Source organism: Micrasema longulum, unplaced genomic scaffold (assembly GCF_059751315.1).
Source record: "Micrasema longulum isolate JH-2025_06_02 unplaced genomic scaffold, ASM5975131v1 h1tg002219l, whole genome shotgun sequence".
Lineage (NCBI taxonomy): Eukaryota > Metazoa > Arthropoda > Insecta > Trichoptera > Brachycentridae > Micrasema > Micrasema longulum.
The window spans coordinates 3,783-147,961 of record NW_028279381.1 but is presented as its reverse complement, the minus strand read 5'-3'; the positions used below and the strand labels follow the sequence as shown (position 1 = coordinate 147,961).

The window sequence follows — 144,179 nt, the reverse complement described above, 5'->3', positions numbered from 1 at the left end:
ATACTATTTGATTCTTTTTATGGCTGAACACGGGCATAGCCTGAAAACCGTAATAAGTTAGTGAATGTGCATACAAATGTGTTTTAAATGAACAAATAAATATTAAAACAAAGTCAAAGAATATTGAAAAAAGAATAATATGGCACCATAGATTTAAGAATAATCCAGAAGAAGCGTAGAATCATATTTAAGTACATCGGATCCTTTTCAAAAATTCCCCCAATATGCCCCACCTTTGCCGCGCGCATTCGTGATGTCGCCGCGTAATGTTGCACGATGGGAAAAAATATAATCATAACACAAATGTAAGGTAAAAAAAAAAGCAATCTGTTAATTGCTCTAAAATTTTATTGTGCACTTGGAAATATTGATTGACACAACAGAGTAGATAAGTAAAGGGCATTCAACGAGAGTAATTGAATTAATGAACTTTGAACTTAAAATATAAAACAAATTTTATTTAACATAAAACGGATATTTTTATATCATGTCAAATAATATTTGATGTTTTAAAGATAATGTCGGTCATATATTTACCACAAAGATGTTAAATCCGATGTTCGATTTTCATTAGTTCTCTCATTAGATGAGCAAAGTAGAGTAAAAAAAAATACTACCCTAGCAACACTAACGAAATGTTAATTTTGATTTCTTAGACAATCTGACAGATGAAAAAATAATTCAATTTTGAAGTAATGAATTTGCTACTTACACATTCATTTGCTAATTACACATGAAATGTGATCTCGTTCTGTTTCTTAAAGATCCTAACAGTATTTCTACACTTTAAAAGGACACAACACGGCATAGTTGAATTCAAATCAGGAGTTGCGTACTGAGCGCCGTCTACAAAGAAACTAATGGGTCAAAACGTAAAACTACTCATTTATGAGTAGTTTAGTCGCCTTCTGTTTGATGCTCGTATGCGGTTTCTGGACTATTCTTAATTCTATGTATGGCACAATGTTGAATGTTACACAGCGTGCAAAGTGATCACTTAAACCAGCCAACAAAAGGTTTTAAACCCTATAAAATGCTTAGATATTCATTTCCCCGATTTGAAGATGTTATCCGTCTCTATTGAAATACCAACTGACTGAGTTCAAACAACTTACATTATGTATTTCAGTCGGCGAAGGAAAGCGGAAATGAAGATTCTTCCGCTTCGTGGTCTAATTGGTGACGTTTTTCTAACATAAATAAGGTCTTGGGTTTGATTCTCGGGATAAAATATTGATTTAATCAGGCGTTTTTACTACCTATTTTTATGGAGTATTTTATATTAATTGAAGGTTTACGAGTATATAAAAAAATACTGTTTATTAGATAAGTACCTACGTATTTATTTGTTATTTAATGAAACAGTTTAATTTTGTACCTGTCATGTAAAAGCAGTCTATCGTATATAATAAATAAATAAATATACATATTTTGATTATGAAATAGGGACTTAAAAATAATTTAATTTGCTTACATAATTTTCCTCCCATTTTTCTGAGCAAATATACAAAAAATGTAGATAGGAAATAAAAATAATAAATAAAAACTTGACCATTTTCGTGAATATAAACGAGATAACTGAAACGTTTTGCTAAATTGTTTTCAATTATGTTAGCAATTTCGTGATGGTAAAATAATGTTCGCGCTTATAATAATGCTTGATGATTGTATCCATTGGAAACGTATTTTTATTGTAAAATTAGAGTTAAATGCAAATAAATGAGTTTTTGATTACGGTTTTACTGAATTCGCTATTATGTGGATAGGTATCATCTATTTACCTTTTTTTGATATGGGGGAAATCCATTATGGACACTCAGATAGCCTAGGTAGTGCCGGACTCACACCGGCTAAAACCCCCCCTTTTCTTCTCTGCTGACCGGTTCCCGCCTCGCGGCCTTACCTCTGCCTGCAGTTTGTCTATACTTATGCTTGTGGCATCTCATCTTTATCTTTTATCTCCATTATATTTTCCATAAAAAGTTTTATACGAGCCCTATTTTGCGCCTTTTTAATCATTGTTTCTACAAGATTATCTGGAGTCAGTCTTTTGGGTATGTTCAGGTCCGTTATAAGTTTTTCTCTTTTTTTTCTTGCATTTTTTGCAATCAAACACCGTGTGTTCTGCATCGTCTTGTGGTTCATTGCAGTACATGCATCCTTCTGATTTGGCCTTTTTGATTTTTTCAAATATTTATAGAATATTCCATGACTTGTAAGGCACTGGGTCATTCGGAAAGATGTTTCACTGTGGGGTCTCTCTACCCATATTCTTATATCTTTTATAATACGGTGCGTCCATCTTCCTTTATTTGAGTTGTCCCAATTTTTCTGCCATTTATATATGGTCAAGGTTCTTTCTCATTTTTTTTATATCTTCTGTGATGACACCTTTTTGTGCTTGTACAGGTTTTCTCTTTCTGCTGCCAGGAGATCGATAGGGACCAGTCCGGCTATCACTAAGGCAGCTTCTGTGGACATGGTTTTATATGCACCGCATACTTTTTGCCATTGGCCTTTGTGTTTTTAGGACGGCGTCTCTATTTTTTCCCGTTTTCGCAGCGTTTACCCATATTGGTGCCGCATACATAAGAATAGATTATGTAGGCAGTGCTAACATTTTTCTTTTTGCCGGGTCAACTCCTCTGGTATTTGGCAAGAGTATGCTGAGTGCTCTGGATGTTTTTTGTGCTTTTTTACATACATACCTATATGGCTTCCCATGGTCAAACCGCTATCTAGCACAACCCCTAGGTATGTCACCTTTTTTGTGGGTTTTATATATTTACCTGCTATGCGCTAGATCAGGCATGCCCAAACCGTGGCCACGTAGGGCCCAATCAAAGATTTTGTGTGGCCCTTCTGAGGTTTCAACTTTCTATACATTTTGCCAAAAATATATGCCTAAAAAACCAAGCTTCATAATTAAAAAGCAATATTTACCGATACGCAATATTCCTAGCATATCAGTAATATTATAAAAACTTGAGGTTCAAAATTTCCTGTCCAAGTTTCACATTTTTTGACACTCACAATATGATTGCTATTTTTTATACGGTTACACCAGTGTGTTACGGATTTGTGGTGGGCTAGGATTTGTGTAACATTTATTTTCACATAAATTATTCGCAGCTCCTTACACGCCGATGGATTTAGGGAGAATTATGGGGGTGGCTGATATTTTATAAAATACCGCGCGAAATGTTTAACAAGCTCGAAAAACGTGATAGATTAGATAGAAAGTGTGTGAGATTTTAGATCACGACGGCGTTTATAACGACCAAGATCACGAAAATTACTATTTATTTTAGACCAAAATGTATTGGAATTGAAATAACGAACTTGATTATAAAAATGATTGTTTTCTTCCTTTCGGTAGAAAATATACGCGAGAGCAACGAGAACGCCTTAGGACGGCCTCCATGGTGTAGTGGTCAAGACGCTTGACTCACGCACGGAAGGTTCCGGGTTCGATTCCCGGTGAGAACACAAAAATTAAAATGTGATTTTTCTCAAGCCTGGGTGCTCTGATGTAATTCACCACTGTAATTAGGCCCCCTGGCCTGTTGTGGTGCAAAAAAAAAAATGTAAAAAGTAAATCGCTATTGTCACAAAGCCCTGTCCGTGCGTGTTTACACGTGGACAATGCGGCCGCGCGCGGTGGTGGGGGTAGTCATTGTTCCGTGGAGATAGCCTGCTTGTCTATCTCGGTGGTGATGTCTCGGGTCAATTTTTCATCCAACAAATTTCTGCTAACGCGTGGAAAATGGTATAAATCGATATTGTATTGCGTACGTACAAACGGCCTTTAAGACTGACCTTAGCTTCAATGCAGTGCCCTTTCTACAAATGGGTACATACGGATCTGAAAATGATGATTTTATCTCACTTTCCGTATTTTGCCGCCTTCCTAGCGAAATAAATAATGCTAATCATCATACTTTGTATTCTCATAGTATTGTAAGATCTACAAGAAAGTGTAAAAATAAAAACAAATGTCTTTATTTTTATAACTTTTTTACGACTTGAGTTTGATGGTGCTGTTTACTCTGTGAAAAATACAAGAATACTTCTCGTAGACAACTCTAATAACTTAAGTCTAGGACCAACGTTTTTCTGTCATAACCAAGTTTTCCAATTAAACTAAACTACGCATAATTAATATAATTATTTGTACGCCAACTACATCATAGAATTTTATTTTTGCGTTGTTATTTGAATTTTGCATACATAAATGGCACAAGTTTGCCATTTTTACCAAGATAAGCCATTTTCATTATTAATTATAATTATTAACTTGAAGTACGCCCAAGGTACGTTCATTAAAAAAATCATTTGATTAATATTTCTTTAAGATTAATCATTTAGGTGCCGCAAGCGAGATATCTCGTGCACGGTATCATGGTATAATGTAACGTGAATATTTATTATACTCTTGGTAACTAAGAAATGCCTGTAACATTATTGAATATCCTTAGTAACCGAACTTGCCTTCGTTTTTTAATTATTCCCTTTCTTTCCAGGATCCCCTTCCTTACTTCTTTTGAACTCATTATCTGACCCCCATCATAAAATTTGCATAACAAAAGTATTTTTTATTCATATGTTTACATGGAATATAATAAAAATCGGGAGAGAGTATTATTTGCAGATGATACATCGATTATAATCAATGTAAAACGAGACAATTCGGCTTTTGATATAAAAAATGCTCTCTCAATAGTGTTGAACTGGTTTTAATTCAACAATTTATTATTAAACTAAATAAAAAGACTGTTTAAGATTTGTGACACGTAATATCAAACAAACTATGTTTAATGTCAAACTTAAAGACATGGAACTGTGTCCAATTTAATGGGGTCCACGTTCGCATAGCTGGTTCATCGAACAGACTTAATTCTGCAGTCTACGCTGAAAAAAATTCGACATCTTACTGATGTAGAAACAGCTGGGTTGGTCTATTTCAGTTGTTTTTACAGCGTTTTGTCTTACGGTATACTGCTGTGGGGAAATGCTGCAGATATTGATTCTGTTTTTGTGCTGCAGAAGAGAGCTGTTCGAGCAATTTTCAATATGAATCCCGAATTCAGAGATAAGTTAAAGAAATAATTATATTGACAGTCACATGTCAATATATTTGTGAAAACTTGATCTATGAATGTACACAAAAATATTGATGATTTTAAGAGGAACAGAGCCATATTATGTTAAACACGAGAAATAAAGATAAGCTGGTTGTGCCCACTATTAGACTTAAAAAAATAATCATTATTTTGCCTCAATACACCTCTTAAAATTTAGGCTTTACCAGCATTTTTTAAATGATTTTGTCAAGCATAGGCTGTTTGGAAAGAGCTACTGTAGAGTCGTAGAATATTTGCAGAATGAGACAGCTTGGCATTAGATTCGTGTTTATTGATTTAAGTTTGTTGATTTTAATTGTGTTGTTCATTTGAATTTATTCATTTGTTGAGCTTAATTTATTAATTGTGAAATTGTATTATATACTTCTAATTAAGTATAAATTAATAAATAAAGAATGCATCAAATTAAACTTAACTAAACTAGGGGCAAGCTCTATCTGCCCAATAGTATATATACTGTATATACTGTAGTTATTTGTTTGGTCAGTCTGCTTTTTGGTTGGCTGGATGATATTGCTTCTAGAAATAAGCCTGCCAAAGCGCATGTGTTTTTGTACTTAAAGTTTATTAAATAAATATTTGGATGTAAATAACATCCATCAAAATTTCACACTACCTGAAATTATTCTAAGAGAGGCCATTTCATTTTTGATTCAGTATGAAATTCTCCAGCAAAACTTATCTCTCTTGACAGTATATTTCTTTCCCAGAAACAATCAAAATTGGTTGAATTGGTTTGGTATTTAAACGGCTAAGAAAACTAACGATTTTTTTATTTTAAAGATAGAGTTTGTAAATGTTATTCAAAAACGTATTGAATGTTATGAAATAGTCTATTCAAGCATTTTGGGCAAGAAATCTGGGGTGAAGTGACGTGTTATAGCAATTTTTCAATAAGTATTTTAAAATGTGTGCACGAAAATAGAATATAAGATAAGAATAGTCCTTTCGGACATTTGTTTTCAGAAAATGTACGACTGTGCACGTACACAAATTTCCATTCGTGTTGATTATGTTTTTATCAAAAAATTTAAAAAAATACCATTCTGTTCGCATGTTTTGTGAATTTTGAAATCGTCCCGTATCGTGGGCTCACCCCTCGCTCACCCTGTACACCTACCTCTTTAGCAACTTAAAATTCACACAGAGGTACGCTGCTCCAATACTACATCAAGAAGGATAAAATAGGATGCATTTCCATGAAATGAATATCGAAAGAAAAATATATTTGAACTGAGTAACGAAACCTCGTATAGGCTATATTTGATTAAAGAGAATTTATTTTCCAAAGCTTTTCTTATGTTAAATATTACCATATTATTTACTTTTTTGCCTTTATTATTCGCATATGTATAATACGATGTTCTATTGTAATGGTCCCCTATACTTCCGTCATAAAAAAGAAAGACGTTTCTTTATAAAACAAAAAAACTGAAAAAAATATATTTTGTAACTCGAAGATTGAAAAATTCACTGTGTGAAAAATACTACAACGATTAAGTATATTGTTATGCGACAGTATGAATTATGGTTTGCCCTAACGGAATATATATTTTAATTTTAATAAATTTTACGATGTATATTTAAAAATTAATATTTTCATCTACTTTTTAGAAAAAAAAAATACAAGAAAATAGGTTATACTTCAATGAAAAGACGTTTTTAGCTAGAAACGCCCTTTTTGTTTAGTTATTAAATAAATGTCTTTCTTTTTTAGTATTAATATGCCAATTGATTCTACCCAACTAAATAAAATAGATTTTACTGGCCATTTATTGTTTTTCAAACTAGTAACGCCGATCTGAAAATCAATTAACTTCGAAATTACCAGCAGATCTTAAATTTAATTGAAAACAAGTAGGTACATTCATTTCAGATGTTTTCAAAAACGGAATAGAAAAAAAAAGTATTCTAATCAGTATTTAATAATTATATAAGTCAGAACAGCCTTTTATATTGAGTAATCTTCAAGACTTTGCAGTTTAGCCTTTTTTTTTAGTGAAAATAACAGGGTTGTGGTTATTTTAGGAAGATATGTGTATTTTTAGTAGATGCGTATTTTTTTCCTGATTCCGAATATGTATTTAACTCATTTTTGAAAAAAAATGTTAGATGCGTCCTTCTTTCTAATGACGGCATTATACCTAGTAAATTAATACTTCTGCTTTTCTCCCCTCCCCATTTTTTCAACTATTGCTCCCCATATATATAGATACTAATTTTTATATAAGCTAACTAAATAAATAAAATTAAAATTTAAAAAACTTAAGACTTAAAAAAATAATTGTAACCAGTGAACGTTGGTGTAAGCTTTTAAATAACATGGGTCCTATCAGCACATTGCTTTATGTGTCCTGGTGAAACCGGTAGACATTAAAAACTTGACAAGTGGTTATATACTAGTATATATAAATATTCACTACTTTTGATTACGATATTTACGCCTCCTGTATGCCGATTAAAAGAAATCACAAGTGATTTTTATATTCCGGAGACATTAATTCGTTATTTGTAATTTCTTTAGTTACCTTTGTTTCACTAAGTATCAGCATAATATATAGTTTTTACTTATTCAACAATACTTCCGGTTTTTCGTAATGAGCTAAAACACTGTAAAATATTTTCGAAAACTTATTTTATCCTAAAAATTCTGTTTCTCCTTTCTCTGATTCGATTCACTTTTTATAAACAGCTCATTCCTTACTTCATACAGAATGGCTAATATTAAATTGTAATTTCAGTCATTCATTTGTGATCTTACAGTTTATACACTGCAACTTGTCCGTTTCTTCATTGTATTTTTGATATCATGAGCCTCAGCACATATATGACATGAAATAATATTTTTACAATTATGAAATTTGTGGTTGAAACCATTATATTTGAAGCATAGCAGTTTAGAAAATATGTATGTACAGGGGACCTATCTCAAACTATATTTTATTTTGCTCAATCGTATTTCAGGTATTTCCGTCAACTTCCATAATTACCATGATATTGATTTGGTCCTTTGTTTTTAAAAATTCTTTAACGTACTTGACTGTTATTTTAAAACCGTCTGTTATATCACAATTTTGAATTTCTATTTTATCTTTTTATTTCTTCTGGGGTATTTTTTTCCGCTTGACCGAATTTTTTTTAAACTGGTCTTTTTATAACTGAAACATCTACATCATATTTATCTACGAAATTTCTTTTTCCATACTTTTATTTTTATTTTATTAACATTAACGGCAAATCTGCCTTTTACAAAAAATTATAATACTAACATATTTGGCTTAATATTTTTTTTATTAAAAAAAAAAAAACATAAATTTCCTTATACCCAAGATTTATAAAAAAAAAATAATCCTAAAAATTATACAAGATTTATATTTAAAAAAATAACCTGAAATTCAAGAATAAATGTAAAAAACAAAATTAAATAATAAAACATTCTACAGCAATACAACAAGAAAATCATAAGTACTGTTTCATACAGCTGGGCAAAGTGAACAAAAAACTGTATATGTATATTATGAAATGCATGAATAAATAAATATAATTACCATTCACCATCTTTGAAAAAGTTCAAAAGGTTTGTTCTATAGGAACAATACCCTACACTAAATATATCGGATACGTGGGAATAACTATTGCCGAGTTCATGAAGTATGTTTAATACGGCATTACAAGTATACACTGTCCGTGAATTGTTGCTACAAAACGGTGGCACCTGTCTAGTCATGCACCCTGAAGTTGATGAGAAATAATAGTTCAGAGCAATCCCATATTGAATTTTCAATTTTGAATAAATTTAAAAGGTCTATAATTTTTCTTCAATCGTTAAGTTTTAAAAAATTTAATTTTTTTAGTAAAAAATCATAATTTAAAAATTCATGACTGATTCTAAGTTTAAAATTTATATACAGTAAGATTTTTTTTTGGACTCTTTCAAGAGAATTTTGGTGACAGTTGTAGTAAGGAGTCCACATTGTAGAGTTATCTGACTCTAACTGGCTTCTCACTAATGAAGTATACATCAACTTCCAAGTGCCCATGTTTTTGAATTCCTTAGTCACACGTAATATGAAGCCTAACATTTTTAGAGATTTACTAGTAATATTATTTATGTGCCTATTAAAGGATAATTTTTGATCAAAAACGATACCCAGGTCACGCACCATTCTTGAAAAGTTACATTTTTTTGGGTTCTTTGCGTGAAAAAAAATATAGCTTTTTTGAATTTATAATCCTTGAAACTCCGATCTCAAATGGATTATCCTTGTAAATTGTTCTTTATTTTTTGGTTTAATAATTAGCATCGTTCTATTTTTTTACTTCATTTAAGTAAGAACATATTTTTGATCCTGGTTTGACGTTAAAATCCTTAAAAGTTTATTTTATTTCGGAAATGTTTTTAGTTATCTGGACTGCAAAATATCTTACAATTTTAAATTCTTCTTTCATTTCTACGTTTTCCGATACAATCTGCGCAACCATGTAATACAGATTATAAGTTTCAGAATGAATCCTTTTCCTCTGTAGGAAAAATACTTTCTTTTTATAAATGAAACACAAAATCATTTGTACTTTCTTCATCACGTGGCTTTTGCTCCCCGTGCTCACCGTGTACTTTGCTCGGTCTGATGCACCTACAGAGGGAGATTTTAATGTCACGAAACTTTCATGGTTTTGTTCTGGGGATCTCAATGTGATTTTAAACTTATCAAATTGATTACTAGTTAAAGGGTAACCCTGCATTTTATTTTTTTGAAAATTTATACTTCTAACAAAATAATCATTTATTTAAACTAAACTAACGATTTTGCCTATTTTTGTACACTTCTGATAATTGAGGGCATTGGAAGCAAAGATAGCAACCTCCAAAATAATGTTTTTTTTTTTATGATGTCATTCTGTAGTTTATCAACTTTATTTTTATAAAAATCATAAGTTGAGTTGCAAATGTAGTTTAAAATCATACTTCTGATAGTTTGAAAATAGTGTTAAGCAAAAATAGCAATATCCATCAGCCATTTTATTGAACCAATGACAGGCTTGAGATTTAAATTTTCAAAACGGCCATGCCATACAAATATTAAGTAAGTTTTTTAAATTCGGGTTTCTATTAAAGCTAATTTATTAGTTTTTTGAAGTTTAAGTTCAGTGAAAGTAACATTTCTAACATAAAGACTCTCTTTGGCATTAGTGTGGCAGTTTTTGTTATTTTTCTCGAAAACATCAAAACGGGAGTTTGTAATTTTGCTTTTAATGCTCTCAATTGTAGATTAACTCACTTAAAAATATACTGCAGATCGGTAACAATAATAACCAGGCACGCTTGTGCTGGACATTTATCCACAAATGTTAAATTGTTGTCACTTTTCTAACTTAAAAACAATACATTTATTGACAAATAATGGGAAAAGTTCTTCAGTTCACTTAATATGTCCCAATTTCTTTTTTCCTTTTTTTTTTCACTAAAATGTTTTCAATTACGTAAATATCAAAAAGGCAACTGTTACTGTATTCTCTGCTTCATTTTCGCTCTACAGAATCACAACGTTGATAGTCCAAACCGCACATCACACGGTTACTTTCGCTGAATGTAGGGGTCACGGCTCATGATAACTAACTTTCTGCTCCACAGAACTACAATGTTGGAAGTCATTTTTTCTCCTGAACAAGTTCAATAAAATGGAATAATCAAAACCAACAAAATGTGTCTCTCTATCTTACAAATTATAGAAAAGAATTGCGAGATCTCAGGTGACAAAAATACAGCCAAACTGCGAAGATTGCTTCAACAAGCTTTTTTCATTTCAGGAAAGGAGATTCGAAAGAAGAAGTGATTATACATCATCTTAATTGAAAACCTATTACATGAAATACATAAACCCAGTGTCCCACAAATAAGGTCATTCTTTTTCTTTTTGCTCTCTTGCGAAATTCGTAATTTGTTATTGAGTCCGTTCTTGCCCTGAATTCTTCAAATAGTCCCATACCATAGGCTCATTCCGGGTTTTATTCATTTCACTCCGGGTTGTAGATGCAAACAACTCCATTTCGTTTTTCAAAAGACGATGACTGAAGCCTTTTTACGCTTCGATTCTCATGCCAACCGACGATATCTCCTTCATAATATATGGTATATATACGTATTCAGGGGGATTATACTATGCGAGCGAAGCTGATCGTTTTTTCATCTAACTCTAATATTCTGTCAATCTTGCCAAATCAAGCTGTCTTCTTTTCTTTCTTATAATATAAAGCAAAGAGATTCCGTTTCCGACATGAAAAGAAAAAAAAATATATAGTTAATTTACATTTTGCATTTGCGTATAATGTATTTTTTAAAAGATTTTTTTTTACTATTTGAACTTATTTTAACGTACACACATATTGTTTTTCTTTTTATTTCGCATTTTTTTCCCTCTGTAGGTATATTCGAAATTATATAAGTTCATTTATTATATAAATAAAAGACTAGTGATACATTAATTCACAAATTTGGAATATCCAGTGACCGGTTTCATCGCTTTCACGACATCTTCCAGACTGGTATCTTTATTAAGGAGATCAATGTATTTATACAAAACAGAGGTAAGGATAAATAATTCAAAATTATATAAAGTTATTTTTATCTTAAGGATCATAATAAAAAAAAAATTTGGGTCAAATCAGTTCATATAATGCTATTTTAATGAGTTTAAGTATTTTATTTTTAGTTCTCCATCCTTCGTGAGTGCGATTTTTTCAATTATGATTTTTGAAACGCAAAGGGTAAAAAGTCATTAGTAAAAATATATTACAATGGGTAAAGTAATAGAGAATGCACGTATGTTATCTGTTCATTCGTAATTCTACGTCGGGTTTATTTTTTCATTTATTAATTTCGAGAATTTCTAGTTTGTCAAGTTTATGGTCTTTAGGTGCAATATAAATTATTTTTACATTAGTTTTTAAATCAAAGGAATGTTTATTTTCTATTAAATGATTGGCACGATATAAATTCAAAATTTGTATCACTCGTTTTTTATTTATATAATAAATTAAAAACAATGAACTTCCATCAAGAATTTTCACTTACAAACTTAAATGTTTTTATATAAGTTCAAATTACTAGATAACTATAACAGTGTAAGTCACTCTCCAAGCGCAAGAGTAAGTCTCTTTTTTAGAAAGTTACAGTTATAACATCAACTAAATACATAAAAGTAGATTGTAACAGAAAAAAAAACATGTTTCATTTATGTAACTATATTTATTAATAAATTAAATTAAAAATTAAAAATCAAATAAAAAAAACTAACGTTTTATTTAAAAAGTATAGTACCGTTCGGTAACGTTCATGTTAAAATTGAGGGCATTGGAAGCAAAAATAGCAAACTCCCGTTTTGGCGTTTTCGAGAAAAATAACAAAAACTGCTACACTAATGCCAAAGAGAGTCTTTGTGTTAGAAATGTTATTTTCACTGAACTTAAAGTTTAATACACTAATAAATTAGCTTTGATAGAAACACGAATTCAAAAAACAACTAAAACAGTGTAAGTCATTCTCCAAGCACAGGAGTTATTCTCTTTTTCTGGAGAGTTACAGTGATAACATTTACTAGATGTTTAAAAGTAGATATGTTTAGAATTTTACAGAAACACGTATTTTTTATAAAATTTATTAATAAAAAATAAAAAAAACCTTTCTTAATATTTGCATGGCACGGCCATTATGAAATTTTCAATCTCAAGCTTGTCATTGGTCCAATAAAATGGCTGATGGATATTGCTATGTTTGCTTAACACTATTTTCAAACCATCAGAAGTATGATTTTAAACTACATTTGGAACTCAACTCATGATTTTTATAAAAATAAAGTTGATAAACTACAGAATGACATCATAACAAAAAAATCATCATTTTGGAGGTTGCTATCTTGGCTTCCAATGCCCTCAAATGTCTGTCTTCGTGAAAACACATTGTATTGAATTGAATCGATATTAATATTTTTTGCCATGGAATAATACATTTTATACAGTCACTCACTAAAATAAAGGTTTCACTTGTCGCAATGAAAAGCATGCTACGAATGAATTTTCGTTTGTGAAAATCGAACATTTGATCAAATATTTCATGATAGTAATGACATATTTTTTGGAAATAAGTAAATGAAAGATAAGCAACAATGTTTGATTATGTCCAAATGCTTGCAGACTGGCTGGATTTCCTCCCTAGGGAGTTGTTCATATTTAAATTTATTTCAACAGAGAAATAAATTTAAACCAAATCACTCACTAGGCAACGCCTGAAAACAATTTTCCAATTTTTATACTTCTTCTTTTACCAGGTAGTAATTCAACAATGTTTGATTATGTCCAAATGCTTGCAGACTGGCTGGATTTCCTCCCTAGGGAGTTGTTCATATTTAAATTTATTTCTCTGTTGAAATAAATTTAAATAGAAACATAAGCAATTTATTAAGGAAAAATGCCTCTGAAAAGGCGAAAAAAATATTGATACTGTAAGCAAACGAAACCGGATGCCATATAAATTAATGCGAAGGTAAATAAAATGGTTACAAAAATCGTATTGCAGGGCTGTTTCGAATCCGAAAACCTTAAGGAAGTTTGGCAACATCTAATTTCCGGTTCTCAATTTATGCTGTAAAGTTTATTAAGAAGAGTATCTTTTTCCGAAATCCTGTTTCTATCTACATTGGAGCAGTTTATTCCCGTGTTAAATTTTGATAAATACAAGTGATATGTTTTTAATTGAAATATTATTCAACAAGATTTAGAAATATGACTTTACTTTAGCAGTAACGATAAGAATATAAAATGTTCTCTGTTATAAATATGTCGTAAATAAATCACAATATAAAATAATAATAAATCCGATCTTGCTAGTTAAACTTTAACAACCTGTAGTTTATTCGTATTATTTCCGCCCAGATTTAAATGCTGAATATTTATTTATTTATATATACGCCCCGTGTACATGTTTACGGAAGATCATCATCATCATTCCCTTACCGCACCTAATGGTGTATAGGAGACTGCATAGGCACACCGATTGCAGCGTGTCTTGTTCATTATAGTTACACGAAGGTAAGATGATCAGTCTTACACTTTAGGTGCCAATTCAGGGACTATGAAATATTCTGGTGTATAACACCCTTTTGAATAAGAATTTCGTATCAACCATGTCGGGAATCGAACCGAGACACATTACTGAGACTGATTACATCACGAGGCCGACCAAGGAAGATAATCATATAATACATTATACAAATGATAGAAAAAAGTAGAGACATGAGACATAATAGCGTACATAGTAAAATTTTAAAACTATAAGATTACAAAATTACTGAAGAGAGGGAACTAAATTGGACCAAGTGGGAATGAAAAGGGGAAAGAGAAGATCAAAGTTTAATTTAATTCAGCGATCGTATGAAGGAAAACAACTTCTTATCAAACAAATCTGGGCCTTGATTTTAATGGGAAGATTAAGACGTCATACCTTCACCTTGACAGTATAGCTGAAGATGAATTCTCTCTAGCGATTACGAAGATACACTACTGACCCCCTTAAAGTTTTAGGTAGGTACATCGATATGAACCAAGGGGAAGCGTACGTCACGGTATACGAGTACATATCTACGCACTAAAATAACATAGCTTCAGTATGACGTCGTAGTTGAAGATAAAATTCTCCCGACCGATGATGTAAGTACATCGGTTTGCACCGACGGGTCTAGAACCCTTCGATACGTTTATATACTATATTTTATTGAGATTTGTTTAAATCTCGAATTTAGTCACAAAATCACTTGACAAAGGTGCTCGGGTAGACTGCTTGTACAACGACTTCTCAAAAGCGTTTGATAAAGTAGACCACCCGCTTTTGCTTCTGAAACTTCATAAGATTGGCTTCAGCGATATTCTTGTGAGATTTTTTCAAGTGATTTTATAGATCGAAAGCAGTATGTGTCATATGGACTCAGGAGTGATCCAAGGGTCTAATTTAGGACCAATGTTGTTCACAATATTTATAAATAACATTAGCAATAAAATAAAATTTTCTTAATTTTTATTATTTGCTGACGACTTGAAAATTTTCCGTGAAATACAAATCTTTCGCACTGTTTGAAACATCAGTACGACAGTAAAAATATTTTACAATGGAGTAAACGAAACAAACTGTGCTTCAATGTCTCTAAATGTTTTGTCGTGTCGTACACAAGAGCGTCTAAAACAATTTGTTTTCGTTATATCATGGATGGAGTAAAGCTTGAACAAGCGTCGACGTCCAGGGATCTCGGGGTGCTGTTTGACGCTAAGTTATCATTTAATCTGCATATAATATCATTATGTAGTAACTCCCTTAAAATGCTTGGATTTGTTCTTAGAAATACCAAGATTGTTTCTAATATTCAGGTTCTTAAAAAACATTGTATAATTCCTTGGTCGCTTGGAATTTAGTTCCATCATTTGGTCGCCGATTAAAACCACATAATTTTTAACGATAGAGAGGGTGCAGAAAAAAATTCTGCCTAATCTGTATCTCAGGAAGTATGGACATTACCCGTGGCTTTTCCCGACTGATTTCTTACTTGAAATGCTGGGCATAACAATTATTGTTGGGGAGAAGGGATATTCATTTGGGTATTTACTTTTTTCTACTCATTGGTGGTCGCATACATAATTCCGATATTCTGAATTAATTCGGTCTATTTGTCCATGATAATTCTGCTGTCATAAGAAAGAAGGACGTTTCAACATAAAACAAAAAACGGAGAAAATAAATATTTTGAACTAGGAGATTACGAAATTTGCTGTGTGAAAAATACTATAAAAATTAAGTATATTTTTATTTATTTATTTATTTTATTTTATTTGGGATTTTTACAGCTATTACATAAACAATATAAGTAGAAAAATATTAACAATGCCAAAGCCAATTAAAAAAATCCACTGTAAATATAATGACACATAATATATAAGAAAAGAAGTTTCGTAATTGTATTTGTGTGACGTTTGTATTCATGTGTATGTGAATGTGTGTATGCGTGAATGAATGAGGGAGAGGATACATGTGCGTGTGGGAATGAATGAGGGAGGTGTGTGTGTGTGGGTGCGTATGTATAAAAAAATAATTGTTTAAAACTTGTAATTGTATTAAAAATGGTACAATAAATAGCTTAGTAAAAAGTTAGAAACCTTTATGCGACAGTATGTAATATGGTTTGTCCTAACGGAATATATATATAAATTTTACGTTATACATTTAAAAATGAACATTTTTATCTTTTTTTAAGTAAAACAAATACAAGAAAATATGTTATACTTCAATGAAAAGACGTTTCTAGCTAGAAACGTCCCTTTTATTAAGTAATTAATTAAAAGTTATTCTTTTTTAGTGTTAATATGTCAATTGATTCTACTCAACTAAATAAAATAGATGTTACTGGCTATTTACTGTTTCCCAAACTAGTAACGCCGATCTAATAATCAATTAACTTCAAAATTACCAGCAGATCTTAAATTTAATTGAAAACGAGTAGGTACATCCATTTAAGATGTTTTCAAAAACGGAATAGAAGAAAAAAAAAGTATTATAATCAGTATTTAATAATTATATAAGTCAGAACAGCCTTTTATATTGAGTAATCTTCAAGACTTTTTACAGTTTAGTCTCATTTATTAGTGAAAATAATAGGGTTGTGGTTATTTTAGGAAGATATATGTATTTTTAGTGATTTCTCCTGATTCCGAAAATGTATTTAACTCATTTTCGAAAAAAATGTTAGATGCGTCCTTCTTTCTTATGACGGCAGAATTATTTTCGATAGAAGCAACACAGGTTGTTCTACCTGAGTTTTGATGCAGAACTAACCTGCCGGTAGCCAGCAATCGTGTTATTCAATCGTATCGCCTCGGATGTCGATATATTTCATGACAGTGGGATTTCTCTTAGGAAGGCAATTTCCAAATTGTAATATGTATGTCTATTTTACATGACCTTTTTCTCACTTTTTTATTTAATAAATCTGATCTGTATATTTTGTAATGTATTGAGAATGAACTAGATACTCTGTAATGTTCTCAATGTAAGTAAACAATAAATAAATAAATAAATGAAATCCCCCCCAAAGTCTACACCACTCCCGTTTGCGCTTCTCCGCCATGCCATTCAAACGTGTCTCCGACCACGTTTTTTTTTCACAATTTGGTTAGAGCTAGAAGAAAAATTTGAATGGAAAAAAAATCAACATATTACACCAGAGACGGAGAACATTTTAGAGAAGGTAATCTAGAAGTCTAGGCATCTACATGTCTTATGATCTGTCATTGGCTTGTTTTTAGTGGCCACCATACACACTGTGTAACATTCACCATTCTGCCCATATTAAAGTGTAAAGTGGCCGCTTAAACCAGCCAAATGACAGGTCATAAGCCCTGTAGATGCCTAGACTTCTATATTTCCTTCTCTTCAATGTTCTTCATCTCTATTGTAGTATGTTAATGTTAAAAGCTCCCAGGGAGTTGAATCCAGTCCTTATCTACAAAAATATGGACAAACTCAAAATATTGTTGAAAAAATATCGTCATAAAAGAACACTTATTTTATTTTGATAGAAAGTATTTTAGGTTCTGTCCAAATTTTTCGCTTTTTTATATTATCAGATAAATGTCCTTTGTACTTAATTTATGCGGATACGACTGACCGAAGCTGTGATAAAATGACCAGCAAACGTATTAATTTTGATTCATATACCTACATATAAAACAAGACCATAATCTTTGTCGTGAGATTATATCTCGATTAACTGCCTGCCTTATATGACATCATTAGGCATGTTAGGTACGTTGAGTATGTCCAAATGTTTGTAGACAAGAAATGGGGTTATCATTAGGTGGTTGAAGTTGTTTTATGTTTTTATTTCTTTTATATGGTAGAATTTGCTTTTCACTATTTAGCCCTTTTACTGGAATAAAATGTATTATTATTATAAGGGCCGGATATCAGATAAGCGGACTGTAGGCTAAAGGTATTTTATAAACCGTAAAACTCCGACTATCCGAAAATTAGGACCCCATTTGGATAGCGAAACATTCGGATACTTGTGATTTTTTCAAAAAGCGTATATTTTAATTAATTACTGAATGTATGTTGAGAATGAAAACGAAAAATGAGCTTTTAATTAATTAAATGAAAAGGTAACCCTTTAACATGTTAAGCGTAGTTACAAGTGCTGTACATTAGTACAGTATGTACGTACCGTACTGTAGATGAAAGTCATTGCTCGCTGAACATCTCGGTCAAAGTAAGCTGTTTGACTATCATACGTTTTCGGGCAGCCAAGTCGTTATTTTACGAATCGCTGTACGTTTCTGTCTTAAGTTTTTTTTTCTGAAATTCCAAAAGCGATTCGGATAATCAGCGATTCATATAGTCGAAGTTCGGATAATTGGACGACTGTACTAACAACTCACACGGGGTCGGCCGGGAAGCATAAAAGTGTATGGTATGGGGAAATATGGGCTAAACTTTGATTCAACCGCTTTATGTCCATATGATTTATAGGAGGCAAAAAGGTAAATATTTTTCACATAAATATAAAAATTAGTATAAAATAACAAACAAACATTTCAAATTGATTTAAATTAAAAAAAAACTGAAATTAAAAAAAAATGCGACAAAGTTATAAAATATGAATACATAAATACTTTTATTCAAGGTTATATAACGTTTTTTTTTGTCATATTAGACAGATACTCGAAAATTATTGTTTTAAAGAGTCAACAAAAAACAGAAATTTTTGACAGTCAACTAACCTAAATATAATATTTTATGATGATAAATGATGACATTGAAAATTTTCTTCGGACTCAAACAGTTTTTATGAAAAATAGTAAAAACCGACTTCAAAAATAATGTATAAAAAAATAACGAAACACTTTGTATTAAGATTGTGCTTTTTTAATGTATTTATTTTAGCGAAGAGCACTTTGATATCATTATCTACTGTTGACTAACAACGTTTTCCTGATGGAAATACATTATTTGAGGCAGTAGTGAACACCTGCTACTGATAATGGTAATCGGAATGTCAACTCCCTCTGCAGAAGCGGGATATTGTGACTAAGATACCGATAATCGATTCTAATATATTAGTATTTAAAAAAAAGTAATAGTACGGCAAGAAAAAATGTTTTTAAATAAGATTAAACATTCAAAGATTTAAAAAAAATAGCAATCACTAAACATTGAAAGAGTTGATAGCTTTAAATACTTGAGAATTTACATAACTGAGGACGGTGGAAAAAGAGTTCGCAACCTGCCCTGGGCCTCGATTATGATGGGAAGATATAGACGTCATACCTTCACTTTGACGGTATAGTTGAAGATAAATTGTCTCAAGCGATTACGAAGATACACTAGCGATCCTCCACCTTCAAGTTTTGGGTAGGTACATCGATATGAACCAAGGGGAAGCGTACGTCACGGTATACGAGTACATATCTACGCACTAAAATGACAAAGCTCCAGTATGACGTCGTAGTTTAAGATAAAATTCTCCCGACCGATTACAGATACCCCCACCATCAAGTTTTGATGTAAGTACATCATTTTATACCGACGGGTCTAGAAGTTCTCGATACGTTTATCTACGCTTAAAAAGTGTCAAACATTTAGTTCCACCATGCAATTTTTCCTTTGATTATTTATTTATTTTGTTTGGGAAATCAGCAGTTCTACATACATACTTATAGTAAACAAACAGATATAGTGTGTAAACTCAGAACTAATAACAGATTTCCACAAAGTAAACAAAGTTAGTAAAGAAAATATATTACATATCAAATAAATAAATATAAGTTTTTACATATAAAAATGTTATTTTCATTACTCGTAAATAGGACAATTTTTTCCCGAAGAAAAGTAGTTTGTGACACTTACCAGCTCTATGTTTATCACTATTTAAAAAATCACGTCAATCGGTCTCTCCTTTGCAAAGAGGATTTTTAAAAAAAATATATAAAGAATTTTCCCGTGAAAGCTATGCTTTTTTTTCGGGATGAAAAGTAACCTATAGCACTCTTAGTTCCCCGGCTATTTTTATGCAAAAAATCAAATTGGTTTCTCCGTTGGGACGTGAAGAAAACACAAACATACTTTCGCATTCATAATATTAGTATGGAAGTATGGAAAGACCTAAAAAAGTGTAGCTTCGAAGAGCGGAAGCAACTTGAAAGTGAGTTTAGACATTGAAGTCGGAAGTCAAGAAATTAAATTCAAATCACGAACTTCATTTCAAACTTTAGCTTGAAGTTATATAATATACGTTTATGTAGTACGCCTTTAATGCATTGAATTAATTTTGTGCAAACGAATTAATCAGCCCATTTATGAGATTTTATCCATTGTGGGTTTTTTTTTGTGATTGTGTAAAAAAAAGGTATTTGTAACTTATGTATACCTATTGTAAGATGCGAAAAATATATAATAAATAAAAATAACATATCACAAAATGAGGAAAATGGTTAGTTCATTAAAATTGGCAATATATGTGTACATACTGTTTGTTTACCTAATAAAATAAATAAATAAAATGGAAAGCAAAACGAAAAAATCCAAGAAAATAATACACAATTATTAATATGAATACAATTTGTGCCGATCTTATTACGTTGAGCAGACGTGGCTTATGGTACGCGTTTTTAGACGTTCTATAACCGCCAGCCGGTTTTGACGTGAGCTTGACATTCAATTCGAAACCAAAATACCCGATTGTATCTGAAAAGCGTTTTAAAACCATTCGGATAAACGTAAAAAATATAAGATGTAAATATTCATTTGTAAGAAGGTACCTAGGTACTGGTTTATGATTTAATTCCATAACTTAAAATTTAGAGCTATTTTTGTAAATGTCAAACTCTGCTCGTTTTGCCAACAGGGGTGCACTTAATGTAGGGATGCGATTTTCAAAAATGTATAAAGTGACAGTTAATATTATTTTAGTATTACTAATAATCCAGTAAAAATAAATAGATTGGTAGAAATTATACGGTTTTAACGGGAATAATCTGATTGGGATCCACAAAAGACGAATGTTGTTTGTAAACATTCAAATACAAACTTTTTTGTAAACAAAAAATAACATATTTTTTTAATACATACATTCTCGCCGAATGTAGCTCTGCAGGCTGACGAATAAAACATTTACGCTCCTAACTTTTTTTTAAGGATCGAATTACAGATTTTAAGAACTAAAAATTCCCTTCGCAAATCTCAAAATTTAAAAAAAAAACCGCACGTAAATTATTCCAGTAGTTATTTAATCTATCGAGGACACAAATACAAATATTGCCTTTTATAAACAAATATAGATATACAAATTTGGACTACATTCACTACTCAAATCATTCTGGGCTAACAAATTTACCGCAAACTCTTTTTACACGGTTTCGAAATAAAACGGCACACAAAAAAAATAAATTCATTTAACAAATTTGTTGCAGATAAATTTTTAGAAAACGTTGAGAGTAAAATATTGAACACTTAAAATGTTTTAATTAAAAATGTCTTCTTATGGAGACGGTAAGACGGCAAGACTGGAACACTACGTCAATCAACTTCGTTTTTTTAATTTTATAAATACTTTTAATGACAAAGTTAGTTATCTTAGAGGTCATTAAATTATTTTTTTCTAGATTGTAAAATGGAGTATATCTTCAATTTCTCGGACTAGCATCCCTTAAGTAAACTCCTACCCCTCCCCGACAAAAAAAATTGCGATAAAAACGTATTTGACCAACGAAGCGATACGCATCAGACGCGGACAAGGGAAGCGGCTGGGTAAGAGAGGGGTAGGGGTTTGTGGAGAGACTGCTTGTCCGAGAAATGAAGGATTTACTACATTTAAACTGTTACAAAAAAATATTAGGATTTGAGCTTATCAGGAGGAATTTTCCTCTAAGTTTCGCGGTCTGGCCCTGAAAAACCGTGTATAGAGGTCAGTTCAAACAAAACGACTATCTTATACAGAGTTTTTCCCGCTCTCTTTTGCTCGGTAAAATGACGGGACACTAAGCAAGCTCTTTTTCAAATAGGTTTTCTTCATGTCCAGGTCTTTTATATCCAGGTTCGACTGTACTTATTTTAATCGTTTTTTAAATTCCTTGCATCGCTCCTTTACTAACTAGGCGTAAAAAATGATAGTGATCCTTGTTACGATTTTTAAAAAATATTTATATTTTTTTATACAATTAAGGTACAATAAATAGTTAACAGTTTACTTTTTTGAAATCCCGAATCGATTTTTACACAATGAAATCTATCCACTGTTGTTGTTTTTTTTTTTAGAATACCTTTTTACACGGTACTGCGAGGAACGTATTAAAAGAGGTCCCGGTGTACAAATTACAAAACACAACATGAAGGCAAAGAAACAAATTAATCGTAACAAATAATTATTAAAGTTATTACATTAGCAATAATTGTGCGAAAGTATTAGCAATTATATATTAAAGTAGACATGCAGCTGGAATTACTAAGCAGAGGTCAAATTCAACCGGTTGGGTGCCATAACTGATACCCTCTTCCTTTACAAAATAAACAATTTAAGTTACCGTCAATTCCTTGAGAAAATTCAAATTCGTATTCCTCAACGTGCAATTCGGCTTGTTTCATGTTGATACATAAAGCACAAAGCATATTTTCCGAGAATCCTATTTTATTTTTCTAAAATCGATGCATATTTTCTCACTCTGTACAACTATAAAGAAAATGATAGAGCCTTAATTTCAAATAATATTTTTAATTTAATCTAACTGTATTTAATAAACATAAAATATTTTCTTTTATATTGTTTATTTTCTCTTGTTTTAAAAGGAAAAAAAGGCTTCTTAATACTGAGTTATCAACAAAAAAAATATTTTCACATTTATGTGTTTTTTCATTACAACCGATCTTTTTTCTCATTTAAATGGAGGTAACAATACAAATGGACAGCCATAGAAAAAATAGCATGTAAAGACGGGTGAATTTTCGTGCGCTTTACGCATCAAGGTCAAGTATTCCGAACTCTTTTAAATTTTGTACACTCGAAGACATCTATTATAATTTTGATGTAATACTAGGGCACGAGGATTTATTAAAGAAGATTTAAAAACTATTGACACGACAGCGATTCAAATGAAAGCTATGTTTAACGTTTGATGCACGTCAATAATGCAGGGTTGACACTTAATTTTGAGAGTTTCTTTTAGTATGAAGTATTATTTTTTGTCAAATTTAGTTTATTGTAATATCTGATGTTTTGATCTTATTATTTTGCGATGGGAGGTTCTATTGTTTATTTATTGTCTTTGTATGGTAAAACTTGTTTTATTTATGGACAGAAGAAAGCGGGTTTTATGTTATTTTTCAATTTACAAGCACATTGATTTAGATTTTTATAGTGAAATGCGCGAGTCTTCATTTGTTTTATTTTTTTTACTATTGGTACGTAAATACAATGTGTCCATTTCTTATTGAAAATGATAGTTTCTATGGCTTAATATTACTTAAATGTTTTCTTTTACTGAAACAAAATGAAAGGAGAGCATGTTTGTATGATGTAAACAATGTATGAAGATATAATATATGAAATATATAATGCTGTAGGCATAGAATAAAAAAAAGTCCAAAAACCGCATACGCACATCAAACAGAAGGCGACTAAACTACTCATAAATGAGTAATTAGACCTTGGATTTAACAACGCCGTGGGGGACATTTCAATGACATTATCTTTAAAACATCAAATACTATTAAACATGATATAAAAATATCCGTTTTTATGTCAAATAAAATTTATTTTATATTTTAAGTTCAAAGTTCATTAATTCATTTACTCTTATTAAATGACCCTTTACTTATCTACTCTGTTGTGTCAATCAATGTTTCCGCGTGCACAATAACATTTTTGAGAAATTAACAGATTGCTTTTTTTTACCTTTTCTTTTACATTTGTGTAATGATTATTTTTTTTCCCATCAAACAACATTACCCGGCGACTTCACGAATGCGCGCGGCGAAAGTGAGGCATAGTGGGGGAATTATTGGACACAGTACGATGTATTCAAATATGATTCTAGGCTCCTTCTGGACTATTCTTAATTCTATGGATGTAGGATATAAATGTATGTAGCAAGTGACAACCCTGGCATTTTGTAAAAAAAAGTATTTTTCTGAAGCAATGGTGTCTTAAATGACCCATCTCGCATTAACTTTTTAAGTTTTTATGTTTCTCTTTTAACATGTGTGTTTTTACATTTTTTTTTTAGGTTTTATATTTTCTAAAATTGACAATAATTTCGCGGCCTTCTGGGAACTGCCATGGCAATACCTAGCGGCACACTAAAGGTTAATCGGTTTGTTTCAATACCGTCCACAGCGCACAGCCAGACAAGAGAAGCCACATAATCTTAGAGTAATAACCACCGTACCGCGGCACAGCGCCGCGCCGCGCCGCACAGTGTTTCGTTTCATACAAGCTAGAAACTAAAAATTCTGAATGTACTTTTAACTCACGTATGCGATTCATTTAATCCTAAAAAGAGGTTTTTTTATTAAATATGTAATAATAATTCGTTTTATAAAAAAATATGTCATATTTTGTTATTTAATAAACGAAATAAATTTTCTGGAAATTGATATCTGCATCCAATAATGTATTTAAGGATCATAAATAATTGAAATTATTACTTTAATTCTATTGACTGATAAATCGGTCAACCTATAAAATAAATCATTGAAAATTATATTAGATACTTAGGCATAAAATAAAGATTTCACCCGAGAGAACTAATCTGCCTTCACTTGTTTTGTCAGAATAACCATTTTACAGCTGATTTTATTATGTTAAACATGACAACTGAAAGGGTTTAAATAAACTTAAAAGTTTGGCATTGTAAGGAACACAGCAGTGAGGCAACGGACACAGCAACCCTTGGTATCTACTGTCATCCAAGGCGTTTTGGCTGGCAAGGCCATGTACTACGTATGCCTTCCGAGAGTCTTAACCATGCTTGCCTATGTTACAAGGCATCAGGTTCTTGGCGTCCTGGTCGTCCGCTGTTGACAATTTGTGGGCAGTTTGCGTCAGAGTTGCGGTACGTGGACTTAACTTGGGAGGATGTACGGGAGGTCGATCGCTTGGCCGGAGGCAGATTATGGAATCCATATGCTCCACATAGGGAGCGGATATGGTATGATGATGATAAAACTTAAAGGTTTTTAAATAAAATATTGGTTACAAGTGATTTTCAAATAGATGTATTTTGAGAAATATAAAAAGAGCATGTAATGTAGATAAACCAAAGGAATAAAATTATTGTCGAGAAACTCTATTAATACTAATAGAGTTCATTTCACTGGGTTTGGCGCCACAAATATAATAGGACATGGTTGACTTATTTTCAGCCAAAACGTTGCAAATTTTACCATCTACCATTGTTAAAAGCATTTTAAATTTTATGGACAATACTACACCTCCAATATTAACGTTAAAATTTTCAAGTTTTTCAATTGCATCTTGAAGTTTTTCGATTTCAGACTTAGTAAGAATATCAGTTTCTTTGGCGAAAATAAATTTAATAGGATGACAATAAGAGGTTGAGGAAGGGCTTAAATTTTGCCAAATTACTATATTAGGGTCATCATTAAGCCTTAGTTGTATTGGAACGAATGACATAATAAATAAAAATTCATCTATTGCATGCTCTGTGTGAAATTTCTGTTTATAATTACTATGTCTCGAGCTTCCATCTCCACCCCACTTGCATATAAGAGTCAGTACAGAACCTGAAGGAACTCTTTCTTTTAAGACTTCTGATTCTACATTTAGCAATCGTTGCACCGTATGATTTAAAATCGCTTGTAGCTGGATTTCTGCACTAGTTTCCGTTATTTTGACAAATTCCTCGCTCAGGCAACATGCTTTTTTTGCTTTTCTTAAACTATAAAATGCCGGATATATGTTGTGGCCGGTTTTTATTGCATTTTTACGCATAACTTTGTAGGAATGCGAAGATAATTTACAGTCAACGTATAAACTTAGCGCTTCCTCAATTGTCAATGCCCGCTGTTTGTTTACTTGTTGACGTTCCCTACGTATTTTTTCTACTTCATTGGGAGTAGCTTTCAAAATTTTCTTAAGGAGATCGGCAACTGTGCGTTTTCCTGATGCTCGAATAGATACATGCGTGTCAAACGAAAGTTCTTCAGAAGTCTTCGTACTCACTAAATCACGCACTTTTGTCCTTTTGCACTGATCACTGCATGCCCCAAAATCCTTTGCGGGCCTTCCAGTAGACGTAGATGGTTCATTCATGTCTACTGAAGGACTTTGTCGAAAGTTTTCACACATCAAAATATTTTCACTACCGTCGAGCCACTCAAATTTTTTTTTAACAAATCTATCTAGTTTACAGCCAGATTCGGTCCATTTTCTGCTTATATTTAATCAAATAAGCTTAATTTGATTTTTCAACAGTTTTTCACCACTTGCACCGAGTTTACCGACTTCAAATTTACTAACAATATTATTTAACACTCCTTTGAAGCCTTTCTTTCGTCGTCAAACTCTTCCACATCACGTACAATTCTTGCCTGGAAATCTCGTATCTGGTACCTGTAAAATAACAAAATAAGATAGATGCAACTTCGTGCGGTAAAATATTGAAACTGTAATGAATTGACAATAAATTGGTCTATTGAAAAATAAAAATAATATTTTGCTACTTTGATATACTCTCCGAGATAAATTCTCGAGAAGTTAGAAATTGATATTTTTTTAACTACCGAAAAATACATAAGTTAAATTATTGTTTTTTTAAATACTTAAATAAAATACATTAAAATATTAGAAAAAAAACTATACAACATACCTTCCAAAATAGCTTCCATTTTTTTTTTAATCGAAATTAAAAACTTTAAACTTGATAAACAACCTTTACACGTCGGACGCCAAAATGCAAATAAATGTAATTAGGCTTTCAAAAACCAATTATCCGACTTTCATATTCTGGTATGAATCAACCTAAGCATTAATCACCCCAATTAGGCTTACAATCGTCACACTAACTATCTGGTAATGCCCCCATGACGTCATCGTTTAAGAATTCAAAAGTGACTTTTTATCTTGTAGCTTGTATGGGTCAAAACACTGTGCGCCGTGGCGATGTGTCCAGACCTTAAGACTTAGCATTGAATATGTTGGAAAATAAATAAATGATTTTAAAGCTTAAGGATTGTGGATCGAGTTTTTCTACTGACATTTCTTGGTGGAACTGCATTTTAATCATAGTAATAAAATGCGTACATAGTTTTATTTACAGTTTTATTTTTACAAATTTATCAAGTCTCCCACCAGTCTCCCACCAGTCTGACGATGTAGGTCACGACAAAACCCGGTCACTGGTAAAAAATATAAATGAGAAATAAAACAATATACGTATTTTTATGTTTACAATTAAGGATTGTTTAAATTTATTTCAACAGAGAGGGAAAACATTTTTGAGAAGGGAATATGGAAGTCTAGGCATTTAGGTCATTGCCGGTTTAAGTGGCCACTTTACACACTGTATAACATTCACCATTCTACCCTTGTTTGAACATCCACATTTCCTCAACTCTTCCATCTGTTTTACTTTTGTGAAGTAAAAGAGCTGAAACCACGTGGGTGAGATTCATCCGGCTGAACCTAATCACCTACTAGGTAGCGCCTGAAAACAATTTCCCAATTTTTATAGTTTTTCTTTTACCAGGTAGTTAATTCAATAATGTTTGAGTATTTTCAAATGCTTGCAGACTGGCTGGATTTCCATAAACATCATATTTTGTATATGTTTTCCCTCTCTGTTGAAATAAATTTGAATATGAATAACTCCCTAGGGTGGAAATCCAGCCAGTCTGCAAGCATTTGGACATACTCAAACATTGTTGAATTTAGGATTGCGCTTTAATGTACTTCTTGTCCGATCCTGCTAGTTGTTTTTGTTCGTGTTCTACAAGCATGTGCGCATTGCTTTTCAGCCTACCCTCGTGGATATAATATACATATTTATATTAACGTTTACCATTACGTAAAAGAACAAACAATTATTCTTGTGTACATAAAGGAGAGTGACGTCTTACGATAATGAGTTTTTTTTCAGTAAGTAAATATTTTTAATATAAAATACAAATTTCAAGAAAACGTGCAACGTTTTCAGCGAGTGCCACATACAAAATTATTATAAATATTTTATTCTCAATATGTTGGATTCTTGACTGCACTTTTATATACTATGTTCATTTCATCAAAGAAATATATTCCTCTGTAAGTATTATTGTTGTATTAAAATTAAAGAGGCTAAGCGAAGTTCAACCTTTTTGTTAAACGGTGCTTTCAATATTTTAGCTTAGCATTCGTTAGCCATTCAATTGAATGCTGGCATTTGATGAACATGCTAGCAGTCCGCTTGAGTGGCTGATCGAACTATTTGGCGGTGAAATTGTAACGACTATATTTCATCCTGCCCCATTTAAGCAGCGCGTAATTAAGCACGGGTCCAAGTGATATTTTTGCTACGATGGAATTCAAGCATGGCAATACCGCGTCAGATTGTGCATTTAAAAAAAGCAAAAGACTGCCCGTGACAAGCAAAATAAACGTGTAACGTAACAAAATCTAAGATGTAGTTCTTTTATATGGAGGAAGCACCGCCTTACGGTATGTAAGTACTATGTAATTGATTTGTAATTGTATTGTCATTTCAATTTGCCAGATCACGGAATCTAATGAGGTATTTTTGTCCATAATTATAGACTTCCTAAATACTTGATTTTATTTTTTACATATGGGGTATTCCATGAGAAAGTGAAACTTGATTTAAAATAAAAAAGGTTAAAAAAATCATGTGATTATTCAATAAATCAATAGCCAAAACATTAAATTCAACATTTAATTTTAAAAAAATAAATAAAACAATTTTCTGTTTCGCAAATGCTCACTTGTAAATTCTAAGGGTGGAAACCTTCATGAACCCTACATAGATCAGTAATGTTGGCAGCACTGTATAATCTCCTATGTCTTCTATTAAACAAGTGTTAATGAATTTCAAGTAAGGTAAGTCTTTTAATTTTTATTATATAATGAACTACATATGATTAGTCATGTCCCACCCGTTACAAAAACCAATGATAAGAGGGTTGTGGAAGATTTCCGGTTTATTGTCAACGGACCAATCGCAGAACTAACCAAGAAGAAGCAGAAGAGAACTTGAGACGTCACACGCGGATTAGTTTTAGATACACAAAACTTGAAAAAAAAATCGTCTCGGTTGAATTATTATCTGTTAAAAAAAAATTAACAAAAAAACACTGAATTTTCTCATAACTGCAGAGTTACCTCGATATTTTACTGAATGAGGAACATCAGTTTTTTTTAGTAGAACTACTGGTTTTTCAATTTCAAAGCTCAAAAACGGAATATCTCGTTTTATTATTTTTTAAAACGTCAAAAAAGTGAACTAATTAAAGCACGTGACGAAATGGCACAAGGAAACGCAACAATACAACATCGGTAAACAGAATCTCATAACAATAATAAAATTTTCAAATTTAAAATTCCTAAATCATTCGCAAACGAGTGGAGGCGTACCTATAAAAAAATATAATAATTTAAAAGCTAAGGAACAATAACAATATTGTATTCGAAAAGAAGACAGCAAAAATACGGTCAATCTAACAAGTTAGCAAATTTTAGTTCAGAAATATTATAATGTAAATAATAATACAGTATTTATTATATTCTGATTTCCTTCGAGTACCTAATAGAAAACTTCAAAATTGATGTAGTTAAGTCCATCAGAGATTTAAGAGTTATTTTGGACTATAAACTGACATACAACGAGCATACAGATAAAACAGTAAATAAATCACTGAAATTACTTGGCTTCAATAACAGAATATCCTCTGATTTTACTAATGTCCGTACAATCAAAACTCTTTACTGCTCAATTGTTCGCCTTTTTCTAGAATATGCCTCCGTGGTCTGGTCTCCATTCCATGTGAATTGCATAAATCACATTGAATCAGTTCAACACCGCTTGCTTTGAAAAGTAGCGTAGATGCTTGGACTAGAAGAAGGTGATTATTCTCATGCTGATATTGAGTCAATGTTAAATATTTCTAGTCTACAAAAAAGTAGAATTAAATTTATTCCATATATATGTTCGGCATACTAAATGGTATAATCGATGTTCCATCATTACTGGGACAAGTTAAATTCAATATTCCGACTCGTTGGTTGAGATTAAATGAAGAGCTGTTCATCGATCAGCATAGAACAAACTATGGCCTTAATTCTCCAATGACCCGTCTTTGTCGTATTGTTAACTCGAGACAATATCTGGACTTTTTTGGATCAAGTTTTCAGCGATTTAAACAAGCACTAAATAAATAGTCCAGATCTTGTCTTGATGTCCATTATGTTTGTCAATAGTTTTTTTTTCTTTTTAAAAAAAAATGTTTTTAACTTTTATTTTATTGTAATATTTAAACCCTATAAATTTTTAACATATTACAACAGAGATGAAGAAAATTTAAGAGAAGGTAATATAGAAGTCTAGGCATCTACAGGGCTTATGACCTGTATGTATGTATGTTCTGTATGTTCTTCATCTCTGTTGTAATATGTTAATATAAACAGCTCCCCAGGTAGTTGAATCCAGTCCTTGTCTACGAAAATTTGGACAAACTCAAAATATTGTCTATAAATTGTATAAATGGACAATGTCCGTTAATAGATAAATAAACAAATATTGAAGTATGAAGTCAATTTCATATATTTACATACATGATGCATGGTTTTTTTTCTATTGCAATCAAGTCTTTGTATCTTTATATATATAATTCTTCTGTTCGTGTGATGTCACTGAACTCCTAAACGGCTTAATCGATTTACGTGCGGTTTTCAGCGAAATGTAGATCTTTGCGCTGCGCGTGTTCGTAGATATTAACGCCATTTTGTATAAAAGACAATGTTTGTATGTGTGTCCTTGATAGATAAAAAAAAACTACTAGAATAATTTTGGTGTGTTTTTTTCAAAATTTTGAGATTTGCTCAGGGCATTTTTATAGCCCTTAAAATCTTCAATCTAATCTGTAAAAACAAAGTTAGAATCATAAATGTTTTATTCATCGATCTACCATTGCATTCGACGAGAAGGATATTGTTTTTTTGTGTATAAAAAAAGTTTGTAAATGAATGTTTACAAACAGTATTCGTTTTTTGATAATACTGATTTTGGTAACACTAAAATAGTATTAACTGACATTCAATACATTTTTGAAAATCGTATTCCCACATAAAGTGCACCCCTGTTGGTGAGAAGAGCAGATTTAAAAAAAAATGATTAATATAATTACAAAATTTATCCATATTTTTTTTACTATACAATCTATTGGTTATATATTTTTTTATGTTAAAGCTGTTACTTTCCAAAATAGAGACTAGCTTTTGTGCTTGGAGAGTGATTTACATTATTTCATTTATTTAGTCATTTGATGTTATATTGTTTCGAATATTCACGAGGAAAACAATAAAAATAATACGAAATAAAAAGAATAACAGAAAATAATAATTGTGAGATTCAAGTTAAAATAGAAAGCTGTTTTTACTCAGGTTCGAAAAAGTTCTTCAAATTAACTTTGATTTTATTTAATGATATACGAATATATAAGTTTGACATTTGCAAAAATAATTCTATAATCAAAAACGAATTATTTAATGTTTTGGAATTCAACCATAAACAAGTACCAATGTACCTACCTACTTAAATTCTATATTTGACAAAAATTATTTTAAGTTTTAGAATTCTATAATAAACTAATACCTTGGTACCTACTTATCAATTAAAAGTCTTTTTCCTATCCGGACAGTTTTTGCACGCTGTCACGACACATACAGGCATTTTCTTTTCATTTATTTTGTTTTCGTTTTCGTTTCGTTTGTAAGTCCTCGATGGACTAAATAACTGCTGGACCTATTTATGAGAGGTTTTCAGCGAAATGTAGATTCTATCTTCTTTACCATTGGCGTATCCCTTTTGTTTCGTTTTCATAAAAATAGTTTATTACTCTCCGGTCACGCAGACATTTTTCCTCTTTCCTATACTAAATATAAAAGATTACTTATAGGCGTTGATAATACGCCTGTTTAATTATATGAGTTCATTAAAACTGTATATTTATGTTTATGTTTGTACCTTATTCAATATTTTTTAAAGTTTTATTTTATTATTAAAAAAAAAAAAAAATGTACTTATTTTTCATATATATGTATTTTATTTATATTTATTATTTTATTTTACTTTTTGCATTTTGATATTTTGCATTTTCTGAATTACTAACATTTTAAAATTAGTTTTATTCTATTACTGGGTTATTTTTATGTGTACACTTGATTAAAAACTTACATAGCCGTGAAAAATGATTATTTACGGTTTTTACAATTTAAACTACAATGTACCTTATTTTATAGATGAATTATAAGTAAAAACTGTTGTTTTTTCAGAAATAAAATAAATAAATAAACTAACCTGAACCAGTAAAATAGCACAGTTTTATCTGCTGTCTTCGGGCGCATGATATACAAATATAACTATTTTTGAAAAACGCAAAACGTACCGATAATTTATTTTATATTTTAATACTTTGTCTAAAAAAATAACAAAATCGGTTCAGTTTTGAGGTGCGGAAAACGGGACACAAAAACGAAACGTCAATTTTGTATATTCTAACAAAAGCAAAAGGTCTGACATACAGTTGTAATTTTTGCACAGTATCGGGGAGGCATCTGCAAGACAATGACATAAAAACAATATTCGAATACCTATTTAATCAAAATTCTCTGTCCTCACAATTTATGTAAACCGAAAAACAAAAATAATAATGTAGGCATACGGACATATCTAATTTGGACTAAATACAATAATTGATATCAAACCTTCGATTGTGTTTATTTCATCCATATACGAATATGTACTCAAACCTAGCAATAGCAAAGCATTTCCGGGTTCAGTTCGTTATATATATATATATAATTCTTCTGTTCGCGTGTATGTCACTGTGAACGGCTGGCCCGATTTTGATGAACTTTTTGTGTGTGTTTGAGTGGGTCCCTGGATGGTGATCCAATTGGACCCGGTAGGTGGCGCTGCGATCTTAATGTCTTAACTTACGTGCGGTTTTTTGAATAATGAACTTTGCTTTGCATATGTTTGTACATCTTAAAATTTTAATTTCTTTCGATTTTCATTCAAAGAGCAAAGATTTTTTATTCATCGAGGCATTTGTGAGAGTGACAAAAAAGTTCAAACACCTATTCATCAAAACTCACAAATTAGGACAAAGTTAGTGATTTCGTAGTAAGAAAGTATGCTAAAAGGCTTGATTTTTGTTTCAAAATATTTGTCCTTTACATGAGTATAAAAAAAGGCCAGTCTAATGCTTCAGGCTGTGAATTTCCAATAAAACTATTAATGAAATGTTGTATTTTAAATAATATAATATTATTTTAATTGCACGTTTGCTTGCCATGCAAAGGGTATCAGGTTCGTTTTCCGATAAAGTTGCTATGAATTTTCATCAAACATAACTCTGTGATAACAATAAACTGCTCTAGGAAAAACTCAGATGGTGGTTTTATTTAAATAATGGTGTTTACACGTTGAAAAAAAGTTACATTGCGAATTCATTTTTTATACGTGAAAAGTAATTTTTAATCGCTCTATTTAAAATACTAACCTTAGTTTTAACCAAACATTTTGACGGGGGAGTTGTACATTACCGGTTAGTGAATGGAGAATATTGTATCGTGTAGTTCGCGTGAGATGAGATCTCTCCAACCCGACGCGCGACGCCCGACGCCTGACGCGACGCTCCATTCGCCCGCTCGCCGGCACGCCGCGCGGTCGCTCGTCCCGCGGAGCGACACGTACACAACCGGCTTTTCTGCACAAATTTTCTTTCGCGAACACTATGACATGGAAAATGTTATTAGAGTACATGCTTTCGGATTTTCGTTTACCAGTGTTCGCTCCCAAATAAGTCCCTTATTACGAAATTCACCGAATCACTTAATAAAATAAAGTTTTTGCTTTTTAAAAAGCTCACTGAACGAAAGTTCGGTAGTTTACTATAATATGTACCTTCATAAAACTTTATTTTTTATTACTTGAAAATATTCATCCTGTACAGTAATAAAAAGGTAACTTTATTAGTAGTGTTGCGCTTTATCAAGTACAGAAATATAACGTCTGCTAGATTTATCAAATAAATCAATTATTGTACCCATTAGTTTACTATTATTGCTAAAATTTGAACCACACACCGAAAAAAAATGGTTGAGTCTTAAATTACAAATCAAATGTTTTATTGATTTTTTACAGTTCAAAGTGTTATTTTTTTTTATACATAAGTAGGAACTTTTACTAGATAAATATTTTATTTCATTTTTGCGAAAGTTTCTAGTCAAAGGCGTGATTATTTATCTGTTTATATAACTGAGAAAAAAGTAAATCAAGGTCGGTTAATAATTAAGGGACCAGGACATTCCTATTAGTTTGACGAAAGCTAGAAAATAAATAAATAAATATAGCCCGCGAGTGAAGTCGACATTGGTTGATAAAGACATTATAATTCCAAGCTGTCGGGAACAGTTTGTGACGTGAATATGGAGATATGTCATACGTGATCTGTATCTGTGGTGTGTTATTCAAATTGACAAAGTTCTACGTGCGCGGCCCAGTTTCTGTTCGCCGGCGCTGAAACCTTTGACGAGATTACCTGCGTAATTATTCCTTACGGTGGCACTATAAGTGCGCTACTCTTGCACAGAAGCTGGCCATCATATTGTAAGTTACTTGTTTGTACATTAAATACTATTTTTCTATCATCTCACCTTGTTATTATATATTTTTGATCTATATATAAATATATATATAAACGAGTTGATGAAAGTTTGTCCTTTGTAGACTCAACAACTATCGGACCATTTACGTGCAGCTTTACGCAAAATAATCCAATTCACGTGACTTAATAATTAATGTGAATAATAATATGTTCGACATGTTCATAAAAAAATGTAGGACGAAAAAGATGTATTTTTCATCAAAATGCCGGGGTTGCATTCGGCTAAAATTCATATTTCAAAAAATTTGGAGAATGATGTGTTTTTGGATATTGAAAAAGTTTGTATTTTGACGTTTACAAACATTTAAAAAAAAAAAAAAATACTGAATTGATTGGTTTCCTTACAGTTTCTTAATTTCTACATATTGACTTATTTTTAATGGATTTATAGTAATGCTTAAATAGTTTTAACCAACGTTTGATACATTTCTGAAAAACGTATTTTTACACAGAATGCACCACTGTTGGTAAAAAGCGCAGAGTTCGACATATGCAAAAATAATTATTTGTATGAAAATGAATTATTTTATGTTTTGGAATTCAACCATAAACAAGTACCTAGGTACCTACTTAAATTCAATATTTGAATATTAATAATTTTTAGTTTTGTAATTCAATCATAAACAAGTACCTAGGTACCTACGTATCAGTGAAAAGTCTTTTTCTTTATCCGGACAATTTTTGCACGCTGTCATGACTTAGTCTTTTTTTTCTTTTGGTTTCGAATTAAATGTCAAGGTCATGTCAAAACCCGACTGGCGGTTAAAGAATGACTAAATTTTCATGAGTTAAATATCATAATTTTAGAATTAAACGCGGTCTGACGTTTCTTTATTAACACGTATTCCCGTATTATTCTCCTTGTATTATGGCACTAGCGTAGTGATTTTTGCACGATTTTGCACGTGTTAAAGTATCTAAATTTATATTGGTTTTGTTTTTTAATAAATTGATTTCAAGGATTTTCAATTCATGGTCTCTAGAAGAAATATGAATTATTTTTATGTAATTTTTTAATCACAAAAATGTTCATGTTCTACTAAAGGTTGGTAAATTTTTGATTATCTTTATTACTAGACCATGATTGTATATACAGGGCCTTAGGTTTAGGAATAGTGGCAGAAAACGGATGGGAATTACATTTTTATTCTACCAATATGGCTATAGTCGATTTTTATAGCCGACACAATTAATTAAGAATGTTAAGTCTCGAGTTGGAATAATTTTATTTATTATTAACTGACATATTAGCTAAACATTTGCTATCTAAGAAAGCTAAGCTACATTTATTTTTATCAGCTGAATATCTAATTAATATATTAAAGTTTAGCCCATTGCTGACATTCCTTATTGTTACACATCAATACATTTTCTCACCCTGATATTTTTTTATCGAGGAGGCAATATCTCTGTGGTTTGTTGGAAGAAATTTAAGTAAATCTAATAAAAAAGCCGTAATATAAATACTAGTGCATTTATGAAGCTGTTGGCATGTCACTTATTTTTAAGTCCAGACATGTTTTGACAAATAATTATTTGCCGTGGCCTCGCGTGTCTCCTACACACATCGAGTTGTTTTTTACTAAAAAAATCATTTGGTTTTTCGATCTCACCTCTTAAAATGCTTTATTAATAGGTAATATATTTGAAGAGTGACTGTCATCTTACCTTATATAGATGCAATGGTCGTAAACAAAGTAATACTTTTGAGAATAAATCGTGATATGCTGTCACAAACGAACAAAGAAATGTACCTAATCCTAATTTGTTTCTCATCTAAACTAATATGTTACTACAAAAAAATGTGTGGCTTCGTGGTAGTGTTATGGACGGATCAGAAGTCGGTTTGAATCCCGCTCTGTCACGCAATTGTGAAAATACGGAGAATGTGCTGGTGGTACCTGACCATACGCCACAAAATATTGGGTCAGGTTCTCCCGACGGACACCACTGCATTCTCTGTCGTATCAACCAGCTCGGTCAGGCAGTTGGCTTAAGACGACTAAACCTTTAAACAAAGAACATTTTACCGAAGAGAATACAAAAGTCTAGGCATCCGTAGGGCTTATGATCTGTCATTGGCTGGTTAAAGTGGCCGCTTTACACACTGTGTAACATTCACCATTCTGCCTATATGTGAACATCCATATTTCCTTGACTCTTCCATCTGTTAGATACTTATATAGGCAAAATAGTGGTGTGAAGTGGCCACTTAATCCAGCCAATGACAGATCATAAGCCCCGTGGATGCCTAGACTTCTATATTCCGTTTTGTAATATGTGATTTATGTCTGTTGTAATATGTTCATATTAACAGCTCCCTAGGGTGTTGAATCCAGTCCTTGTCTACAAAAATTTAGACAGACTCAAAACACAGTTGCTTTAAAGAAAGGTTTACACCCGAGATCAGTCAAATAGAAGAGGAAATCGAAAAAAAAAATTTGAATTTGAGGACAAACAAATTTATTTGATAAAATAATTATAATGAACTTAATTTCCAAACGAGATGTTTTTTTGGGATTATAATAATAACGCAAATATTTTTCTACAAAAAATAATCTTACCTAAATTAGTTTACACAATGCCAAATCTGTAAGGAATTGGTTGGCGGTTTCAGGTAAAAATCTAGAAACTCACATACGATTTTGAATGTAAAATGAAAAACATTTTCATTATCATACCCTCAAGACTACTTCTTTCTTTGGAATAAATTATATTTAAAAGAACTAATTTATTAAGCTTTGAAAACGCCTTTGGTTTAGTTCAAATTATTCGTGTAAAGTGTAGAGTAAAGAGGATAGTTCTCAGTTAAGACCCCTTATTTATTTATTGATTTGATAATAAATTATAAATAAATAAATATAAGAGGTAAAACCGAGTATTCGAAAAACGAAAAAAATATTTTAAAGCAATTAAAATACATATTTACTATACATAGTTCGTGGGTATAAAATAAATGTTTACCATATTATTATTCCAATATTTGAGTTTTTCCAAATGTTTGTAGACAAACTCAAATATTGTAATGAAACCAACTGGTCCAAGAAGAAATTTAAAAATTGAAAAAATGTTTTCAGGCGTTGCCTAGTATGTGAAATAATTCAGTCAGATAAATCTCTTCACAACAATAAAGGTTGCAGCTCTTTAACTTCACTAAAATCAACAAATGGAAGAATTGAAGAAATATGGATGTTCAAACATAGGCTAAATGGTGAATGTTACACAGTGTGTAAAGTGGCCACTCAAACCAGCCAATGACAGGTCATAAGCCTTGTAAATGCCTAGACTTCCATATTCCGTTATTTAAGGTATTTTCTATCCCTGTTGTAATTTGTTAATATTATTATTTCTTCATTTCATAAGTTCGTTTGTATCCCATATATCTTTCACTCCAGTCTCACGTTATGACTACTAACACTTTCAAAATAATCGGCTCATGTTACAATAAAAACGACATCGACACAATAATTTTATTCATAATTATCATGACATTGCCATTTTTTCATACTGAGGTTCATTAATTTTGAAACTAGTTTTGAAAACTGTACCTTATGTCAATAATCTCGATTTGAATATGGGATAGTGGTATGTTCATATTACTGTTAGGTTCGTTGAATAGTTGTTTGCATTTATTAATTTATTTTAATTTTATTATTTGTGTACTTGTTAACAGATTATTACACATTTTTTGAGACATAAGTCCCTACTATATATAACCAGAAACATAACAAAAAACAGCAAATTCGAACATTTGCCATACATTTAATAAAAAAAGAGAGAGAAAAAAAAGGTAGCCACATATTCGGAATCTCCTCAAAGAGTTTCCCACTCAAATTCTCCCCACTGAGGAAAATCCAGTCCTTAACTCCTTTCTTGAAAATAGTTTTTGTCCTTGAGAGCTTAATACGCTTTTCCAAAATATTGAACATTCTCAGTGCGGTAAAGAAAATATGTTTCTTAGCAAAATTCGTATGGGTTTTGGGTATGACATAACTTGAGCTCTGGGAACACCTCCAGCGAACGTTTTGCCTTTCTTATAACAAATCAACATTAAATTGATGTAATGTTTGAATTAAATTCTCGATTTTACCCTGTATTTCTACTCTACCAAAAAATAATAATTAAACTATTATGTCCAGCGCCAAAATACCAAAATCGCATGGCGTAGCGTTCGCATCGTATGTAAACTACATGGAAAATGAGGTATTGGTATGTTTGGATTACTTCCCTTGCGTATTGAGAATTTTAGTCTGCGCCTGCGCCCAGACTGCGCGTTCAGTACTGCGCTGGAACGGAATTTTGAATTTGCTTCAATCGCGATCGTTCTTTAAATCGATACCCAGCCAGCCAGTAGCAAGTACGCGCCGATCAGGCGATCAGTACGCGCATGACAGCCACACACTACAATGACAGCGCTGGTAAATGGTTACGTTTCTTTTTAAGATATTTTTATAAGGCGATAGTAAAATTCCTTCACAATTTATCTTGATTGTTAATCAAATTCTTATTACATAATTTATTAATAGTAATTTAAATGATAGGTATTATAACTGTCACTTAATTTATTAAATATGCTATTTTATAAACATTATTTGCCAAAATATAGAGGAACTAATGGTTCAATGCGTTCTTTCAACGGACCGTGCATGCTAGGTAGGTACTTGTTTATGATTGAATTCCAAAACTAAAAATTATTAATATCCAAATAGTGAATTTAAATAGGTACCTAGGTACTTGTTTACGGTTGAATTCGAAGACATAAAATAATTCATTTTGAAATAAAGAATAGTTTTTGCAAATGTCAAAATAGGCTTTTCTCAACAATAGGGGTGCACTTTATTCATGAATGCGATTAAAAAAATGTTTTTAATGTCAGTTGATATTGTTTTAGTATTACCAATAATCAAGTAAAAAGAAGTATATGGGAAGAAATTATAAGGAATATATTGGAAAGAATCTGATTGGAATCCATGAAAAGTGAAAGTTGTTTGTAAACATTCAAAACAAACTTTTTTAAACACAAAAAACAATATTCTTCCATTTTTTTGTATGTGCATTTTCATTTAATGAAACCCTTGTAGGTCGATGAAACAAAGATTTATGCTTCTAACCTTTTTATAACAGATCCGATTGAATTTTGATATCTATGAACACGCGCAGCGCAAAGATTTACATTTCGCTGAAAACCGCAAGTAAATCGGTTAAACCATTACGCGTGCATAAGAATTTATATATATATAAAGATGTCTGGTATTTCGTTTTATCGATATTATATAGCCATTGTATTGTTTAACAATGTTTATACCACGTACCTATATTATATGTATTATTAGTTTGTATCACCATAGAAAATGTTGAACAAATCACAAAATAGATTAACCATATCCGATAAATTGCTTCCAGTCTTTACGGAATAATACCAAACATCCCTTAGAACATTTAAATTATTAATTTTGAAAAAATATGTAAATGGCCTTAATTTCATTGGGTTAGCAACATAAAAATATATTTTATTTATCAGTCCTATCACCATGTTACATAATACGTATATTTTTTATTTTACATCAATATGTATTTAATTACATTTAGATTGTGTTTTTGTTAGTATATAATCCCATACTAAGTACGAGAGGTTGCCTCTTTTTTGGAGTGATTTTTATTTGATTTTCTTTGTTGTACTTTTTACCTCAATATGGATTAATGGATTCAAAACTGATATCTGTTTATAAAACATATTAAATAAGAGAATATGAAAAAAAAACCCTCTTCTGATAATATCTGATTATCTTTTTCTTTCCTTTAATGTTAAATGTGTAATACTCGTTTTACTTATTTTGTATTCAAATTGGATATTTAAAACGGATACTTGGATACATATTTTTTACGTCTTGCCTTATAAAGGAAAAATGTACACGAACAGGAAACATTAAAAACTACTTGTTTGGATGTCATACTTATTTTATTTCAGCAATGGCAAAAGTTAATTTATGTAACTTTAGATGTTTTGCGAATATAAACCTAACTCTAAACTATTTCTATAATATTTAATAATACGCGTCTACACCAGGCATGCCCAAAACTTGGCCCGCGGGCCACATATGACCCAATTTTGTGTCGCATATCCAATAATTTCAACTGTCTATTACTTTCTCCAAAAAAATGTCTTTAAATGCTATTCTTGATGCTTGGCAATCGCGATTGGAATCTTCCCGTTCAGTGAGGGTTACCTTTCTTTTTTTCCCTTCAATCCATCAGCGCTTAAAATCTTCTTGGGTTATCCCAGATCACTGGACTTCGTAACTTATATCAGGTCATGGTAAATTTAATCAAAAATGATTTGTTTTCAATATTGTTGATTCCCCTTCGTGCTGTTGCGGATATCCTAATCAATGTTGAATTATATTGAATATCGAATTATTTTGTGAGTGTTATTAATTGTTGATTAATTTAATTTAATCGACGATAATTTTGACGTCAACTTTTTTTATGAGCCTATTTAAAATAGTAAAACTTTAAAAAATAAAATACGCTATTATGCGTGATGGTCACTTAAAACAAGGTATGTTATAAAATTAGTAACTTAACACTTTTTATCCCGGAGCCGTGTAAACACGTGATTATATAACCACGCGTTGTATCCCGGTCCTGTGTTTTTACGTGGTTTACCAGCTGTTCAAAAAGTGCATTTTATTGACATCTAGTGACTTTTATTAGTACTTTTTCGCTGCTAGTGAAAAGGGAACTGGGACACAACGCGTGGTTATTATAATCAGGCGTTTACACGGCTCCGGGATACAAAGCACAAAATAAGGAGTGAGACCCTGTAGGTATGTGCGAACATTGCAATGTGGCTCTCCATAAATACCATTGTTGGCTAAACTATCATACAAAAACGACTTAACAATATTTTGAGTTTGTCCAAATTTTTGTAGACAAGGACTGGGTTCAACTCCCCGGGGAGCTGTTTATATTAACATATTACAACAATGCGCTATTTATGCTATGTTCTTCATCTGTGTTGTAATATGTTAATAAAAACGACTTATTCAATATAAGAAGTTACAATTGATTTGACCCAGTATTTTCATAATTATGACACGTTTAGGAAGCCCTTCACAAAGCATGAAATTTCACAAAAATGGGCAGGGCACAGGGTAAATTCTATCTCAAAGTGTTAAGTTCTATTTTTCTCGTGTTGCCCATTCCCACCACCATCCTCCATTCCAATCGTTCTACCCGAAATACCGTTAAAAAAACTTTTTTTACTCGTGATTATTATTATGTGATCAATATTATGATCAATTCAGTATGTTTAAAGAGAACACTCCGAGTTCATCTAAATAAAATAATTATTACGTTTATAACAATGATCGTATATTGTTATTTCCGTTACTATCTTTGTCGTCCTATAATTATTGTGGGAGGCATATTATAACGTTTTCTCATATCTTATTTTGTCTTGATTTATGTATTCCTGTAAAAAAATAAGAAAATTGCCTTTTTTTTACTTCAACGATTTTATTTTCTGTATTAAGCTATTAAGTGGTAAATATGAAAACCTGTTTCTATTCACCCCCTCTGACGGAATGTTATTCAAAATTGAAAAATCGGTATCGAAAATGGAAAGAAAAAAGACTGCCCAACACTACTGTAATCTGTCAAAAGTATCTTATCACGTTAACTTTTTTTTTGTATCACCGTTTTGTCTTTGTTTCGTTTCATTTGTATCACATACATCTAGCTCACTCTATTGCTATCGAAACCGTATTTTGCTCTCGTTTATCCTAGGATCTGTGACTCGCGCCGAGTACCCTGAGGCGCGAGACTGATCACGGGATCATCATGTACCAGTTGATTTGGTGTTCGCGATGCGGATAGGGACATGGTGATGATTATTTTTTACTCAAATGCATCCAGATACTTTAATTCAAACCTTAATGACTTAGTCGGTCAGATCCAGTGAATTTTGGACACCTTGAGAAATGTTATTTCCCATGTATTGCGCAGTGCGCAAATTTTTGTGGTGTGAATCTTTTGTTTTTCATAAAGTTTTATAAACGATACATTTTGAAATAAAACTGAACTTACATTATAATTTTTTATCAAATATAATACATTAATAGGTATCATGTAGGCACAATAATTTTAAAAACATGTTTGCACAAAATCAAATTTACTCGTAAAAAACAACATATACGGTGTTCTGAGAATAAAATATTGAAACATGATGAAAGAAGCCTTTACGAATGACATCAGGCATAGTAAATATGTTTTACATTTATGTTCACAAATGGTTAAATGCTATCGAAGGCGTGCGGAAGCATCTCAAAACGAAGCCAAGCTCACATGGTAAAGCTCGTATTTCATGGTTTAGAAAAAAAAAAAATATTTTGTTCAAGATTTGACCCGATAAATATTGTGTCGGAAAATACACAAATTGGGTGTAGTCTGTGGTCTAATTTAGAAAAGTAAGAACAGATATAAGTCTTCAACAAACTGTCAACTCGTTTTTGTTGTTTCTCAGTTGACTTAATTTATCTTCGGTCTTATTATTTGCATTTTGTTCATGGTCATGGCAAATTTAATCAAAAATTATTTGTGTAGTCTATGGTCTAATTTAGAAAAGTAAGAACAGGTATAAGTCTTTAACAAACTGTCAACTCGTTTTTGTTGTTTCTCAGTTGACTTAATTTATCTTCGGTCTTATTATTTGCATTTTGTTCGTTTTATTTATTTTATTGGTTTTTTATCTTATTTTACTTGTTCAACTAATTTTCTATATTTTCTTAATTTTATTTAGGTTTTTTATTTTCTTAATTTTCTTAATTTTCTTAATTTTCTTAATTTTGTTTATTTTGTTTATTTTATTTATTTTACTTCATTAATTTATTTTATTCATTTTTATAAAATTATGATTATTTTATTTCGTTTATTTAATCTAAAGAGATAATTATTTTCTCAACGAGACAATACATCAATTGCCTTGTTGGTATGTTTTATTTTTATTATTTCCCTTTTGTATAACCGTATTTGCTGTAAGAGTATATCAACCGAGCTGTCTTTGGATGCTTCATTGTAAAGCCTAAGTATTCTTGGCATTGATGAAAATAATCCAGCCAGTGTACGATCTGTAGTTTCCCACAGCAAATAAAGTGTAGTGTAATTGATGCAATTTAGAATGTTGATATTAATTTGTGAGAGAATATCTTAAGCATCCGCCTTACCTGATAAAAATTTATGCAATACCAATGAAATTAAAGTTCCCCTAAATTACAAACCAAAAATGTACAAAATAATAAAGTCTGTCTAAGTAATTATCCAAGGATGACTATTTCCGTTCTATTGATTGATATTTCGATAAATAACTGATTTTCAATAACGATCCGTGTTATTTTAGAAACCTGATTTTGATTGTCAAGCGCAGAATAATATTTTGTTAGTTGTCAATAGTCGCGTCGTCACAAGATGGCTCGTTTTGTCAACTGTGAAACTACCCGTTATCTGTCATGGCGCCGAAATAACATAAGCATTATACATGTTTATGCGCAATTTCAAATCTCAGATACTGTCCCGAGTAAATCAGCAAATAAAATGGCCCAAGATTTGGCACAATATTTTTTGAACAGGGAACTACAAAAGATTTTGTAATATTTTCTGACCCATGTAATATGAACTTAATACAGGGCAATCATGAGTACAAATCAACAAAAGCTTATTTATCTCATGCACATATAAAATGCGCACGCGTTTTAAGTTCATAATGAATCCATAAATCGTTTTTCCACGTTATTTTTTAGTCTCTTTTTATGAAAATTCTGTCGCAAAACTTGTATTTTTTGTAAGCCTACAATACTTTCAAGGAACCCAAGAAACCTTACAAAACAAAAACAAGCGGTGGGCAGACTGCCAAAAGAAGACAAGACAGAACCAATGACAGTACATATTTATAATATACATATACTTCCGTACCAGCGGAGTTGGTACATAAGCATCGTGATCGAGGATCGACTAAATATGTGAGTGCAATTCATTAATAAGGGAAATTATATATAAAAAATGTTTGCTTACACGCTGTAAAAATTAGAGCATTTAATTTTACGGCGATGCTTCTCTCAAACGTATGAAAAAAAAATAATAAAAACGAACTATTTTGAAACGTCTCGTAAACAATAACTAATCAGTTCTTTCGTTTTATCGTGTTTTGACAGATTCACGGTTTCCGGGTACCAATTTTTTTTAAATTTCAGAGTATTATGACAGCTACAGGGTTCTACTTTTAAGTGTCATTACTACTCACTGATGACAACTCGTGACGGCACGGGCGGCGTAGTTACAAAACCTGAACAAATATTCGTGTTATATTCGTTATATAACGATGATAACACGATAATGTAAGCATAGTATGAGTATTAACAAATATACATATTTTTTTAAAAACCACTGAACTTTCGCATTATTTTATAACTTGAGCGACACAATTAAAACTATATTCCTGTACCTACGTAATATTTGAAGATAAAATAATATGTACCTTCTAAAAGATGATAAGCATGCTTTTGGTAGAGAACAACTCCTAACTTTTTAAATGTAAACAAAAATATATCAAAATGAATCCGAACAGTTTTATTCGTAGATACGTAGTTAAAGATATATTTTCACACGGCTGACTACTGACTAGGTACTATCATAGGTATAGTTTTGTATTCTTTAAAAGCGAGCAGAGATAAATAATGTTTTTTTTCTTTGTCTTGTCTGTCACTCTTGGTCTATTGTAAACCTATTTCAGACTTCAGACGTTCTTATTATTTATATACGTCATATAAAAAGGTATTGATTTTACTTGTCACTTTGACAGAGAGGATTATAAATGAAATATTAAATACATTATTAAAATACATAAAATAATTTTTATAAATATGTTCTTGAAGAATTTTGTTCAAATTTTTTAATGTTATTAAAAGTTTAAATCAGTCCTTAGGATGTTAAGAACTTACTCAATAAAACATCAATAAATAAATAATTGGGGAAACCTAATTATTTTTTGGCAACGCTTCCATGAGCGAATATTTTTTGAAAAGCATTATTTTGTGAAATATTTATGCTTTTTCTCAAGTAATACTTTCTTAAATCATTATATTTTCAAATATATTTTGGAGATATTTCAGCAATTCTTTTGGCATAAAGTTTATTTTTCTTCTAGGCTCAAAGCGTGGAGAATACAAGATGTTAAAAATCCTTTAGCTCTTATATTTAGTCTTACTTATTTTTATCTTCAGCGTTCTTCTTTAGTCCACTGCTGAACAAAGACCTCCCTTTTGGACCTCCACAATTCCCTGTCAGCTGCCACCCTACGCCACTTTGGACCTGCAACTATTCTGACGTCGTCGGACCATCTGGTCTGGGGCCTCCCACGCTTCTTGGCCTCCAGTCCATAACTTTTTTGTCCATCTGCCGTCCGACATATAAAAAATATGAAAATATAGTCCACCATTTTGGAACTATTTCAGCATGGCCTTTTATTTGTTTGTTTCAATAATGAACTTGTCGAATTTCGTTTATTCCACTAAGATATTCTTGCTCTGCACATGACCAAATGTATTGTGACTCGCTGTTTCCTTTTTGTTGATAAATTGAAAAATACTTACAACTTTAAATCAAACAATTCTATAATATAACATTAGGTAGTTTTGTCTTTATGTAATTGAAGACATAGCACATGCACTTGCATAAACAAATAACTTTTAAAGTCATTATTGATGTTCTAAAAAAAAAATCATCCTACATATATTTACTTATACATACATACAAGTAATCATATATATAAATATATAAAATGAATTAAAACAAAAATGAAATAAAAAAAAAAAAAAAAAAAAAAAAAATAAAAAAAAAAAAAAAAAAAAAAAAAATTAAATAAAATAAACCAAACTAGAATCAATAATAAATTAAAAAAAAGGCATTGACAAAGACAAGCGTTGAGGCATTCAAGATCCAATGATCGATGGATAAAAACCTCACTACTCCAATTCGACTTATTTTAAAATAAAAATTTAAGCACTTAAAGGAGTCCCGGAAGGGCGATTATACTAGTCCGGAAGTGCATAATTTTTTAACACGCTAGCCTGCTAGCCTGCTAGTATGCATTATATTTCTTTACTTAGATTAATAATTATCCGTGCTAAACATTGGTTAGTTTTTATGGTATACAAAAGTTTGTAACTGGTTCAAGAGTATATTAAAAACTCAAATAATTTTCACTATCTTTGTAGTTTGTGAAGAAAAATTATAAGATGAAATAAAGTAAAAACCAAAAGGGTACTTTATAGTATAATTTTCTTGTTCTCTGATCCGTGAATGAAAAATATCCTCGGATAAGCAAAATGCCAGAATTATTATACGCGACCCTTCGAAATCAAAACCTAGTAAGGCATGATTTTCGCTACAATGTCGCGAGGACTTTAGAGGAGTGAGGCCTTATTCTAAGATTTTCTATCGTCAAGACAGCTTATTATTTATTAGGGTTTTGTTTTTACTGTTCTCGGACTTAAAAATGCGTTCTTACGTACGAACGGCTTAATATTTCGTATAAAAAATAATATTGTCTCATCTACTTACAAAAATCCTTTTTTTATATTCATTGTAATTAAGGCTAAAAAAATGTGTAATCTACATCGACAAACCACATTAATGGGCTTGGTGAATTTAAAAGCACATGATCATCATTCCCTCTTCGCTCCTAATGGCGGAAAAGACAATGCATTGGTACAGAACATGGTATCTTGATCGATTTTTGTTACATTACGGTAAGATGATTAGTCTCACGCGTCATATATATTGACCATGAAATATTCAAGAGTTAAAACACAAGTTTAAATAAATATTTTACACCTACATTTTTAAACATATTTTTGTATTCTAACCTAGGTACCGTGACAAGTATTCATTTAAAAAACAAATATTGGTTTTTTTTGTTTTCATTAAAATATTTATTAAGGCGAATATAAATGGTTAATGTTATTAATATTAGGACATTCATAATTATGTTTGTATTATTTTAAGATCAAAATAATTTAAAAATAAATACATTTTTGATAGCGCGCGGATCTTGATATTTTTCCTAAATGACCAATGTAAAAATATAGTACCTACAGCGTGCGTTCAAATGATCAATAAGCCAATGTTAGTGTGTTAGTGCCTGTCGTAATCAAGTAAGCATGCAATTTTAGCTTGTGTGTGCACGCAAATTCGAATGATCCAGATGAAAACTTTTGATTATGCACACATAGTTTATTAAATATTTGAATATACGGTACTCGCAATTGTTCTATTTTATTATGTAGCTTGAGTGAAAAAAATCGATGAAAATATTTGTTTTTTTATATGATGCGTCGTTTTATTTAAAACTTTGATAATTTTTAAAAAAATTACATCGCCACCACTTAAATTGATTTTATCGAACAGCATGCTAATTCGATAGTTTATTTGAGTAATAAACATGTAAGTTCCAAAGTAATATTATTTTTGCAAATTTTACATAGAAGGTTTTTTTTGAGTATTTATTTTAAGTAATTTACTCTGTTTTGAATACCGACAGTCTTGCTCGGAACGCGGTTCTTTTATTACATTTAATCAGCCATTTTCTCGGATAAATTTTTATTAATTCGAGCTTATGGTCTCCGTCAGATGGTTTTTCCTTGTAGAAAAATATACCACGATCCGGCTCAGTTCTCAGCCCGTGACGAAAGTCTTCCTGTTACAAAATAATGTTCCTGTAATGATATTACATTTATTATTACTTCATTTTATCAAACGAGAGTTCTTTTGTTCAACGTTTCAATTTAAGGGAATATAAATGTTGTAAAATGGTTTTATTTTTAAACTAATAGATGGATATTACGAGAAAAATAAGAGAAGGGAATATGCCAGTCTAATCGTTGACAGGACTTATTATCTGTCACGCCTAGTTGAAATGTTTACTTTACACAGTATGTAACATCCGCAACTTTTCTTCTTGATAATTGAAGGGTACCCAGTAAAAACAATTTTCAATGGTTCTAAAAAAATATTGCTATGTTATTTCATATTTAAATTTATTTCAACAGAGAGGGAAAACATTTTTGAGAATGGAATATGGAAGTCTAGGCATTTACAGGGCTTATGAACTGCCATTGGCTGGTTTAAGTGGCTACTTTACACACTGTGTAACATTCACCATTTTACCCATGTTTGAACATCAACATTTCCTCAACTGTGCCAATGACAGGTCATAAGCCCTGTAAATGCCTATACTTCCATATTCCTTTCTCAAAAATGTTTTCCTCCTCTGTTGAAATAAATTTCAATATGTACAACTCCCTTTACTTATTACTGGACAGAAAATAAACGAAATGTCGCTTCAAATTTGCTACAAACTACAACAGTCCAGGAACAAACATTAATTAAGATTTTATTTTCTGTAACGATAAAATGTTTAATATTTTTGAATAATAATAAACATCAAAGGTTTTTTTATATTTTTTAAAAAGGATATTCGAAAAAAAATACTATAAATTGTCCTTTACAACCGGTTTTGGTTGGAGGGTTGAGAACGCTGCTTACAACTTCCACACACACGATATAATGAAATAAGTAAATTTCGAACTGATAATTGTAATATTCTAAAAATTTCAGAAAGTTAAAATTATTTCCATCAATAATATAATCAATATTTAGAGATAATACGAGTATAATTATGATTCATTTTTAAGTACCTTTTCAAAGTGAATTTCTCGAGAAAATAAAATTCTATTAAACTTATTTTTTTTTATTGCTCCACAAATAGACTTAACTAATTTAATTAAAAAATAAGTTGGAAATAGTAGTATATGTTAGTAAAGAAATACTTTTTATTTGTATGGTTACAAGAAAATTAAACTGTAAGTAAATGAAACCGTCTACAAAAGACATACATTTTGTAAAAAAAATACAATTTTACATCGAATGTTAAAGAACTTAATATAAAATGAAATATATTTACTTTTACACTAGTATTCAACATTCTAAATGTTACATTTTTATTATCAAAAATCAATGAAATCATGTAAAAAATATGTTAAATAGTCTACGTTTTTGACAAAAAAAATAATTTTGGGCTCATTCCGAGAGAACTAAATATTTTTTAATTTGACTAAAATTTTTTTTGGTAAATACATGACCTATAGTGACAACTTTTATTCAACTTGAAATTTTGAATTTAATTTTTTTTGCGATACACCCTAACGGAGAATTTTGTAGGTGGATTTATTTGAAACTCCCTTCTAAACAGAGCTTGCACCGCCACTACGTTCTCACTCTTATGGTACTACTTTAAAATAAATGAACGTTTTTTAGTCTAGTCTAGTATCAGCCACTAATGAGGAACTTAAGCCCTACGGGAAATTAGATACAAAAAATGTTTTCTTGCGCGCGGTAAAAATTGAAGCATTAAATTGTACGTCAAAGCTTCTTGAAAATGTACGAAAAATAGTTAAAATATGTTAATAAGCACGAACTACTTTGAACGACGTCACCAGTTCCTATGAATCAACTAATGATAAGAGAGCTGTGAAAGAAATCCAGTTTACTTACCGTGAACAGACCAATCGACGGAACTGACCGAAAATAAGCGAAAGAGAACCCCTAACGTCACACGCGGAGTGATTTCAGAATTACAAAACTTTAAAAAATCACAGCGCTGATAATACGACACATAATAATTTTTTTTAAATTTCTTAGTTTAAGAGTCTATTCACACATAAAAAAACTACTGAACTTCCTCATTATGGGTTGAACATGGGAAAAAAAATTAGAAAGAAAAAGTTATTTTTTAAGTATGCATACATTTTTTTGACAATCAGCATATAAAATAACTCAATATGCCTAAAAAATTGCATGAATACGGAAGTCTAGAAAGACATTTACAAGGCTTATGATCTGTCATCGGTTGGTTTATGTCATGTCAGCTGGTTTATGCCACTTTTCACACTGTGTAACATTCACCATTCTGCCTATGTTTAAATTGCATCTGCATTTCCTCCACGCTTCCATCTGTTGGCTTTTGTGAAGCGATAGAGACTGTCTACACATGCGAGATATACATAGGGTTATCATACTGTTTTGGGGGATAAATTATCAACTCTGAATACATCTAGATTATGTAGTCATGGATAACTCATAAATAATAAAATATTCTGAGATAAATAAAATTAAATATCCCGACTAGAAACCTCGGACAAAACTAACTCTTTCATACCGATAGCCAAAGAACTAACTATGGTTTTCATTTCATATGTCCAGAATTCTTAGGTCTGCCAACAAACATACCAGTCTTGATTTATTTGATAACAAGTCGTCTTCTTTCAAACGATCACTGAATCAAATTCAATTATAAACACCTCTCTCCTGCTTCCACTCCCATCAAGTCTACCATATACCATTGTGTCTTTCTACTTTAATTTATAATAATTTTCTACGTACACCTAATAAAACATGTCCTTAAAAATGCCCATTAGGCGTATATATAAATAAATAAATGACTTATCAAGGTGGTAGTTAATAATTTAATTTAACCTAGTAAAGTCTAATGCGTTTCTCATTATTTAGTACCATTAAGTTTAAAAAATATTAATCAATGTTAATTTATGGATGCGCGAATTACAGGCTGGCGTTTATTTTTTTTTGCTTGAATTGACTTTTCATGTAAGGTTCTATAACTTTCTATAAAGCAATTTTTTGGTTTTTCACTGGTTAGGAATAATTTTGCCGTATCCGGTAGAATAAATAGTTCAGTAATTTTGAGTTTGTCCAAATTTTTGTAGACAAGGACTGGATTCAACTCCCTGGGGAGCTGTTCATATTAACATATTACAACAGAGATGAAGAACATTTAAGAGAAGGTAATATAGAAGTCTAGGCATCTACAGGGCTTATGACCTGTCAATGGCTGGTTTAAGTGGCCACTTTACACACTGTGTAAAATTCACCATTCTGCCCATATTTGAACATCTATATTCCTTCAATTCTTTCATCTGTTGATGTTTGTGAAGTTAAAGAGCTGAAACCCTTATTTATGCGGGTGAGACTCATCTAACTGAACCACCTCACCCACACACTAGGCAACGCCTGAAAATATTATTTTTTCAATTTCTATACTTCTTCATGGACCAGGTAATTTATCAACAATATTTTGAGTTTGAGTTTCCAAAAAAATATTCAGGCGTTGCCTAGTATGTAGGTGAAATAATTCAATTAGATGAATCTCACCCGCATAAATAAAGGTTTCAGCTCTTTAACTTCACAAACATCAAGAGATGAAAGAATTGAAGGAATATAGATGTTTAAATTTAGGCAGAATGGTGAATGTTACACAGTGTATAAAGTGGCCACTTAAACTAGCCATTGGCTGGTCATAAGCCCTGTAGATGCCTAGATTTCTATATTACCTTCTCTGAAATGTTCTTCATCTCTGTTGTCATATGTTAAATAGTTCAGTGTTTTAAAATAGAACCAAAACCCTGGAGTGTTTTCAGCTAGATGACTATTCTCAGGCAAAAATCCCGATAAAGGACATCGAGTGTTGCCTGAGGTCCCGCGGCGAATTCCTGTCAAGGTCGACTTGTTTTTTTTCTTTGCACTCTATTGAGAACAGGAAAGTAAATAATAGCGGGTTATCCAATACAGTATTTCATAGCCCTTGGAAGGCGTCTGAAGTGTAAGGCTGGTAATCTTACTTTCATGTATACTACAAACGATCGTCGGTCAGCTGCGATTGGAGTCCCGAGGCAGTTCCTCATACGCAATTGGGAAGAGAAAGGAAAATAATAAGAGTAATGAAGTCATTTAATTAACGGGTAAGTGCATCAATTATTCGGTTTAATTGTATTTTTGTTATGGAATCCTCAATCCGTTCGCTAGTTGCGATGCAGCGTGTGTTACTGTAAGAGATCACCGCCCTAATTCACAATAGGTAATATTATGCATGTTGAGATTGTCGATTGCACTCTAATTAATAGAGTGAATTGTAAATACGGAAAACACATTCAAAGATATATATTTCTATATATTTGGAGCAAATGACCGAAATGACCGATCTTGGTATTATATTCGATGAAAAATTAAACTTCATTAAACATATACAAAGCATAACAAATAAAAGCATGAAAAGCCTGGGATTTCTGTTGCGAACGATCAGAGATTTTGACTCAGTTTATGTAATGAAAATTTTATATATTGCTTTAGTACGTAGCCAACTTGAACAAAACTCGGTTATATGGTCACCATTTTATAAAGTGCATATAAATAATATCGAAAGAGTTTAACAGACATTTTTACGTTTAGTCAATTTTAAATTAGGTATTTCAGCTGAACATATATATTAATCGTACATAAATAAATATTTAAATGTACAAACATTACAAAATAGAACAAAAACTGAATGATTTGCTTTTTTTTATTTAAAATATTAAATTCAATATTTGATTGTTCGGAGCTGTTACAACTAATTAACTTGACCGGGCCGGGTTACCCGATTTAATAAACTATTCTATGTAAAGGTATCTCCAACAAACTACAGTGCACACTGCACTCTCGCCAATGAATACGCAAATGACGTAGATATATTTAATACAACACTTTTGAATTTTAAAAGGCAGTGTATCAATTTACTATCTTCAAATTGTAATACCTAAATAATACTAGGTATGTTGATTTAAATTTTTTACTGTTTATTGACTTAAATCTGTATTCTAAATTAGTATTTTTCCAACTTCTTGTAATTTTCAGATTATTTTAATATAACCTATATGATAAAAAATATACTCCTTTTTTCCACTGCAATTTATGTATGTATTATTATGTATCCCCATATATTTTCTACTAATATGTAATGATGATTATTTTTTTATTTTTCTTACTCTTCTTAATTCGTTTTTATGTTTTGCTCCCTTTTTGTATAAAATGCATTCCGGTCTTCATATTTAAAAATGCGCTTCTGTTCGTTTTACTTTTATACTAATATGTAAAGATAATATTTTAATATTTTTCTTCTAAAAATCATATATATATTTTGCGACTTCTGTGTAAAATACATGTCTGTCTTAATTTGTATAAATGTATGTAAATCACGTAAAAGCCTAAAAGGCGTTTAAATAAATAAATAAAGATTAGTACTATGGAGGAAACTGCGAGAATCTCCCGACAACGCTTATATAGGCGCCGGCGCCGGCCCATTATTTAGTTTTGTGATTCTCATTAAGTTTAGGTGAGCTTCATGTGCATTTTCTCTTGCGTGCGTAGGAGCATGTTATTGTTTCCACAAACTATTCACCGAGCTTAATAAACATATAATAATATTTTGCGTAAATAAAGCAAGTTTCAGAAGAGCAATTTCCTATCAAGCCGGTTTATATTGGGTCCACTATCAGGGGTGGTAGTCTGAGTCTTTCCTACCCCCTAGAGAGTGATTAATTTACGAAATTTAATTTTTTGAATGCGTTTACATATTGCTTTATATTTGGCCACACTATTGATTAAACGTCAAATGAATATGAAGACGTGAAATTAAACATGGTGATTTTCATTACGATCATTATTGCGACCTTAAGCATCACTCAAAACACTTGGTTGAATTGATCATTATTAAGCATTAGTTTTTTCCGTTTTTTAAAAAATTGTTTTACACATCATTTTACTTTTAATCATCAGTATGGCCATTATATGAAGTTAAGTGTCAAATAAAAAAAATATTCCCCAAATTAACCACTCTCTAGGGAGTAGAGAATATTTAAAATACCACCACAGGGATGGGAGTTATTTCTCTATGATAACCGGCGACCGGTTGCATCGTTTTCGCGACATCTTCGACACTGATCATTCTTGAGGCCCAGTCTCGAAGACGGATTGTGGATTTAAGTATTACTCGTTTTTCAAATAGAAATATATGATGAAAAGTAAAAAATGTTATTGAAAAAATATTACAAACTACTATTTTATTTATGAATAAATTATTGTAAATATGTTTCTCGACTATACCTTATAGTTTTTTTAAGGCTTATATAAGAACATGAGATTGAGAAAGGCCTCTGAGTGAAACTTGTAAAAACAGGAGTGGTAGAGGACAAAAAATAGTTAAGTTTAATTCAGGTGTTAAATAATATATTTTTTGTGTACTAAGAAAATTATTTTTAAAAATATTTTATGACGGGATAAAACATAAATAGACACGTAAAAATTGGGTTAGTAAAATATAAGTAAAATATCAGTGGGTATCCAAATAAAACATGTATCAAACCTTTTCCCGAGCCCAAGCGCGAAAAAATTCGCGAGTTCCGGAGGGTGATACCAGGAATACCCCAGCTAAAATGTTATAAAAACTTGTGGAAATATGTCATTATGATTGTAATGGTAGTGTTTATAAAACTGTTTTTATAATATTTCGAGTTTTATGCGAAATTCGCAATTTTCTTCATAAAATATTGTCGCGAAAAGGTGCTATATGACATTGCGCTCCTCTCGCTGCAACACGCTGAATAACACTGATCTAAAGGCACCCAACCCGTTAGCGGGATTGTAGAGTGGGGAGTTGGGAGATATTTTTTTTTTGGTTATTACTGGAAATAAGCAATCCAAAATAATGAAATTGTGGAGCTAATAAATTATTGTAATGTTTGCAGTTCTCACGTGGAAAAAGAAAATACCTATGTGAATTATAAATTCAAGAATTCGAAAGAAAAACATTTTGATATATTTTTAACATTAACGGGTAGGATTATGGAAAAAATTGAATCAATATGATGACTAATAAAAACGTTATGGAAAAAATATACTACCTTGAGTACCCTTGAGGTCTCTAGATACTAGATACCCCCTGTGGGGACCAGAGAGTGAGAGACGGGGATGTGCTGTTGTCTATGACCGCAGTTCCCAATGGACCTATGTAAGGGCGCGTAACACGTCACTCGCCCTTCTCTGTCTTTACCAGTATTCAAATTCACTTTAAAGTATTCTTTGTTTAATCTCTGTATTTTCGTGTGTAATAAACCAAAAATTGTAAGTAACTTCAATTATTTTATTTATTTATTCCTAGAGGTTAAATCCATTCAATCACATGTTTTACATGAACTTACAAAAAGCTACTATCTAGTAGAGTATAATAATATTCCTCCCAAAAAATGGTGACCCCGACGTGATATACTGGAAGGGTTAAATATGATATTGATAGGTCCTACCTAAAATAGTTAGTACTTTCACTGTTATTTCTGAAATATTGAAATAGAAATTGTATATTATAAAAAAAATATTACTGCTCGTAAAAAATAAATAAAATCAACGTAGATATAAATTTCTACATTTTGTTACGTACTTATTCTGTAAGTTGTAATTTGTAGAAAAGAAACATTTTCGATTCTAATTTGCCACCCCTGTTTTATGGTGTGTGACGCAATTTTACTGCATGTATGCTGCACCACTTTACTCGATTAATTAAATACCGTATAACCAACGAGTAGTGCACTGTTCTGAGAAAAATTCATTTATACGCCACGTTATATTGCTTTTCAGATAAATAAATAATATTTTATGTCTAGCGGGACTAGAAAGTGAACGCTGATTTTAATCATAAATTTATTATTTTTATTAACTGAAAATATGTTCATAAATAATTTAATTTGGTATTTCAGTCTTTTGATACGCGAAGGCATTTCGTTTAGTCTTTCACATCTGATGTCAGTCTAAAGAATTACGAAATGTTGTATTGTAATACACTTTTCTTATTTCAAGGTCGGCCAGTAATGTCTATTTTATTTAGTTGAGTATATTCAATTGGCATATTAACTCTAAAAAATAAAGACGTTTACTTAATTACTAAATAGAAAGGGTGTTTCTAGCTAAAAAAAGGTCTTTTCATTGCAGTATAACCTATTTTCTTGTATTTTTTTTACTAAAAAGAAGATGAAAATGTTAATTTTTAAATATTTAACGTAAAATTATTTAAAATTAATATATATAATACGCTAGGGCAAACCATAATACATACTGTCGCATAATAATATACTTAATTTTTGTAGTATTTTTTTTACACAGCGAATTTTTCAATCTTCGAGTTACAAAAAAATTATTTTCTCCGTTTTTTGTTTTATGTAGAAACGTCCTTCTCTCTTATGACGGCAGAATTATAGAAAAGTCAAATGTGTTTACAAAAGGATATATAGATGATTCAAAGGATTTAAATAAAAGAATCCCTATCCCAGTTTAAATCGTGCGAAATTTCCTTTCTTTTTATAGAACTCAAAATTCGAAATTTAATTTGAGTTTTCAATTAAACAATTAAATTAAATTTGATGTACTCGTATTCATATAAAATATACACAACTTAATAGCGTTGCAGACAATGTCATTTTCAATTAGATTTTTAATAAATCTTTAAATAATATTTATTCAATGCAATGTAAAATTATGACGGTAATTTACTAAATACATAAACACTTCTCTAAATAATTGCTCGATCTGTTCTAAATAAGCACAAGGTTTTCCCTTTCTATAACATAAAGTTAGAAATAATGCATTTATACATATGAAGGTGCATAGCTGTGGCGACAGAGGCAGGCGGGGAATATTGTGACGGTCCTCACGGTGTTATACCGAAAATAAAATAAAAATCGGTAATTTAAATGAGAAATAAGGAAAGTAATAAAATGTATATTATATACGATTTAAAAGAATCTACGTCTAGAATGAGGAATTCCACTGTTTTCTAATTGATTTTTTTTCTATTAGCGTACTTTAACTAAGCAAAAATATATACATGTTTTTTTTTGTGCGTTATTTACAAAGATATGATTTTTTAAAGTTACATTTATCAAATACCGCGCCAAATGACTGTAATCAGTGTGTCACTTTTCAGTAGTGACGTCATGAAACGGTTGGCGTTCTTACTTTCACTGACCTGACAAGAATCTATGGAATATTGCTTTGATTACTTCATTAAGTTGATCGTAATTTGCTCATTTCTATGTTATGGTTGTTTTTACGAACGTTTCGATTTAGCAAACCTAGAAAGTTGATATAATCTCTGGTTGAAATGTCAAATTAAACAAATTATACTCTTTTCTTCCATGGTCAAAACGTTGCAAGGGCTTTAAAGCGGAAACCGGAAATACTAAACGTAGATGTAAGGAGTGACGTCATTATTTACGATTTTAAAATGAATACTATTTTTAACATTTTTTATTTATTTTTGCGTGCGTTTTTGAGATATTTCATCCGACTCCAAAATTTTTAAATATTCACGTGCACACGAAAACATTTTAAAAATTGAATTCCGGATTGGGCTGGAATTATTCATTGGATTTGACAAAAAACTAAGATCTCCAGTTCCCTAATCGGGTCCGTTCAAAGTGGTCTGCCAAAAATTCCTTGGATATATTATACTAGGATAATGGATTGTATTTCTAAAACGTTATTTACATAAGTAAAATAAACTGTTTGAAAAATAGAAAAAACCCTTTCTCCACCTAATGATACATACTATGATGATACTGCCCAGCTTTTTTATCGTAATGTAAGTTTTATGTTCCTTGAATTATTTTTTGAAATATATGTGTATTTTGTACTTAAATTATGAATATTGTAATCCCACAGCAAGCACAAGAGGTGGCTTCTTCTTAGGTGTGGTATTTTGTTTCATTTTGTGTTTCTGTACTTTTGCTTTATTATGTGTTTCTTTTTATTTACATGTTCTAACGTTTTTGGTATATTAAATAAATAAAAAAAAATAAAAAAATCGATAGCCTAACATATTTACTAAGGCAACAAGCCATTTCCGCTTCTCATTTGGGAATATTTATGAGACATTCTCTTGTAAAATAAAAAACAAAACCAAATTAGTAAAGCATTAAAACAAAATTTTTTTTTTGTTTTTCTACAATATACGTAAGAGGTAAAACAGAGGGTACAAAAAATAAAGGATAATTACGTAGCAATAAAATACATATTAACAGTAAAAATAGTAAACAAAAAAATCTCACAAAGGCATGGCCTGTTCGTGGGTATACAAGAAATGTTGATGAATTTTTGCTCCTATAATAAATAGACAGGAGCAATATTTTTTATTATAAAAAAATAGACAAGAAAATATTCTGTCAAAGATTATACTGTACTTTTTTTTATTTTAAAGTAATTTAAAAAAAAAAGAAAAATGTATTAAAAAAAAACATTATTAAAGGACAACAAAATATATCATAGAAAAAAAAGAGTAATTAGTTTGAATCCAAGATAGTGCGAGTTTTTTTTAAAAAAGGAAACATTTGAAAAGTTTGGGATCAATGAAATAATAATAATTATAATCATTTAAGCAGTAATCTCCTGTAAATAAAACAACTTTGTTTTAAACGACTATTTTTTTTTACACCGACCGGTTTCAAAGCTAAACAAGCTTCTTTCTCAAGGTTTACTTAACTGATTATATAGGAACATTGTTGAAAAATCACAAAGAAAAAGTCCATAAATATAATAAATCTGGCAAATACCAATTAAATTGTCACGATTGCGAGTCAATCTATGTACATTGGAAAAACTAAAAGAAATTTTAATATTAGAGTAAAAGAATACAATATTTAAGGTGACTAAATAATAATAATTTTTCTGAATTCACAAACCATCTGATAGAAAATAATCATAGTTTTAATAAAGACACTGGGTTGAAAGTACTTCATGTTGAAAATAAAATATTAAAATTAGACAACTCGGAAATATTAGAAATTTAAAAAGCCATTCACAATAAGAAAAAAATAATAAAAAACCAAATAAATAATATATCTTTTAGTCCACTTCTGTCTAGTTTTTGAATGTTTGCAAATATAAAATTTATCTTTTGTAAAATTTGCAAATCAGCAGAAAAGACTTTTGGCCTTAGCAGGGCAGCATAGGGCACTGAATTACTAGATGATGATCAGTCTTACATTTCATGTGCCGGTCCAGGAACTCGGGCATCGAACGCGAGACCTATTGCATGGTAGGCAAACTGCGCTAACCATTACACTACGGGTCGGACTAAATTTAAAGAAAGTTTTTTTGATACTACCTACCCCATTATACTCTACTTTAATTGCTTAGATTGCGGTCGCCAGCTATCCTAGTTCAGTACGCGGATGGAAAATGCAATTTCCTTGTCTTGGAATTTCGAGACAGTTATATTAGATAACTAAAACAATAGAACAAAAATAATAAACTGAATAATATACTCGTAAATTAAATGTAACATAAATACAATAAAATACAATATACCTAACAGCATTCCAAATAATCGAGAAATCTCACTATGAAGAAGTAAACATTTTACAAAAACATGATAAACAAACAAAAAATATTTTTAAATAAAAACACAAGAAGAATTTATTTTTTTAAATCTACAAAGGCATCACTCTGAACTCGGAAATAATTAATTAATTTATTTTTTACATTTTATTTTTTTACTTTTATTTGTGTTCCCAAACCAACACGGTTATTATTTCTAGCAAGATAAGAACATAAAATCATTTTATTCTGTATTACAGAAATACAAATCGATTGTATAGAGTAAAAGGTCTCAAAAACATCATTCAATTTGCGGTATGACATTTTGCAGTTTTTTTTTTGTAATTTGGTTTGATTTCGAAGTTTCTACTTTACTCGTCGTAATAACAAAATCAGTTGAATTTATTTTCATTTTACTGATTTATTTTCATACCTAGTACTTTTTTCTTCTTTGTGAATGCTTCACTGGGCACAACTCGTGTCGAAACATTCATTTACATTCAATAATCTATGCACATAGGTACCTAAAATAATTTATTTCTGAATACTAGAGAAAAGTTAATAATATTTAAAAAGCGAAAATTGAACGAATAAAAGTCAAACTATTTTCGTATTAAAAATAATAAATATTATTCTCAAATAAATTGAAATATAAATTAAATAAGAGAACTTTATTTTTAACCACTATTTTTTTTTTCACAGACCGGTTTCAAAGCAAACAAGCTTCTTCTTTAAGGTTGACGTAACTAACGAATTGTTTCCGTAAACCTTGACGAAGAAGCTTGTTTGTTTGAATCCGGTAGGTGGAAAAAAAATAGTGTTTAAAAACAAAGTTATTTTATTTATTTTATAAATAATGATTAACCACACAGTTAGTGCTTCAAACATAAAATTTATATTAAAATAAACGCATATTTCATTTAATTATTTCAACTATCTAACAAAACATTGAATACAAATATACTATAAAAGTTGTGCATTTATTGAATATGTTCTTTTTTTTATATTAAAATATAAATATTTTAAAAAAAATAATCAAGTACTTCATCTACAGAGAAATTCCCATACACATCAAACGTGGGATAAATGGTAATGGACCAGTGAAAAATCTTTCTCTAGAAGCAACGAGACTAAAGGTAGGATTATACTGTTCTCGTGTGTTGTGTTGAGGTCAGGGCCTCGATTATGATGGGAAGATAAAGACGTCATACCTTCACCTTGACGGTATAGTTGAAGATAAATTCCCTCTAGCGATTTTAAAGATATACAACTGACCCCCCACCTTCAAGTTTTGGGTAGGTACATCGATATGAAACAAGGGGAAGCGTACGTCACGGTACACATATCTACGCTCTAAAATGACATAGCTTCAGTATGACGTTATAGTTGAAGATAAAAGTCTCCCGACCGACTATAAAGGTACTCTACCGATAACCCCACCATCAAGTTTTGATGGAAGTACATCGGTTTATACCGACGGGTCTAGAACCCCTCGATACGTATATCTACTCTTTTTAAGTGTAAAAAATTTGGTTCTACTGAGCAATTTTTTATTTCAATTATGATTAATTAAATTTTTTAGTCGTTTTGAGGTTGACACTTTTTTTCTTAAAAGCCTATTAAAAATATTAGAGAGAAATAAGTCAATTTTGAAGTTGACTTAAATTCCGACATAACTGTTACTTTAATAAAACGAACACGAGATGTGAAAATAATGTCACTAGATTCTGTCCTATTAGCAAATAAGAGTATCTAGGCGTTAGAAAGTTACCACTCTAAAATAAATATTCAGTTATTATATTTTTTCCAACTGTTTTACTATCTTTCCGAGTGTATGTATCGAGACGTTAAAGGAGCCGGCTTTGAAGTCGATCGGTAGATACATCCAGACAATCATTAAGAGTACCGTCTAGGTGATTTCCAAAAGTCATACAAAATTAATGTTTAAGCGAGCATTTTGTGATTGAATTGGGATTTATTGGAGTTTATAATCGCTTTGAAGTGAGCATTTTTTATTACAGAAGCCTATTTACACTATAAATGAGAACTATTTTAAATGTTAATGACGTAAGGAACGCGGACTAATTGTTTGCGGTCATTCCATTGGCTTGTTTCGATCATATGATGTCGATATGACAAGTAGGTAAAACATACCGAGGTAAGATACAGATAGTACAGAAGTTAAGTATACCGTCTCAAAATATATTTATTTATTAAAAGAAAACAACAGACATTACAACGAAAAAATAAATATTTACAAATAAACCTAAATTATAGGCCAATTGTTTTCTATACATTACTAAATACAATGGCAAAAAAAGAAGAAAAAAATGTACATTGAAAAAGCCACTCTGCATCATTCCACACGTAAAAAATAAATAAAATATGACAGTAATAATAAAATAATAAAAAAAATAAAAGAAAAAGTTTTTTCTTTACTCGGACTTAAAAATCCATTCGCCTGCGGATCTATACGGAGTAATACGGAGCTATCAATCCTCCCTTCTTTCTTCTTTCAAACAAAGAAAATATTACAATATTAAAGCATACAAAAAAAGGGAATATTAGGTAGGTACAGTTAGATTAAATTATACTTATTATTTAATTAGGGTTCTAGCATTTTCTTTAATTTTGTTATATACAGATGAAGATAGCGTTCATAATCGAGGCACTGGTCTCTCGGTTTTATCGATCATTCATCCTGTTTGGTCAGCTTGTGTGTTCGCATAGCTGTGAACAGTGACTCAATGCGTTAAGGAGATAAACGGATTGATGTGGTGTGTTGTGATGCGCCATAACCCCCCTCCATCACTCTGGCGCATATAAAAAAATGGTTGGATCGGGACTGTATCGGTGATACGCCACGACACACCACGCGAGAGCAGTATAATTCTGACTATATAAAATACATAGAAGTAATATCCGCCAGATATATCCCCAGCACACCACTCCACAACACGACATAACGATGAAGTCCTGCCTTTACACGTGCTCAACAAGTTTATCATAAAAATCTTTTGAATGAAATTTAAGCGCTAGGTAATATTTATTAAAACGAAGAAAAAATAAATTGTACAGCGATAAACAAACAAATGTAATTCTGTGTGCACTCCTATTATATTAAAAAATACTCTAGAATCAATTAAATTATAGGACAAATACAGCGGTGAAAAATTATACAAGACATACTTACTATCCATGCTTCTTTATTTTTAGTAATATTAAAGTGAACAGTGTTAAAAATCGAGCTTAAATAAACAATACTTTGAAATTCACAATACATTATCTACCTCCGCTGGTTAAAAGGTTTCGAATTTATTGGTTCATGAAAAATTATAATGCCTAGATCAATAAGCTTAACAATTTGTTGACTGGATGCCAGATCGACGCCAGATCGACGCACCGCAAGTGCATCTTAAATGGACGTGCGCAGAGTGCAATATCGGAAAGAGTAAACAGATCAAGTACACTTGTGTAGCATGTATTATTATTTTTTTTAATGAAAAAAAGGAAGTACCTATTTGCTTTCTTTTGATTTGCCCAAATATTTCATTTTGGGGGCCATTTTCAACGAGCTGTAAATAACTCACTATTAGAAAATGGGAATTAAGTTGGGGTAGATAACATACAAAACACGGACCTTTGGCCCGTGAGTCCGAGACACTAGCCACATGACCACAACCCGACTCGATATGTATACGAGCATTACTATATTTAAATAGCAAGGCAGTAGCGGTAACACCCACACACAGTCAAAAGGACAAACTGTAAAAAGTGATGCACATATCACAACATGTGGTATTTCTTTATTCTAGTAACGAGACAACCCTTTTAATATCTAGTCAGCGCTTTTTTTATGCTTCCTTCACAGAAGTAGCTGCTCGATTATGGAATAATCTATCCACTAATGTCAGAGACGGCCCCGTCTTTATTTACATTTAAATCAAGATTGAATTGTCACTATCATAGTAGAGTTTTTCATTTTTCTTTTTTGTTGCCTTCTCATTCTCCCCCCTCTTTTCAAAGTATTGTGTAGTTTTTTGTTCTATATATAAAAAGTAATATTCGTATATATATGATAAAAATGTTCTGTTTAATGGTAAAATTATAAGATTCTACAGTAATATACCTCGAATTCGTCCATAAACTTCAAATTTTCTCTGACTGAACGGTTTGGGTTTGCAGGAAAAACTGCCCGCCCGTATGTGTATATAAGACGTAAATAAATATAAAGTGTTAAATAAATAAATAAAATAACGTCACCTAGCGATAATATACTTAACTACTGTATTAATTTATTACTCCTCGGATAATAATTTAGTTTGTTATGTGTATATCGTCGAGAAGTTACCAATGAAATTTATTTAATAGACAAGAATGAATTATTGTGAATACATAAAATCTCCAAAACACAAAAATCTGATTTTTCCTTTGTCTCCAAATTTTCAATTCGCGATTTCTCAAAATAACGTTTTTTGGGTTAGGTACTGACTTTTGCCTGAACGGCGACGATAAAAAATGTCTTGTTGGAAATAGTGTGCCAAGGCAATTTAAAATTGAGTTCTTCTTTTAAGAAAGAGTTATTATTTTTAATGTTTTTTCCACGTAAAAAATAATAATTTTAAGTTTGTAGAGCTTGCGTACTCCATGTCCACTCCCTATTTGGAGCAAATCACATAAAAAATAAACAAAATTTCATTCAAGTAAATAAGTATTTAAATTGAATTTAATTCCATATTTTATTTACTGCTTTGTAGTCCTTTTTCTTGGTAACGAAATTGAATATAAAACATTAAAGTTATCAAGTTTTTCTACTGACATTTCTAGGTAGAACTGCATTTTTAATTATAATGATAAAAATACGTAAATAGTTTTATTTCACTTTTATTTATAAATTTTTACCAGTGACTGGGTTTTGTCGTGACCGACATCGTCAGACTGGTGGGAGATTAAACAAATTTCTATGTTATATACACGTGCAAGCAGGGGTTGTAAATCATGATTTTATATAATTATGGAAATAAAATAGTTTAAATTAAAATAATTTAGGTATTAGGTAATAACAATTATACGATAAGTTTAGTTTAAATGTACATAATAAAAACTGGTGTAAATTATGTAATTTTACGATGTTTTATTGTGAAAATGTAATTTAATTATATGTATTTAAATTTAATAAAAACTATAACAGGGGCTGCTAGTTGGTAGTTCCATCGACAGCTATGTCCTCCGGGCCCGAGGTAATTATATGATTCTCTGAAAGCGAATTCCCGGCAGTTAATTCTTATCGATTAGTTCTATTGTTTGTATTTTAATGGATACAAAAATGGGGAATGAACGCGTGTTACCTGAACGTTTCATATTATTTTATCGGGGCAATTCTTTGAGCGGTTTATGTCTAAATTTTCAAGTTTATCTAATTTGTTAATTGTTGTTACCTTATGCTTAAATTATTTTAATTTAAACTCCTATTTCCATAATTATATAAAATCATGATTTACAACCCCTGCTTCCACTTGTATATAACATAGAAATTTGTTTAGCCTCCCACCAGTCTGACGATGTCGGTCACGACAATACCCGGTCACTAGTAAACATTTATTAGTAAAAGTGGAATAAAACCATATACATGTTTTTATTATTATAATTGAAGTAATCTTTCAATAATTTATTTCAATAAGGGGTTAAATTTGAATTAAAATGTCGCAAATATACAAAAACCAAATTCATGTAAGATGAACTAAAATTACTGATACACAAAACACGTTTGTTTGCAAGTTAAAAAGCAGACTACTCCATGTGACACGTTGAAGCGTAATGCAAGGCTTATTCTGCCACAATTTGTTTCGTAAGTTAGTTCGTTCGTTTGAGTACATCTTACTCCAACGTTCTTACGTTCTGAGTTCATCTTACTCCAACACAATCAAAAACGTATTTCGCTCTCTTTCCCTCTTATATGATATGAATAAATTAACGAAACGAACCAGTTACAGAATAAGTTCACTGGTGCAAAAAGGACTTTCACAAACATCAAACGACAAGTAGAGACGTTTTCAGGCTTCCTACGGTGAAACAGAATGGAACCCAAAACAACCCATTGTAATAAATGTGTAAAGTGTTTAATCGTCACCACATTTAGAAAATAATGCGTATGTTGGATAAAAATAAAAAAGATATTAAGGCTTAATGTGTAAAATTAGTTTTTAAAATATAAACTGTTTGCAAGTAAAGAAATATAACACCCCATTTTTATGTTTTTAAATGATCTTTTAAATAACGTGCAAACATCATGGCTTAATTTTTAAAATTAAAAAAAATAAAAAATTGATACGAATTTTGATACGAGACGGCGCGCGGTGACGTGCTACACGGCGCGGCGGTTACGTAATAATTTATTGTAATTAATTACGCACATGCATAGCACTGGTTGACAATACCTACGTCAGAGGTAAACAGGGAGGGAAACGAGAGAAAGGGATATTTTTTCTTTTTCAAATAGTCTTTGTCACCTCCCTACTGAAGTTTTCAGAAAACGTGACGCGCCATACCTCCCTCCCCGCCAAGGCCATCAGGATCGAATTATCATTTAATTAATTATGAGCTGAACCCGGAAATGCTTTACTATTGCTAGATTTTAGTAAATACTCGTATATATGCATTAAATGAATTCAAACGAAAGTTTGATATCAATTAGTGTATTTAGTTCAAATACGATGTACATATTCATTATATTTTTGTGTTTCGGATTACATAAATTGTGAGGATTTGCAGTGACAGGGAATTTTGATATATAGGAATTTGACCATTGTTTTTCTGTCACTATCTTGAATGTGACTCCTCGATGCTATGCGAAAAAGACAACTGCATTTCGGACCTTGTATGCCTAACTAAAATAGACAAAATCGTTTCGCTGTCTCATTTTCCGCTCCTCAAAACTGAACCGATTTTTTTAGTTTTTTAAAACAATCCGAGTGAAATTTTCTGTATCACATTTGTATAATATGCGCCAGAAGACAGCAGATAAAACTAAGCCCTATTATGGGCTTTTGGATGGTCAGGTTCCCATTATAAACATTTTTTTTTCTTTTCTTTAAAACTCCCAGGAGTTACAACAACTCAATTCGGGACGTAAATAATATTAGCATAATTTATTGAAAAAAAACCAAACAATAGAGACACGCCGATGATAAATATCTATAGTGTATAAAAAATCACTGTTCTAGTGCCATTATCCAGAAAAAAAAACGATATATCTAACAATGTAGAGATAATTGATATTATATGTATAATAAAATAATAATTGAATAATTTTTGGCATAAACGAAATGAAATAAATTAAATTACCTTATATTATGTCCTTGTGGTGGTCTCAGCATTTCCAGCCATAGCTCGAAAAGGGGTGAACGGATCCACCCTGCAGTGGCTTGAAGAAGCGTGTCGTTGGAGCTTTTCAGGCTAACTAATACGTAACCGTAGATAAAGATTCTGTATTCTTAAATAAAACTACTGATCTATTAATACACATAGACGTACATGGAACACTTTAAAATTATGACACTTAACCCATGCCCAAACGGTCAGTCATGCCCAATGCGTATTTAATCATTCTTTAACCGCCTGCCGGGTTTTGAGATGATCTTGACATTTTATTCGAAACCATAATTCCTAATTGCGTCTTGAAAGCGCGTGTAAAAACCGTTTGGATAAACGTTAAAAAGTTTGTGTAACTATTCATTTGTTACTTAGGTACTTGCTTATGATTGAATTCTATAACTTAAAATAATGAAAATTCAAATTAAGATTTATTTTTGTAAATGTCAAACTCTGCTCGTTTTGCCGATAGGGGTGCACTGAATGTAAAAATACGATTTTCAAAAATGTATTGAATGTCAGTTAATATTATTTTAGTATTACCAAAAATCAAACTTGGTTCTACGTGCCTTCTGGTATATTATAATTCTATGCTCCTAACTTCTTTTCTACATATTAAATTGAAGATTTTAAGAGTTATAAAAATACTCATCTTAAAGCCCATCATTTTGAAAGAACCACACGTACATCGGCCTAGTAATTATTTAGTCTATCGCGGAAACACATACGACTTTTGCCTTCTATATATATATATATATAGATTAACATCAAATTAAATCTATCAAATTTTATTAATTGTAGATAGTAGAAGGTACATATCGTTTTCAGGAATATTATTTGTGGAATTTAGGAAAGAAAGCCATTGCAACTGAGCGAAAAAAAGTACTGCCTCTGATTTACCGTTGAACCTAGTCGGATAGCCACACCAAATACGGAGAGCCTCCACACTCATTTAGTTTTGGGGTAGGTCGCGTCATAATTATAGGAAAGGGTAACTTATCAATTTACAACAGAGGTCACACCCTGTCATCTCCTACCCTGATGAAAAATCGTGTGACAATATACACGTCAATATTAAAGCTTTTGATACTCTCGTTCATCCACTTTAATTAATCTTCTCATGCAAACGTTGGTAATTTCAATTTGAAGGGCCTAATATGAAATACTTGTCTGACAAGAGGTTTTCAAAGTTACAATTTCGATTTACATCAAACGCGAACGACCTGAATGTATGAATATTATCCACATTTCGATATCAATATATTGCATTTTTAATAAGCGAGTATTTAAATGAGCTCGTTAGGAATATTCTGAATGTGTCTTAATGGATGTCAGCGGCATACTTGTATAATAATATATGTATTGCGTTGCCTTTAACTAGAATTCACAACGCACAGAGAATATACAATTTGCAATAACTTATTAAAAAATACAGTTTATATTTATGACATTTGTTATGAGCATAATTTATTTGAAAATTATTTAACGAGTTTTTCTTAAAACGACAGCTTTTACAGAAGTCGCCTCGATGTAGAGGTGCCTTTAATAAAAGTTTTTTTAAACAAAATAAATACATTAGAAACCCGAACAATCACAATACAAATGCATGTTGCGAAGTCAAACAACGACAACAATATAATTTATTTAAAAAAAAAAAAAAAAATATTTTTTTTTGCACCACAACAGGCCAGGAGGCTCGATTACAGTGGTAAATTACATCACGGCTTATCCAAGCTTGAGAAAAATCTCATTTTAATTTTGTGCTCTCACCGGGAATTGAACTCGGAACCTTCCGTGCGTGAGTCAAGCGTCTTGACCACTACACACGGTATACGGTTTATCAAAAAAACACAATCTACATCATAAGACTTTGAGCTAAGCCATGCCAATCCTTCTTTATCCTACATTGTGTTCAGTGACGAAGAGATCTACCCCAAACAGTTTCAAGTTTTGCGACGAATGTACTAGTTAACAAATTCTAGACATCTGGGCATAAAAAACTAAATTGCTGTTATAAGATTTGATAGATAGCAAATTTTGACTCTGGCCACACGATTGGGAACACAAAAAGGGATTAATTGTAATGGAGATGGGAATCACTCATTGCATTCAATATTTTGAAATAATCAATCAATCAATAATCAATGGAATGGTATTTAAAGAAAGACGATTAGTCTAGTAACTAGACTCTAGTTGATTAAACTTGCCTTATGTAAAAAAATGAACGAAATAAGCTGTGATTGGTGTGAAAATGCAGTTCTCAATGCACCATAGGGTGCGGATAAGGAATTGATGATGATGACTATTCACTGAAATAGTCATTGATATATAATATAAAGAGATGACACTCCATATAAATCCGAGCTAAAAAGTCGTCCCTAAAGAAAAGGGAATGACTAGCAAAGGGAGCAAGTATCGTCACGTCATGTCACGTCGACTTTGACAAGAAAACCATGTAGTACAGTAAAAAGCAAAGACTGTTTACATCGATCGACTGTAAGTTCATATTCAGTATTTCGCTCCCTTCCGCATACGCGTCACCTTTGTTTATCGTTTCACTATACGCCCGACTTACTGAGCAGGACAGAGACAGGAGATAGCTTTTGACTAATAAATATGGGTAACATATTAATAAAACGTTTTTTTAACATTAAAATAGCTAACATATTACAACAGAGATGAAGAACATTTTAGAGAAGGTAATATAGAAGTTTAGGCATCTGCAGGGCTTATGACTTGTCATTGGCTGGTTTAAGTGGCCACTTTGCACATTCTGTAACATTCACTATTCTGCCCATATTTGAATATCTGTATTCCTTCAATTCTTTCATCTGTTGATGTTTGTGAAGTCAAAGAACTGAAACCTTTATTTATGCGGGTGAGATATGGGCAGAATGGTGAATATTACACAGTGTGCAAAGCGGCCACTTAAACCAGCCAATGACAGGTCATAAGCCCTGTAGATGCCCAGACTTCTATATTGCCTTCTCTAAAATGTTCTTCAGCTCTGTAGTTATGTGTTTATATAAACAGCCCCCAGGGAGTTGAATCCAGTCCTTGTTTACAAAAATTTGGACAAACTCAAAATATTGTTAAAATAGCTATTTTAAACAAGTATTGATTGTGATAAAAACGTCACTTACCGGTGAAAGGTTATTCCATCGCTTTTTTTATCTCCTCTAAATCGATTTGTGCTGTATCTAAGCGTATATTTATAGGCATTTTAATAATTGCGAGGAGACAAAAGTTTAAAAGTAGCTGGGACTGCTCGCAACAGACTCAAGCCCGTTCTATCAAACATATGCCAATTGGCCGCAGATTCAGGGTCTATATTTCGAACACTCATGTTTACTCTAGTTTTTTTTTTTAAAGGAATAACCCGCTAAGCCTCTATTTTGAGGCTTGTCAGCAGGTGGGATAGAGGAAATATGGAAGAAGGTAATGAAAAATACACCCCAACACCCAGACCAATTGTGAAAAAAATCTTTCTTGGTTTTTTTTCTTGCAACTGGCGGGAATCGAACCCGCGACGCCAGTTTCACAGATAGCCGTCTAACCAACTGCGCCACGGCGCACAGTGTTTCGTTTCATACAAGCTAGAAACTAAAAATTCTGAATGTACTTTTAACTCACGTATGCGATTCATTTAATCCTAAAAAGAGGTTTTTTTTATTAAATAAGTAATAATAATACGTTTTACAAAAAATATGTCACATTTTGTTATTTAATAAACGAAATAAATTTTCTGGAAATTGATAACTGCATCCAATAATGTATTTAAGGATCATAAATAATTGAAATTATTACTTTTATTCTATTGGCTGATAAATCGGTCAACCTATAAAATAAATCATTGAAAATTATATTAGATACTTAGGCATAAAATAAAGATTTCACCCGAGAGAACTAATCTGCCTTCACTTGTTTTGTCAGAATAACCATTTTACAGCTGATTTTATTATGTTAAACATGAAAACTTAAAGGGTTTAAATAAACTTAAAAGTTTGACATTGTAAGGAACACAGAAGTGAGGCAACAGACACAGCAACCCTTGGTATCTACTGTCATCCAAGGCGTTTTGGCTGGCAAGGCCATGTACTACGTATGCCTTCCGAGAGACTTAACCATGCTTGCCTATGTTACAAAGCATCAGGTTCTCGGCGTCCTGGTCGTCCACTGTTGACAATTTGTGGGCAGTTTGCGTCAGAGTTGCGGTACGTGGACTTAACTTGGGAGGATGTACGGGAGGTCGATCGCTTGGCCGGAGGCAGATTATGGAATCCATATGCTCCACATAGGGAGCGGATATGGTATGATGATGATAAAACTTAAAGGTCTTTAAATAAAACATTTGTTATAAGTGATTTTCAAATAGATGTATTTTGAGAAATATAAAAAGAGCATGTAATGTAGATAAGCCAAAGGAATAAAATTCTTGTCAAAAAACTCTATTAATACTAATAGAGTTCATTTCACTGGGTTTGGCGCCACAAATATAACAGGACATGGTTGACTTATTTTTAGCCAAAACGTTGCAAATTTTACCATCTACCATTGTTAAAAGCATTTTAAATTTTATGGACAATACTACATCTCCAATATCAACATTAAAATTTTTAGTTTTTTAAGTTTTTTAATTGCATCTTGAAGTTTTTCGATTTCAGACTTAGTAAGAATATCAGTTTCTTTGGCGAAAATAAATTTAATAGGACGACAATAAGAGGTTGAGGAAGGGCTTAAATTTTGCCAAATTACTATATTAGGGTCATCAGTAAGCCTTAGTTGTATTGGAACGAATGACATAATAAATAAAAATTAATCTATTGCATGCTCTGTGTGAAATTTCTGTTTATAATTACTATGTCTCGAGCTTCCATCTCCACCGCACTTGCATATAAGAGTCAGTACAGAACCTGAAGGAACTCTTTCTTTTAAGACTTCTGATTCTACATTTAGCAATCGTTCCACCGTATGATTTAAAATCGCTTGTAGCTGGATTTCTGCACTAGTTTCCGTTATTTTGACGAATTCCTCGCTCAGGCAACATGCTTCTTTTGCTTTTCTTAAACTATAAAATGCCGGATATATGTTGTGGCCGGTTTTGATGGCATTTTTACGCATAACTTTGTAGGAATGCGAAGATAATTTACAGTCAACGTATAAACTTAGCGCTTCCTCAATTGTTAATACCCGCTGTTTGTTTACTTGTTGACGTTCCCTACGTATTTTTGCTACTTCATTGGGAGTAGCTTTCAAAATTTTCTTTAGGAGATCGGCAACTGTGCGTTTTCCTGATGCTCGAATAAATACCTGCGTGGCAAACGAAAGTTCTTCAGATGTCTTCGTACTCACTAAATTACGCACTTTTGTCCTTTTGCACTGATCACTGCATGCCCCAAAATCCTTTGCGGGCCTTCCAGTAGACGTAGATGGTTCATTCATGTCTACTGAAGGACTTTGTCGAAAGTTTTCACATATCAAAATATTTTCACTGCCGTCGAGCCACTCAATTTTTTTTTTAACAAATCTATCTAGTTTACAGCCAGATTCGGTCCATTTTCTGCTTATATTTAAACAAATAAGCTTAATTTGATTTTTTAACAGTTTTTCACCACTTGCACCAAGTTCACCGACTTCAAATTGACTAACAATAATATTTAACACTTCTTGAAGCCTTTCTTTCTTTGTCAAACTCTTCCACATCACGTACAATTCTTGCCTGGAAATCTCGTATCTGGTACCTGTAAAATAACAAAATAAGATAGATGCAACTTCGTGCGGTAAAATATCGAAACTGTAATAAATTAACAATAAATTGGTCTATTGAAAAATAAAAATAATATTTTGCTACTTTGATATACTCTCCGAGATAAATTCTCGAGAAGTTAGAAATTGATATTTTTTTAACTACTGAAAAATACATAAGTTAAATTATTGTTTTTTTAAATACCTAAATGAAATACATTAAAATATTAGAAAAAAAACTATACAACATACCTTTCTAAATAGCTTCCATTTTTTTAAAAATCGAAATAAAAAACTTTAAACTTGATAAACAACCTTTACACGTCGGACGCCAAAATGCAAATAAATGTAATTAGGCTTTCAAAAACCAATTATCCGACTTTCATATTCTGGTATGAATCACCCTAAGCATTAATCACCCCAATTAGGCTTACAATCGTCACACTAACTATCTTGTAATGCCCCTATGACGTCATCGTTTAAGAATTCAAAAGTGACTTTTTATCTTGTAGCTTGTATGGGTCAAAACACTGTGCGGCGCCTGTCTGTTATACACCTCAATGAAAATAGTTAATTTCCTCGGTGGTTTTCATTTAAATTCTTTAATTGACTGTCTATATTTGATAATAAACTGGTCTACATATGCCATATGCATAAATAGTTGCGAGAAGGGATATATATAAGGTTATCTTAAAGTTATCATTTGTTTAATGGCTGCTTAAATTTCACTATATTTGGTCGGGCACTCTGGCGCTGAATACAGATTTCGTAAAAGTTAGAAATTAATATTCAGGGTCGAATTAAAATGTATATTTTTTAGTTTTCAATCGATTTTAAAAGTTACGGCTTATTACTAAGAACTGCTAACGATAATGAAGAAGTTCGCGACCAACCGTAGTTGATCAATTACATTTTAGGACTCCACTTGAACAACTACCTGCGCAGCTTTTAAAAAATACCGACCACAGACAACATACTCTATTTTGGTGTGGACAGTGGAAAACACTTAGTTGCATTGGTATTAACTGTTGTTAAAATAGTGAATTGTATAAATCATTTTCTTAATTTCCGATTTTTCTTAACTTTTTGAATTTTTTTATTCAGATAACAAATCTAAGTATACAGTATTACTACTAAATACAATTTTTATAATTATTCAATACATATTTAAATTTACATTAACGTTTCCTCTTACGTCGAACTAAACTATTAAAAAATGCAAAATAATGTCATTTCATAGAAAAAAACAACCAATTTCCTTCGATTACCTAATAGAAAACTCCAAAATTGATGTAGTTAAGTCCATCAGAGATTTTTTATAAGTTGTTTTTGACTATTAACTGACATACAACGAGCATACATATAATACAGTAAATAAATTACTGAAATTACTTGGCTTCATTAACAGAATATCCTCTGATTTTACTTTTCGCCCTCTTTTAGAATATGCCTCCTATAATAGTAGTCTGGTCTTCATTCTATGTGAATCGCATAAATCACATTGAATCAGTCCAACATCACAAAAAATAGCGTGGATTAGAGAGAGGTAATTATTCTTATGCTGATGTAGAGTCAATGTTAAATATTTCTAGTGTACAAAAACGTAGAACTAATATTGATTCCATATATATGTTCGGCATACTAAATGGTATAACCGATGTTTTATCATTACTGGAACAAGTAAAATTCAATATTCCGACTCGTATGTTGAGAAACAATTAAACACTATTCATCGATCAGCATAGAACAAACTATGGCCTTAATTCTCCAATGACCTGTCTTTGTCATCTGGACTTTTTTGGTTTACGTTTACAGTGATTAAACAAGCACTAAATAAATAGTCCAGATCTTGTCTTGACGTCCTTTATGTTTTTTAATGCTTCTTTTCTTTAAAAAAAAATGTTTTTAACTAATAAAATAAAATAAAGAGAAAACTTTTTTTTAACCACTAATTTTGTTTTTAACTATTCTTTTATAGTAATATTTAAACCCTATAAATTGTATAAATGGACAGTGTCCGTTAATAAATAAATATATAAATAAATAAAAGAAAAAACTATTCTTGTGTACATGGTGGGGCGTTACGTCTTATAATAGTATTTTTATTTTATCATCAATATCATTTAGCACAAAATCATTATACTTACAGAGGAATATTTTTCTTTAATAAAAAGAACAAAGATAATAAAAAGTACAGTCAGGAATACAATATATTTAAGAAAGATGTGAAAAATTACATCTATAATTCTTCTTTATATAATACTGATTGAAAACATCGTTTATATCTTTTTTGTAATTTATTTATATTATCCTAAAAATATTATTAATTAAAATAAAATAAACTATTGTAAGACGTCACTCCCCATTATGTACACAAGAATTGTTTATTTCTTTTACGTAATGGGAAACGTTGATGTAAATAAATGTGTTTGATAAATGTAAACAATTGTATTTAGTTGTAATATTGTATTTTTATTTGATATTAATTTAAAAAAATATATATTTAATTATTTATATTATAATTTTATCTTCACATTAAAAAAGTTGGATAATTTACCGCCCTTTAGGAAATTTTCATTTTTCATTTTTGTTTCCTCGAGCTTTATATAAAGAAGACAATGATCGTATGTGTGTCCTCGATAGGCTTAATAAATACACGACCGATTTACGTGCGGGCTTTTGAAAAATAATGAGCTTTGCGCTGGGCATGTTTATAATTCTTAACATATGCAATTTGATTCGTTGAAAACAAGTTAAAAGCGTAAATGCTTTATTCATCTATTACCAGGGATGTATTTGACGAGATTTAATGTACTAAAAAATTAGGAGAACGTTATTTTTTAAATATGGAAAAATACTGAATTTGAATGTTTACAAATAACGTTTATTTTTTGTAGATCTCAATCAGATTCTTTCCTTAAATTCACCGTCTTAAATATCGCGAGCAGCTTTGGCACCTATATTCTCTCGATTGAACCCCAATAGAAGGAGGTGTTGAAAATGTTTACTTCTGTCTACTTGATGTTCCATTTTGAAGGCTTGTAATTAAATAAAATAATACATGTAGCGTAAAAACTTTCGCAATGTCTTGTGGAACAGAGTATTTTCTTTCGAATGACGTACCATTTTTACCATTTTGTTTTACTTTTGGTGCTATTTTTTTAAATTGTAAAAAAACAGACACACATTTTATTGACACTTAATGGATGAAGGTGGGGTTACAACATATCCCTAGCCCAAAGCAACAGTGAGATATCTCTGAAGAACATATTCCTAAATAATCGGACTTTGAGGTGTGCAAAGGGTCCGACTGAATTAAATTATTTGAAGTGGATTATCAATACTATATTTTCACAAAGGTTTAAATTTCTAATATAAATATTTTATTATTTGAAAACATTCATTTGTTAAATTAATTAACATATCTGCATGTGTATCTCAAAATCGGAAATATCGAGTTAATCTCACTGTTGCTTTTGGCGAAAAACTGCCTATGGAATGACTATTATGACTATTTTTTATTTAGTTTTAATCTATACTGCCTATTGAATGACTATTTTTAAATTATTTATTATCATATCCTACATATAAAATTATACGTTTATACAAAGTTGCTTTGACGATCTAACTACGGGTTTTTACCCCGTTCTAAGCCAGTCAAAATAAATATATATATAAAACCGTTATAAATACATAAAACAAAATATGTAAAGGTAGTAGACATAGTGAAAATTTAGCAAAAAAACATAATAAAATACATAGTAAAAAAACATGGTAAAAAATGTAGTCAAAAACATTTTTTTTTGTGAAAAACGTAAGTAAAAAACGTGTTTGATTCCCAGTAAAATATATAGTAAGAAACATAGTAAAAAACATAGTAAAATACACATTTAAACCCCAGTAAATACGTAGTAAAAAACAAAATACATTGCAAGAAACATAGTAAAAGACAAAGTTTAAAAAAATATATGCATATATATTTACATATATGTATGGCAAAAAACATAGTAAAATACGTAGTAAAAAGACAAATAAAACATAATTAAATATTTGACAAATAAGTACAAGTATTGTTAAGGCATATTTACCAGTATACCCAGAGATGTATTGATTAATGCTAGATTTTATTTTTCTAAAATACTCGTTCAGGGTTTCGACCACTGAATAGATAATGAAAAGTTCTGACTGTGTATTTCACATAAAAATGTATTTTTTATTCTGCCCGGACACGGAAAGCTAACAAAAGTTGAATATAATATTTATATTGTAAAAGTATACATGTTTTTTAATCAATATGTTGTGAGTTTTGAACTTTGGGATAAGTGATAAAAAAAGTAATAAAATAGTTTTAGACCCATAAGAAACATGTTGTCGCGTCAACATATCGGTGGCTAAGTATTCGTAATATGTCACTAGAGGGCTGGGAAGCCCTGCAAAGTTCTAGAAGGGAGTTTTTCTGATATGTACTTGTAGCGATTTACGAAATAATTTGCGCTCTTCCAACCATCGGGCGTTAGTAAAAAAATGTTGAATATCCCCTTTCTTGCGATTGCACATCAATCTATCAAATATTTTTCCCTTGATGTCTTCACAAAGCAAATTCACAAAAAATTACATCAACTTATTTTTACTATATTTTTTCACTAATAAAAACATACAAAACCGTTTTTTTACTACAAATGTTATTGTACATGTATATTTGTCATTGAAGGAACATAAAATATGTTTATTTTTTATTCATTTTATTTTACAAAATACTTTTCTTTTTATATGAACACCTCGCTTGGCACAACCCATGTTGATGCATTTATTTACATTATTTATAATAGTACGTTTCAAGTTAAAGTAAATGATATATATTATTATATATGCATTATAACCATATACATACATAAATGTATATATACATATTCTATACACATACATATCGACGCTGGAAAGAAAAAGTTACCAAGCGTATGTAGCAACTTTACAGAAGAGCCAAATAAAGTTTTTTTATATATATTTATTTAATTGATGAAAAGATCTAGTATACAATTATGATTTTGGCGTAATTTCAACATAATTTAAATAAAAATTTAGACTACGAGATTCCTTATTAATTAAAAAGAAAAACTTGAACATGGTTCACGTTCATCTGCTTTATTTCGCCTGGCTCTTTTGTAAAGTTGCTACATGTCGCTTGGTAACTTTTTCCTTTCTAGAGTCGATACATACATAAATAGTAAAAAAATAATAACGAAAATATTTATTTATACAAATTCATAAATTACAAAAAAATATAACGTATCCCTAACTCTATGAGGCCAAGAGCCCTGTGTTGAGTTGGGATACAACGTAATGGAAAGTGGGAGCATGCATATTATTAAACAATACTAAAAATAAACATTATTATACATACATATATTTCAATAAAAATCTGGACAACACGCTTAATAGTCTTTACAATACCCAATTTAACAATAAAAATCTATACAAAATCTCGCAGCAGTCAGTAGTGAGCGTTAAGTTTTAAGATTGGTAAACTGCGAAAATTCTGGTAAAATGTTCAAAGCGGTAATATGGCACATATAAAAAAATGCCTATTTTATCTTTGATAAATAATCCACAACAAATAGTACCAGTGGCTAAAAGTTTTAGTTTTATTTTCTAATTGAACCCAAGCATTTGATTAACAAAAATATGCATAAAAAAAATCGTAGTTGCAAAAAAATACAGCCCGCGGGGACTCGAACCTGGTTAACTAGGTACAACCAGTTTCAAGGTAGACATTTTTTTGTGTGGAGCTAAATAAACAATACATCACTATAAAGTCCATGCGGCTCCACTGTGAAATAATTTCCCATCCTCTATGAAATATGTTTTAGCAACTTTATTTAAACCACGTTCGAAGAAACATTTCGTATCTCTTCATTAAAATCTCCCCCTTGCATCATCTTTTATTTTCTCTTTCCTATTGAAAAATCGTTTCTTTTTTTCCATATCCACTCCTATGTGGAGTACGAGGACATCACCAGACGTCTCCGAGAGACCCTATCGCCAGTCGGCACTCTCGCCTCCTCCCACGTCAATCCCGCGTCTCTTAGCTTCGCCGAAAGACGTCTAATAAACTTCCGACTTCCTGGAAGGACGGCGGAAGCTCGCAGGTGTAAAGACGAGGCACCATGGGCTTAGATTATCCTGAGGCATGCGCAGCGTGTCCAAGCCAGGTCCGCTGCCACTCCCCAAAGACGCTCGTTATAGGAGGCTGCTCCGTCAGTTCTCGGACTTCAATATTAGCAATATTAGTTATGAAATCGAATTGTATCTATGTTGATTTATTTATATATATCTATTGGTAGTTCTATTTTAAGCAGCTATTTAATTTTGCGTTTTTTTCCCTTACGCATTAAAACTAATCAATAAATAACTCCTTTATTTAAGTGTTATGTGTCCGGGCGGATAAATAATAAATTTCTGAGTATGAAATTGAACCTGAACCCTGGACAAGTGCTTTCGTGTCAATGGCTATTCTGAGGTAAAAATCCTGAAAAAGAGAGTCCGCCTTGTAGTGTAGTGGTTGGCGCATTCGCATACCACACTTGAGGTCCAAGATTCAATTTTTGGCAGGGTGGATGTCAAATATTGGTTTTAAAAGTGGTTCCACACTACGATGTTTTATATTTCTAAGAAAGGCATGTGAAGCGTAGGACTTTACAGTCTTTAACAATCTTCCCATCGAAATGATCAATGCATGCTGCAATTGAATTATCAATGAAAATGCGATTTATTTTAATGCTTGGTTGGAAGAAAAGGCCATTTGTCAATAAGGCCGCTAATGTCCAATTAATAATGTACATAAAGTTAATAAAAAATATTGTTAAACGTATCGATGGTAACTGTGCAATAAGTAAAAATTATTTGCTGTGTCGTTAGCTAGAATAATAAAAGTATATCCAACACAAATAAAATAAATTGATGTCAGACTTACTATAAATCAAACAAACTGTTTAGTATTCGATACACTTAGCTCATTGCAATAGGATCGAGACAAAATTTACATGCCTATTGATTTATACGCAGTCACTATCAGAGTGCACATTACTGTAGCTGACTATCACGTCGCGCGTCATGGGCGTCAGGGCGACGGCGCAGTGTTTCGTTTCACACAAGCTAGAAATTACATTTTCAATTCTTGAACGATGGCGTCATGGAGGTGTTCACAGATAAATATCTTGGCGAAGTAGTGTTTAATTTTTTCAGGTCTCGTATTCCCGATTTCCGCACCAAAAAAATTAACCGATTTTTTATTTTTTTAAATAAGTATCAGGATGAAATTATCTGTATCGCTACCATTAGCGTTTAAACAAAAAACAACATATTTGTTTAACGTTTATACGAAGACGGCAGATAAAACTGGACGCTATTAAGGGTTTTTAGATGGTCCAAGTAAACAATTTATAAAAAAAAACAATAAGAAAACGCCAATGGTATAACTTTAATTTATAAAAGAATTTAATTGGAACTAACGGTTATTACTCAAACAAAAACTATAATTCAAAATGTAAATTCTAAATATTAAATCAATATTACTTCCCCTCTTTTTCTATCGGAGTTGAATGATCCATTTGACATTACAAAAGTATTGCAATCCAGCTAATAACGATAAACTGACTCATAAAGCTGAGCGATAAAAAGAAATATAATGTTTTTTTGTTTACATTATTAAAGTACTAACGGCCACGCCCCTAATACGTCACGATTCATGTTTATTTGTTTCTGACAATTATAATTTGTTTAGAACATTGTCACGGATCTTGACTTTACACCTATCAAGGCCAAACAAGTCGCGTTTTTCTTGTGAGGTATTTTTTGAAAATTGCTTTCTTATATTTATTTTTGAATACATTTCCCCACTAGCTCCATATTGATTTTGAAAATACAAATAATTATTCTAAATCCATTTCATATATTTTTATCGATATTCCTCTATTGACCGCTTCAAATGCAAAGTGGAATTATACGAAGCAAAGACATAATTTTGTCAAAACCAGGACAATCTTACGGGAACTAGACTATAGATATAATAAACTTTCAGAATCAATAATATATCGAACAATTTACAAGAATATTTAACTGCACAAATTAGGGCCTAATGTTCGTATTTTGACTCATTTTTTAATGAGTTTTAAAATACACAGTTTTTAAAATTTGTTCCCCCTTTGAAATTTTTTATATCGATTTCTTTCTATAGTAATTAGAAACATCGAAATCTAATACCACAAATACAATAAAAAAGTTCGTATAAATTGAGTGTATTTTTTAATAAATTGCCACAGATATTTTATTTTTTTAAAACACATAATCTTTATCGGTGTCTGGCGTTTACTAATATTTTAAAGAGGGGAGGGATAGGACGAATGCAAGATCGGAAATAGAAACATCGTGACGTGTTCCTTCGGCGTCGCGGCGGAAATACGAAATATACTCGAAGGAAGAAACTTTTGATATATTATACGAGCAAGAGGCTCCGTTCCGCCTTGTTATCTACGACGATAGTGGAAATAGTTGTAGAAGGATTTCAATGCACGTAGTGTTATTTTGTGTTTATTACTTACGAGCTGAACCCGACAATGCTTTTCTATCGCTAGATTTGAGTATATACTCCATAGAATTAAGAAGAGTCCAGAAACCGCATACGCACATCAAATAGAAGGCGACTCAACTACTCATAAATGAGTAGGTTTACGTTTTGACCAATTAGTTTCATTGTAGACGTCGCTCAGTACGCAACTCCTGATTTGAATTCAACTATGCCGTGTTGTGTCCTTTTAAAGTTTAGAAATACTGCTAGGATCTTAAAGAAACAGGATGCAATCACATTTCATCTGTAATTTGCAAATGAATGTGTATATTACAAATGCATTACTTAAAAATTGAATTATTTTTCCATCTGTCAGATTGTCGAAAAAACAAAATGAAAATTTCGTAAGTGTTGTCAGGGTAGAACTTTTTTTTACCCTACTTTGCTCATCTAATAAAAGAACTAATGAAAATTAGACCTCGGATTAAACAACGCCGTGGGGGACATTTGAACGACATTGTCTTTAAAACATCAACTATTATTTAACATGATATACAAATATCCGTTTTATGTAAAACAAAATTTGTTTTATATTTCAAGTTCAAAGTTCATGAATTCAATTACTCTTATTAAATGATCCTTAACTTATCTACTGTTGTGTCAATCAATGTTTCCGCATGCACAATAAAATTTTAGAGAAATCAAGAAATTACTTTTTTTTACATTACATTTGTGTTATGATTTTTTTTTCCCATCAAGCAACACTACCCGGCGACTTCACGAATACGCGCGGCGAAAGTAAACCGGAGTGGGGGAATTATTGGACACAGTCCGACCCACAGTATTCAAATATGATTCTACGCTCCTTCTGGACTATTCTTAATTCTATAATATAATCATATAAAGATTAAATGGACACTATCGAATGTTTGATCAATGACTATATTTAGTAAAATGAAATATCTATATTATTATTTTTGCGTTTCGAATTACATAAATTTTGTGGATATGCGGTGACAGGGAATTTTGATTAATAGGTATTTGAACATTGTTTTCTTATCACTGTCTTGCAGATCCCTCCCCGATACTGTGCGAAAAAGACAACGGCATACCTTAAAAGGTGTCTAACTAAATATTGCCTAACTAAATAATGCCTAACTAAAAGAGACAAAATCGATGTTTCGTTGTCCTGTTTCCCGCACTTCAAAACTGAACCGCTTTTGTTATTATTTTAGACTATCTGTCAGAATAAAATGTTTTTTTTTTCTTTTTTGCATTTTTAAAAAATAGTTGTCTTATTTGTTAACCGTACACCCGACGAAATTTTGGGCTCTTTTATGGCTTTTTGGATTGTTCTAGTTCTCATAGTAAACAGTTTATAAAAAAATAAAAAATAATAGGGACACGCTAAAGATAAATATCAATAGTGTGTAAAAGAAATCTCTGCTCTAGTGCCATAATCCAGAGAGAAAATATGGGAATACGTTTGAATGAACAAAGGTCAGATTGCGTTTCCTCTTAAGATAAAACATTATTCAGTATACTCACTAAACTTTGCTTCATAATGCTCTATTCTTTATTTTAAAATCTTTTTTTTAAAGTTTTGCATAAAAGTGTAAGATTCAATATGTCCATGTATTTGTAATTTTCTCAAACTGAACGGTTTGGGTGGGTAGGAAGAAATTGCCTTAAGGAAATATGCCCGCCCTTATATCTATATGTATATAAAGAGTTAAATAAATAAATAAATAAAATGCTAAAAGCATTATAAAGCGTGTTGTTGGAGCTTTTTAGGCTAACTAAAGCGTAACCATAAAAACAGGTTCGGTTTTCTTAAATAAATCCATTGACCAATTAATACCACATATTGAACACAAAATACAAATAAAACTATAAATATATTTATAAAGTAATGAAATTGATGAAAGGAAAATGATATAATCATGGCGGTTATGATATTTTTTGTACTCGTGAGTATGTAGCAATCGTGTGTAGAGTGTATGTACAGTGTATCAAGAAAGGGGTGCTGTGTTGGTTTGGACATGTAGAGCAAATGGAAAGTGAAAGAACAGCTAAAAGGACCTACGATGCAAATGTTGATGGAAGTAGAAAACGAGGAAAATCGAGAAAGACATGGCACGATCAAGTCCATTAAATACTTGAAGATGGACATATCAAGATTACCAATATACGGCATGCGTGCCGAGAAGATGAATGAATATAGAGGAAGCGAGGTCTGTATGCAAAGACATTTAGTGGCGTTCTATCTTCTATGCCAACCCCTACGGGGAAACGGGTTGATGGTTTATTCGTATTTTTTGTTTGCATGATTTGTTTATATGTATTCGGAAGGGGCCAGATCCACCCTACAGTGACTTGGAGAAGCATATTTTTGGAACTTTTCAGCTGTTGCCATGGACTCCAAACTTTGGCAAAGTAGGGCAATAAACCATTATAATCTTCAACGTCTCAAAAGTACTATAATAGTATGTGCTCCAAGTACTTTTTCTTTCTGTACCATATCAAGTCCTGACGTTGTCGATCACTCTAGAGTAGGCATTCCGGTCTTGCGCCAACTGAAAAAGCGCCTCCCGTCCAGTCGCGGATATTTCTCAGCCAGGACATCTGTCGCCTTCCGACTTCACGCTTTCCCATGATTAGCCGTGGAAGCGCATATTGCTTCCGCGTATAATATGGTCCAGATATGCGATTTTTCTCTGTTTTATTGAGTATAGTAGTTCTTTTTCGGCACTGGCTCGTCTCAGCACCTCCACGTTGGTTACTAAATCTGTCCACGGGATTCTCAGCATTCTCCGGCGAAGCCACATTTCAAAAGTACTATCTCCAAGTACTATCATACTAATTTACGACTTCAGTAAATGAGATTCGGCAAGTAATACGGCGTAATTGAGAAATATTATCTAATTTCAAGAAATTAGAGGAAACTAAGAAAAAATCACAAAGCATTTATAAAAAAGACTAGATGTAATATTTTTAATCATTATTATTTTTTATTTGGGAAAAAAACAACAGTTTTTACATTTATTGTATACAGAAAATAAGAATATATAAAAACGAAAATTGTGAAAACAGACAATAATAATTTCTCACAGCGGTGTAAGTTATTTATTAAGTACATTATCAGTATTGAAATAAAAGCAATTAACAATTATAAAATATAAGGCACTTAGAAGTTGCAAATAAAATAAAAATATATATATTTATATACAGTTATAAAAATAAAGTAAATTAAAACAAGATAAATTTAAAGAATAAGAAAAGAAAAATGTTTTATAAAAATAATCTAAAAGGTACAAAAATATAATAATGAACATACGAGTACATACATAATTACTGACATCGTAAAACTAAACGGGTGCACTGTCTATAAAGAATCTTCTATATTTCATATAGGAGAGATGAAAAATGTCTGCGTGACCAGAGATAATAGTTTTATAATAATTTTAAAACATTGGTTAGATCGCACAAATGAAAATAATTTTATCTCCACAATGATTATCATCAAACCTTAAGATCCCCTTTACTGAATTCAAAACCAGTAAACACGAGAAGAATTCTTGATAACGAGTTTAAGAAAAATCTTATATAAGTTTAATCATTTGATTATCGCAAAAAAAAATAAATGGTTTATTCCTAATATTAATGAACCACAATTTCGATAGTAAAAGACTGAGAGACAAAGTAGGATGGTATGATGAGAAATAAAAATGTTAAATCAAACGAGAATTTAAATTCAAGGTAAAATTATGTCGGGAAATTTCCAACCTTAGCTAGACTGTTTTATTGACACGATACGCCCCATTTACTAACTTTGTCTGAAAAACATTGTGACATTTCCATTCGATATTTCAGAAACCCTTAAGATTACGTTATGCGTCCATAAATCGTTCGCAGATCCTTAAGGGTGGACAGCCACAAGTTTACAAGACCTCCATCATACTAGAAAAGGGTCAAGGGAAATCTTTGTAATCGATTTTCGGAAATGAGGTACTTTTATGAGAGAAAAAAGTAACGAAAAACCACCGCTACCAGATTCGCTGATATTTAAAACTTTCAATAACAGAATCATAATTTTTCTCCGAATGAAATTAATAGACAATTTATTCAAATATAAAATGTGGTGAGCCGTGTATAATAAAGAAAAAAACTGAATAATTTCGGAAATTCGATTAGCAAGTAAGATTTTATCAATCGTAAAAATATGAGTACTGACCGGTATGGCCCGTTAAATCTCCCCTCAATCAGTTTTCTATTGTCAAACGGCAATTGCGAATGCCTTTTTTATTTTGCCACCCACCACCGCTGATAAGTCCGAGTATATTGTACATACAAAAAAATATTCAATACTAACGATTCGATTCTTTGAAAAGTAACATAAATATTCACAAATGAATGTTAAATTAGTTAAATAATGAGAATTGAACCCATTATTAGTATGTACGAGTATAAACGGAAGGATCAAAATACGTTTTTCAAAACAATTCTGTTTACACAATCGATTGATGCCAAAGGTTAATTTGTCTACCCAGGCGAGTCGAATATTACTTAGGTGTTTGTTTTTTTAACGTATGAGATATATTATAATCCTTACATTGTTTTTTTACCTTTTTTATTTGTATTCCGAATGTGGCGTTGCCTAAACGTAAGTTTATAATTAATAAAAACATAAAAATCAGATTTTTTGTATTCCATTGCGTTGTGTATCGTTTAGATTAAACAAAAAAAACGTTAAAATTTTGCTCTCCTAAATCAACGTTATTCAATGCTGTTGAATATTTGTATGTAACCACTATCCGTCTCTTCGTCAGGACAGCAATTAAACTATTATGCAAAACCCACTAAATACCTTCACCATAGTTGTTGCACAAAAATATAAAACTAACACGACATGCACTTTAATAAGCAACCCTTACGTACACATGGGTCTGAACCTAAGAATATTCCGTGTTTTGCTAAATGTCACACGAGGTTACAGCGCCGTTCCCAAAGATTTTTTTAGCACAGTCTTTTAGAGGTAAACAAAACAAAATTTATCATCCACAACATAAATCATTTCGTTCACCAGAATTTTTTTAGGCAAATAATCCTCAATGATCGTCTTGGTAGCTTACAGAATCTCGTTTTTAAACGAATTATTTACTTTAAGATTTAACTTTTCAATAATCAGCAGGTAGATGAAATTTGAAGAAACGTAAATATTACACTGGCTACGTTTTCCACAGAGGACGGAATTCAAGCTCTTTTGGTTTAAAGTCACTGCACAACTCTTCTCCGGATTATCTAAAAAAACTCTGCATTCCACACAAACTAGCTGACGGACGTCTTACGCTTAGATCAGCTACATCTATGGTGATAGTTATATGTATGCAATCAGCGCACTAAATTCGGTGAACACACATCTGCGGTCGTAAGCCCTATAGCATGGAATGCTCTCCCAGTTGACGTGGGAAAGAATGAAATTGAAGTGACGTCTCGAAAAATAATACCAGTATTCATGGAATCAATGTGTATATTTTTTGGATGATTATGTGTAATTTGGAATCGTTCCGACGTTTTGGCTACCATTCAGTGTTCTGTAGAAAAAAACATGTGTTTATTCACCAGTAATTTGTACCGTGTCGTAGTCGGCAGCAGGCACATTTCGCGTCATTTTAGTAGTGCCGGGAACTATGTTGGGTTAAGCCCGTTATCGTTGTTTATGTTATTTGGGTGTTTGTGTCTTTCAATTGCCTCTTTTATTATTCGTGTCCTGTAAGCGAAGATGGTTCCTGCAATGGTGGTAGTCGAAACGTATCCAACTTACACGGAATCACCCAAAAAAGATGCATATAGATAACAGCAACCGTGAAAACCTATGCAACTATTCATATAATCAGTTTGTAAAGCGCCCTTGAGGTATCATTTCACGAAAATGCCACTATTTCCTAAAAAACATATAAACCTAGGAAGAGTAGTGGGGGTTGCAAAATGGTGGATTGTGTTAAATGATAACATAAGCCCCCATAAATGCTCAGACTATTCTCTTCCAAACGAGGTTCTCTATCTGTGTTTCAGTAAGAGTAAAATCAAGATACGGTTAATATATTTAACTGATGGACGCCCATTTAGCGACACGACGTGGCTAATTGGACAGCGAACAGCGATGTACACAGAATTTGTTAGCAGAAGGTACATTAGGTTAGGTACTTATAGTTTAGATTTAAGTACTTATGTACTTATGTCGGGTTACCATAATTTTTTTTATAAATCCGGACAGATTCAAAATATTTACATTTTTACAATTCAATAAAAAAAATTCAATTGAAATTGAATTATACAAAAACAAAATAAATTAATAAAATTAAAATGAGGACACACTTCATATTCTTTATCTAAAGCATCATCGGTTTTTATGCCGGCTTCCTCAGCTGCAGATTGGTATGGAGATGCCGGTTAGAAGGGACGTGGAATTATCAGAGCCAAGTATTTTTAATTTATAACTAAAATAATCAACATGATCCTTTGCAATCTAGTTTTCGAGCTGGATACAGCACTACATGTCTTAGTTAAAATAAATATCAACTATCATAGATGTCGGGCAAGCAATGAATGATACACGTTTGACGCTTTTGGTTCTACTCGATTTTAGTAGTGCTTTTTACTCTGCTGATTTTAACTTGTTTCTTGCTAGGCTTGAGTTCTTAGACCTATCTTCAACCACGATAAATTGGTTTTCAGCATATTTACGTGACCATCGGCAGTGTGTTAAAATTTCAGATTTCCTTTCACATAAGATTGATTTTACTGCCGGTGTACTACAAGGGGGGGTACTTTTTACACTTTTATTTTCCCTTTATATCCATCATTAAAATAATACTCAGAGTCCCGATACAGACAGCTACTGAAGAAATATTCCATAAATCACAACTTATGACACCAAAACAATTATACGCTAAAACAATACTCACTTATAGATTCAAAAACTACTCTTACTCAAATGAAAGACATAACCCCCACAATACATCACATACAAATAATATAATCACTAGATCCTCAACACATAAACAACTTAAACAAATACAAACTAATACCACTTTCAGACAAAGGGATTTTGAGTATTATTCAATTAAAATCTATAACCTACTTCCACTATCTATTAAAGCAATTAGTAATGAGAAAATGTTTAAAAAGGGTATAAAAAAATGGATAGTGGAGCTAGGTAGAAGTAAAATGGATTGTCTCATTCGCCCATACCAATGCTGAATCAACTGCTCCACAACTGTATGGCTTATGTTAGGTTTTTGTTGTTTTCATTGTGTGTTTTGTAATATAAATAATATAGATGTATATAAATACCTTGTTTTTAAAACTGTCTGAATATTTGTTAATTATGTTTGTTTTTTAAGTGAGTCTTCTTTGTTTATTCTCAAATGTAATAAAAAAAAACTAAATTGTTAAGTGTCCTCGGCACGGGAAACCCCAGTGAGGTCACATTATTTTTATTATTAATTATAGTTTGTAAGCGAAAAATATGAATAAATAAAAAATAAATATCAATCCAAAAACCCAAAACCTCTTCTGTTTGTATACTTTATATGCCAGTGATTTGCAATTGTATATTCATTTTAAACCCAGTGACATTGATGAAGCACACAAAGTAATATCACATGCACTCGAGCATATCTCTTCAGGGACCAAAAATAATAGACTTCTCATAAATCTAACGAAAACCAAATTGTAAATGTATTATAAAGTGGTTCTCACACTTCCTCTTTTTAAAATAAATGGCACTGAAATTTCTTTCATGACGTCCGTCGAAAACTTAGGTATTATCATGCATAAGGATTTAGGGTGGAACGATTAGGTTTATGAAGTTAGTCGTAAACTGTATAGCAGTTTGTACTGTATGGATGGGTGCGCGTGAATTGATTTGAGGTTAAATGAGAAAGATGGATTACAAATAAAGTTACTTGTTGAGTAGATACACACGAGTTACATCCTTACAATTTCGTAGAGAAGGAATTTACAATAGCGAGGAGCTGGTGGACGGGTGACACGAAATGCCAAGATAAAATGTGCATATTCTTTCGGTGCACGACGTTTAATAACTTGTCCGAGCTGACGTTGCATCGGATTACGCGTTGCGGGTCAAAGCGGTGTTCGGATCTGTCAACTTCACGGCTTTTTTAAAAAAAATATTTTTTTTTTTTATTCAGAAAACATACAGTCATACAAAATAAGTATTAAAAATAACATTTTTTTAACATAAAAAGACCAATTAAGTTTTCATAAATTAAAAAAGATATAAACATTAAATGTGACAAAAAAATAAATAAAAATTTTAAATGAGAAAATAATAATTGTTGACATTTGCGTTTTCCATGGAGGTAATAAATTAAACTTGGCTTGTTGGTAAAGTCCTACACAGTACTCTCTTATAAGATTGCAAAATTTATTGCCAATCAATGTTAAGCAAACATTAGTCCAGAGCTTACTTCTCTCACTCTTCGATTATTTAGATGTAAGATGATGCTAATTTTGAACTGCTTGTAAATTGAAATGATTCCAAAATGTCTGTATTCGTTTTAATTTGAAGATTCAATTTTAAAGACGAATCGATATATTGTAATAATTTATTATTGAGTGCGTTTTTTTAGGGAAAATGTTACTATCTTCAATTGTGTTTATAGAAGTAAGAAACGGTGATAATTCCAAAAGTACGCAAATTTATGCAGTAAAACATTTAATTTAGATCTGATTAATTATTTTTTTTATGTACAGACAAATATTTTAAATAACATAAGTTATTAATCATCATCTACGCTAAAACCAACGACAATATCTTACTAATAACCATGATTAGTCATCCTAGTAGATAAAAAATATAGTTTAAAACAATATGAAATATCGGATAGGTCTGAAATTCGTGATGTTCTCGTACTTTCGAATCTCATCTAAACCGGGAAGCATGGAAAGCCTAAATACAAGTAATACAGGCGCACCCTTTTCCATAGAAATAAACATGATTTCATGGCTAGGTATATTAGGGTTAAGGGTTAGGGCGTCTGGTAGTAAGCGAAGCACGTCTCAACGCTTCATAATAATTATCTTACTCTGTCTTACAATAGCAAACTTTATCCAACCCCCGAAGACAATATTATACCGCTGTCTTCGCTAAATTACATCAGAAGCGATTAATTACTGTACGGAGTTGATCTTGCTTGATAAGCTACGAGGATTTATTCATTAACTGTTTGGTTCCGTTGCGGTATTATTGTAAGTAAGAAACGATGTTAATGCTTCTACTTTAGTTTCAAATTAAAAGTATATCAATTTGAAGATAAGATATGATTTTAACTAATGGAGCGTTAGAATTTTACAAACTAACTAATTATTCATAGGAAACTAAGTACTAAAGATACTTTTTGAATAATGAATATAGGATTTTAAGATAGTTTTTTTTTTTAGTTATACGTCTACCTGTTTCGATTTAACTTCATCATCTTTAGGACTTGAACTAACTTACTCGCGTTTCTAATTGTTTTAGACAATATTGTGAGAAAAAAACAGATGAATAAAAGAAGGAGAGAGAAAAATAATAAAATTATAACGGGAAATTTAAAAATAATTATTTTTATTATATTTATTTTCCGGTTCTGATTATATTATCATCTTTCTCTCTCCTTTTTTCATTTTTCTGTTTCTTTCTTACAATATCTTGTAATATACGTAGCAACGATTGCAATTGTAAGTAAATTCATGTCCTGAAGATATAGAAGTGACCTCGAAACCGGTTGACATATAACTCAAAAGTAAAAGTGGTTTATACAAATTTATAAATAAGTAAGTGCAAAATGTCAATCTTTGTTACAATATGGTATTGTAGGGCGGGGTGGTTCATACGCCAATATATTAAACCCTCTTAAAGTAGTAAAAAGATTAATTATTAAAGTTATTCTAAAGAAACCCTCAACATTTAACACGGAAAGTCTATATAAAATATTTAAGGTTCATACAGTAGACACTCTTAATAAAATAAATTCTATTATACAAATTTATAAAAAAGAAAAAAAAAATATTTGACATGAATAAGTCACTCAGATACCAACAAAATATTAAAATTCCTAAATTCCCCACAAGTCATGGTCAAAATAGCTTTGTCTTCAAAGGTGTAAAAAATTATGATAATCTTCCCAATGAACTAAAAACTATTAAAAATAATATATCAATAAATAAATTTAAAATAAATCTAAAGAAATTTATTGAACACATGTAAAAACTACATTAAATTTTAATTAGTATGAATGTATTATTGTTTTATGTTTTTTCTTTATACATCCTATGTAAGTCACTCTCCAAGCACAAGAGTTAGTCTCTTTTTTTGGAGTGTTACAGTGATAACATCCACTAGATGTGTAAAAGTAGATATGTTTAAAATTTAAAAAAAAACATGTACCATTTTTGAAATTTATTAATAAAAAATAAAAATGTCATACAACAAAGTAATTTTTTTTTTTAAAAATATGTTTGTCATTTCCTAATAGAAATCTAACTTACATTGAGCTAAGCAGGGCCAGTTTCTTAGAATTTTAAGCATATATATTTTTCAACGGTGTAAAGCATTATTTTTGTAATGATATTACGGAATGAATTATAACCACAGTTGTATTAAACATATTTTAAATACAATAACCATGGAATATAAATTATAATAAAACCAAAAAAGAAATGTTTAAAAACTAAAAGACATAAAGCAGGTAACTACGTAAGTTGAAAGAAACAAAAGTAATTTTGTTGTTGGTTTTTGACAGACAAGCTTTAAGACACGGTTTGGTATGATCGGTGAATCTTCAGGATTATTTCATAGTGAAATTCTAGAGAAGAATTTGGTGCACGCGCATTTACGATGCAGGCCCTATGGCGGAAGTAGGAAACTGTAAGAGTCAAGTGATATTTCGGAAAATAAAACTTACCACATTTAAATAAATTCATTGCCCGTGAAAAAAACGTATTTTACATTCAAATTAAATACATTATTTATTGCATAGAATCACTTTTACCAGCCCCCTAGGGGTTTGAGTAATCGCGCTATTTGAGTTATCTATAATAATGATGGATTAAATATACCAAAAAGTAACAGACGCAGATACAATGCGAGAGTACCAAAAAAATATAACACGCAACATTCTTAATCGACACCTCGCGTCCTTCACAGTAGAGAGTAAAATTTCACAATAAGCTAACAACGCCACGATTACAATGAAAAGTTAATAGGGTTATCTTCAATTGCCTATAAAATAAGAAGGAATTTTGTTTACGAAAATGAAAAAAAATAAAGGTTTATTCGCCAGAAACCTGTAATTAAAAATCCTTTTACTTTATAGACTATTGAAGATAACTCTGTCAACTTCATATTGAAGCACGAGCCCAGGAAAAAACCAAGCCAAAAAGGCAGGCATTTTTTACAAAATATCGTGGGTATACTGGCAAAAACGTTAACTTGAAAATATGCGTATTTGACTTAATGATGCAGTTTTGTAAAGTTTTTAACGCTCTACAAACTGGCAAAATACACTAAGTCATATTAAATTTCATATATCTGTAGTTTTAAAAATAAATTTCAGGTTAAGTCGTATACCCGGGATTTTATTCAGGTTAAAAGCTTTAAATAACTTAATATAAAATTAAGAAACGGAAAAATTATAAACACGTTCTTAAATGAGCACTTAACATCTTGTTATATTTAAATAATATATAAAAGAGTAAAATTAGAACAAAACTTAAATGCTTGATTTCTCAAAACAGGGATTTGGGAGTTAGAGCTTTTTGCCAGAATACCCACGATATGACAGTATTATTGCGAATTGCATCAAATAAAATAATATATCGCCTATCTCTAGGCTTCTAAGATATAGTAATCAGTATTAGGATAAGGCTGACATATGTATTTAGTTCTGGACTTGATAGTTATAAAATAAGTCTGATTTCTTTTTTTTCTCGCAATATAATTCTTTTTTTGTGTTTTCTCTGTATTTAAAAATGTTTTGCTTTTTTACTGTTTCATATTTATGTATATATTTCGTTAATATTTTTAATAACTTGTATGTATTTACTTGTTACTATTGTTATAGTTAAGCAATTTTATCATTTTTAGTATGTTTTTATATATGTATATCCAACATGTGTATTTTTTTCTCTTCATATTTATATTCTATGCCTATATTATGTCAAAGGCAATTTATGCCGTTTATTTAAAAATAAATAAAAATATAAGTAAAATATTTTTTTATAATCCGAAAGGGTTTTCATATATGTTTTACAAATAAAAAATAATCTTACAAATCTGCTTGTTTCAATCGGAAAATAATATAATAATAAGTTTTATCCTCTTGCATGGTAGGTCATAGTGTAATCATTATACAATATCATAATATACGTAGGTACAAAGTTTATACGTTTTTCATATATTTTTAGGATTTAGGTTGTCGAGGGTTGGTTAGAGTTCCTACCCCAGTTAGAGTTTATTTATTACATGGCAAATAAATAGCGAATTATGTTGCGCGAGTGTTACGTCGATGATGGGTTGAGGGACTGCATTTGAACTACATGCTGGAATTGAGTGACTTCGTCAAACTGGACTGACAGACTGAACTGAACTTGTTGGTCTGACTGACCTGCGTTGCCACATCCCGTGGTCTCTTTATATGCGACGTTCCTTTGTAGTTCATTTCATTCTTCAAAGAAGGGACGATGTAAATGTACTGCAGAACGATGCTTCCGATTTCATGTGCAATACTGATAGAGTTGCACAATATGTTATATTGGATTGTATAGAAAATGATGACATTCCTTTTTTCGGTCAACGCATTATTTCAGGTGAAACGTTTGAGCGCGTGTGTCATCGGTTATGGACTATAAACAATAAATATTTTATTCATCCACGGTTTTAGTTCTATTTCGCAAATGTATTGTTTATTCCAACCGAACACGGGAAAATAACATGCCTATAATATCATGTATGTGCTAATATAAATATGAAGATTTCTCAGGCACTCCCTTCCCTGTAGAGTATTTATCACCCAGAGGTGCGTCTTCACAACAGGTGTTGCATTTTGCTTGAGTACGCTGTGGGTGGATTTCTATACCTTAATCTTTTATTTTTTTACTAAACACTTGTTGGAGTTCCGTCTGAAGCTGAAATGTGTGTCCCGAAAAATAGGGTCTTATTTTAACATTCCAAAGAAATAAATGAAAACTTCGAGGCTAGAACCTTGCTCTACTCCAACTTAATTTCCATTTTCTAACAATGAGTTATTAACAACTCATTGAGAATGCCCCCTAAAATTGGAATATTTGGGGAAATAATAAGAAAGCAAATTTCTAAAATTTAAAAAAACTTTCTCTAAAATATTTTAAAAACGTGTCAAATATTGTGCAAAAATGGTGCCGAAAAATCTTACTCAGACAAAAAACAATCAGGGCTGCTATTCCAAATGCTCTCGCAGCCGTATAAAAAGCCTACAAAATACGCGAAATAAAAGTGTTTTCTACGGGCTCAAGAGCGTTTAGAATAGTAGCGCAGGTTTTATCTCACAAGCGCATTTCTGTGCTTGACTCCTACCTATTCTCAAAAGTGAAAAGTGCATTAGAGGGAACACATTTTGTCATTTAACAGGAGTTCTACCTAATCAAATTTGACTACAATAGGGTATTTTCATATCAGGAACAATGTTGAAAATGTATTAAATATTTAGAGCGGATTTTTGCGACTATCAATGCCTGAGAAAAACGTGTTTTTATTCATTATTCATGGATTTAAAAACGAGTTTACACCTACATATAAAACGGCTCGCCTCGCCCCGTTGGCGTTGGCGTCACGTGAGCCACGTCTTGCTGACGTCTTTTTTGCCGCTTTTGCGCTTCTAATAAGCATAGCGTGCAAACAAATGATTGGTAATAACTAATAACCAAGTATGGTTCTCGTGTTTCGTCATTTATTTATATTATTTCTCAAAAGTAACGGATTATCATAAATTGGTATTCACAATTAACAAATCTAGCTCCACCACCAATTATATCGGAAAAAAACTTCTGGAAGTTTGAGATAGAATCGCTTTTCAGAAAAGAAAAAAAAACTCGTTTATTTGTGAAATCGTTTCCTGGCTTGAAAAGTGCTAATTTAAAGAAGTAATTTTTAGAAGTATTTTTTTAGTAATTTGTAAAATTCGTCTCCATATTTATTTATTTATTTATTTATACTTTTAAATTGTTTGTATTCTTTTTTTATACAGAATAATGTTCCCTCACTGGGGTGTCCCGTGCCGAGGGAAAAAAATTACAAAATGTGAAACATGCCTAAGCTATTTAACAAAGTTAACATAATAATAACAATAAAAAAAACGTAATAAATCCAATTAACCTATTTATAATTAATTTAAAAAACAATAAAAAACAAAAATATTCATAAAAAAACAAACCAATTTATACAGACCAATTAAAAAAGTTTCAAAAACAGTGCATACATTTTACCTATTTGTTTGATCCACTCATCGATCCGTGCGCAACCCACCTCCACTATTCATTTCTTAGTAGCAATTCTATAGATAAACTATTTTTTTTTTTTTACTAAGTATAATGTACAGCGCCCTTAAAGTGATTGCTCACGAAAACGGGGCTACAAAAATTGTCGAAATTTATTATTATTATTTAAGGCAACTGTTGTCGACGTCTAAATTGATATATATTTCTTTTGTTTCAGATTTCGTGCACTTCGTACAAAATAAAAAAAAAACTCAATGCCAAAGATTTTCATACAAGAGAAAATGTCCACAAACTAAGATCAACAATTTTTAAGGCTGTGATGACTGGGAAAATGGATATTTCATGTACCTAATTTGTTTTGCTGAGTAATAACGATGTATCGATTAAATGTTGATGTAAAGGAGGACACATCGTGGCTACCATACCCCGATGATGCATTGTCAACGACAGATGTCACCGCATTTTCAACTATAGGAATTTTAGAAGATGAATACAAGAAATTTTCTGATTTGCAAAATACCAGTTTGTTAAGTGATATTGACGGGGAGAACAAAACTACAGATTTTATAAATCAATTTTTTTTCTACGAGGTAGGTATCTTTTTTGTTGTATAATGGTATTGAAAGAATAAGGGATGTCCAAGAATTAAGGCCAAAAATTTCGGACTAGTTTACATAAATACGACACTATCCCCATTATTTTTTTAAGTATTCATTTTTACGATCGATGAACTTGGTGAGCTGTGGCAAAAGGTTTTTGATTTCCTCGACGTAGAACTCCGGCATCGCAATCCTCCAAAATGTTTTCACCTCTTCCCTCCACGTCCTCGTCAGTCTAGAAGCGTTTTCCGGTCAGGTGTTGCTTCAGGTGAAAAATATGGAAATCACTCCGCGCCAGTTAAGAGCCATGGTTGAAAAACGTCAGCGTCGCCAAAAAAGAATAAAGGTCTTTAATTTTTGGACAATCCTCATTCACCAATAATTTTACTATGCATTTTGTTTTGCAATTTTTATAGCACCGTTTTTGTGAAAATCACCTTAGGGGCGCTGTACAATAAACATCCCAACACGCCTTGCAGCTACAGAGCGCATAGGAGGTTAGGATTTTTTTCCCCATTTCCAATTATGCAAAATTTAAGTAAGATACAGTAGCTAGACATCAACAAGTCACTAACACACAGAAATCTAGTTTGGCTTAAAATATATTTTTTAATGACTTATACCTAATTTGATCAGAATATAAACGATTTCAGATTTCAGATATATTCTAGATAGTATACTCGAATCTTGCAGCTACAGAAGGCATGGACAGTTAGACATCCAGACCCTATTTATAGTTTAGGTTTATGTTGATATAGATTGAGTTAGTTAATTTACCTACATAATCTAAAAGCTAATATTACCAAACGTCTTGCAGCTGTAAAGCTCATGGACGTATAGAATTCTAGTGACTAAAAATGATTTTAAAAAACTGATCAAAAAAATAAATACATCTAGCAAAGTAATAAGTTTGGCAATTGTACATGATAAATTGGCACAAATAGAGCATTTTTTTATATTATATTATGGTTAGAAAGATAACAGAAGCGATGATCAATAAGATTAACTGTTATTAGTGGTCCAGCATCCGATATCCTCTATTTATTTGCCGACATCATAAAAACTTAGATTTCGGCTCCAAAGAACGCATATTTTTTTCTGGTAATAATAATGGATTTAGTACGAACTTAATTGATAAAATATTAAATCGAAAATGAAAACGCACAATTATAAATAATCGTTTATTTTGTTTTTTTATTTTTGCACTTCAACAGGCCAGGAGACCCAATTAAAGTTTTGAATTACATAACAGAACACCCAAGCTTGAGAAAGATCACATTTAATTTTTTTGTTCTCACCGGGAATCGAACCTAGAATCTTCCGTGTGTGAGTCGAGCGCCTTAACCACTACACCACGGGGTCCACCAAATTTGTTTATTACTTTAATCATCAGGAAATCGGGAAATAAATGTTGTGCTGCTTAATTGAACAATTAAATCAAGAATAATATCTCTCACGCGCGAAAGTGAGATATTGATTTTCATAAGTCACATTTGAAAGGCATATTATTTTGTCACTTCAAATTTATAAATGTGATTTTTTATTTTTTATTATGTTTGTATTATATCGGTTAGAACATCAAGTCATAAGTATTTATTTTAATTCGTTTCTTAAAAAACATTTATCATTAAATATTTATTCCAATCTCTGTACATCTTGAGAAACAAACTGTCCATAATATGAATACTTTAGAAATGGTTGATTGCGTCTGTCACTTATAGGCCCGTTCCACATGTATCGTTCCAATTTTTTCGGCCCGGTTAAATAGGGCTGGGTATATTATTTATTTTTTTCAGTAAAATTTTCGTAAATTTTTTATCAATTTTCAATAATAAGGATTGGCGTAGATTCTTATACATTGGCTTATTTAGTTTAAAAAATTTATCCAGCAACAATAAGCCAGCATTTTATGCTAGTAATAACAAATTTTAAAGATAAGGATGATAAATTTAATAATTTGGTAATATATAAATGACATTTTTTAAATTGGCCTAATTTTCATACTGGAAAAATATCAGCTAAATTTTAAATTAGAATCAAAGAACATGTTAGATGTGTTTTGATTTTAACCGCGCGCAAGAAAACATTTTTCGTCTACAATTTCCCGTAGGGCTGACTCACTGAAAATCTTCTTTTATCCAAAAACTATGATTATCGTAATCAAGAAACGGGTGTAGAAATTTAACATATTTATATAAATGAACTTCGTTTAGAGAATCTAGAAATATTCGAAATAAGTAACACCATTAAACTCACCATAAGAAATAATAAGTTAAATTTAACTTCAAGTCCTTTTTTAAAAATATTCCCATTATGATTTATATTATCTCCTTTCTCTCTCATTATTTCATCCTTCTATTCTTATCTAAATATGGTTGATTCGCCGTATCTTTACAAAATATTAGTTTCCGTTGTCCTCTTCGCTATACCAGATTGAATTCCCTTTTTTATATACCAAATCGTAAAAACAACTATACCTCGAATTCATTCATTAGACGTACCCGTAAAAATTATAATGGACTCAGTATTGATGTAGACATTTTTAACTGCACGTTTTTCATGGAGTCGATTATTTGGGATAGTTGCTGAATGTGCATCTTGAGTGGTTTATGCTATGTATATGTGCCGCAAGTAATGTATATGTGTGTGTATGTATAATATGTGCGTTCATGTGTGTGCGTGGATTGCTCGGAGTGTGCATTCGGTACTTTTATTTATTTTAATTTATTATCAACGATACCCTCAACGGAAAACGCAAATGTTAACAATTATTCGTTTCTGACTTGAATTTCTTATTTATATTTTTTTTTGTCAGATTTAATGTTTACACCTTTTGCATAATTTATAAAAACTTAATTGGTCTTTGTATGTTAAAAAATTGTAATTTAAAATAAAAGACGAGTGATATTTAAATCCACAAATTTGGAATATCCAGTGACCGTTTTCATCGCTTTCGCGACATCTTAGAGACTCGTATCTTTATTAAGGAGTTTAATGTATTTATACAAAACAGAAGTAAGGATAGAGAATTCAAAATTATTTGAAAGTAAATTTAAAAAAGTTATTTTTATCTTAAGGATCATTTTAAAAATTTTTTCGGGTTAACTAATATATGTGGCATTGTAATTTGAAAGTTTCCTTTGCGAATTGAATTTTTTTGGAAGAAGTGTATTTAAATTAAAAAAACTTCAAATGTTTCGCTTATCATCATTTAGTAAAAAAAAATCTGATAATATTCTAGGGAAAATTATTTTCAGGCGTTGCCTAGTATGTGAAATAATTCAGTCAGATGAATCTCTTTACAACAATAAAGATTTCAGCTCTTTATCTTCACTAAAATCAACAAATAGAAGAATTATAGAAATGTGGTCGTTCAAACATAGGCAAAATGGTGAATGTTACACAGTGTATAAAGTGGCCACTTAAACCAGCCAATGACAGGTCATAAGCCCTGTAAATGCCTAGACTTCCATATTCCCTTCTTTAAAGTATTCTCCATCCCTTTTGTAATTCGTTAAAAAGAGAATAGATTACTTTAGTCAAAAGTCGATTTAATTAATTTATTAAAATTAGCTTACTCTCTTTTGTCAAACTTCAATGAAACTTTCCCGAATCAAAATGAATTAAATTTGTGAATGGAAACGGAAAAAACACATTTGTTAAACTCTCGTTACTTTTACTTTCTTTCGAGTTAACTGTACGCGATAACTTTACATTTTGAGACACTTTAAGTTGTTTGAGAATTTCGCTCATCAATCATTTTATCGAAGATCGCAGACGAAAACTCCAATCATTATTATGTTGAATCATATATTACCGAAAATTCGACGTTTTAAAAGCACAAATAAAATGTAAGCGTAAAACTAATTAATTGTAGTTTTATGATGCTAGACGTAAATGCTAGAATATTATTTATTATCATTTTCTTTGACACTTTATATACTTATACAATATATATACATATAAGGGCGGGCATATTGCCTTAAGGCAATTTCTTCCTACCTACCCAAACCGTTCAGTTTGAGAAAATTATAAATACATGGACACATTGAATCTTACAATTTTATACAAAAATTAAAAGCAAAGATTAACCAAAAAAAATATATTAAAAAAAAATAAAATGAACACTATACTATGAAGACAGGAGAGGGAATGGGAAGGAAAGAAAAAGGATAAAAGAACAATTTAAATATTTAGATAGTGACATTTTAATCTTGATTTATATGTAAATAAAGAAGAGGCGTCTCCAACATTAGTGGGTAGATTATTCCACAATCGAGCGGCTACTACTGTGAAAGAGGAGGCAAGAAAGTTAGAGCGATGACAGAGTATTAAAAGGGTTCTCTCCTTACTAGAACGAAGAGATAATCCGTGTTGTGAAAGAGGTTGGATGAGCCCTCTCAGATAAACAGGCGAAGTAATTTTATTTAAAATATTGTTAAGAAGTGATAGAATGTGAATGTTTCTTCTATGCCTGATACTGAGCCAGTGTAGTTGCGTGCAATACTCGGTTATGTGGTCAAATTTGCGAAGATTAAAGATATAACGAATAAAAATATTCTGCAATCGTTCTAACTTATCAAGCAATTCAGAGTTAGCATCTGGATAACATACATCCACATAGTCAAGGAGTGGAGAAGTAAGCTTTCGACTAATGTTTGCTTAACATTAATTGGTAAGAAGTTCTGTAATCTTTTAAGTGAGTGCAAACTGCTATAAAGTTTACGACTAACTTTGTTAACCTGATCGTACCACCCTTAATGCTTATGCATGATAATACCTAAGTTTTTGACTGAAGTCAAGAATGGAATTTCTGTACTATCTATTTTGAAAAGAGGAAGTGTGAAAAAATTCACTTTTGAATACATTTGTTTACTATCAACAAGTACAATTTGGGTTTTTGATGGATTTATGAGAAGGCCATGTTTTTTTGTCCATAAAGAGATATGCTCGAGTGCAAGGGATATTACTCTATGTGTTTCAACAATGTCGACGGGTTCGAAATGAATATACAATTGCAAATCATCGGTAAATAAATGGTACGAACGGGGGAGATATTCTAGTTGGTTTATTTCTATTCGTAATATTTTTTATTTGGATCAGTTTCAGTGCTGCAGAGCAGCGTTTATTTTATAATTAAAAAATACATATTAGAATTTGTTACCCACTAAGTCTAAAGACTTTTCGGTGAGACACATTTTTTTTTATGACAGGTTTATATTACATTTATTTTATTTATATTTTACAGATTTATTTATAAACAGGCACTATAAAGTATCTAGAAGATATTTCTTCAGTTCTTTTTTTTCATTTGAAGATTTTTCATGTTAATGATGGTTTGTGGGAGATCATTGAACAATCTTGGAACAACGCAATTTAATGTTCGCTCTCCGAAGTAATTTGTGATTCGGGGAACAGACAGGGAGCCCTTAGTTTTTAATCTAGTGTTGTGAGTGTGGGAAACTCTTTTTTTATATTCCGGATCAACAAAGTGATCTACAATCAATTTGTAGTCACAAAGTTGTTTTACCGGCAGGACATTACAGAATTTAAAATATACACCTTCGCCCATATGTTTCGCCTCGCGGATTATGCTATCCGGTACAATCCCTCAACAGTCTCACCTGAATATCACAAATTTTACCCAGATGAGACCCGAGACACGCACTCCGTAAGATATAATGGATCAAGCTTTGAATGTGAATTATTTCTTTATGTGGGTATTTTATATTACTTGTAAATGTGAATAAAGTTTTTTAAAGAGCTTAGAAGAAACCTCATAGGATCCGGAATCTGCAACACAACCACGGGACCACACCTCGATTCTCTTTACGGAAATCTCCATCGATAACTTTGAAATAAAAAAATCAGTCATGGCACGATAAATTATGACCTTCGAGCAATATCAGACTAGTAAAACCAAAAAGATATTGAAAGATAAAAAATGTTTGTCGAAACAGTAAGTTTGAAATAAAACGGCAATGTCAAAAGTTTTCGTATTTCCTTGAAACTTTACGTAAACACAAGTGTGTACGGTCAGTTTTTATAACGGCCGTAACCGCCGTTTAAAAAAACAAATTAATGCCATCCACAATTTTTTTGTTGAACAAAAAGATTAAGTATACATTTTATATTTGACGCACTAACTTTGGAGTTGTTTATTATATTAAAATAAACAAAAACAACTTTGTTTTCAACAACTTATTTTTTACACTGGATTAAAAGTTCTTCATGTTAAAAATAAAATAATAAAATTTAACATCTTGGAAACCTTAGAAATGAATAAAACGATTCATAATTCGAAAAAAAATTTATTGAGCAAATAAACAATATTTCCTTTAGTCCACTCTTGTCAAGTTTTAAAGATCGTACCCATCTCACATTACGCTTCCCAACCTCACACGACAAAAATAATTGATTTATTAGCAGCATACGCAGCATTGAAAAAATAAAATAGTATAGAATTCGTTGATTAGTTAAGTATACCTTGATTAAGAAGCTTGTATACCTTTGAAACCGGTGGTAGTAAAAACAAAAATTAAGTGGTTAAAAACAATTATTTTTATTTATTTTATTAAACAGATTTAAATTTCAGGAAAAAAAACAAAAACATGATGTGTACCTACGTTAAGGCTATGCCTTTGTGTATGCTTTTGTTTATTTTATTTTATATTTGTTAACGTTTCCCTCACTAAGCATCCAAAAATTACACATGATCCGAACGGGGGGACCAAACGACCCCATCGCCTTTTTGTATATGGCATCAGGAGAATAAAACGTTGGAAGTGTTTATGACCGTGCAATAATTTATTCATGTTTTCGCGTACACATATTCAACTCATTCATGTATTTTATTCATTTTTTTAGTTTGCCGAATACTTATGTACATAAAGTAAAATTTACCAAATCGGTTTATGGGGGATTCGAATCCCCCCTTCGGTCCAGCTAGGTTAAAGGGGCACTTGTGAACTTCTGGGAATCTGTAGATAAAGTCAGGACACAGCAAAATATACAGACGCGATCAGTGGGGAGGATTAATTACCCTGGCTCCACCAATCACTCAAAGCTAGCTCAAAGTAACTTTACCTTCCTGGCTCCGAATTTTTTAATCAACTTCCGGCAGCCATAAAGAACTCCACAAAGGCTAATGTATTTAAAAAAAAATATTTGCAATTGGTTGCTGCACATCGATAGGGACGAGGTTCTAGAGTTCGAGATTAGCAATTAGCAAAAATTGACAAATCTGCTAACTTTTACTTTTATTTGCTTTTTACTTTTCTATATTCTTATGCATTTTTGTATTATTTAGATTAGTACTCACTCTTATTTGGCATATTATTTATTGCTCCTAATTCTTACTAGAATATAGAGTGAGTTTCTAGAAACCATATCTCAATTATCATTTCAATTATGTTTTTATACACATATTCTTTTTCTATTGATTTCAATGATACTATTATTTTTTTTTTATAATGCTACTTTATTATATTTTTGCAATTTTATTTTGTTGATTTCAATGAAAATATTATTTTGTTTATTTAAATATAAATTAATCTAAATTTTTATAATTTATATTTTAATATTTATGTCTGTTTATCATTTTTAGACTGTTTTTTTGGATAGTTATTTTATGGCATCACATGTCATTATAATTTAATTTAGTTAATTTTACCATGTATTTTTAATGTTAACTATTATGGCTTGACACGGGCGCAGTATTAAAAAACTTAATAAGTTCATTAATATTTAAGTAACTGTAATTTTGAATGAATAAATAAATAAATTATAAATACAATAAGAGAAGCTGAAGAAAAATTGAACATCAAAAAACCATTTTTTTTTGCCTATTTTTTAGTTTTTTGAGGACTTGTGTATGGTAATAAAATAAACTATAATTAAGGTATATTTTTATGAAAACGTCTCAGATGCGGTCCATTATTTATATGTTATTCCTTTAATTCCTTTAAAACCTCCGAGTTTACTCTAAGGTATTTGCGCTTTTTTAGTTAATATTTATTAGTGATGAGTTAATATTTATTAGTGATGAGTACACCGATGCGGGAGGTTAGTTAGGTGCATGTGCATTATGTCCTCTATATGGATGTACGTATTTGATATAGAATTTCCAAGAATAATTTGGTATCAGCCGAGTGTACGGACAAAGTAGGTGATTGCGTAGAACCAACATCTCGTTAGAAGCTGTCGTGGAGTTGTAAAATATCGCCCCACCTCCGGTTTACGAGTATTTACTTAGAATCTATTTCAGCGCGTCTGAATTGAGTGCTCGAGATTTTGGGAGTAAATATTATTATGTCGGTGGCCCAGAGAAATATGCGGCCTAATTTAATTAAGACATAAATCAAAACGGAGCAGAGACAAATAGAGGAACTTGTTTATTCATGGTTAATAGAGCGTTGAATAATAACTATTACAGAATACTTGTTTAAAAGCTTCGATTTTAATCATTTGAAACCTATTTACTATTAAATCAAAGCAGTCATCTATACAACAGTCCCCAAATAGCTATCAACTACAAACTAAATATTTTAAATAAATACTCAATAAATTAAAATGAACACATGAATATTAATTATGTATTTAGATCGGGTCATGGTTCCGAGGTAGTATTGTGAACTCACGGACCAAAGGTCCCAGGTTCAAATCCCACTCCACCACAACTCGATTTCTATTTTTCCAGCACAAGTTATTTACGACTTTTAGGAAATGGTCTGAAAATTTAAATATTTGAGTTAATAATAAGAATTCTAATATTCCTCTTTTTTAATGAAAATAAATAATGTAATTATGTTTTAAATTACGATTTTTAGTTACTAATCACATAATCCTTCTATTATGTTTTTTATTTAAATTGTTTTTTTTAAATAAATTTTTCATGTAAAAATCATTTAACATATTCAGTAGAAAGTTTAAACAATTCAAGAATAAATGTAAAAAACAAATTAAATTGCATTGTATGTAAGAATAGCTATATTTTTTTATAAATAAATAAAACAGAATGTTAAATAAATACCCTGCATTACATAAGTTACCATTCTTTTTTGTAGTAATATTATCCTAAAATAAACTTCTAGCACAAAGTAAAATATTTTCTTGGCTCGTTGATATTTTTGTCAAACTGTTGAGATTACCGTTGTCTTAAACATGATAGGTTTTGCAAAAATATATTTATTTTTCAATAACTACTAACTTAACAAAATAACATAAAACTATGTGGCGATGACAAACAAGGGCAATAAAATTATGGTATACAATAAATTCACAAACACGATAAACATATACGACTTTGAGATAAACCATGCCAATCCATTCAACACTATTTTAGGGACGAAGAGATCTATGAAAAGTAAGAAGATCTATCCCAAAGAATTTCAAGCTGTGTGTTGAACTGACTAATCCACACATTCTGGATATTGAGGCATAAAAACAAAACCTGCTCTTAGAAGATGGAACAAATAGCAGATTTTGAGTTCTGGTATATAGTGATATAAAAACATCGTATAAAAAGTATCATCACAATATAGGAAATGAAAAAGGAAACAATAAGAACATGAATCTTTTTTGTAATGACGTGTATTACATATTTTATTTTACTGTTAACTTTAAATTGTTAAAATTTTATTTTACTTGTCATTATTTTTGTAGATTATGATTAATAGTAAAAGTGTAAATACATTTTCAAACAGACGTTGCAATTGAACGTGGTTATGCAGAAAGCAGCCAGTCCACAATTTTGAAAAAATGAGATAGCGGTGTTATCGGGTACAGTCAGGTCAACTCTATGTTATGCTAAAATGAGCCGGGCCGCTTTCATACAAAAAATTGTAATAATCATATTCTGAAAATAGTGTCGATCACAAAAACAATGCGTACAAGCCTCGCCTGTCACTTAGGACCTTCCGTCGTCGTCTCTAGAGGCTCTCTAGTCAATGTCACAGAAATAATAATTATTGCAACTGTTCTGAAAGATAACCGCAGTTTCTTTAAATGATTACATAGGTACACATTTACCTAATACACGTAACACTCGAGAATGCGTACACTCCTCGCCTGCTACGGTCTGAGTTTCCGTCAGCAATTCTACAAGCGCACTTGCAGACTTCCAGATGAAGACTAAAGCTTGTTCCTCTCTCACAAGCTTTCCAAAACCTATTTCGATTACATTCTACAAAAAATACTGATATTTTAGTGCCAAACAAAATATATCTAAGACCTTTTCAAACAATTACGAGATTTCTCTTCCTCAATAAATTAAATTATATGTGACATCCTAGGACAAGAAACAATAAACTAAACTAGGATCTTAACACGGGACAAATGTCCGGTTCTTTGAAATATTACATAAAAAATACAAGGGTACAAAGTATACACAGAAAAATAAATATCTCAACTTCAGTAGACGTCATTTAAAAGGGCATAAAACAATAATTGACGATATACGACACTTTTGAAATAAATGAACACGTTGCAAAGCCGAACAATAACATCTGAAATTGCTAGTCGGTATACAAAATTAACCAATAAAGCGTTCTTTGTAAAGTATTATTTTAACCCGCCAAATCTTCGGAACGAAGTTAGTAATTTAAATGCGTTCTGTAAAGAATTATTTAATAAACGAAATATTGCTCAATTTAGTTTTGGCCCCAACAATACATGTAAGTATAATTTTAAGTAATACTAAAATACAGAGCATTTAAAACAATATTATTCATTTATAAATTAAGAAAGTCTACAAAAGATACTACTTATTTATTGTATATGCAGACAATTGGTAGAATTCCGTATTTAATTTGGTGATGTATCCAAAATAAAACAAGTTTATTGGATTATAATTGTACTTTATTTTTTATAAAATATACTGATCTGTTTGAAATGTCCTAACAAGACGAAACGCGTCACAATATATTCTTTGTATATTTTATAAAAAATAAAGTAGAATTATAATCCAATAAACTTGTTTTATTTTGGATATATTACCAAATTAAACTACTTATATTAAAAAAAATATTACTAGTTATAGAATTATCGACAAAAAATAATTATTTGGTATTGGAAATACTTTGAACCCCTTATTTTTTTTTATATATTTGATTATTCGCTCTTTTCGCCAAGGCGCTAATATCTAAGTTTTACTTTTCTATGGCTGGCTGCTTTCTGCATAGCTATGTTCAATTATGCCTGCTCCTAAATTATTGAAATCCATATGAATATTGCATGAAAAAATATATTCTCAAATAAATAAAAAATACTTAATTAATTAATTTATTTATTTATTAACGGACATTGTCCATGTATACAATTTATATGGTTTAAATATTACAATAAAAGAATAGTTTAAAACATAAAAAAAAAAGAAAGAGGCATTGACAAACATAAGGGACATCGAGACAAGATCTGGACTATTTATTTAGTGCTCGTTTAAATCGTTGTAAACTTAAACCAAAAAAGTGCAGATCTTGTCTTGGGTTAACAATACGACAAAGACGGGTCATTGGAGAATTTAGGCCATAGTTTGTTCTATGCTGATCGATGAACAGTACTTCATTGTTTCTCAATCTACGAGTCGGAATATTGAATTTTACTTGTCCCAGTAATGATGGAACATCGATTATACCATTTAGTATGCCGAACATATATATGGAGTCAATATTAGTTCTACGTTTTTGTAGACTAGAAATATTTAACATTGACTCTATTTCAGCATAAGAATAATTATCTCTCTCTAGTCTGAGCATCCACGCTATTTTTCGAAGCAAGCGATGTTGGATCGGATTAATCGTTTGAGAGCAAACAGCCATTGAATATAGCGCTGTTAAATATTTATGCAACTTGAAAACCTATCGGGTTTTCTCTCAATTAGTGGTAAGTTATGTAATAATTTCTGAATTGGATTGATCACATTAGTAATCAGAATAAAAACATTATATTCTTAATTGCGATTGATCGTTTAAGAGCACTCCTTGCGGCATAATAATGTTATGTACTCCTCGCTTTGAGAACTTAATACGCTTTCATATTGAAATAACACGTAGCACGTCAGGTGGGGAAACACACGGCAGTTTACAAGTTACAAGAGGAGAGGAGTCGTTATTGAAAATCTAGCTCTACGGTTAAATATATCATCTACGTTTGCGCCTAACGAACTTTTATCGCTTTTGTATTCAAAACATCACGCAATACGAAATGTACGTAAATCATCAGTGAATCTGTAATTGAGTTCTGATAATGAATAATATTAACCTATTTCGATATATCTATATTCTATTTTTTATTAATTTCCATAGTTGCACGCTAGATTATGAGAAGCGTATTAATCCAATATTATTTATTTATAAATTTATTGCAAAAAAATAATACACATACTTAATAACGGGGAATCTATATAAAAACAAAAAATGTAAAATGAAAACGGAGTGTTCTCTGTTTATGAAAGTCTCCATCTAACATGGCACAGCCTGTTCTAAGATGGAGATTTTCTATCTCTAAAGCATAAGTAGTCCTATACTGATAAAACAATAACATAAAAAAGAAAAACTAAAACTACTTAATTATAAATGCCCAGCTAATCAAACGTAAGAAATTAAAAATTCTTATTATACAAATATAAAGTATATATATGTACCAAGAAAACATGTTACTTAAACATAAATAATATGGTAAAATTTATAATAAAACAAATATAAAGCAATGAAATACATAAAAATATAAATAATATATGTACCAATTATATATATAAAGTACTACAATTTTTGATTGACATATATTTTTCAAAAAAATCTCTCGCTACACTATTTATATTAATGCACTTTATTCATATTTAAAGCGTTAACACTGCGGTCAAACATTTTACTAAATGTTATAAAATATTTGTATATAACCACTTATCGACTTTTCTATGTCTACCGGTTTCGAATCGTACCTGTCTCTTCGTCAGGACACTAACTAAACCAACATTCGAAACCCACTCATACACCTTCACCATAGTTAACATATTACAACAGATATGAATAACATTTAAGATAAGGTAATATCAAAGTCTAAGCATGTACAGGGCTTATGACCTGTCATTGGCTGGTTTAAGTGGCCACTTTACACACCGTGTAACATTCACCATTCTGCCCATATTTAAACATGTTTATTCCTTTAATTCTTTCATCTGTTGATGTTTGTGAAGTTAAAGAGTTGAAACCTTTATTTATGCGTGTGAGATTCATATAATTAAATTATTTCAACAGATGAAAGAGTTGACGGAATATAGATGTTCAAATATGGGCAGAATGGTGAATTTTACACAGTGTGTAAAGTGGCCACTTAAACCAGCCAACGACAGGTCATAAGCCCTGTACATGCCTAGACTTCTATATTACCTTCTGTTAAATGTTCTTCATCTCTGTTTGTAATATGTTAATGTTAACAGCTCCCCAGGGAGTTAAATCCAGTCCGTGTCTACAAAAAATTGGACAAACTCAAAATATTGTTCACCTCAGTTGTACCACAAAAATATAAACTCGAAACTGGTTTACATAAAAAAGTCGGTAAGTGGTGTTATACAAATATTTAATAACATTTGGAATATACTTTTTTTGTATGCGAGATTACACCGATTTATTAGGTGCTTACCTACCCATAAAATTACCGTTTTAACTAACTGACCTATTTGAATGCATTTTTTTCTTTAAAGTCTTCTCATTTTCTTTTCAAAATCGGTTTTCACTGTGTTACTGTTCGGATATTTTATTTATTTATTTTATTTTATTAACATAAACGGCACATTTGGCTTAATTTTTAAAAATTAAAAAAAAAAAAAAACATGTATTTCCTTATACCCAAGATTTATGTAAAAAAAATTAAATCTAAAAATTATACAAGATTTATATTTAAAAAATTAACATAAAAAGTAGTGTTTCATATAGCTGGGCAAAGTGTACAAAAAACTTTGAATATTATGAAATGCATGAATAAATAAATATAATTACCATTCACCATCTTTGAAAAAGTTCAAAAGGTTTGTTCTATAGGAACAATACCCTACACTAAATATAACAGATATGTGGGAATAACTATTGCCGAGTTCATGAAGTCTATTTAAAACGGCATTACAAGTATACACTGTCCGTGAATTGTTGCTACAAAACTAATATTTATATTTATTTATCATCATATTATTCTCTTTCCACACGTAATGGTGCATAGGGCACTGATTTGGCTCACCAACCGCAGCGTATCTTGATATTTTTTTTGCATGGAGGTAAGATGATCAGTTCGGATATTTAAATGATTTTAACTACGGAAATGTTGAATATTCGCATTATTTTAATATAAGGATTATTAATGTTGTGTGCGAGCTGAACACCGCAAGAGAAACCCCGGCATGTTTTTGGTTCGATCGCTTCTGATCGAGAAATTTCGACCTCAACCATAAATTCCGTGGAAGACCGGAGACTTAAATTGAATGTGAGGAATTTTACCCGGTACAGGAAGCGGACCCATCTCAAAATACGACTAAGCGAGCAGCAACTTTCAATGTAAGTGGCAAAGCGATGTTAAGTTATGAAGCCAGTAAAGTAAAAAAGCTTGGAATACCCCCATGACTGGATTGGACGCCCGCGGCAAGCTCGCGGGAATGCCTGCATTGCTTTGCTGAATCGAAACAGAAGGGGATTCTTAGTCGGATCGCTACTTGCGATGAAAATTTAATATTTTCAATGTAAAAAAACAGCTTTATTTTTTTATATTTAAATTTTCGATGTAGTTATCTCCTGTCCACATCCAATAAACATTTCTTTTAGTAATATAAGATATTACTATACCAACTTGTAAATGTAAATTCATCATTATCATTTACTTTCCGCACCAAATAGTGCATAGAGGACTGCACTGGCATACAAATCGCAGCGTATCTTGGTCATTTATGTTACATGAAAGTGAGATAATCAGTCTTACGTTTCAGGTTTCGGGACTATGAAATATTCTAGTGTAAAAACACCTTCTGTAAATAAATGTCGGGAATCGAACCCGAGACAAATATAAATATATAAATTACAGACGTAAAAATGTGTAGGTAAAAAAACAAAACAAAACAAAACAAAACACGACACTGGCTATAACACCAAAGTAGCGCGGTGAAAAAAGAAACAAAAAAGAAGAAGAAGAAATCTAAAGTTTCATTGTTTTAATTTAAAAACAAAGAAAATTGGTAGTTTCAGATGTACTATTTAAATATGTAGTATTGTTGTTATTTAAAAAAAAAAAATATTTTACATTAAAATTATAGGTTGAAATTATCTCATTTGGTATAAAAGTTATGATGTTTTGTAAATCTCCCAACCACAAAATCTTGTTTCCTGAGCATTTCGTTCCTTGTGACACCCGTGATTTATCCCCATGTACAAATTATCATGATTTGCATACAGAAAACATGTTTGCAAAGGATTTATTTTAAACCAACTCAACTACAGTTCAATCGGAAGTGAAATATTTTAAATGATACGCGATTTTATTAAAACTCATTATAAGTCAAGAGAATTTGACAGTTCTTCCGCGTTCTGTTTTCACACAAAATGTTAAAAGTAAGGCTTAAGAACTGCTGACTTTTAAGATCATCGTCTGTGTCGTACGCGTCCAGTGTAGCATGAGTGCATGAATGACAAAAACGGAGCTATACAAAGCGAATTAGGCCGAAAGTGTCTTTTTGTCGGGTTCTGTTACTTTCCGTTCAATGGTTTGAGCCTTAAATTCAACAGACAAAAATGAGACCGATTTACTTCGAAAATAAGGCTGAACTTCCTATGCACGAGTTTGGCTTTTCACAATAGGGAGGACTGATTAATAATTATTTTTTGAATAATTTCATTTATCAATCGGCAGATAAACACACGAATCAGTGCACCATGAGACCGACTAATCTCCACTCGATTTCTTTAAGCAAAATTTTCACCAACGAGTAGGAACCAAATAAATAAAACCAAAGAAGAAAATAATAAATAAGAATCCACGCACCCTTATTTTACCGTACCGAGTGGATTAATGCGATACGTGTAAAACGGGCCCGTACATGAGAGAAGAAAAAAAATATTTTTAGAATAATACTTATAACATATTGCAATAAGAAAAGTATTTTAAAATAGAAATTCTAAAATTAATTGAAATATGCCCGGAACATAAAATTAAGAATAGTCCAGAACCCACATACGCACACCAAACAGAAGGCGACTAAACTACTCTTAAAGCAGTAGTTTTACGTTTCGACCCATTAGTTTCTTTGTAGACGTCGCTCAGTACGCAACTTCCGATTTGAATTCAACCATGCCGTGTTGTGTCGTTTTAAAGTGTAGAACTACTGCTGGGATAAAAAAGAAACAGAACGGGATCGCATTTCATGTGTAAGTAGCCAATACATTACTTAAAAATTAAATTATTTTTCCATCTGTCAGACTGTCAAAGAAAACAAAATGGACATTTTGTTAGTGTTACCATGGTAGTCAATTTTTTTACGCTACTTTGGTCATCATATATTATTTAACATGATATAAAAATATCCGATTTAGGTAAAATAAAATTTGGTACATATTGTAAGTTCCAAGTTCATTAATTGATTTTTTGTTTTATTTTTTATTTTTAAATTTCATAAAAATTACATGTTTTTTTAAAATTCTATACATATCTACTTTTACACATCTAGTTAATGTTATCACTGTAACTCTTCAAAAAAAAGGGCTAACTCTTATTAAACCACCCTTCCTTATCAGCTCTGTTACGTCAATCAATGTTCCGCGTTTACAATAAACATTTTGGGATCTTTTAAAACATATATAATTATCTTACATTTGGGTAGTGATTATATTTTTCGCCATCTGGCCACATTACGCGGCGATTTCACGCATGCGCGCGGTGAAAGTGAGTCAAAGTAGGGGGTTTTTCGGACACAGTCCGATGTATCCAAATATGATTATACGCTCCCTGGACTCTTCTTAATTCTATGGCTCTGAATAAATAAAATGATAAAAAAAACACTATTTTAGGTATTCTTTAAATGGAGATGTGGAGATTTAAGGGCCAGGACTGTGTTCATCATTGGACACGAAAGAGCTGATGATGATGATGACGAACATCATCATCATTTGGCGGCCTCCGTTGTGTAGTGGTAAAGACGCTTGGCTCACGCACGGAAGGTTCCGGGTTCGATTCCCGGTGAGAACACAAAAATTACAATGTGATTTTTCTCAAGCCTAGGTGCTCTGTGATGTAATTCACCACTGCAATTAGGCCTCCTGGCCTGTTGTGGTGCAAAAAAAAATATGTAAAAATGTAAAAAAATGTTAACATTTTATTTATTTATATATTATCGTATTAACGTCAATGTATCAAAGTGTTTGCTTATTTCTTTTTCGCGAGGTCGACATCCCATCCCATATCATTATATATTAGAAAACCAACCTGTTCAGAGAGTTGATACCGAACGCGATCTGGGTGTTATTCTTGATAGCAAACTTACATTTGAGAATCACTTCGATGACATACTGACCCGTGCACATAGAAACCTTGGTTTTGTACTTCGTACATGTCAGGTATTTAAAGATATTGCGTGTATTAAAATGGTCTACTTTGCTCATGTTCGCAGTTTGCTCGAGTATGCCTCTTCTGTTTGGTCTCCACAATATGTCACACATAAAGAAAAGTTCGAGAAAATTCAATGGACATTTCTTAGACATCTTAACTGGAGATGCAGGTATACCAATTGTATGTCTTCAAAAAACACCAATTGCTCACTTTAGAAGATCGCCGTCTACTGTTGGACATGGGGGTGCTTCATGACATATTTAGTGGACGCCTTGATAGGCCGGCTCTTTTGTCGGAGTTATCATTAAATGTCCCCGGCTACCGCACCCGTCACACGTCGAGCTCTCTATTTCATGTGCCAGCAGTTCGTACGAACTATGCTCAGAACTCTCCACTTATACGTTTTGCTAGTAAATATAATTTGAACTTTCCCCTTATTAATCCATTCGATAGTAAAAAAATAACATTTTAAATGCGCGTCTTAAAACATACTGTTTTGTCGTATACTTAGTTTTAATAATACAGTCTTTTTTATCTTATTTTATTTTATTTTATCTCTAATTCTTAATATTTTGTTTACATTTATATTTTCGATACTTGACACTTGTGCAATATTTTCACACATGTCCACCCTCATTCCAATATAACACCCACTCACCCACCCTCTCACTCACTTACGCTAACACAAACACACTAGTATGTATTGTACGTGTATTTAATGTATTTCTGTGGATATCTATCATTGGTTTTATTCTCTGTATATTTTATTTGTTATATTTTTGTTACATGTATTACTATTGATATCCCCAATAAATTAAATAATAATAAATAAAAAAATGCCCAGGGATCATTTACAAGGACGATATACATCGTATGATAGAAAACTATTTACATAATTTTATATCCTGTAATTATTGATGATGACTAAAAATTGTGTTGCTTTTAATTGAAAAAAAATCTCTTATTGTTTTTATGTATTATTCATTTTTACTTTCTATGTTTATTCATTTACATATGTTTTTTTTTCTTTTTAATACTAGTATTTTAACCGTATCTTATTTAAAAAAAAATTATAAATGGTATATTCTGTAATTTATTTTTGTTCTTCAATTTTTAATTACTAACGATATATTTTCAAATTTGTATTTAAGCTTCAATTTTTATTATTATTGGTATGTTTTATAATTTATAATAATTGTGTCTCATTTATTTACTATTAATGGCATGTTTTCTAATTTATATTTATATTGATTTTTTCTAATGTTATTATTATTCTTTGAATTTATTAAGCATCATTTAATGAAATTAAAAATAAAAAAAAACACATGAAAAAAATAAGGTCCTTCCTAAACACAGGAATTTCCTAGCTAGTCGGGACCTGAAACAAATAAACTCTGTACATTTTAAAACTGTGAAATACTAAATAAATAAATAAATAAATAAATAATGTTTCAAAGTAAAAGTAAAAGAATAAAAACAAAATTGTAGATATAGCATTAAGAAAGAAATGAAACAAAACTGTACTAGGTGGGATGGAAGAGGATAAGGGAAAGGTATGGTTATAGGATGGTTTTATTTAGTTTATTTTTTCAAATTCTTAAGTAATCCACACGCGTCCCAACTCCATGGGACTATAATAACAGGCCGCGCTGAATTGGGACGAATATGAAAACAAAAAATTTAAATATTTTTTCTTTATTTATTCATTTGACTTTTTTGTAATATATTTATAAAAATAATAGGACATTTGCAATTTATGTAAGTAATCTAAACGAAATGTTACAAAATATGACATTTTAGAACGTGTTTATGGGCCAGCTATTTATTACAATAAAATATAAAAGTATGTATTTTTACAATATTATTTAACACTTAAAATACATATACAATTTACAAACATATAAGGGCGAGCATATTGCCTCAAGGCGATTTCTGCCTACCGGCAGACCGTTCAGTTTGTAAAAAAAAAGGACCAACATGGACATATTGAATCTTTTTCAACGATTTTATACAAAATTAAAAATAAAGATTAAGAAAATAAAAATACATAAAAAATTAACACTATACTAAGAAAAGAGGAGAGAGGATGGGAAGGAAAGAAGAAGGATAAAGGGATAACTTAAATAGTGACATTTCAATCTTGACTTATGTAAATAAAGAAGAGTCTCTAACATTAGTGGGTAGATTATTAAATTATTAACTTTTTTTTTGCACCACAACAGGCCAGGAGGCCCAATTACAGTGGTGAATTACATCACAGAACCCCCAGGCTTGAGAAAAATCACATTTTAATTTTTGTGTTCTCACCGGGAATCGAACCCGAAACCTTCCGCGTGTGTGTCAAGCGTCCTAACCGCTACACCACGGATGCCGCCATGATTTCACAATCGGGCAGCTGCTCCTGTGAAAGAGGAGGCAAGAAAATTATAGTTAAAATATTTGCGTTTGTCTAAATGTTTGTAGACAAAATACTGGATTTCACACCCTTGGGAGTCATTAAGATTAACAAATTACAACAGAATATCTTAAGGAAGGGAATATGAAAGTCAAGGCATTTACAGAGCTTATTACCTGTCATTGGCTGGTTTAAGTTACTTCACTAAAATCAACGAATTGAAGAAATATTGATGTTCAGACATAGGCAAAATAGTAAATGTTACACAGTGTGTAAAGTGGCCACTTAAACCAGCCAATGACAGGTCATTAGCCCTGTTAATGCCTAGACTTCCATATTCCCTTCTTTACGGTATTCTCCATAAAACGGGAACAATTTTCGTAAAGTAAGGTGTTAGAGTAATCTTGTTATTTGTATCATATTAACATAAATTAAGATAACTAGATAGACGTTTTTGACGAAAGATATAAAAATTTTGAAATTATTTGATGTTTCTTTTATAAGTAAATGAGAGATTTCGATTTGTTTTATTTACATGTAAATGCAATTCTATTCTCGAAAGGGCAATATCACTTTTTTTTAACATTTTTAAAGTAATAAATGTTTATGAAATACTGTCCAGTAAGAAAAAAAAAATCGCATTTTTACCACATACTTAAAATAAAATAAATAAAATAATAAAATTTTGATTTCAACTATTCGTAAGTAATGCATCGCATTTATTGTGTAATGGAAAACTCCCATTTATTTTTAAATCTACTTTACTTGCAGAATTCGAATTATCACTGCCATTCTTACCAATATGTAAAAATGGCAGACTCTCAAAATTTATGAGATCGCTTGAAACAGTAATTATTTATAATGAATTGGCAAGTTTGGACTATAAATTTTCACTTGAGTATAAAATGACGTCTTGGGATAAAAAAAACTTTTAACCAGAATATGATTTATTTGAGAGCGAGTTTCAGTTCCTTCGAAAATCTAAATATCAGTGACATAAAAATATATCTTTGATAAAACGATTTCATCATTTGAATTTTTGTCGGCAAATTATTGAAATCATTTAACATCAATATTTTGAGTTTGCCCAAAGTTTTGTAGACAATCACTGGATTCAACTCCTTAGAGAGCTGTTAATATTAACATATTACAACAGAGATGAAGAACATTTTAGAGAAGGTAATATAGAAGTCTAGGCTTATAATCTCTCATTTGCTGGTTTAAGTGGCCACTTTACACACTGCGTAACATTCTCCATTCTGCTCTTATTTGAACATCTATATTCCTTCGATTCTTTCATACGTTGATGTTTGTAAAGTCAAAGAGCTGAACACTTTATTTATGCAGGTGAGATTCATATAATTAAATTATTTCACCTACATACTAGAAAACGTCTGATTTTTTTTTCAATTTCTATACTTCTTCATAGACTAGGTGGATTTATCAACAATATTTTGAATTTGTTTAAATTTTTGTAGACAAGGAATAGTTACATGTCAACACACTTAATGTATTCCATAGAAACATTCTAACATTAAAAAAATAATATTGTATAAATATCGATTGTAATAAAAAATGACGATAAACATCTTACCGCCTGTTTGTTTTACGAATACCCCTTAAGATATGGAAGTAAATTATTAATTTGGATTAACGAAAATGAAAAGGGTCTAAAAGCTGTCGAGTTTCAATATTACAGACATTTCTGCGAACTCTCCGTGCAAAATAAACTTTTAAATTTACGTCATTTGTAGCTGCAAAAACATTCAGACCACTAATGTCCCTCAGGTGATTTTTCACAAAAATGATACACCTATTTGTGAATCATACATCATGAATAATAATTTTATATTATTTGAGAATCAAACTGAGGGAAAATGTTCTAAATTTACTTAGGTGGTAAATAGTTGTTTGTGTTTATAATATTTTAAACAGTGATATCCAATTTTCCTTTGTAAACCCGTGTGCATTTATTTGAAGATCAATTCACGGATAATTTAGAATTGTTATACACGTCCTCGTTGATAATCAATACAAGATAATCGATTCGATGAAAACGAATTGAGGACTTAATTATGAATGTTTTTTAAAATTATTTTAATTATTTTTGAACAGTTTTTTTCCACATTTTAATATTTATGGCATCTGTTAAAAATCGAAGTCCATGGTGTGAATATGGTCTAGACCACGGGACTCCAGATAACATATTCTTTGGTTGTCCAATAAGATACAGATATAGTATGTACGTACTTTGGAAAAAAAAATATTTGTTAAAAACATATAAAAATTAAAATACAAATTATCAAGTCCTACTGAAATGCATAAAATGCAGTTCATCATCAGATGCTTATAGTTAACTTCTAATATATATACATAATCTTATCTCTTAAATGTTATAACATATAAAAACTCTTATTACTATGAAACAAAAAGAAAATATACATGTATTCCTATGTGCATCGAAAATATGTTTTATGTAGAAAAATAAAAATTTGTCGAAATAAAAAAGAAAAACACAAAAAAATTTCAATATAAAATACCACGTTCTAAAAGCCAGATTTTCAGAATACGACTTTCTCTTGAGCCTGATTAGTTTTTTTGTTTTTTTATATTTAATGGGAGGATATCATAAATTTTTGGTGTATTGTACTCTAGTGTTCTTTTCTCGAATTTATTATTGAATTAAGGGAGAGCTAGTCCATCTACACTAGTGAACCGAGTATTATATACATGCTCCAATTTATTTCTTTATTCGGATAGAGACATATGCAATAAACTTCCAACGGATAAAATATTTATAGATTTATATAATGAGGATATTGGAATATCATGTCGATGACAGTACAATAATAAAAATAAAAAAAATAATCATTGAATTTTGTTGGTTCTGAAAAAGGTTTCTGTTTGTATTACTGGAAAAACACGAGGTTATGGCGTATCTTATAATTGATTCTGAAAGTGACAAATAAATTATTCTTTAGTACTATTAGGGACATAATATTTCAAGATAAATATTTTACCAACTATGGATCTAAGTCTATAACACTTAAAAAAATATCTTTACCCCACTAACATATCATCACTTCTCTCCATCCTTGATCCTGAAATTATCCATCATAAAGGAAGATTCTTGTCAGAAAATGAGATTAATTTTTAGGTTTCTTCGCTTTTTTTCATTTTTACACAATTATATTAAAATGTGTTGTACAATTTTCAGGTTTAATTTTTGTTCCTAAATCTCGGGTAAAAAGTATTACATGCGTTTTTTATGAAACAGTGCTTCATAATTTTCTTGTTATATCAATCTTTTAAAATAGTAAATTATTTAATTTGATTTTTACATTTGTTTTTAAATTCTTTTAAACTTCTTTTGAATGAGTTATATAATTTTTGGGTTAAATTTTTGTTTCTAAATCTTTGGTAAAAAGTATTGTATGCGTTAATTAAACCAAATATATTATTGTTATCAAAAACATTTTTCACCTTGTGGTACGACATTTTACTTTAATTTAGAGTTGTACTTCGACCGGTTTCGAAGTTACTACCTCATCGTCCGAAATTAAACTAACACAAAATTTCTCGCGTTGCTTTTTATATTATAAAATATTGTATGAAAGAGACAGAAAAATGAAACCGACATATACAGATACGGTCATTTATTAATCTTCTAATTATCCCTTTTTACATAAACATTCTGCTTTCTATTCTATGATACATCGTCTTACTTCAATACCACAAAATAAAAATTATTTTGACTTAGAATTAAATACTATAAAGAGTATTGCTTTCAGTAATGGTTATGAACCAAATTTAATTGACAATATTCTGAATAAAAAACTAAAAATAAACTATTGGAAAAAATACTTATACAGTTCCCAAAATATTTCTAACAATAATGAGAATTGGCGTAGAATTTTGTACATTAATTCATTTTTTAATAATATCGGTCTAATTTTACCTAGCAATATTAGGCCAGCTTTTTATACTAATAATAATATAGGTAAAATATTATCAAATTGTAAAGATAAAGATGATAAATTAAATCATTTGGAAATTTAATCATTAAATTGGTTAAATTGCCCAAATTTCTGTATTGGAAAAACTTCACGTAAATTTAAAGTTAGAATCAAAGAACATATAAGATGTCTTAGTAATAATAATTGATCAGAATTTGCAAATCATCTAGTATCCGAAAACCATGATTTTAATCAAGAAACGGGTGTAGAAATTATGCGTGTCAATAAAAATGGTTTTCGTTTGGACAATTTAGAACGATTAGAAATTAGTAAAGTCATTAATCAAAAACTTCAAATAATAAATAATGAATTAAATTTAACTTTGAGTCCCTTTTTAAAAATATTCTGTCTCTCTCATACAATATTTTATAATATAAATAGCAACGGAGAGTAATTATAAGTTAGTTTAATTCCTGACGATGAGGTAGTAACCTCAAAACCGGTCGAAGTATAACTCTTAATTAAACTGGTTTATACAAATTTATAGACATAGAGGTGTAAACCAAATATGTTTATTATTATTATAATTTTTGTAAAAGTCATTTTTGCCGTATATGTTAAAATAAAATAAAATTTGATAATCCTAATGCAATGTATATTATATTTTATCCTTGGTTGAAATAACCAATGTGCGTGTACAAATAAATAGATTAGTACATTTTCTAAAAAAAATCGTCAAATGATAATCATTGAATTTTACGATATCTTGTTCAAAATAATCAGCTTCATAACTTGTCCTACTTTGTTATTCTTTCCACAAATCAATCACAGCAATGGTTTTTTTTTCAGACTGCTCAGTTTTCTGTGATGTGGTTGCTTCTTATTGCAATAGTGGCAGGGAATAGTTGTGTCATAGTGGCTCTGCTTCTCTCCAAGTCCCGAAAGAGTAGAATGAACTTCTTTATCATGCAGTTGGCCATAGCGGGTAAGTTTCTTAAGTTATTATTAAAATTACGCTGCCCATTTTCCTATTTACCTTAGGTTATCATATCCGCCCAGCGCAGGGCCAGATTGCCCGGGTAAACTAAAACGCACGCAGAAGAGAACATAGTTATTTGTAAAACCGAACGATGTTAACGCTAGGCTTTGGTATCAGAACAACAAGAGAGTTTAAGTTTGTTGATGCATTAAAAACATTAAACATGACCCCAGTAAGAAGCAAGTTAAAATATGGGTCCTCAGTTTGGTCTCCTCATTATGTTACCCATATAAACAGTGTGGAGAAGGTCCAACACACGTTTTTAAGACTCATGAAGTTCAAATTGAACATTCCAATTGAAAAGCTTAACTATAAATGTTTAATGAAGCACTTAAAACTTATATGTATTAGTGATAGAAGGGAAATTTCAGATTTACTGCTGCATTTCAAGTTATTAAATAATGTTCTCGACAGTCCAGAACTTTTAAATGGTGTGAATTTTTATGTGAGACAGCGTGGGACGAGATAAAATACTTCCTTTGCTGTTGATTTGCATAGTTCAAACTATGCTAAATACTCACCCATTCCACGGTTCCACATGTTAGCAAAACACGAAAACTGAAATTTATTTAATTTATCTTTAAACAAAGTAACATAATTACTTTTTAATCACTTCTTTTCTAAATTATAAAAATGTACAACATGGAAGCGAAGCATGGAGTTGGAAAAAAAGGGACGAAAGTAGACTGAATGCTGTTGAAATGCGATCCCTCAGGCGAATGTGCGGAAAAACAATGTATGATAGGTGCCCTAATGTCGAAATTAGAGCAGAATGCAAGGCTGAGTTAAGCATTATCGACAAAATTAAGAAAGGTCTTTTGCGATGGTTCGGTCATGTGGAGCGAATGAATGATGAAAGAACGGCTAAAAAGATTTATGATGCGAATGTGTCTGGTTGTAGAAGTCGAGGAAGGCCGAGAAAGACATGGCATGATCAAGTACAACAAATTCTTGAAAGTGGTCATGTGAAAAGTCGGAATAATCGACGTGCGTGCATGAGAAGATGTATGAATGTGAAGGAAGCAAAGGAAGTGTGCCAGGACAGAGTGGTGTGGCGTTCTATCCTCTCTGCCTACCCCTCTGGGGAAATGGCGTGATGGTTAGTTAGTTAGTTAGTTACAACGTGTTTTACCTGTTTATACTATGATACATCGCCTCTGTTACTTCAATACTGTTTATATTTAAACTAATTATTTTTTGTGAACTCGCTGCATACCTTTGTAATAATTTCTTATTTAAGTTTACTTTATTATTTCTTTATTTTCTGCTGATTTTATTTTATCTATCTATATTTTCTAAACTTGTGTTTTAGTGGTGTGTTGTTTTGTTTTGTTTCATTATAATTGCTTTCAATATTATTTTATACTTTGTCAAAGGCGTAAGCCGTCGAAATAAATAAATAAATAAAATACTCGCTTATATGATATCGGTTTTATCAACAAAATAAAAAAAAACAAATCATGGGTTTCAAGATAAAATAAAAAACCCTTTTTTTAGTTTCGTGAGTTTTTTGTTGAAATTGAATTTTTATGATTTTTTCAGATTATTTGATAAAAAGTATTTTGAGTTTGTCCGAATTTTTGTAGACAAGGACTGGATTCAACTTACCAGCCATTGACAGGTCATAAGCCCTGTAGATGCCTAGACTTCTATATTACCTTATCTTGAATGTTCTTCATCTCTGTTGTAATATGTTAAGATTAATTGATGTTGAAATGTGTACATTAGGTACTTTTTATAACCAAATAATTTATGGATATGCCACCATGCACAGACATATGCAATAAACACAAAGTCTTATTCAATTATTCGTAAACGTTTCTAGCATTTAAAGTTCATTTTTATTCTGAGCTCAGATACTGTGTGGTAAAAGCTCCCTACTAAAATATGTTGTTTTCAATATTTACACAAACAGCTGGTTAGAGAGAGAGCAAACATCGTTAGTTAGAAGGTAATTTTATTTGGTGATAACCGTATTACGTACAAGCCATGTATAGGAATAGTAAGTGACTACGGCGAAAAAATTTATGTATGTTCTGCAAAGAGCGTAGAGATTTAAGGAGAATATTTTTACGCGACTAATAAATTCACCAAAGCAACTCGAGCTTTATCGCGTAACAAAAGTTAGTACCTACACACAAAAACATAATATTACAAGGGTTACATGACACCCATAAAGCGGATTTCATTTAAAAATATTTTTTTTATTATTTATTGGACAAGTACATAAATTATGCAGACATGTCACTCTTTCTTCTATCGTTTTTGATCTAACTGTAATGTTTTTTTTTCATCTATTGAAATATTAATCACGCCCCTAAATTTAATTAAAAATTAATTAAAACCATTCTTTCTGGCTGCGATATGATCCCACTTACTTTGTAATGATGCTCACACTTACACACACCTGAACACTTACTCTCACATACACACAAACCCACCTATACAAATACACTTAAACACACCTTTTTGTTGTAACACAATTTAGTATGTATGATTTTTATTTAGAAACTTCGCTGGTCTGTCCTTTCTTTTTTATGGTATTATTTCATTGTCGACTATTTGTTTCTGTAAAATAAATAAATAAATATTATAATATTGCTAGACTCTCTTTGCCTATGTTTATATATAAATTTGATCAATTTCCGTCTTTTTCTTCTCACTATCTCTTTGTTTTATGCATATTTCTTTTATTTTAAAACGTTGGCGTCGTCGCTTTAATTAATTATAATTAAGTGAAAACACATTGTATGGCGGGCCGGACTATTTTAATACATACATTTTTTAAAGTTTCTATTTATAATGATTTAACCTGTACATCTGTTTACATTCTAAATAAATAAATAATTTATGTAATATTTCTGCTGCTAACACAATAAACGTTGAATCAAGATACCAACACATCTAGAACGGAATTTATTGATACATAAACTCGGATTGTCTATGGCAAATTTCCAACTGCTAACCGGCTGAATTTTCACACTCTTTATGAGACTTTAATGCCTCAACCGACTTCCCATTTAAATAAAATAATAAATTATTTCCATACGGTAACTTAAGGTTGAAAACTAACAATTGAAAGCTACTCGTAGATACCATCGCAGAATTATTAAGGATATTTCGAGATGTGTATTAAAACTCCGACCCTTTTTCTTGATGCAATCGTCATATTATTTTCCTGAGATGATGATTGTATTAGTTAAGACAGATTAAAAGCGTTCGCGAAAATTTGCCGGTCAATTTGTGAATTCGTTTGTACTATCTAGAGTCAAAAATTGATATAGCATTTGGCCGCTCTATCAACAAACGAAATTACACGGATGTATGGTTTATGCCACGGAACTTTGCACCCGGGCATAAGGGTAAAAATAAAGTAAAACAATGTAGTAAAAATGAATAAAATATTTCGTTTAATAATGCATAGCTAAATACTGTAAAAACGTTAGGCTTCATGTTACGTGTGACTAAGGAATTAAAAAACATAGGCACTTGAAGTTGATGTATACTTCATTAGTGAGAAGCCAGTTAGAGTCAGATAACTCCACAATATGGACTCCTTACTTCACCTGCCACCAAAATTCTCTTGAAAGAGTCCATAAAAAATTCTTACGGTATATAAATTTTAAACTTAGAATCAGTCATGAATTTTTAAATTACAATTTTTTACTAAAAACATTGAATTTGTTAAAACTTAACGACAGAAAGAAAATTATAGACCTTTTAAATTTATTCAAATTTGTAAATTCAATATGGGATTGCCCTGAACTTTCATCAACTTCAGGGTGCCTGGAAGAATGTCTTGACAGGTGCCACCGTTTTGTAGCAAAAATTCACGGAGAGTGTATACTTTTAATGCCGTATTAAACAGACTTCATGAACTCGCCATTAGTATTCCATGGTAAAATAAATATATATGGCGAAAATGAACGGCAACGTGAGACGAGGACGACCAAAGAAGACGTGGCATGATCAGATAAACCAAAATCTTAAGTCTGGTCATGTCAAAAGCAGACAGAACCAAAGGGCATGTATGACAAGATGTATGAATGTGGAAGAGGCTAGGATTGTATGCCAGGATAGGCGTGTGTGGCGGTCCATTCTCTCTGCCTACCCCTACGGGGAATGACGTGATGGTAGTAGTAGTAGTAGTCCATGCCTGTTGTAATTTGTTAACAATTTATTTAGTTGTCTAGAAGTGAATCTTACACCCTCTGACACATTTCCTAAAACATTCACAAATTTATTTATTTGTTAATTCAAAATTAAACTAGTTTAAGTATTAATGAACTTATTAAGGGTTTTTAGGCCATGCCCGTGTCAAGACACAATAAATAACAATAAAAATACATAGTAAAATTAATTAGATCAAATTATAATAACATAGAATAACAATCTAGAAAAAAAGGTAAATTTAATAAATAATAAAATTCCAAAGAATACAATGCAAAAAAGGTAATCAGAAAGATTTTAAAAATATAAATTATACAAATTAGAAATCGCACATAATCAAATATACAAAATAATGGTATCATTAAAATCAATAAAATAATAGTAAAATATAGTAGTATTAAAAAAACAAAATAAGAGTATTATTAAAATCAATAGAAAAATAATATATATATAAAAACATAACTAAAATGATAATTGAGATATGTTTTCTAGAAACCCACTCAATACTTTAAAGAAATATAAGAAATAGGAGCAATAAATCATATGCCAAATAATAGTACGTACTAAATTAAATTATACAAAAATACATAATGAAAAAAAATATCAAGATATATAAAAAGCAAACGAAAGTAAATAAAAGTAAAAGTATGGAAGGAAAGCAGATTTGTAAATACACTATTACATAATATAATCCTCAATTGTACTTCCAAGAGACGAATTAGAAATTTTCCCCATTACATTTGACGTTGCGCGAAAGTTCAGCAACTCCGTAATAGAGTTTTGTATGGTAACTATCATTTAGGCTAGCAAGAATGAAATAATTCTAATTACTACGTACAAATTTTAATTGTCTTCCCTTTGACTAGCTCAAGTTATAAAACCCAGAACATTTTGGTTAGTACTTTAAAACCAGACATTCACGCTCGAACATGCTATTGCTTGGTTATAAAATAAACTACATTGACTGGAATTACAGGAATAAAAACATCTAAAGCAGGAAAAAATATACTTGAGTTCAAAAATGACGAATCGAAAAGCAATGTTTCAAATCAAATCGAAACTAAAATGGATGAAAACTGTGGTATAAAAGTTCATGTCCTTCCCGTCACACGTCGAGCTCTCTATTTCATGTGCCAGCAGTTCGTACGAACTATGCCCAGAACTCCCGACTTATATATTTTGCTCGTGAATATAATTTGAACTTTCCCTTTATTGATCCATTTGATTGTAAAAAAATAATATTTAAAATGCGCGTCTAAAAACATACTTTTTTGTCTTATACTTAGTTTTAATAATAAAGTCTTATTTTATTTTATTATATTTTATCTCTAATTCTTAAAATTGTATATATATTTATATTTTTGACACTTGTGCAATAATATTTACACACACGTCCACCCTTATTACAATATAACACCCACTCACCCACCCTCTCACTCACTTACACTCACACAAACACACTAGTATGTATATTTAATGTATTTCTGTGGATATCTGTCATTGGTTTTATTCTATGTATTTTTTTTTGTTACATGTATTACTGTTAATATCCCCAATAAAAAATAAAAAAATAAAAACGATATCCCTGTGTAAAAAAAGTTGGGGCTACAAATAGAAATAATTAATAAAGTAATGAAACAAAACACGTACATTGATATATTCAGCAGTAAGAATTTATGTTACCGACAAAAGAAAAATTCTGCCAAAATACAATAATTCTTACACTATGTGTATAGTTGTAAGTAAATGGAGAAATATACAGGGTGTTCTTTAAACCCTGTCACATCCGAAAAGACGATGATCAGTACGAGCAAGAAGACATTAGCATATTAAAAAAAAAAAATTGAACGAATTAAAAAAAAAATATATATATAAAAAAAAAACAAATGGTTACTTACTTCTGCAAGGAAGGAGTGAGGGGGGCGCGGCCGTGCGGTTGACAGTGTATCAGACTCCCCCCTCCCTTCTCCTCGTTTCTCCCCTGCCGAAGTAAGCAACCATTCAAGTCATCAGTCAAGTCCATCAGAGATTTAGGAGTTGTTTTGGACTATAAACTGACATACAACGAGCATATAGATAATACAGTAAATAAATCACTGAAATTACTTGGCTTCATTAACAGAATATCCTCTGATTTTACTAATGTCCGTACAATCAAAACTCTGTATTGCTCAACTGTTCGCCCTCTTCTTGAATATGCCTCAGTGGTCTGGTCTCCATTCTATGTCAATCGCATTAATCACATTGAATCAGTCCAACATCGCTTGCTTCGAAAAATAGCGTGGATGCTTGGACTAGAGAGAGATAATTATTCTTATGCTGAAATAGAGTCAATGTTAAATATTTCTAGTCTACAAAAACGTAGAACTAATATTGACTCCATATATATGTTCGGCATACTAAATGGTATAATCGATGTTCCATCATTACTGGGACAAGTAAAATTCAATATCCCGACTCGTAGATTGAGAAACAATGAAGTACTGTTCATCGATCAGCATAGAACAAACTATGGCCTAAATTCTCCAATGACCCGCCTTTGTCGTATTGTTAACTCAAGACAGGATCTGGACTTTTTTGGTTTAAGTTTACAACGATTTAAACGAGCACTACATAAATAGTCCAGATCTTGTCTCGATGTCCCTTATGTTTGTCAATGCTTCTTTCTTTTTTCTTTAAATGTTTTAAACTATTCTTTTATTGTTATATTTAAACCTTATAAATTGTATACATGGACAATGTCCGTTAATAAATAAATAAATAAATAAATAAATAAATAAATAAATTTGTTTTTTTTATATATTATATTTTTAAAGATTTCAGTCGTTCTAAAAAAATATTTTAATGAGCCAATATGTCTTCTTGCTCATACTGATCATCGTGGTTTCGGAAGTGACAGGGTTTAAAGAACACCCTGTATACAAGAATGATAAAAAATGAAGAAAATCAATATAGGATGTGAGAGACGCCGCGCCGCGCCGTGTCTCCGATGCATTAAACATTAAGAGATGCTTTTTCTTCTTCTTCTTCGTTTTTTTAATGGCCTTTTCACCTCTCAACTCGGGTGTTCTGGCCAGTGTCGAGTTTTTGGAGAGATGCTACAACTGCTTCGCAGAGATAAAGACTGTAAAGTATAAAAACAATTATGCCTTATATGTAGAGAAGCTCATAAGGTCGATACTTTGAAGATCAATAGAGGACAGGAAAAATGCAAGAAATGTCCAAATGTTATATAAATTATTTTTTTTAAATATTGATCTTAATCATCCTGCATTTACCATATTGACCTATAAGACGTTTTGCGATTGAGAAATTATAAATAAATTGTTAATTTGTTAAATATCTTCCGAACAATCGGTCTTTTATCCGTCGAAATGAGATATTTTGTACCATAGGAACAATGATAAATATTTTTTATTCAGGAACAATGTATCCTTTTTTTTTCATGTTCAGTTGAAGAAAACAAATCGATATAAATTGGTTTATAATACAAACAAGTAGAAAGATTTATAGATCCGATCGGATTTATGGATATAGTAGAGGAACGAGATACTTTTTTATATGTCTTGACATTTTTAACAGTATATACTCCCTCGCATAGTAAAGAGACTCCCGGACGAAATAAAGAATAGTGATATGAATAAAAACAAAGTAAAATTGGTATTAAAAATCTTTTTCTTAAATTCTAAGTTTAGTGTGTAAAAAATAAAAAAAAAAAAAAAAAAAATGGGGAAACCAAACAATTTAAAACAATGTCAAAAAAGTGTTTGTTTATTATTTTTTAAATATTTCGTTATCAAAAAAGACTTGATTTACTTGTATTTAATTTTTTAAACTTTTATTTTATTGAAATTTTTAAGATTTTAAAAAAAATATTTTATGTAAACATTATTATATTGTGTTACAAAAATGTTTAAAGAGAGAAATCCCTGCAAAAAAACTGCTTTTGCAGTTTGGCGGGAATTAAAAAAATTGTTTAGAATTTAAAAAAATAAAAAAAATATATAAAAAAAAATATAAAAAAAAACGAAAATGAGTTAAGTTTATAGGAGTTCCGGAAAAGCCTCAATTTATAAATTTTAAATGAAAAATATATTTTTCAAGAATTTCTTATAACAATTCAGTCAGATGAATCTCTTTACAACAATAAAGGTTTCAGCTCTTTAACTTCACTTAAATCAACAAATGGAAGAATTGAAGATATATGGATGTTCAAACATAGGCAAAATTGTGAATGTTACACAGTGTGTAAAATGGCCACTAAAACCAGCCAATGACAGGTCATAAGCCCTGTAAATGCCTAGACTTCCATATTCCCCTATTAAAGGTATTCTCCCTCCCTGTTGTAATTTGTTAATTTCTTAAGGGTTTGAACGAATTTCTTCTCAAATTGTGGTCTTTATTAATGCCTATTTCGTAAAAAAACTTTAATGCTCGATTTATGCAGATTTGCGTTTTGGTCTGTTGGATAAAAACGAACTGAGGCGACGATGATTCTGAGGTAAAATGTAACAAAGATTGTAATTAAACTTCAATAATATCAAGTTAGTAAATTGTAATTTTTATTGATCGGATTATTCATTTATTCATTTCTAAATACATTATTTAACACATTCACTCACTTATTTTAGCTTTTTAAGCTGTGTCCTTACTTTCTAAGTCATAATAAATAAGAACAAAAAAAATTGTTATTTAATAACACAACTAAAATTAATGTTATAATTATATATCAATAACACAAAGCTTTTTGCAATTTAAAGACACAGGCAACTCTTTCGATTTCTTTAAGTGCCTGGTTAAAAAGTTTGTATTAAGGCTGGTGTTTAGTAAAATTTTATTTACTTACATAATACACAATATAATCCAAGTTATGTGATATGATGAATATCATACAAGACTGCTAAACTATACGAGTTTACGTACTACAGAGCAACGTTTTGATTTGAAAGAAATACCAGCGGGCGGGAGACTTGCAAAAATTAAAACTGTATTTTTAAAGTACTTTTAAATATTTGTAGACAAGCACTGTTTACGGAGTTTGATAGTAAATTCAGCAAAAAATAAAAATCTCATTATGAATGTCACGCGGAAGTCTAGGCGTTTCCAGAGCTTATGACCTGTCACTAGTTCAAGTGATCATTTTACGTTATGGGTAACATTCACAAATCTGCCTAAGTAAAAATATGCGTATTTCTCACATTCCTCTTTAGTAGAGGTCAACAAAAGACAGGTTTCAAATAAGACGGACAGTTATAACCAAAGACATTAATAATTAGGAAGGCTTGATAAACAATCGCCGAAAAATGCTTGGTCGTTAAGTTGATTACGACAGAAACAACCCCCTTTCTTTATGCGTTATTCAACATTTCTTATCTCAGTTACAAATGTTTTGCTATTCAATGAGAAGAAAGGTCAACGAATTATCCCTCAGCATCATTAATCTTGACAAATTCCTTACTTAATTTGAGTCTCAATGTCTTAATTTACCTTCTGTCAACAGTCCAACGTAATTTAATACCATTATCCTGTCACAAACAAAATGGAGAAGACTAAGGAGTAATAATTTGACGTCTTTGTTAAACAGTTGTTAAATAATAACTAATCTCTTCTTATTACAGGGGGAAATATCAAATTACACAATTGAAAATTATCCTTTCAATATAACTCGTAAAAGCGTGGTGCTTATGTTCTAAATTGCCGGACAATTTAAACGTGGCTTACTTTTGTTGAAATTGTTTTTTTTTTCTTTTACATTATGCATTTTCTTATATGTTATTCATTTAATTTGGTCACGTATTTTCATGATAGACAACTTAAAATTCGCATTATTTTAAATACGAGTTCCTTCGTGAATAATAAAGAGAACACGGGAAAATGAGTAGGGTAAACGATATGGTAATGTTTTTTTTTATTTTTTTAAATTTAATCGGCATTCACTTCGTAACATTCATTATACATTATTATGAAAATAAAACTTTTTATCAGTGTTACACAATTTTATTATTTTACAAGAACACAACTATAGTTTGGGGAGAGCACTCCTCCCATCGACGGGTGATATAAAACGGTTTTATATCACCCGTCGATAGGAGGAGTGCTTTCCCGAAACTATAGTTGTGTTCTTGTAAAAGAATAAAATTGTGTAACACTGATAACAAAGTTTTATTTTCATGATATAGTAATGGGCCACCCCCCAGTGATCGGACAATTTCAAGTTTGATGAGAAAAATAAGAGAATGTGAACTCATATTTAAATATTTACTCAAAAAATATCTCTAGATATAAAGTATAAATGATTTAAAACACCAACACATGACATAATTAGCACAACTAAAAAATCATAATAAAAAAAAATCGAACAAGTTTCAACACATGTTCTTGTGTCAGCAAAACAATCGTGTGTTTGTTTAAGAATTCACTATGTTTGAAATGTAAAAACTTTTTATTTTTGATTTTTTTTGTATTAATTTTTCAAACACAATCTGTCAATGGTATAATCAAACTATTTTAAATGATTATTTTGTGTATTTCTTTATAAATGCTGTATGATGCAGGTGGCCATTAACTGTATTAAATTTAAAGTACATTTCAATGATGGGCCAGGGTGGCCGATCACAAAATGATTCGATTTTGTAACTAACATTGAAGTCCAAGAACGGACGCAGCAGCCTCCTATAACGAGCGTCTTGAGGATGCAATGGTGGACATGGCTTAGAAGAAAGTAAGACTCTTCTTTCCGTCGATGACGATCTTTTGACTTTATTCGGCGGAACTAAGGGGTGCTGGATTTACGCGGGAGGAGGCGAGAGTGCTGGATGGCGATAGGGTCTCTTGGAGGCAACTGGTGATGTCCACATGCTCGACTTAGGAGAGGATGTAGAAAATAAGAAGAAGGCGAAGAACTAGAGTTTTTGCCCGGCTTTGCTCGGGATTTGGTTTAGTCAATTTTCGTTAGTTCTAAAAAAATATGGTCCTCTTATTTTAATTTTGTATTCCTTGCGAGGTAATTTCATATGAAAATACGAGTAGTTATCTATGTACATATATTTAAATTTAACGTCGCTACAATTAACTGTATGTTTTATTTTATACCGAAGAAAGACAAGAAAAATTTAGTTTAAAAACAGCTTGGTTGATTTTAACAAATCATAAAAAAATTCCTCAATACAAATCATTAGTAAAAATATATTACAAAAGTAATGGAGAATGCACGTGTGTTATCTGTTCATTAGAATTACTTAATATAACGACTTTTTACCCTTTGTTTTTCAGAAATCATAATTGATAAAAATCACCCTCACGAAGGATAGGACACATAAAATAAAATACTTAAACTCATTAACATAGCATTATATCAACTCATTAGTTAACCCGAAAAAAATTTGAAAATGATACTTAAGATAAAAATAACTTTATTTCATTTACTTTCATATAATTTTGAATTATCTATCCTTACCTCTGTTTTGTATAAATACATTGAACTACTTAATAAAGATACCACTCTCGAAGATGTCGCGAAAGCGATGAAACCGGTCACTGGATTTTCCAAATTTGCGGATTAAAGCATCACTCGTCTTTTATTCATATAATAAATAAACGTATTTGTTTATAAAATACCTTAAGTCAAAACTATTACTCTATTTGTATAATAATGATTTTTAATTTCTTACATTTGATTAGCTAGGCATTTATAATTAAGTAGTTTTACTTTTTCTATTTTGTATTATTGTTTTATTAGTATAGGACTACTTACGCTCTAAAGATAGAAAATCTCCATCTTAGAACAGGCTGTGCCATGTTAAATGGAGACTATTATAAACAGAGAACACTCCGTTTTCATTTTACATTAATTGGTTTTTTATAGATTCCCTTTTATTAGGTATATATATTTTTTTTATGCAATAAATTTATAAATAAAAAAAAATAAAAAATAAAAAATAAAAAATTAATAAAAATAAGAAAAAGGAAAAAAGAGGGAAGGAGGAGAGATTAAGGAAGAGAAAGGAAATGTTTATTCAGACGTGATTTAAACATAGATAATGTAGTAACATCTTTGATGGTGGATGGGAGATGATTACACAGTCGAGCCGCATGGACACTACATGAGTTAGAGAAGAAAGAGGAATTGTGAATTGAATTAGTATTGCACCTGTAGGCGACACAGCAAGAAGCGGCAGCAAGTACTAGGTTTAGATATTTGACAGTATTTGACTTTCTGATAGTAAAGTAAAGGAAAAAATGCAAAATATATTGCTGAGAGAAGAAATAAGAGCATCGTTAAATCATCGAGTTGACACAATCTGTACCTATGGTTACTTACCGCCATATATCACGTTTAGATTCGGATCGATTTATTTGTTTTTAAGGCGAACAGAAGAAATATTTTTCAAAAAGTACTCCACTCAAAAGAACATACTATATTACTAGTGGAATAAATCATCCCGGGTACAATCTTGGGATTCCAGGAAAGTGTTAGTCCAAGAGAAATAAAATGAAGAATACGTCACACGCGTAATGCGCGTTAATTCCAAATAAAGGCAATGACTAATGGGTAATGGGGTCGTTACTATAATCTCAGATTCTCAGATTGTATGTTCACTCTGAGTATCACAACTCACCGAGTCCAATATTGTTTTCTTGAAAACTCTACATTAACGTTACTTTTATCCGCTTCTTTTACAAATCAGAGAACACTTAAGATTTGACGACTTGGATGGCGGTGGCTTTTTGTTCTGAAAACACTTACTTTTTGTTTATTTTTTTATTTTTTCAACCAGCGCTGTTTTGTTCGCAAATAACATTGTGGCTGTTTTATTTTTAAAAAGCATTAAAACACTACGTTATCGTGTCTACCCAGTCGTTTTCTATAATCTAAAAAACAGCAAAAAATATATTCTGTATTGCAAACAGTTCTACGGATATTTTTCATTTAAAATCTAAATGTTGCGTCATAATGTAGTAGTTGATGTCCGTTACACAGAAAAAGGGGTATTTAGACAAATAAGTTAATATTTTAAATAAATCACGATAACTTTGTATTTTTAGTAGGTATCATTCTATTGAAGCAAAAAATATTTTTGATAATGAACTATTTGTGCTCTTCCTTTTTATATCCATCTTTTACAAAGAATAAGGCCAGTTGCAGCCAGCATAGACTGTTTTACATTCCAATATACAGGACCATCCTGCCAATGGTCATGCTTGTTGGAAGGGCTATCTCTATGTTAAACGATATACTTACTGTAAACTATTTTTTATTATTTGTTTTTAACAATAATTTGTTAAAACCATTTTTTTATACGTATACGTATATGTAAATGTGTATATTTTTTTGTTTAAATTCTTTACAAGTTATTTACAATTTGCTTTTTAATTCAATTATTTTTCTTATATCCATATTTTTAAATATTTTTTTCTTTTTTACTATGTAAAGTTTCACTTTTTATTTTGCATAGCAGTATGCTTTTTATTTTTTCTACGTGTTTACAAAAAAGGGTTGTTTATCTTTTAAATTATTACACACTACGTTTCTTACTTTTTTGAAATATTATTCTCTGGATATTATGTATACTTATGTGTTATTTTTATAGATACCTAATTGTATTTGAAAGATTTCTATATGTATTAATAAAGATATTCCATTTTGTAATGTACATATATATATATATGAACATTGAAAATGATTACGGCGCACCTTTGATCAATTTTAAAATAGAATCACTACAAAAAAGGCGCCTTAGATATGATTTAATTTTTCTTTTCAAAATTCTCAATAACATAGTTGATTCGCCGTATCTTTTACAAAATATTGGTTTTCGTTGTCCTCTTCGCTATACTAGATTAAATTCCCTTTTTTATGTACCAACTTGTAAAAACAATTATACCTCGAATTCATTCATTAGACGTACCTGTAGAAATTATAACGGACTCAGTATTGATGTAGACATTTTTAACTGCACGTTGCATTTGTACAGAAAATTTCTTCATGGGGTCGATTATTTGGGATAGTTGCTGAATGTGCATCTTGAGTGGTTTATGCTATGTATATGTGCCGCATGTAGTGTATATGTAAATGCTTCTCTAATTGTTAACATTTTCTCATATTTAAACATGTTCCAATTGAATTCTATACTTAACTGCTCAAACTATTGCCTTGATCTAATCTTTAGCAATAATTCTAATTCTACTGTCATTGAATCCATTGATCCATTATTACCAGTCGATAAACATCACCCTCCACTTTCTGGAGATATTTGCCATTCATTTTCTAATAACTTACTCAAACCTAATGACTCATTATATCTTAAATTTAAAGATGGTGATTATGCTGGCCTCAGTCAATATCTTTCAGAAATTGATTGGAACAGTATTCTAAGCAATTCTCATATAAATGATGCAGTCATCTTATTTAATGATAAAGTCGCAATTGGGATGGAACAATTTATCCCAAAAGGAAATTTTATTCAACCTAAGTTTCCAAAATGGTTTAGCTCTGATTTAAAGACTCTGATTTTGAAAATGAAAAGGATCCACAAACTTTATAAACAAACTGGGAATCTCAAATTTTATCAACAATTTTCTCAACTAAGAGAACTTGCGAAGTCTGAATCATCCAATTGTTATAGATCATACATCAATGAAACTGAAACAATGTTGTCCATAAATCCCAAAAAGTTTTGGAGTTTTGTTTCTAATAAGCGTTTCAATAACGATCTGCCAATAAGTATGTTTCTTAAAGATAAACACGCATCTAATGGTACCGACATAGCTAATCTTTTTGCAACGCATTTTTCTTCAGTATATGTTAATAATTCTTCCAATGTTAATTCCTTATTTAGCTATACTAATACTGTAGACGTGAATAATTGTGAAGTGTCAGCTGAGGATGTCAGAATCGCTCTAAGTAAACTTGGTAATGGTAAATGTATTGGTCCAGATGGTATTCCTGAAATACTACTATCAAATTGTAAATCTAGTCTTGCCAAGCCTCTGTCTTTACTGTTTAATATGTCTTTAACAACGAGTGTATTTCCTGATATTTGGAAAATTTCTATAATAAGACCGATATTCAAATCTGGTGATAAATCTAACGTAACTAACTATAGACCCATTTCAATGATATCTCCTGTACCTAAACTATTCGAATCAATTATTACAAAAAATAACACCTATATTTAAAAATGTGCTGATTGAGGAGCAGCATGGATTTAGGACAGCCAAATCAACGACGACCAATTTGCTTTCTTTTACTGATACTATTTTTACAGCGTTCGAGAATAATCTTCAAGCTGATGTACTGTATACAGACTTCTCCAAGGCCTTTGACAAAGTTGATCACAACATTTTATGTGCTAAACTTCGTGCTGTAGGCATTAGAGATCCCTTTTTATCGTTTTTAAAATCCTACCTCTCACATAGAAAACAAAGTGTAAAAATCAATAACTTCATATCAAATAGCTTCCTAGTAACTTCTGGTGTACCACAGGGTGCCCACTTGGCCCCTCTTCTATTTAATCTGTTTGTTAATGATGCTGCTAATGTTTTTTCTTTTACAAAATTCTGGCTTTTTGCTGACGATAACAAGATACTTAAGCTAATTAAAAATATTGATGACTGTGTTAGACTCCAAGAAGACATAAATGCATTTCATACTTGGTGCAAAACTAATAACATGGAACTTAACATCGATAAATGCAAAATTATTTCATACCATAAATGTAAACATCCTTTTATTTTTGATTATAAACTTAATGGCCAAGTTCTTTCGATTGTCACCTCTATAAGAGATCTTGGAGTGATCCTAGATAATAAACTAACTTTTCTGGAACACTTTGATAATATAGTAAACAGATCCTTAAAAATTTTAGGCTTTATTAATAGAACTACGTCTGATTTCCAAAGTATGCTTACACTTAAAACACTTTATTGCTCTTTAGTTCGCCCTATTCTTGAATATGCATCTGTAATCTGGTCCCCTCATTATGCTGTTCATATCAAGCGCCTTGAATCAGTTCAACATCGTTTTATAAGAAAAATTGCATGGATGATGGGATTGGAAAGAGGAGACTATTCATATTCTGATATGGAGAGGTTTTTAAGCATATCAAGTCTTGAAAAACGCAGATGCATTGCAGATATAATCTGCATGTATAAAATTATGAACTGTCTCATTGATGCCCCTGAAATTTTGCAAAAGATTCTTTTTAACGTTCCCACCCGTAGACTAAGAAATAATGAAATGCTTTTCCTCGGTCACTACAGGACCAATTATGGTGCACAGTCGCCTTTGCCCAGAATGATCAGGCGGGTGAACGATCATCAAGATCTTGATTATTATGGTGTAAGGATGTCTTTCTTTACAAATCAGCTAAAGAATCTGTATAGTTAGCCTATGCTTTTTACTTAATCTAAAAAATCTATCATCTGTCTTTGCTGCTTATTTCTGTTCCTTATATTTTTTTATTCCTTTGTAAAAATTTCTTTTAATTGTAATGTTTATAATGGACTTTGTCCGTAAATAAATAAATAAATAAATAAATAAATATGTTTGTGTATGTTTTATACGTGCGTTCATGTGTGTGCGTGGATGGCTCGGAGTGTACATTTGGTATTTTTATTTATTTTAATTTATTACCTCCATGGAAAACGCAAATGTCAACAATTATTCTTTTCTCACTTAAAATTCTTATTTATTTTTTATTTTTTGTCACATTTAATGTTTATATCTTTTTAATTTATGAAAACTTAATTGGTCTTTTTATGTTAAAAAATTGTTGTGTTTAGTACTTATTTTGTATGACTGTATGTTTTCTGAATAAAATAAAAAAAAATTTAATTGAATTGTGTTTTTTCCTGCACCAATTCAATTATTAAAACTCGTACCTTACCTTTAGCCGGTCCGCATTAGTTCAAAGGCTTAAATTCTAGATAATAGGAGGGAAACTCAATGATAATCTCGCGTAATCCATCTCTGCGGGAAATTCACCCCAGATCCCCTAATGTGATGAAAATGGGGTGGTGCACCATCCAAACGTACTAACCTATCGACTTACTATCACGCCGTTCCCTGCAAGAGTAAGTACTCTATGTCTAGAAAGTAAATGTGGATTTCCGCGTCATCCAATCAACATAACATGACAATTTGACTATTTTAACCATATTATTTAGGGATTTTTACCTAAATTTTTTTTGTTGATAAAGAAAGGTTTATAAATTATGAAAATTGAAGAGATTTCTGATCTGTGACAGGTATATTCGAATAAATGTATAAATTAAAAAATGAAGAGAAAAGAAAAGAAAAGAAAAGAAAAGAAAAGAAAAGAAAAGAAAAGAAAAGAAAAGAAAAGAAAAGAAAAGAAAAGAAAAGAAAAGAAAAGAAAAGAAAAGAAAAGAAAAGAAAAGAAAAGAAAAGAAAAGAAAAGAAAAGAAAAGAAAAGAAAAGAAAAGAAAAGAAAAGAAAAGAAAAGAAAAGAAAAGAAAAGAAAAGAAAAGAAAAAAAAAGAAAAGAAAAGAAAAGAAAAGAAAAGAAAACAAAACAAAACAAAACAAAACAAAACAAAACAAAAGAAGAGAAAAGAAAAAAAAAATAAAAGAAAAACCAAATTAAAATATGCTGAAATTACGAAAATAATATTTAATGCATTTATTTTTAATTTTAATTATTTTTTTAAAAGAATGTGTCTCTCAAACCCACTTTAAACTGTACCAGTGATTTAATGTTTTGTAGTTCCTTGGTTAGAAGATTGAAGGATCTTGGACAAACATGTAAGGAGTGCCTCTGTGGGAACTTATTTCTGCATCCTGGAACTGACAGTTCACTATCAGATCTATTACTAATACGATTCAAATTATTACTAAACGATTCCCTATTCAAGTAAACATATTTCAGGCACTAAAATAAATATAATTTTATAAAACTAAGGAGTCCAATCTCTACGTATAATTTATTACTAGGAAGTAGTCTATGTTTTTTTGTAAATTAATGGAACTCTACACTATCAATGCCCGCGCACATGAAAATTAGCGCAGAAAATAGAACGAAAACAATAGAATTTTTATTCTCTCAGACATTCAGGCCCAAAAGCACTGAGCTCTGTCGAGATCAAATATTCAAAATTAACCTTGGAATGACTACGTGAACCAAATTGTGTCGGTGAATGTAACGGTGTGACGGGTGCCTGGACATTCAAACATCATCGGCAACGAGGCAGCTGATAAATTGGCAAGGCTGGGAGCTGAGACAGCCCCGATAGACCCCGAGCCTTACTGTGGGTTGCCCATATGTGCTCCTCGTAACGAACTTAGGTCATGTTCAACTTCGGCAAAAAGTGCCTGGTCAGCACCATGCGAAAGAACTGATAAAAGAGTATTCGCAACAGTTTGCTTATTACTTAATAAAGCTCAGCCGAAATCAAGCGAGGGTTATCACTAGAGCCCTTACTGCAGATTAAACAAACACCTTACCAGAATTAACCTTTCTAAAACTTCTAAATGTAGGTTCTGCAGTGCAGATGAAAAAACACATATCCACATTAAATGTGAATGTGATGCTTTACACCATAAAATTAGCGTTATTCTCGGAGGACCACTGGTTAAACCCGAGGATGTTAAAGAGCTCGCCCTCTACCTAATACCTAATACTCAATAGCCTGATACTTTACGGATCTGGGCTTGGAGGGGGAGATTTAGCAAAATGAGAACTCTCGCCTTCCACAGGACAGGTCTCAGTGACGTCAGGAGCTTGTACTGCACTGACCCCACCCTTAAGAATAAGAGCCGATCAACTTAGGGCCGATTTAAAAAGGCCAGTAGAAGAGATTCATTAAGGACCGCAAAGCTGGTTAAGTGCCGAATTCAATATATTTAATTTATTTATTTAATATATTCATATTATATTATAATTACTAATGAAAACTTGAGAATTTAAAAACAAGTCAAATAAAATGAATATTTTTTTCAGACACGTTTTTCTATTTTACAAGTAGGTCTCCATCATTTCTTCAGAAAAAAAGTTCAAAACAATTCTAGGAACGAAGAGTAAACATTATTTTTTACTTCCATCAAGTACTAATGTCTCGAAACGGAACTGTAATTCCGAGCTTATTGAGAAGGGTTTTCTAATCTGCATCAACAATAACACTACGCCAAGGGCAAAGGCCGTATTACGAGTTTTACTGTCTGCTTTTATCGCGTTTCTCCGACTGATTGTACGGAAAAAAATTCTCAGCCATAAATCTGACAGTTGTTTTTGTGGATGTCGACCGAAAAATCCCATAAAAATACGCTTTCTCTGAACTCCAATCATTTCCATGTTTCAACTCACTAATTCTATTATATGTAATTATTTATGGGAATATTTCCAGGCTAAAAAATGATACTATTTTATGTAAAATACTATTACTTATCATCCGTATTTTCATACTTACGCGTTAATGTCCGATTTAATAGCCATATTTTATTATTTTAACTTTTCATATAATATCATTTAAGTACACATTCTTCATCATTTAAACACGTATAACATAATGTACTCTTTTAAAAAATGATACTATTTTATGTAAAATACTATTACTTATCATCCGTATTTTCATATTAACGCGTTAATGTCCGATTTTATAGCCATATTTTATTATTTTAACTTTTCATATAATATCATTTAAGTACGCATTCTTCATCATTTAAATACGTATAACATAATGTACTCTTTTAAAAAAATTACTAATGTTAATATGTGCAAGCCTTATCTCCCAATAAAAAACAGCTGTTATTTTTATTAATTAGGTTATTTTAACATTTTTATTTTATCGTGTCTATGTATCTTTTGATATATATTTATGGTTTTTTAGTACAATATTTTGACATATCTCTTCTTTTGACGAGTCTGTTTTTTGGTTGGCTGGAAGATATTGCTTTTAGCAATAAGTCCGCCAAAGTACTTATTCTTTGTACTTGAATGTTTAAATAAATAATACTTTAAATAGATAAACATGGACTAGTATACATGGAATGTACTTTATGGTTTTTGTTATTTATCTCATGTCGGCCTCGTGTTGTAATTTATTTATTAATTTATTTACTTAAGTTAGTTAATATTACATTGTATATTAACTAATATATTTACAATTATAACAAATACTTATTAAATATTTCTTACATAACTACATTATTACAATAAACATAACATTTTTTTTTTAAATCCGTAAGTTTTCTTTCATTCTTCATACTTTCAGGCATCTCATCATACAGTTTTAACCCTTTATACATTAAGCTATTTTGTGATTTTGTTTTTTTCTTAAGTGGTAGTCTTATCCTATTTCTATTTCTTGTCCTATATTTATGTACATTTCTATTTAATATAATTTCACTTATAAAATACTTTGGCATGAGATTATTAAACACTTTATATATAAATACAAATACATTATACAATAGTCTTTTCTTTATTCCTATCCAGTTCAATTGTTTTCTCATTTTTTCAACACTATTATATTTGCTTTTTTTCAGTATAATTCTCATTGCTCTATTTTGTAGTATTTCAAACTTGTTTATGTCTCCCTCGTTAGCTAAATATAATATAGTAGAGCAATAGTCCCAATGAGGGGCAATTATTGTTTTGTATATAAGTTCTGCACTCTTTTTATTTATTTTTTGGTAATGGTCAGCGCGTTTGCCTACCACGCAAGAGGTCTCGGTTTCGATCCCTGACATGGTTGATATGAAATATTATTTAAAAGGGTGCTTTTACTCTAGAATATTTCATAGTCCCTGGACTGGTACCTGAAGCGTCAAACTGATCATATCACCTTCGTGTAACAAAAAAGATCAAGATACGCTGCAATTTGTGTACCAATGCAGTGCCCTATGCACCATTAGGTGTGGAAAGGGAAATGATGATGATTATTATAGTCTCATCTATATTTATTAACATTTCCCTTTTAAATGCACCACGGGAAAACACACCTTTATAAAATATAAATATTGACAAACAAAATATTTACTTACTAATGCTTTTTTTAATTGCGAGTTTTCGTAAAACAGTTGAATTGAGAATCTTTGATTCAACAGAATTGTCAAAATAAAAGGAAAGAATAAAAGTGAACTTTTATTAGGTGTAAATGTTCGATGTCACATAAGTGGCTTGTAAATCTTCATACAAAATGGAGTATAATATGTGAAAATATGATAAATCTTGTTATAACGGGCATTCTTATAAATCCATCTACCCCTAGCAACAATATTTACAGAGGGAATTGAGAACTTGTCGTTAACTCTTAAAAGACTGCGGTAAATAATCCCTTTGCGCGCGGTGATGTAACATCGTGTTACCTCTAGTAAAAGACGGAATATTCTAAAGTTCAGACATTTAAAAAAAATGAAAAACATAGAGACATACTGTTTTATAATTCCTTTTCCACAATGTATGCAAATAAACATATAATTTGGCTCTGTTATATCAAATTAAAATAAAAATCACAAATACGCCGCTCATGCTACGCGCGTGCGTCCCCCATCATTGCCATCAACCGACTGAAGACTAAATCTGTTTTCGACGACACCCGCCGCAGAACAGCATCTCTGTCTTCCTTGTTATGACTTTTATATTCGTGCTCTCTTGTGTAAAGCATCTGTATAGATGTTTTGTTAAATTAGCGGACATTGATTCTTCGCATAGCAAGGATAAATATTTTTTGTATCAACATTTAGTATAGTTATACAAATTTTACTTTACAAATCAGGTGTGAAAATGTCCATTTGAAGATTACAAAAAATACAAATTCATAATTTTAAA

The 144,179-nt window shown here is 31.0% G+C and overlaps 1 protein-coding gene and 1 long non-coding RNA gene across 2 annotated transcripts; one reads left to right on the top strand and one right to left on the bottom strand.

Annotated features, from left to right (window-relative positions):
• Positions 1-25,454: 25,454 nt before the first annotated feature.
• On the bottom strand, positions 25,455-27,330 carry LOC148272712 (uncharacterized). Its single transcript, XM_088239674.1, has 2 exons — positions 27,060-27,330; positions 25,455-26,803 (listed from the first exon to the last, which is right to left on the bottom strand). Exon 2 carries the CDS (start codon positions 26,537-26,539, stop codon positions 25,502-25,504), a length of 1,038 nt encoding a protein of 345 aa, XP_088095800.1. The 5' UTR covers positions 26,540-26,803; positions 27,060-27,330; the 3' UTR covers positions 25,455-25,501.
• A 1,526-nt stretch (positions 27,331-28,856) lies between these two features.
• LOC148272711 (uncharacterized) lies at positions 28,857-106,930 on the top strand. Its single transcript, XR_015824792.1, has 3 exons — positions 28,857-28,889; positions 96,873-97,245; positions 106,598-106,930. It is a non-coding gene; the product is annotated as an uncharacterized LOC148272711 (long non-coding RNA).
• The last annotated feature ends 37,249 nt before the right edge of the window (positions 106,931-144,179 follow it).

Bases quoted from the DNA above. Each gene is read 5' to 3' on its own strand.
- LOC148272712 (XM_088239674.1), bottom strand. From the start codon at position 26,539: ATGTGTGAAAACTTTCGACAAAGTCCTTCAGTAGACATGAATGAACCA.